The sequence below is a fragment of the Bidens hawaiensis genome, unplaced genomic scaffold, assembly GCF_021521415.1.
Source record: "Bidens hawaiensis isolate Kalapana, Puna unplaced genomic scaffold, B.hawaiensis_p1.1 tig00006534_1, whole genome shotgun sequence".
Lineage (NCBI taxonomy): Eukaryota > Viridiplantae > Streptophyta > Magnoliopsida > Asterales > Asteraceae > Bidens > Bidens hawaiensis.
Window position 1 is genome coordinate 1,391,586 of NW_027491439.1, and position 125,073 is coordinate 1,516,658.

At 37.7% G+C, this 125,073-nt stretch overlaps 6 protein-coding genes across 6 annotated transcripts; 4 read left to right on the forward strand and 2 right to left on the reverse strand.

Moving 5' to 3' along the window:
* The first annotated feature begins 46,956 nt into the window (after nt 1-46,956).
* Nucleotides 46,957-50,646, forward strand: LOC143632788 (cationic amino acid transporter 6, chloroplastic-like). The gene is made up of 5 exons (XM_077101213.1): nt 46,957-47,344; nt 47,421-47,634; nt 47,717-48,065; nt 49,251-49,485; nt 49,938-50,646. Exons 1-5 carry the CDS (start codon nt 46,969-46,971, stop codon nt 50,504-50,506), a joined length of 1,743 nt encoding a protein of 580 aa, XP_076957328.1. The 5' UTR covers nt 46,957-46,968; the 3' UTR covers nt 50,507-50,646.
* A 7,952-nt stretch (nt 50,647-58,598) lies between these two features.
* On the reverse strand, nt 58,599-60,323 carry LOC143632789 (F-box protein CPR1-like). The gene has a single exon (XM_077101214.1). It carries the CDS (start codon nt 59,956-59,958, stop codon nt 58,825-58,827), a length of 1,134 nt encoding a protein of 377 aa, XP_076957329.1. The 5' UTR covers nt 59,959-60,323; the 3' UTR covers nt 58,599-58,824.
* A 9,423-nt stretch (nt 60,324-69,746) lies between these two features.
* Nucleotides 69,747-70,475, reverse strand: LOC143632813 (uncharacterized). The gene has a single exon (XM_077101234.1). The coding sequence runs from the start codon at nt 70,473-70,475 to the stop codon at nt 69,747-69,749; it is 729 nt and encodes a 242-aa protein (XP_076957349.1).
* A 15,371-nt stretch (nt 70,476-85,846) lies between these two features.
* LOC143632790 (transcription repressor OFP13-like) lies at nt 85,847-86,994 on the forward strand. Its single transcript, XM_077101215.1, has one exon. It carries the CDS (start codon nt 86,013-86,015, stop codon nt 86,766-86,768), a length of 756 nt encoding a protein of 251 aa, XP_076957330.1. The 5' UTR covers nt 85,847-86,012; the 3' UTR covers nt 86,769-86,994.
* A 9,604-nt stretch (nt 86,995-96,598) lies between these two features.
* Nucleotides 96,599-99,015, forward strand: LOC143632814 (dnaJ protein homolog). The gene is made up of 6 exons (XM_077101235.1): nt 96,599-96,604; nt 97,096-97,216; nt 97,323-97,470; nt 97,539-97,704; nt 97,792-97,990; nt 98,068-99,015. The coding sequence occupies exons 1-6, from the start codon at nt 96,599-96,601 to the stop codon at nt 98,361-98,363; spliced, it is 936 nt and encodes a 311-aa protein (XP_076957350.1). The 3' UTR covers nt 98,364-99,015.
* Nucleotides 99,016-100,951: 1,936 nt separating this feature from the next.
* LOC143632868 (dnaJ protein homolog) lies at nt 100,952-103,598 on the forward strand. Its single transcript, XM_077101288.1, has 5 exons — nt 100,952-101,192; nt 102,177-102,490; nt 102,569-102,845; nt 102,928-103,126; nt 103,218-103,598. The coding sequence occupies exons 1-5, from the start codon at nt 101,043-101,045 to the stop codon at nt 103,541-103,543; spliced, it is 1,266 nt and encodes a 421-aa protein (XP_076957403.1). The 5' UTR covers nt 100,952-101,042; the 3' UTR covers nt 103,544-103,598.
* Nucleotides 103,599-125,073: the final 21,475 nt, after the last annotated feature.

Consider the following 125,073-nt stretch of genomic DNA (forward strand, 5'->3'; position numbering starts at 1 on the left):
ATATAAATAAGGAAGATGGAATCCATCCCACATGGAAAGTGGAAAAGAAATTGAAGTTCTTTATAAGAAAGTGATTTTCCATAGTAATATTCTTTTATGAATATCATGCACCAGGTGATCCTAGCGGAGGGTGCGTAGCACCCGACGCGCACGCGCTCGGGCTCGGGCTCGGGAGAGGACGATGGTGAAGGGCGCAATGTGACGCTTTGATGGCGCACTTTGTACTTTAAGAGCAGCCTTAGTATTTTTGGACAACGGGAATTAGACTAGAAAAGACAAGTAACAAAGATGAAGGGCTGAAAACGAGAAATAATATTTAGGGACCCATCGCGCTACGCGATGAGTCCAAGAAGACGGCCATCGCGTACCGCGATGGGCCGTGATGACTCAGAGACACGTGTCACACTCCGGTGACACGTGGCAACACACCAGGACACGTGGCAGAACGTGTCAGACCACGTGGCACACGTGTCAAGCCACGTGGCGACACGTGGCATGACCTCAGAATGGTACCCGTTGCGGTACGCGACAGTGTTGAAAAAGGTGCCCATCGCGTACCGCGATGGGACACAAAAATGGCTATAAAAGGGGAGGGATCCGGCTCATTTCACACACACCACAGCCACTATCTCTCTAAGTTATTTTCTCTCTCTACCTCGATTTGCGTGCCGACACCGTTTTGCGTGCCTCCGACCCGACAATATCACATCGTAATCCGTGCCACATACCCGGTGTTTCCTCGAAGTGCGTGCCACTCTAGAAACCTGACATTCCGTCTCATTATACGTGCACTACCCGGCGACCGAACATTGCCTCGATTTGCGTGCTAAGAGGAGTTGATCAAGAACCCCTCGATAATCGTGCATAGAGTAGAAGTGCTGCTCGTATAAACTTAGGAATATCTAACTCCGGATACCCGTGCGAGGTAAGGGGTTCTGCCTAAGTTATTATATTATTATTATAAATGGCTTAGACCATAGTCGGAAGTATAGTCAAACCTTGATTATGATTAATTGTTATATACCTTTTCTTAAGCAAATGTTATAGTTAAAATAATATTTCTTTATTATTAAGAAATATAATATTCAAAGAATATAGTTTGATCAATGTTTCTTCTTGAAGAAGAAACTCAGTATAGACGTTTCTTCCTGAAGAAGAAACGTAGCCTATAATTGGTAAATAAAGAAAGGGACTAAAGGTACAAATGTTTTGAATAAACATATGTTTTTATCAAGGTTAACGCTATACAAAAACAGACTAAAGGTCTGAAGCTAGATCGCTGATCTAGTTATTTATACAAATGTTATTCTCGTACTATAGGCCCGAGGTAACAAAACAAGAAGAGGAAATCAGAAAACAGGAATCAGTATCAGAAACTAATTATAAACAGAAAAGGTGAATACGCCCCAAACCTTTTATACTGCGTCTGACTGTTTAAAACTTTGTGTACAATAATAAGAAGCGGACACTCTGATTAAGATTATACATGTGTCTGGATTCAAACATACATGGTGACTCGGCATTTCCCCGAGGCCATGCATATCATCAACATGCCTCTGAAGGTCTACGGGACTGTTCAGAGAAATGATATTGTGTATATAATTAATTGTACAAGGTACTTAGGGTAATTTGATCCCAATTTAGTTTAGTGCCTAATGAGTAGTCACAAATGTATTATTGTTGGTTTCACAAATGTATTGAAAAGAAGATTTTAGAGTCAGCGTTATTCACCAGCTTTGTGCTGACGTATTTTTCTCCCATGTTACAGGGAAACAAGAAAGGTTAGAACAGACAAGCAAGAAGGAATAGAAGATTGGAGTTATAGTCATTAAATGCTATCTGATGGTTCAGATATTTTATTTGAAAATATTATAAAAGAGTTATGTTTTATAAAGAAACATATTTAAAATATCAAACTGGTATTTAAACCCGAGTTTTTAATAATAAGTTTTCAATATGATTTTATTAAAAACTTCCGCTGAAATAAAACCCGCAACTCTGATTTATTTACAAAACAGGTAATAATTTGTGGTCACACGCCTAAACCATAAAGTGGGGTGTAACATTTTGTTACTTACAAAAGTTACAATAACAAACAAACAAACTTATATGTAAAAGCTCTACCAATAAGATAGGGAAAAGATAATCACAAACATTTTATCTATTTGAGAAATAGAGAGATGTATGTGTACGTTAAGGCAAAACCCTTCACATACCAGCACCCGCAGGGAACGGAAACCGGAAAAACCCAATTATGAAGCCGGGTGCGGGTACAGTGTTAAGGCAAAACCCTTCACATACCTAGCACCCGGAGGGAACGGAAACCGGAAAAACCCAATTATGAAGCCGGGTGCGGGTACAGTGTTAAGGCAAAACCCTTCACATACCTAGCACCCGCAGGGAAGTGAAGCCGAGAAAATCTTGGCATTCCACCCAACTACAAAACGGGCACAGGTACAGTGTTAAGGCAAAACCCTCCACATACCTAACACCCGTAAAAAGTCATACCTCGGCACCCAATTGTAAGTCGGGCGCGGGTACAGTGTTAAGGCAAAACCCTTCACATACCTAGCGCCCGCAGGGGATTAAACGCCAGGAACACCTCGGCAACCATAAGTCAGATGCGGGTACAGTGTTAAGGCAAAACCCTTCACGCACCTAGCCCTGCAGGGATTAAACGCCAGGGATACCTTGGGAGTAAAGTAACTAATAAGACGAAGTGCGGGTACAGCGTCAAGGCAAAACCCTTCGCATACCGAGCACTCCATGGGAATTGAAACCAAGAAGGATCTTCTGGGCCATGCTTGCAGAAACGGGATTAACATCCCCGCATAGCGGGAACGTCAAGAACTAGATTGTTTGAAACTTCAGGATGGAATTGGTGGTTATAACATGATTGATCACTATGTTCAAAACCACCAAGACCTCATGGAGAATCTACACAAAAGGTTCTAAACGCTCCTGACTTGCGGGGAGGTTACAGACCTATCCGCATCATCCCAGAGATCAAGCAGAACATTGGGAAATTCTGCGTGACATTGGGAAACCCGTGGGTAAGACTTCCCGCGGGAAACCCATAAAACTAAACCCTTTTCAAAAACCCCTTGCTTAAAGTCCAAAAGTTCACCTCACTTTATTAAACATTCATGAGCAGAACATTGGACTGGGGGGACTTGAAGAGGTAGGTCCCAGCAGAGGTGGTTAGGACCCGCAAGACTTCCTTAAAAGGAGACGTCTGCGCAGTTGAACACGCAAGACTCCTTAAACGGACGTTTGCGCAGTTGAACCCGCAGACTTCACCATAGGGACGTCTGCGCCGCGACCTACCAAACCCGCAGGACCCACCACACTCAGAGTTGTGACGACCTCACATGCGGTACGCAAGCTGGTCTCGCAGGAAATGCCTCCCTATGGTTTCCAAGTATCCGCCTGTTCCCGCAGGAGTGGATACCCGCCATTAGGGACTGGCCACCCGCGCAGCATGGCTACACGCATAAGGCTCAGACTCAATAATAATTCAGTAGTCACCTGAAGAAGGAATGAGCAAAGCCGGGAACATTCCCGCATAAAGGCGGGAGGGGGAAAACTCCCGCCTAAATGAGCCAGTCCGTATAATAATGGAGGATCTTTTGTGTGATACCTGACGATGTATGGACAAGAGATCTGACCAACGATACGACAGCTCACTGACAGCAGCATGGCAGACAACACGCCACAGCACTGTGACCAATAGCCGCCGCCTGCTCACCAACTCCTGCCATATCACGTGCCTAGCCTGTAGTTGGTGGAAAAGGAAAAGTGAACAGCACGCCTGGCCACTGTCAGCCGCTACCTATCCACCAATTACCGGCAGAGCACGTGCGTAGGCCACAGTTGGCAGAGTAGTAGGCCGGCTAAACCTCCTTGGAAACCCACTTTCGGCTATAAAAGACATCAAATGGTAATATCATTTCATCATCTAATATCTTGTATAATTTACCTGATAACTGCTCCAGTATTAATAATATACTTTTATATTCAAAGAGTAATATAGACTGATTCTCACGCCGGAGGGTGGTCACAAGGAGGAACCCCCCCCCCCCTTTCTTAGTGACGAGCTCACGGTGTCTGTTTTGCAGGTTATCGGAAGAACCATCTTGCCGGAATTAACCCCTCGTGGGAAACGTCTATCTAACCCTCAGGTTACTCGTAATCTGTCGGGGTTCGACTGGTGTTTCTTCATAATAGTAGGAAGTAGGAACACATAAACAAAGAAAGAAAATAAAAGATAGCATTGAACGCTACTTGATACTTCATAAAAATACATAACCATTATATAACTATAATTTGAGACAGGGTTGTTAATGCGCTAAGCCAAGACAAGCTCAAACTTATCAGTTTGATTTTAAAACCCATTGAAAAATTTAAGCTCGGGCTTGGTTCGGTTTAAAAGGAAAATTTATTAAATAATTTAAAACAAATTTGAACCATTAATACAAGTATTCAAACACCCAATTTGTAACCTCAAATTGCAATACTTTGATGGAATCAACAAAAGTTAAATGTTTTTGAATCAACAAAATACTTAAAAGTGCTTGTATAAATGTGTGTATAATACAATAAATTAAAAGGCAAAATAGTTCGACCCAAACCAAGCCAAGCTAACACATGAGCCACCCTATGCTCGGCTCAACTTGGTTTCAAATAGAGCCAATTCAATTAAGTATTTGTCGAGCAACATTTGAACGAGCTTCAAGTTACGAGTTTTTTTTACAACTGTAATTTTAAATATCTAAAGTAAACAAAATAAATAAAGGGGATTTGAACAAAACCTTCCGAATTTAAAGTAAGAATCCAAAGCTATCATTTTTAATATAAGTTGTCACCTTTAATATTTTCAGGATATTTAAGTTTCACTGTTACCCTCGGCTTTAAAAACTAATGTCAGAATATGATATTCAAAACAAGACAACTATTAATTTGTCATTTTCCTCTTACAATGAGACAATTTCAAGTTGCCAAATTTTTCATTTTGTCTTCCACTATTTTGTGCTTTGGAAGGTAACAAAAGTTTTTCTCTCTAATTATAATGCTTAACACTTTTTATAATATTTTTTTATTATAAATTTCCACTAAAGCAATTCCATTTCTTATAATTACTTTTCAAGCTTCATAAAAGTACAAGCAACAAGTCTTTTTATTGCATTGAGTATTTTCGGTAACATATGAACTCTTTTATTAAAACTTATATTGTTGTTTACTCACATGAAACTCACAAATTCGGTTTTGATTGCATTAGTGAAAACTTCACATGAGATCACCCATTCATAGATTACTCTAATTAGGACATACTTAACCGTGAAGTTCTTTTATTCTTCACAACCTTTACCCTCAAAAAAATATTGATGATGTTTGAGACGAGACATTTTCTTATTGTTCAATATCTTTACTTTAGTAAGAGCAAAACATGATAATTTGAGATGAAAAGTGTTATAGTTATACTTTACGTGTCTATTGTTTTAGATCACGTAGTTTCTAGCTTTCTGCCTCATGTTTTCTGTTATAATGCTTAGCGTAGGTTATTAATCATGTTTATGGCTCTATACTGTGATGTTTAACATGGGTTGCTAATCATGTTAATTTCCTTTTATTCTACATCACATGTTATCTATGTTATTGTCCTTACGAATAGTGTTTTTAAAATGCAATTTAAAACAAACAAACAAACAAACAAATAAATAAATAATAACTATAGCTAACTGTATTTACATGTGGCTTACTAAATTTATTATACTTCAACATTTCAAACTTGTAAAATTTATCATTCTATGTAGTGACCTGATTAGAATGAGGTGGATACTTGTTTTTGTTTTTATAATTTGTTTGCTTTTGAATTATTTCTATACATAAACAAAACTATATTAAATATGCACTTATATACACTAGACGTGTGCCCGCGCGATGCAGCGGGAAGTACAAGCCTTAATAATCACGTATGAGATTTTTGGGTGCTTATCGTTACATTTGAAACCGTGGATTAAGAATTCTTATTTTAAACTCAATTTAGTAGCGAAGTACAAATGAAACCGAAATCTAACCATTGTTAATGGTTTGTTTTTGTTGGGTTTTAATTTTCAACGATTTGGTTTCAGTTTTCGATGACAAAAAACGGCTTGGCTCACGACTTAGTTTAAAACCATCAAAACCGGACCACAAACGCATATACGTAAGATGTTATTTTTTTAACTGAAAACAAACTATGACAATATCATACTCAAATTAAAGAGAATTAAATGCTCGTTTTTATGGTGCATTTTTTTTAAAAAAATATTAGCGTATGAAAAAGTTATGACCGTTTAAAAATCGTGGGGGAATTTGGGTTAAAAGTGAAATTATAAATAATATATGGTTAAAAGATGGGGATCAAAGTTGTAACTATTCTTTAAACTTCCAAATGACTATTAAAATTGAGGGGACAAGGCTGTAAATAATTTGAAGAATTATAAAAGAAACATCAGATCTCACAAAACATGGAACAATAACAGTATGCAAATATACACGTGACACTAATAAACTTAAAGGTTAAATCTAATGTACGATTACTTCTCTAGCATCGAAAGCATCGAAGAGAAAATATTATTGAGGAAAACGTAGATTTGTCAACCTATTAAATATGAAATGGGTATTAATAGGTTTGAAAAAGTTTGAAAATCTAATATTCAAAATAATTAAAATATTATAAAATCTTAATAAAAAAAAGTTTGAAAAAGCTTTGACATTTACCGTATTATAGATACTTTTACAAATTTAATTAATCAATTAGCCAAATCTACGTTTTCTTTCATAGTCTAATAAATGTAAAACTATACTTTTAAAATATCAATAGCGAACTAAAACTCCCTTTACGTGAAAGTTGGTTTATTTTAACAGAAAATATTTAACTATTTGCTTATCTTAATTAATACCTAGAAAAACATACCAGACAGAAGAGATTCTGTATCTTCAAAAAGATCATCCACACCGAACTTTTTTTTAATAAACTAATGAAAAATAGATTAATGCCGTTCAAAAAAAATAAATGGAATTGATATGCACATATTTTTAACAACCATATTATTATGTACAACCACACAAAATGGGTATCTAACTTACGCCCTATGTTTTTAAAGTTTACCGTATTCACCACTATTTGGTGTGAGTTTAAATGGAATTAATCTCAGTTATTATTATTTTATAGTTTACCATTATGTTGTATATACTTGTTATCATTTAACATATTCAATTATCTGTGTAACAAGTAAAAGTTGCTTTTTAATTACCACAATATAAGCGTTCCAAATTTAAAAAGATCTTTTACTTTAGGGTGCTAAAAATACTGATTCAATATGGTGTTACTACTAGAAAATTGGGCAATTGCCACAAAATTTGCTATCAAAAAAAATTGTTGCAAATTTAGCGACCGATTTGGCATATTTGCTACCGAAAATGCGAATTACTTGACACAGTGGCTAAGCGGTCGGAGTTTTTGCAACCGTTAATATTTGGTGGCTAAGCGGTCGGAGTTTTTGCAACCGTTAGTTAGGCGATCGGAGTTTTTGTAACCGTTGGCTAGGCGGTCGGAGTCGGAGTTTTTTTTTGCAACCGGTGACTAGGCGGTCGGAATTTTTTTTGCAACCGGTGGCTAGTGATCGGAAATTTTGCAACCGGTGACTAGGCGGTCGGAATCTTTTTTGCAACCGTTGGCTAGGCGGTAGGAAATTTTGCAACCGGTGATAAGCGGTCGGAGTTTTTTTAACCCTTTATTTTAAAAAATTGATATGCTTCTACAAAAACAACTGTAATCTTGATATGTTTTAGTTTATAAATAATGATTTATTGATGACTATAAAAATATATTGTGTGTATAATATCTGATATTGTGAAAGTTAAACGAGCCTAGTTGGTTATACGAGCCAGTCTTTGTGAAAGTTAAACGAGCTGAGCTCGAGCCTAGTTGAGCTTGGTCTCGGTTCAGCTCGGCTCGTTTCCATCCCTAAACAACACCAAAATAAAAAATATGGGGGCCTTTTGCGTTGGTTGTCTTTATTCGATTAACCCTTTTGGAATTATTTAATTATTGGACCAATTAACAAAAAGCTTGAAACAAGCCGAGTCTTATAAAGCCCGAGCCTCAATTAAAGATCATTTAGTTAAAGCCCGAGCTTTTTTTGGGAAGATCGTTTGTGCTCGTAGAGCCTTAACAACCGTAGTGTAAATCTCGAGTGTTAGTGAAGAGGTAGGTCCCAGCAAAGCCCAGTTGGACCCGCAAGACTCACCTTGAAAAGGGACGTCTGCGCAGTTGAACCCGCAAGACTCCTTAACGGACGTCTGCGCGGTTGAACCCGCAAGACTTAACTTAAGGGGACGTCTGCGCAGAAACCAACTGGATCCGCAGGACCCACCATGCTCAGAGACGTGACGTCCTTACGTGCAGTACGCAAGCTGTCCCCGCAGGAAACGCCTCCCAATGGTCGACGTACTCCGCCTGTTCCCGCAGTAGCGGATACTAGCCATCAGGGAAGGCTACCCGCGCAGCAAGGCTACACGCACAAGGCACTAAACTCTCAAAATAATTCAGTAATGTCACCTGAAGAAGGAATGAGCAAAGCCGGGAATACTCCCGCCCAAATGAGCCAGTCCGTACGATACTGGAGGATCTTTTGTACTGTACCTGACGAGGTATGGACAAAAGATCTGACCAAAGATACGACAGCTCACTGACAACAGTATGACGAGCAGCACGCTCTTGTACTGTATGTCACTATTAGCCGCTGCCTACTCACCAACCTGTCGGAGGACGTGCATAGCCTGCAGTTGGTGGAACAGGAATAGTACACAGCCGGCCTGGTCACTATCAGCCGCTGCCTACCCACCAACCACCAGCATGGCATGTGCGTAGCCCACAGTTGGCAGAACAGGAACACTATTCAGCCGGCTGTACCTGCTTGGAAACCTACCTTCGGCTATAAATACTCCAACACCTTGGAATGGTATTATCTCATCCCATATCTCATATCTTGATATATTACCTGATATCTGCTCTAGTCATTCGCTTAATATACACTTATATTCAAGAGCAATCTAGTCTGATTCTCACGCCGGAGGGTGGTCACAAGGAGGTACCCCCCCTTCTCAGTGACGAGTTCACGGTGTCTGTTTTGCAGGTCATCAGAAGAACCATCTTTGCCGGACCTAACCCATCGTGGGAAACATCTATTTAGCCCCCAGATTATCCGTAATCTGCCCGGGGTCCATTAGTGTTTCTTCATTGGCGCCATCCGTGCATAAAAGCTAGAACTTAATTCTTTTTCAGTTTTCTCAAAACTTCTGGAAAGATGGTTAAAGTTACTCCGGTCCCAAAACCAACGAGTGACCAAGAAACCCCGGTAACCACAACTCCAACTACTGGGGGGAATACCGGCGACTACACAGTTTTTACGAACACTACCCCGGTTACCCAAACCGGAGCAAGTGCAATAAAATTTACGAACACTACCCCAGTTACCCGAGCTGGGGCAAGTGCAGTAAATAATCTTTCACTGGGATTCACCGATACCCAGTTTGAGAGACAACGGACGAAGGCTCCCCCACCAAACACTCGATGAAGTTAAAGCGTGGGCGGAAGCACGTCAAAAAGAATTCCAAGCTGAGTTGAATGAACGCTTACGTTCACTCCAACAGGCTGATGAATTCGGCGAGTACTTGGACGATGATTCGGAGGAATTCGATAGTGACGCAAACCCCTCGTCATAGGGCGAAAGGGAGGCGTAAGGAAACCGACTCCCCACCGAGAAGGCATTTTGGAGAAACCTTCAAACCAAAAAACGTGGGTGGAAACCCAGTTGACTTCTCCAAAACCTTCAGACCAACTGCTGCAAATGCGGGAACGTCCAAATTTGCAAGGGACATTGCGGAAGCAATCGCCCCGAAAAGTGCCAAACAGATGTCCAACATCGGCACTTACGATGGTATATCTGATCCAGATGATCATTTGAACAGATTCATAGCGGGGGCAACCGTCAGTAATTGGACGGAACGTACGTGGTGTTACATGTTCCAAATGACGCTTGCTGGGGCAGCTAAAGCGTGGTTCGATCGTCTACCGGTCCACCACATCTACGATTGGGCAGACTTCCAGCAGAAGTTCAGCCAACACCTCAGCCAACAAAGAAAGTATACCGAAGAGCAATGGACAATCCTCAACTGCATCCGAGAGGAAGATGAGTCTTTACTAGACTTCATCACGCGCTTCAATTCAAAGAAGCTAAGTCTGGGCACTATTAGCGAAGATCTTGTTCGCGCTGCTTTCATCCAGGGCGCGAAAGACCCAGAGCTCATCCGCACCTTAACGGGTAAAGATGGCATGCCGTCCACATGGGATGCCATCATGACAGCAGCTAAACGCTTTGCGGAAACGGAGAAGCAACTGGGTAGAGATCTCCCCCAAAGCACAAACCTCTACACCCAGAAAACAAGAGAAGACAACGTCCTTACCGCCCGACTAAACAAAAAGCGGAAGCTAGGCATTTGGCAGTCAAGGGTAAACTTTGACACCCCATCCGGCTTGCAACATCGGTTAGGCGGAAGGGATAACGTACAGTCGAACCAGAACTCCAGATGGACGCCACTCACCAAAAGCGTCACCGAGATATTCGCCACTGAGAAGCTCCCATGGCCAAAGGCTCCAATAATCCGACATCGTCACAATGCTGATCGGAGCAAATACTATGACTTTCACAGGACAAAAGGCCACACCACTGAAGAATGCACAGACTTGAAGGACATCGTTGAAGCATTTGTCAGAGATGGGACGCTCGCGCACCTCGTGGCGTAGCGAACGCTGAGCAGGCTAATGCGTGTAGAACCCCAGTTGGGGAAAACACGAATAAAACTGCAGCTTCAATGTCGGAGACTACATACTGCGTAAACAATGAGACCCCGAACCAGGCGCATATCGGCTCGATGGCACTCCCATCCCAACAACATGGAAGGGAGCTCAATTACACAGTTTCCATGTAGATCAATTCCAAACTTGAAAAATAAAGGCCCAGAGCCACTTCTAATGGAAATGATTCTCCTTATCACATTGATGCTGCTGGTCTTACATTTATACTTATGAACTTTCCACACTGATGTGCCGGTCTTCACCGCATACATAAGTGGGGAAGTAAGTCGTTGCGTGTGGAAGAAGGCAAAACCCGCATAAACACAAAAACGGCAAACCTTCACGCAGGTCAGTCATAGGTAAAGTTTGGTCATCCCACTAAATGAAAGTGCCGGTCTTACCCGCACAAATCATGATAGAGGAAACCGAACTAGCCTATTGACAACCACGCGTCGAACGGTTAATTTATTCAAAACACTGATATGCCGGTTTTCACCGCATAAATAAGTGTAAAGAAATCGTTGCGTGTGGACGGCGGCAAAACCCGCGTAAACACAATAAAAGGAAAACCTTCACGCAGGTCAGTTATAGGTAAAGTTTGGTGATCCCACTAAATGAAAGTGCCGGTCCTAACCGCACAAATCATGATAGAAGAAACCGAACTAACCTATTGACAACCGCGCGTCGAACGGTTAACTTATTCAAAATACTTAGAAAATTTCTAACGGAAGGATGAGGAAAACCTCCACGCAGGTCAGATATAGGTGAAGTTTAGCCATCCTACTAAGTGCAAGTGACGGTCTTACCCGCACAATCACGAAGGAGGAAGCAAAACTTCAACCTATTATCTACCACGTTCAAAGGTTAACTTATTCTAAACACTTAGAAAATTTCTAACGAAAAGATGAGGAAAACCTCCACGCAGGTCAGATATAGGTAAAGTTTAGCCATCCTACTAAGTGCAAGTGACGGTCTTACCCGCACAATCACGAAAGAGGAAGCAAAACTTTAACCTATTATCTGCCACGTTGATAGGTTAACTTATTCAAAGTACTTAAGAATTTGCTAAGTTAAACTACAGTATGCACAAGCGAATCATACATTGTTTATGCGGCAAAACAAGTGCCAAATTAAACTATAATATGCATGAGCAAGTCGTACAACGTTTATAAAGCAAGAGTGACGGTCCTACCCGCACAAAAGATTTACATTCCATATAAATTCAAGTATTACAAGAATGGCCGGGTAACTACCCGCCTACAAGAATATAAATCTATACAATGTAAACCTATCCTAACAGTGGGAAGGGATCTAAAGGTTCAAGCTTCAGGACCACTCCCTCCAAACCCACTTGTACCCGCACCATCAGTTGGCTGTGGCGGTTCAAGGAAGGTCTTAAGAATGGTTAGCCCATCATCAGCAGCAGCAACTTCGTTCACCTTCTCCACCACCGGATGCGGGAAGGCGGCATACTGGTTCACTGCTTGGTCATATACAGCTTCAGTATCCACATCATATAAAGGGAAGTTGGAAGGCGGGATGCCCTTCTCAACGAACCCTAGACCAAGCAGGAAGCCGGCCTTTTCCCCATCCTCATGAGAAGCGTTGAGGGCTGCGCTCATGGCATCGTCATATGATGTGTCCGTGAAGACTCGATGCACAACCTACAAGAAAAAATACAAGTATCAAAACCTTTTCTATGTACAAAGAAAAGCGTAAAGATATTATGAAATTGCGCATACCTAAGACAACGCTTCTCGAAGAAGCCATTCCTTGGCAACCAGAGCCTCCTGGAGGGAAGCTTGAGCTTGGTTACGGGCGCGTTCGGCTTCACTTTTGTTAAGGTTGGCGAGCAACACTTCCTTAGCAGCAGCCTCTTCAACGCCCTTTAGCTTCCGCTCAGTGTGGTCAAGCACGCCCCTCTGGTCCAAGATCTCTTGGAGCTTCTTGGCGTCTTCCATAGCCAAGGCATCATGAGCTTGCTGGAGCCTCTCTAGCTTGGCTTTAAGTTCCTCATTGTCAATGCGTAGAGGCTCAGCAACAGCTTCAGCCTTGGTGGCCCTCTCAGTTGCGTTCCGTGCAGTTTCCTTAGCCAGCCGAAGCTGTTCGTTAACAGCTTGGGCAGCCTTGGAACGGGCCTCGAGCCGGGCCTGAACTTCAACCTCGAGGGCCTTGAAGGCCCTTTTCTTTTACCGCAGCCACTGCGGCAAGCCTCTTGTTCTCCTCCCGGATGGCCCGCGCCTGAGCCACTTCCAGGCTACGCGCCGTCTTTAACTTGTCGTTTTCACGACAAAGTAACTCGACGCGCGGCTGCATCCGGGCAAGGAGAATCCGCAGTTCATTCGACAGCCTACCCTCCTGGTAGCTGGACATGGCTTCCCCCAGCGCACCAGCGGGGGCGGCGTGCCGCGCCCACTCGACGCATTCCACAGGCGTCCGAAGGGTTGTTCCTCGGCGGATGTTCCATCGTGGAACATACACTTCATTGGAATCCGACACTGCAAAAGCAAAAAGCTGTTAGGAAAAGATGATATATAAAAAACATATATAAAATAAAATAATAAAAAGGCCAAAATAACCCTACGCACCTGTAGGGTCGACAACAGGCCTGTAGCCGCCAAACCCATCACCCGAACCTAACGGATATCCATCCAAGAGGTCAGGCAGATGGGAAGGAGGCAGAGATTGGCTTGACGCCCCAACACCGGACATACCTGAAGGACCGGCCGTAGTCGCTGGCGCCGGAGGAGGCATAGCGGAGGCCGCCGTGGTAGAAACCAGCGGAGGTGAACTCACCGGAGGTGAACTCACAACCGCGGCCGCGGCTGTGGAAGAATCCACAGAAATATTCACCGCCGGCTCAGTGAAAGAATCAGTGAATATGGCACTGACAGCCGGCGGGGACGTCGTCACAGTTGGAACAGTTGGCTCAACCGGGTGAGCAACTGAACCAACTGAAGCAGGCGCAGTCGCCTGGGTCATCGCCTGAGGTAGGTTGACCAAACCTACCTTCATGGGTCCAGAACTGCTACCTCCCGCTCCACCCTGGAATGCGATAGCATCCACGCCTGCACAAAGAAGATATAAGTATAATGGTGGAAAGCTATGCAGTAAAAGTAAAGGAAGATTATACTTACGGGTTTTCTTGAGCCTAAAGGTGCGAACAGGCGGGGACGAACCCGATGGAGCCGGCCTCTTCATACCGGTCACCGTCGTCGTCCTGGGCTGCTCGGAGGCGACAGTCGTCTCAGCCTCCGGAGCAGTGGTCTCAACACCACCTGGGTTCCCCGCCGCCTCCTCGCTCTCGGTCTCCGAGTTTGACCGGTTCCCCTGATCGGCGGTGGAGGCAACCTTCGCCTTGCCCTTTCCGCCAGCAGCCTTCTTCTTCCGCGTGAAGAAAGGACCATCTGCGGATTCCTCGTCAGAAGATGACAAGATTAGAGGAATTCCAGCAGAGGTTTCAGCATTGAGAGGTCGAGGGTTGAATAACTCCTTACCTGCCCGCGTGGCGCTCAGAATCGGGTGGCCTGGCGGGTAGACCTCCACAAACCGATCCCTCGTTTGCTCCAAGATGGGCAACTCATTCTCATCGAGAGCACGAGTACCTATCTGAGCGGGACCATCGGCCTCCCGCTGATGCAGGAGCGACTGCAAGTCATTCCCCTCTAAAATAAAAAAAGAAACAGTTAGAAGAAAAACCTAAATCAACAAAGGAGACAGAGCATACCGTAAGGGACAGAGTTCAAACCGTATTCAAGGACGATGGGAATCTGTGACGCCTCCCTCCACACCCTGCTCATCCCGAGCATCACCATCCCAGACTCCGCAAAGCGGTACACCGGAGTCTGGATCCAGGAGATCTTGGAGAACCATTCCGCCTCCTGGTAGTTGGGGGCGTGAAGGGCGGGGAGTGCTCTCCCATTCTTAAACGTCATCGCAAGGGGGACGACGCGAGCGGAGATATAGAAAAACTCCCGCTTCCACGACCGAAGACTGCGCTCGGTAGCGCAGATCTTCAAACCCTTGATCCGATTGACCAAGGTGTACCACCCCTGGATGCACCTCCAGGAGTAGATGGTCATCAACCGATCAACGTGGGGCTCCACGCCCAGAATGAGGCACACCCACTCAAAGTGGCGGATCTTGGCGATCACCATCGGGTGTACCTCCGTCAGATGCACACCGTGCCTCTCCAAGACACGGTATACCAACTTCGTCAATGGGAACTTGAGATTCCCATAAACGAAGAATGCAGCATACACCCCTATTTTGCCTTTGGGGGCATCGTACACCGTCTGGTGTGGCTCCGAAAACTCAGGCTCGAACGGCTCGAGCATGAACTTTCGGACGATGTACTGAATAAGTTCGGTTGGAAGAGCACACTTGTATTCGCCAGCAGTGCTCTTATCGTCTTTTTCAGACGTAGACGTCGGGATCTCGACGTGCACATCAGATTCCTCGGCGGCAGCCTCAAAATCATGAGTAGAAGACATGTTTTGGATCTAAAGAAGTGATTTCAGGAGAATGGTCGACAGAAAGTTTGAGTATTCGCCGGAAATCGCTTAGAAGAAGAAGTGAAGGTGTGGATTAAGATGCACCCTCTCCCCCTTTATATACTCATCGCAATTAATGCGATGAATTTAATGCGGAAGAGAGAGAAATCGCAGGTGCAATGAAACTATGACACATGGCAAAGAGAAAGCTGGCAACAACTATTGAAAGGACACGTGCCATAAATTTCGCGGCCACGCGCCCGAAAACTTGCGCCCACGCGCCCGAAAAAGCGTCTGGAATGACCATATACTGTCACGTCGCCATAACTTCTTGCACGTCGTGGAGCTGTCAGAAGAAACCGTCAGACCACGCTGACGTCCCTTCAACAGGTCAGACTGTTCTTATCCTTTCACCAACTCTTCGAATTTCAAAAACGAAATTCAAAAATATTCAAAAGTAAGCGGGATTATACCCCTTACCTTGGCAACCAAGTAACTATAAGACAGGTGCGAGTACAGTGTTAAGGCAAAACCCTTCACTTACTTAGCACCTGCAGGGAATTGAAGCCAAGAATACCTCGGCAACCAAGTAACTATAAGACGGGTGCGGGTACAGTGTCAAGGCAAAACCCTTCACATACTTAGCACCCGCAGGGAATTGAAGCCAGGAATACCTTGGAAGTAAAGTAACTATAAGACGAGTGCGGGTACAGTGTCAAGGCAAAACCCTTCACATACCTAGCACTCCGCAGGGAATTGAAACCAAGAAGGATCTTCTGGGCCATGCTTGCGGAAACGGGAATGACATCCCCGCATAGCGGGAACGTCGAGAACTAGATTGTTTGAAGCTCCAAGATGGAATTGGTTGTTTAACATAATTGATCACTATGTTCAAAACTACCAAAACCTCATGGAGAATCTACACAAGAGGTACTCAACGCTCCTGACTTGCGAGGAGGTTACAGACCTACCCGCATCATACCCAAAGATCAAGCAGAACAGTGGGAAATTCTGCACGTGACATTAGGACTTCCGCGGGAAGAATCCCCATGGAAAACCTTAAAACTAAACCCTTTTCAAAACCCCTTGCTTAAGTCCAAAAGTTCACCTCACTTATTAACAATTCATGAGAAGAACATTGGACTGGGGGGACTTGAAGAGGTAGGTCCCAGCAGAGCCCAGTTGGACCCGCAAGACTCACCTTGAAAAGGGACGTCTGCGCAGTTGAACCCGCAAGACTCCTTAACGGACGTCTGCGCGGTTGAACCCGCAAGACTTAACTTAAAGGGACGTCTGCGCAGAAACCAACTGGATCCGCAGGACCCACCATGCTCAGAGACGTGACGTCCTTACGTGCAGTACGCAAGCTGTCCCCGCAGGAAACGCCTCCCAATGGTCGACGTACTCCGCCTGTTCCCGCAGTAGCGGATACTAGCCATCAGGGAAGGCTACCCGCGCAGCAAGGCTACACGCACAAGGCACTAAACTCTCAAAATAATTCAGTAATGTCACCTGAAGAAGGAATGAGCAAAGCCGGGAATACTCCCGCCCAAATGAGCCAGTCCGTACGATACTGGAGGATCTTTTGTACTGTACCTGACGAGGTATGGACAAAAGATCTGACCAAAGATACGACAGCTCACTGACAACAGTATGACGAGCAGCACGCTCTTGTACTGTATGTCACTATTAGCCGCTGCCTACTCACCAACCTGTCGGAGGACGTGCATAGCCTGCAGTTGGTGGAACATGAATAGTACACAGCCGGCCTGGTCACTATCAGCCGCTGCCTACCCACCAACCACCAGCATGGCATGTGCGTAGCCCACAGTTGGCAGAACAGGAAAACTATTCAGCCGGCTGTACCTGCTTGGAAACCTACCTTCGGCTATAAATACTCCAACACCTTGGAATGGTATTATCTCATCCCATATCTCATATCTTGATATATTACCTGATATCTGCTCTAGTCATTCTCTTAATATACACTTATATTCAAGAGCAATCTAGTCTGATTCTCACGCCGGGGGGTGGTCACAAGGAGGTACCCCCCCTTCTCAGTGACGAGCTCACGGTGTCTGTTTTGCAGGTCATCAGAAGAACCATCTTTGCCGGACCTAACCCATCGTGGGAAACATCTATTTAGCCCCCAGATTATCCGTAATCTGCCCGGGGTCCATTAGTGTTTCTTCAGTTAGAAAAGCGCTCAAAATAAGCCCTGCTCGAGCTCGAGTACGTCAAAAGCTAAGTCAGCAGCACCACTACTCTTGTCCAGAATCCAGACCTACTGGGCCAGTCTTTGACTTATCAGATTAGTTTACAGTAATAGATCAGCTAAAAATAAATATTAGATAATCTAATGCGACTCGAGCACGGGTGCCAATTGCTAAGGCCCGCATAAAGGGAAAGTAACCAATACACTAGAGCAAAGAATAATATAATAAAAAATAATATTACTGCATATTCATCGGTTATTATCATGTTCTCTAGTGAAATATTCTAACCTAATTGCCCCTAGCATCTGCTCCGACGATCTTCGCTGCCGTAAATCCGACGATCATCTCCACCACTGCCTACATCAGCCGCGAAGCATCACTCGGTACCTCTCACTCCACCGATTAATTCTTCTGGTACGTTTATTCTCTCAGTCACTCACACAATACTATTTCGCAATTTCTTGCACAACAATCATTAATTGTTAGATTGACAGGTTAGATTATGAACGATTGTTAGCATTGACGATTAGGTTATGAACGATTGTTGGCATTAACGATAAGATTATGAATATAGATATGCTTTGCACAACAATCATCGGTTAGATGGAGTTGTGTGTTGCTCATCTGCGATATCCATGATCCAGATCAGTCAAAGCTCTAATCTCCGGTTCATTTTGTTGAATTATGCCTTCTATTTGATTGTTGAATCAAATTTTATGTATAATTGCTTTGTGTATTGATATTTGACCTAATTTTACTTTTAATTGATTGATCTGTAATTGAATTATTTAATCTAAGTGTGAATGAAGATTTTGAATTCATTAGGTATTTAGCCAATTGATTTAGCGAAATAGTGTTACAGAATGTAGATATCTTGTAATTTTGCATAAACCATGGCGAAACACTGCTATCTTTGTTGAAAATTTGGAAATTATCGACATTAAACATATAATATCAATGTTTAGTGGTGAGGATGTAGCAGTAACAACAGAATACAAGTTGGCTTTGAATGCTTATAACATAATTTTATACATAATAACATTATTACATAAATATATATATTTATAATATTAATTAAACTATATAAATAATAGGCTTGTTTAGGATCGCGAGCCATATTGAGCTCAATCAATGAAGCTTGGACTAAGTGTTCATGCTCGTTAAACAGGTGAATTTTTAGACTTGAGCTCGTTTAAACTTGTTTAAGTCGAGCTTGTCACACCCCCGTCTAGGGCCTAGGAGCGTGACTCAATAGTTGGTATCGTAATTGTAAATAAATCAGAGTTGCATTTAGTTGTGGAAGACTTATAAAACTTTAAGGATCAAAAGTGTAACTTTATATATATAATCAAAGACGGGATTATAAAATACCCGTTTAAGTTATTACAAAATATTTATGTGTTTATGATTACAAACCACCATATTAAGTTATTACAAAATAATCCGAGCCATCGGATATTAGTAGCACTTCGACACTCCAAGTGCTAAACTTTTTCACCTACAAAATGTAAGAAAATACGTCAGCAACAAATGCTGGTGAACACGATGACTCAAAAATAACTCTTTTACTTTATTACCCCTCGAGACTACGCCTGTCTCGGCCCAACGTGGCTTAGGAATAACAAAGTCAAATAACACATTATAAACTAGAGCCTCTACACTAGGTCACCTCACAAACACCGCAGCGTTCGACTTCATTAAGTACCCGTAAATATACACATACGGTCATACTCCCTGCAGGAGAGCGTCCTACGACCAAGGGTGGTGCGATCATGTCCATACATCGCATAGTACCACCTATGTAAGGATCCAGACATATGTATACCATATCCTGAGGGCTAGGTTTATACCCATAGTTATAACGGTTTTAGGAACACATAGTTCCTTGTAAACAATTTCATATAACAAGTTGACTCTTTTGAAAACAAGTTTAAAAGTTTGGGGGCGTATTCACCTTATCTCTTTAGGATCGGCTTCACACACCGTCCAAGGATCTTTCCCTTTCTTTTATCTCGAACCTATAGTTACGAGTATAATTTTTTGTTAGTCGGATACACGATCTGGCTTAAGACCTTTAGTCTTATATCTCAATCCTCGATTGAACCTCTAGTTCAATTCTTATTTACTTGAAAACCTCTTGTTAAAAAGTAAATTATAAAGCTTTAGTTTATATTAAACACCCGACGTTTCTTCTTCTCCAAGAAACGTAATATTTTATTATTTAAGAATACTATTTATTCATTAAATAATATTTTCATAACAAATAATATATACATATATACTTACACACACATATATGTTATCACATATTCAATATTCAATCTTTCATTCATTTCTTTGTTATGTTTTCTTTTCTTTTCTTTTATCGAGGTATCGAGTATAACCTCGACTTAAGGCCAAAGCCTTGAATATAATATTCAATTATATTGAATTCAATATTACGCCTAACCTTAGTAGCGTATCAAAATCCTAGGGACTTGAGCAGCACTCTGACGCCGCTTTACTTCTCGATCGTCAAATGAGTACACCAAACTTCAATACTCGTTGACACGCTTATCGAGACTCATTGCCATTTCAACAACACCTTCTTGGTATGTGGGTGAAGGGTAGCATAAACTCTAAGGAAACGTTGGTGCACAAATGAGGGTTCGGGACACGTTTATCTGTAACATCCTACTTTCGGTTATATTAATAAAATAAAGTTCGTTTATAGCGGGTCGTTATCGGTTTAGTTGAATAGAATACGAGATGGACTTGTGTTGGGTAAATGGATATGGGCTATGGACTTGGGTTATGGAGGAATGAAGGAAAGACCATGGGCTTAAGCCCATGATCAAAAATATATATACCCTTAATCCTCCATTTAATTCATTTACACATATCCCTTACACCATCCAAAACACACACTTAAGATTCTCTCTCTAGTTTCTCTCTCACTCTAGCTGAAATATAGAAGAAGAAACGGATCCCGACCCAATGTATGATAGTATTTTGTTGTAGGAGCTTAAATTCGTTAGATATAATCATGAAACGATGAGCCGATACCGTTAAACCGTTTAAGTCACGAGATCCGGGTGGAATCGGGTATAAACCGAACCTATGATGAGCTTAGGGGCCACCCTAGCTCAGATATGGATAAAACTCGTTTTTCCGACGTGTTCGCGGTTTTCCGGCGGCTTTCCGGCAAAGGCGGCGCCGGAATAGTGGTACGAGGTTAAGGGGAATGTCAGGGAATGTTCTGACATTCCTGACCTAACCCTAATTCGCTATGGGGACTTAACGAACTGAGGGTGATTCGCTATGGGGACTTAACGAACTGAGGGTGATTCGTTAGTCGATTCGCATAAGGGGACACAGCGAACTAGCCCTAGTGTAGGTTCCCAGCCGGATCTACACGGAAATATCTCGTTCTACGTAGGTGCGGAATCCCTACGTAAGACGATACGAGTGTAGATTCGATATACGTTAAACACAAGCAAACACACGTTACAATAAACAAAGAACACGTTGTATTGCAACTAATAACACGTGATATGTCAATCACCGATTACATGTACTGAAAACTTAATTTTCAAATAACCCGTAGGCTAACCTATATATCATACGACAACTTCGCCTAACATGTTTAGGCGAAGTTGTCACTAACTTCGCTTGTTCCACAAGTTCGCCTATATCAGACACTAGATACTAGATACTGACAACTTCGCTTAAACATCAATACAAATCCAAATAACACGATTACAGACACTAGATACTGAACTACTGACATCATGTACCAACAGACTCCCCCTTGGCAGTAGCTTCATATCTCTATCTTCAATCACGTGTCTTGTAATCTCAAAAATCTTGTATCTTCCATCTTCAAGCATGAACGCCTTCTCGTACACAAACTGAAACTACTCTTTGATATTTCTTTGCTTCTTTCCAAGCAGGAATGTAAAATATCCTTTTCTCGTTCAGCACCTGCAGATCAGCTTGAGACAAATTCACTAAGTGCATTGGATCATACACTCTCATCAGCTCTTGTTCATCTTCATCCTCCATCACTGCTTCAACTGTTTCACTATCAACGTACCACCATTTCAGATCTTTGAGCACATCCTTGGGCATTTGTTTCATCGGCACTTCTTTTAGACACCGGATCGGCTTATACTTCACTATCATCCAAGGCTTGCCATCAGCTCTCATACCTCTGTCTTTATCTTCAACTAGCTTTCCCTTCTGCGGCTTTAATAACTCGAACTTTTTCTCTTTTATGCTTTCTTTCCAAACTATCTTCCCAGTAATCCTAGCCATATTATTGTCACTCCTGTTTATCAACCCCAACCTGGCTAAGTCCTTCACCTCACACTCAGGCAACGTATTCAACGATCTCAACAACCTCTTGAAATACTGAACCCCATCATACCGTTTAATCACAAAAAGCCTCAACTGCTCATCATATAACCAGCATATAATCCCTTTTTTCGATTCAGCATAACCCTTGATGTTGTTACTTTTCTTGAACATAGTAGGGACCGCCGGTTTCTTAGTCTTTACGAACCACTGAGTGTAGCCTTCTTTCCATCTTGGCTGCTCCTCCCATTCTGTCTCATCACATCCCGTATCTTGACCCAGATCTGACTTTTCAACTGCCGGAATTTCATGCTCAATGTTCTCCTCCACAATCTCTCCTTCTTCAACTTCATTGTCAATCACGATCTCAGCTCCTATCTTCTCGATCTTTTCCAATGGTAACACATCATCATCACCTTTACAAAACAAACCCTCATACCTTGAACATTTTGCAATTAACTTTTAAAACTTCCTTTAAAGAGTAAAATGTTACGATCAACTACCAAGTAACCAGGTATAAAATCATAAAACGACATAAGTAGAATAAATTTTAGAAATAAAGTACACGGGATCAAATTTCAGTCTTGACGGGGGACCAACATGTTTTAGAAAAGATCCGAACAGGAATCATACTAATTAAGTGACTGTCACATAGATCCATGTTCAGCTGTATTATGACATAAAGAGACAGGTTGTAAGTAGGTAAATAACTTAGTATGGTTTTCATCACTTCTGTGATACGGGTTAGGTTCAATTAAGCTCAAAACTTAAATGGGCAACACATCAGAGATTGTGATGCCTCCTATCTATTCTCAAAGCTTATTTGGCTTTCCTCAAGTCACCCCGAGTTGACCTCGACCCGTAGTGTCTGATTAAATAGTAAGTACTCTTCGATCTTTAGACTCTTCTTCCCGTTCTCTTTCTTGCCTCATGATTGATAAGTATTACATTATAAGCTTTAGAAGGCTTAAATAATTTTTTTTTAAATAATAAGATTTACACAGCTTCAAGTAAACTACTGCAAGTCCCGAATCTGGATCACTGCAGTTTCTTGACACACCATCTTCTCGGGAATCAGAACACTCACGGGCTCGTGTATGACCGGGTAATCGCTTTTCTGCCTATCATTCGGAAAGATATATATGGAGACATGCACAACCCTTAAGGAGTTTCCACGTAAGATCGAGGAGATTTAGTTAGTATCACTTCTACTTTTACGCACCATAAAAAGCTACCATGACATACAATGACTGTTCTAAAGTCTTTTAGGCCTAATAACTTCACTAGTTAAGCACACAGAATCAGTTTGTCCATCACTTTCCAAGGTTGGATCAATTTTCTTTTAAACATTGTATATTCACTTCTTACGAAGTAGTAGACTTGAAAAATTATTTCATCTCCCAATTAAAAAAAAATTTAACTTCTATCGCCCCGATCAAGTCGAAGTCTTCAGGTAAACGGCTATCCTGAAGATCCAATGGATCAGCTGGACCGACCACATACGAGTATGTGTCCTTCTAACTAAGTATGAACGACTAATTTTCAGCGAAAGAATAAAAACACATCATAAACCGCCCCGGTCACTTTCAGTCATCTGGTTAATGGCTATCCTCATACTCTACAGGTAGAAATGAGGACCAAACATATCCGAAGATATGTCCTTCAAACTGAAGCAACCGACATAATTCTAAGCGATAGTGACGTTTTTTTTTTGTAAGTAAAAACAAAAAACACGGTTACTCGGGATTGGTCATCCCATTTAGCTCAACAAGGTTTTGAAAACGAGTTTTGTCAAACGCTTTAGTAAACAAATCAGCGAAATTAGCTAACGAATCAACCTTTTCGAGCACTATCAATTTCTTCTCAGCACAATCCCGTATAAAATGATGACGGATGTCAATGTGTTTAGTTTTGCTATGCTTTACGGGATTGTTAGTTACTGAGATAGCAGCAGTGTTATCTATGCAAATAGGAGTATGAGTGAAATTCAGACCGTAATCGCGCAATTGCTGTTGTATCCAAAGAACCTGGGAGCAGCAGTTCGATGCTGCCATGTATTCTGCTTCACAGGTAGAAATGGCGACTGAGGTCTGCTTCTTGCACTGCCATGACACTAATCTGCCTCCAAGAAACTGGCATCCACCCGTTGTCGACTTCCGATTCTGATTGCATCCTCCATAGTCAGAATCCGTGTAAGCGACCAACTCCAAGTCTCCCCCTTTCGTGTACCACAACCCCAGCTTAGGCTTCCCTTTGAGATACCGCAATATCCTCTTCACTCCTTTCATGTGAGATTCCTTTGGGTTTGCCTGAAAACGAGCACAAAGACAAACTGCAAACATAATATAGGTCTAGATGCAGTTAAATACAATAAAGAACCTATGATTACCCGATATTGTGTGGGGTCCACTTCTGCATCACTGTCTGAGTCAGCACCCAGTTTGTGGTTGACGCAAACTGGAGTATCAAATGGAGTGATGTCCTCCATCTTGAAGCGTTTGAGAACGTCTTGGACATATTTAGTCTGATGAATGAACATCCCATCTTTCTTCTGATCAACCTGCAATCCTAAAAAGAAAGTTAGTTCACCCATAGCACTCATTTCAAACCTCTTTTTCATGACGGCTTCAAACTCCTGACACATGGCGACTTTTGACGCAGCAAAGATGATGTCGTCCACGTAGACTTGAACTAGAAGAAGGTCTCTTCCTTTTCTCTTCACGAACAGTGTGCTATCGATCTTTCCCCTTTCAAACTCATTCTCAAGCAAGTAATCGGATAGAGTTGCATACCAGGCACGAGGGGCCTGATGTAGCCCATATAGCGCTTTACTTAGCTTGTACACGTGATCAGGAAAGTCTGGGTCAGGAAAACCCGGAGGCTGCTCAACGTACACAACCTCATCGACTTTACCGTTAAGAAATGCACTTTTCACGTCTAATTGGAACACCTTCATCTCCTTGTGTGCAGCAAATGCCAAAAACAGTCGAATCGCTTCCAATCTTGCCACGGGCGCAAACACCTCATTGTAGTCGATCCCCTCTTGCTGATTAAAACCTTTTACAACCAGCCTTGCCTTGTTCCTTATGATTATTCCTTTCTCATCTCTCTTACATTTGAAAACCCATTTGGTGCCAATCGCATGCACATTCTTCGGTTTTGCAACCAAATTCCATACCTCCATCTTCTTGAACTGGGCTAACTCTTCTTGCATGGCTTCGACCCACGAGCTGTCCTTGAGAGCCATTTGATAGTTCTTTGGTTCAATCTGGCTGATGAAGCAGGTGTACAAGCATTCGTTAATGATGCCTGTATCTTTAATGCTTGTGTAAACACAAGTGTGCTCATTCAAGCTTCGTCTTGTTTGTACACCGTCGGACAGATCACCTATCACGTTCTCCAAAGGGTGATTTTTGTGAACACTCGTAGTCGGAACCGAACTGACTTGCAGATTGTCTTCCTGGTTCGAAGATAGTTCATCAATGGGTGATAGTTGTTGAGAGTGAAAAGGATTGAAGAATTCCTCTTCTGTAGAGGCAGCAGGGGTATCAACAGCATTTGACGAGGAAGGTTGACATTCATCGTACTGCGGTCGTTGCACAACACTTTCTTCCTCATCATAAAGAATCTTCGTAGCTATTCTCTCATCAACTTCTGCACAATCCAAGTAAGGCAAATTAAAAGATTTAAAAAGCTTATCATAGTCGAAAGCCCCAGCGGGTCCCGTGCTTGGTTTTGGTGATTTGTAACTTGTGATGTCAGTGTTACACACCACCTCAACCTTGCTGGTCGATAGATTAAAGACTCGTCTGTTGGGTGTCCCAACAACATATCCGACTAAAATACCTTCGTCGGCTATCTCACCAAATTTTGAGTTCGTCTTTAATATCGAACACGGGGACCCGAATGGTTCGAGACCATTCAAGTTAGGCTTTTCTACCATGCATAAGTTCATAACATGTTTTATTCAATCTTTTAACAGTTAAAACTCGATTAAGGATATAACAGGCTGTTGCAACAGCTTCAGCCCAGAACACCACAGGAAGTTTAGAATCAGCCAGCATGGTTCTGGCTCCTTCAATTAGCGTTCTGTTCTTCCTCTCAGCCACCCCATTTTGTTGCGGAGTATACGGAGCGCTGTACTGGTGGTCTATCCCTTTCTGTAAGCAGAATATCTCCATCTGATAGTTTTTGAACTCTGTCCCATTGTCACTCCTGATGTATTTAACCTTTCTCCCCATAATATTCTCAACCTTGGTAATCAAGTTAATTACCAACTGAACCGTTTCATCCTTTGTCTTCAGGAAATATACCCAAGAATATCGAGAGAAATCATCAGTTATCACCAAGCAGTATGATGTTCCACCTAGGCTTTTTTACATTCACGGGACAAAAGAGATCCATGTGAAGTAGGTCTAGGGTACTGACTATTGAATTAACCTTCTTGGTGTGATGTGATTTCTTGTGTTGCTTTCCCTTCTTGCACGATAGACATTGGTCTTCAAAGTTGAAATTTTTCAAGGGAACACCCAGCACCAACCCATTCTTGACAATGTAGTTCATTTTTCGAAGATGTATATGCCCCATTCTTCGATGCCATAACTCGGACTCCGATTCAGTTGCTTTTGACAGAAGACATGATTCTTCTGTTGCCATCTCAGTCGACCTCATGTCCATAACATATGTATTCTTTTCCCTTGGAGCCTTCATTACTATCCATGCCTCTGGTATCTTGAAACCAGGATACAGTACAATCGCTTCATTTTTGGTAAAGTGCACAGTGTAATCTTTGTCACAGATCTGAGACACACTCAGCAAATTATGCTTCAGCTCTTCAACGAAATTCACCTTTTCTAGCTTCATTTTCCCATTTGTCACCGTCCCCATTCCAGTAATTCTACCACCACTCTCTCCAGCAAAACTTACTCTACCTCCCTGAACAGGTTTCCATTCGTGTAACAAATTCTTGTTACCCGTCATGTGCCGGGAACAGCCGCTATCCACAACCCATAGATTGTTTGCAGCCCTGTTCAACTGTTCCTGCACGATTAAAGTAAAGGATTAAAATCTGGAGACCCAAGACCCATTGGTCTTGGGTCGATTAAATCTGTTAAAAGGCATCCCGTACTTTGGCTGTCCAAAGTTAGTATTAGAATGATTTCTGTAAGTCCTAAAAGGATACCTTCTTGTAGATTGACTATGAGGCCATCCAAACCTTCGTGAATTAAATGAATTATAACTAATGATTTGGTTGTTAACAGGGAAAAACTGAGATCGATTTCTTTGAAAACCTGGATTAGTCCAATATCTGAACTTTGATGAGTTTGCATTCTTACCATTATAGTAATTACTGTTAGCTCTATTCTCAGTTTTCGAAGGCCTCATACCTCTGAATCTCTGATTCAGAGGGCAATCAGCAATCAGGTGTCCTATTTGATTGCATCTGAAACAACTCATGTGTTCAACTTTCGTCTCAACAGTTGTTTTAGATGTTGAGGTTGCATTACTGCCCGTTTGTCTAACATATGGTGGGACATACGGGTTTAGTGGAGAATTCTTTTCAGTTGGTTTATGTTCCTCTCCACGTTTTTGTAACACTGCCTCTTCTTTTGTCTCACTAGACTCGGATGTCTTGTCCGAATTTGATGAGACAGAACTAGGAACATAAATCTTGACATTCGAAACAGGCTTACTCGTTTCGCTTTTACTAACTTCTGGATCTTTAATCGAAACTTTAACAGGAACTGTCTGACCAATTTCAACATCAACAGATTTCTGATTACTAGGATCATAAGTATAGTTATGATTATAAGGTGGTGGAACTTCAGAATATCCAATTCCTCCCCTTTTAACTGGGGAACGTTGATCACTTACGAGGTGATCAAGTATTGCGGAGGAATTTCTGAATTGCTCAAGCTTTCTGTTTAGTTCCACCACTTTCACCTGGTAATCAGCTATCTGTTTATCCCTTTCAGCAATTAGTTTGGTTTTCTCTTCTAACACTTCATAGCTAAGATCAATTACTTGTATTTTTTCAGCTAGACTGGCTTTAAGACTTCTGATATCTTTCTCACTAGCTTTTATTTTTACCGTGTAACTGTTTTCTCTAGTTTTAGTGTAATAATGATCTTCTTTTACTGTTTTAAATTGAGCATCCAAACTAACAAACTGATCAGTTATTGTTTTCAATTGTTCAGACAGATTTTCACATTTCGTACAAGGGAGTTTAGAACTTACCTCAGAGAGCTGATCATTCACCTCTGCCATATAAGCTTGATCTTCTCTTGTCTCTCTGTTTTTTCCTTCAGTTTCGATGTTAACCAAGTTGGCCTGTTCGAACACTTCCTCAACTTGCAGATTCCAATTGAATTCCCCGTTCTGTCTGGATATCATCGCCCTATTCTCGTTACTTCCCCCATTCGGTTGTGTTGGCCTGTTCTGACTACGTTCTACTCGTTCATTTGTGCATTCTTTAGCAAAGTGTCCATTCTGTTGACAGTTATAACACCGAACCTTTGACTTATCAAACCCTGGTCTTTCGCCAACAAACTTTCTACCAGTTTTCTTCATAAACCTTTTGACTCTTCTTACTATCATCGCCATCTGCCACTGCAGATCCATCTCCTCAAGATCATCAGCATCGATCTGATCATAGTCTTCATCTAAAGTTGCAGGGTCAACGATTTTACCTTTAATGTAATTTTCGTATGAAGCAATGAAAGATGCATAGAGAGCAAACTGCTGTTCAGCAGATTTAACACTCATGGGCATCTGAGAGTAGTTGTTGTTCGGAACACTTGAGGAAAAACTACCCTTTGTTGCTTGAGGTTTAGAAGTATTTGTTCCACCAGCCACGAAACACACATCACCATCCATGTTGAGAGTTACATGACCTTCATGAGTTGAGTTAGCGCTCGAGTCTCCCTTTGAGTAGTAAGCAGATGATTCTGACTTTGGACTTGAACTTGAATTAACTTTCACACCATACATTCCCGGATCCTGAACCTAATCAGTTGGTGTCTCTTTTCGAACCATGTTAAGTTCAAAAGTTCGTTGTTTATTGACTGCTGTTTCCAAGTCAATGTTGGCAAACTCTTTATCTTCTCTCATCAAGACAGTGTACATTTCCCATTTCGGTGGGAGAGCATCAAGAAGTTTTTCTAAGATCTCCTCTTCTTTGTAAACAATGGAATAATTGCTGAGTTCGGTCATCAGGTGATAATATCTTGTGATGATATCATCAAGTGCTCATTCTTCAAATGTTTGAAAACCGAGAATTGGGTTTTGAGTAGCTTAATCTTGGATGCACGTATCCCCACATTACCTTCATATCGGTTTTCAAGCGCTTCCCATAGCTCTCTGGCGGTTTTATATTTCCTGAAGGTGTGAAGAATCTCTTGTGGAAGAGCCATTGTTATAGCAGCATGAGCTTTGCTTTCAGCCTCATACATCTTCTTTTCTTCCTCTTCCATCTTATTGTATTTCTTAATTTGTTCACGACCCTCATACAAAGCCGTTGGTGGAATGTATCCATCTTGAATGCACACCCACATCTTAGCATCTTGATATTTAACATACTGCTCAAACCGATCTTTCCAAGCCACGAAATCGGTACCCTTAAGCATTTTCGGTGCCTTGGTAGCTGAACCTGCTTCCACCTCCACTTTCACCAGTTCCGTAATATTTGTAGAAGTCATCTTTGGAGGAAATACGAACGAACACTCAAAGAAACCAAAAAAAATAATTTATTATTCTGAACAGTACTGTAGGCGAAGTTATTCTTAACTTCGCTTAAGAGTAACTTCGTTAAGAATAACTTCGCTTGAAAACACAACTTCGCTGTCTTCCCAACTTCGCCTGATGTTAACTTCGCTTGATAACAACTTCGCTTAAGTTAAGCGAACTTGTGAGTTAGGCGAAGTTAATGATAACTTCGCTTAATCTTATATCTTCGCCTAAACCCTACAAACAGTGGCGGCAACTTCGCCTGATGAACACAACGTTTTTGCAGGTTTGATTTTGACGTTTTGCGAGGTATTCGTAGGTGTAATGGGTTAATTTTGATGGAGGGAGGTGAGTAGGACACAAAAACTCGGTATATTAACGTAAACTCGTCCCGCGAATAGTCGAACGGAACGATTTCTACACCCGTGTGATAATCCCGAACCACACAATCACGAGCAAAAGCTCTGATACCAATTGTAGGTTCCCAGCCGGATCTACACGGAAATATCTCGTTCTACGTAGGTGCGGAACCCTACGTAAGACGATACGAGTGTAGAATCGATATACGTTAAACACAAGCAAACACACATTACAATAAACAAAGAACACGTTGTATTGCAACTAATAACACGTGATATGTCAATCACCGATTACATGTACTGAAAACTTAATTTTCAAATAACCCGTAGGCTAACCTATATATCATACGACAACTTCGCCTAACATGTTTAGGCGAAGTTGTCACTAACTTCGCTTGTTCCACAAGTTCGCCTATATCAGGCGAACTTGTGAGACAAGGTCGCTTAAACATCAATACAAATCCAAATAACATGATTACAGACACTAGATACTGAACTACTGACATCATGTACCAACACCTAGTTCGCCTATGATTCGTCTCTGATTCGTTAAGGGAAAAGGGTAACGAATTACCCTTGATTCGTTATGACCAATTCGTTATGACCAGTTCGTTAAAGGAGATAACGAATTAGAAGGTCCAATTCGCTACTTGGACTGGTTCGCTACATGCACTGATTCACTAAGAGTCCAGTTCGTTAAAAGTCCAATTCGTGTAAGTAACCAGTTCGTTAAAGGTTCCAATTCGTTACAAGAACCAGTTCGTCATGGCAAGTCAGTTCGTTAAGGATAAGTAACGAACTAAAAGTTTAACAGAATGACAGAATGGTCCCTGGACTTAGAAAAGAATGATTTAATTACAAATAAGCCCTTGAACTTTTAAGTAGCATATTATTCAATGATTCAAAATGCTAATGGAAAATGTGTTAAGACAGCTTAACCCCAGCCAGGAGCTCTGCCCCTTGGACCCCGCTAGGGGCTGCCGCCCCTAGAACCCCGCTACCAGGGGCGCTGCCCCCGGGACCCCCGTTCGTTGCGGGTAATGAATAAACTAGAAAGATGATATGTGTAGTGATAGTTATTGATACGTATAATTATTATACAGTTAGTCGCGCACAGCTAAAGAAGGGGATAACCGTAAACGGTGAACGCAACCGCCTTGAGGTGAGTTTCTAGCCCCACTTCCTTGTTATGTTTTCGGGGCTGTGTGCATACTCGATGTGATAGTGAATACACTTATCTTAAGTGATAAGTGTATGCCTTGTATGATTTACGTATGATGATGGCTTGACGGTGCGTGAACGATCTTCGAATATTGCATGAACCGTCAGGTGGTAGTTAAGACATGATTGATAAGTATGATGAGAGATATGATGTATGTATGAATATATGATGTACGCATAATGTATGTATGTTATGATGATGGTACGTGAACGCTCTTCGGAGATTACACGTATTGTCAAGGAAAGCATGTATGAATAGGTATGGTGCAGTTACACGAAACAAAGGGACCAGACCCTTATAATATCTGTGATGTTAGGGACCAGACCCTTATAATATCTGTGATGTTAGGGACCAGACCCTTATAATATCTGTGATGTTTGGGACCAGACCCATATAATATCTGTGATGTTAGGGACCAGACCCTTATAATATCTGTGAGGTTATAGGGCAAAAGGCTCTTTAAAACGTATGATTATGTATGTATAGAAAGTATGAAAGTAAGAATGAAAGTATATGCACTTATGTGTGAAAGTTAAGAGGTTAAGTATGAAATGTAAGAAGGTATTGTATGATTACGTGATTAACTAGAACTCACTCAGCGTAGCTGACTTTTAGTATACACGCAGGTGAGTAGAATGAGGTAGGTAGCTTGAGGAGGACACATGGCAGAGTTGGACGAAGCTGGCATCTGAAGATTTTGCTATGATGCTTTATTTTAAAAGACTATCTTTTGTTTTTAAATGACTATATGAATGCTCGATAAGACCAGAATTATGGTTATGGAATGTAATGGTTTGAATGTTTTTAATGTTCCGCGAATGTTTTAATTAACTATGATATTTAGAACTGCGTTTATGAGTAAATCCAACACGAAAGTAGGGCTACCGGTAACGGGGCCTTACATTATCGAGGCAGATCGTTAATACGAACTTGGGATTCTAGTGAGATGTTAGAGAGAGAAAAGGGAACTGATTTGTGGGATGCCAAGAATGAATCCCGGACCTTGCTATTTATAGACATAATTTTGGTCCCTATAGCGATACGCGATGGGTCCCTCAGCAGACCTATCGCGTATCGCGATATAGATCTGCTGACGCACAACGTAGACCTGCCACGTGTCGACACATGGCAGGCGCCGCTCCACGTGGCCACACGTGGCGACAGCGTTACCACGTGGTGACACGTGGCAGCAGACGGTGCCACCGTGTGCCACGTGGCACACGTGTCACAATGTGTTAGGTACCCCATCGCGATACGCGATGGGGTTCTCCTCTGACTCATCGCGTAGCGTGATGGGTCAGGAAATCATAATTTTCAATTTAGACCCTCGAGTTTGGATTTTGGCAATTTTAGTCCCTACACTTTGGAAAGTTGATACTTTGAACTCGAAATTTTCACGTTGTTACATTCTCCCCACCTTGAAACAAATCTCGTCCTCGAGATTGCTTTACTCGAACAAGTGTGGGTATTTTCTTTTCATTTCCAATTCGAGTTCCTAAGTATATTCGGGCCCTCTATGTGAGTCCCATTTAACTTTCACAATTTTCAAAGTTTTTCTTTTCAATTTATTTGTTTTTGAATCTTCAATTTTAATTGGACGTTCTACGAATTTTAAATTTTCGTTTATTTCTACGTCTTTTAATGGCCTAGATTCATCGGTCAAACATTTACGCAGATTCGAAACATGGAATACATCATGTATTCCTTGCATTTCCTCAGGCAACCGCAATCGGTATGCAACATTGCCAACTCGTTCGAGTACCTCAAAAGGTCCAACGAATCGAGGACTCAATTTTCCTTTCTTACCGAAGCGAACGATGCCTTTCCAAGGCGAGACTTTTAACAAAACCTTAAGACCGACATTAAATTCTAACGGCTTACGACGAACATCGGCGTAGCTCTTTTGGCGATCACATGCCATCTTAAGTCGTTCTCGGATTTGGAGAACTTTGTCGGTAGTTTCTTGGACTATCTCGGGTCCAGACAATTGATTATCTCCAGTTTCAGACCAACACACGGGCGTTCTACACTTACGACCATATAACGCCTCAAATGGTGCGGCTTGAATACTTGTGTGATAACTATTATTGTACGAGAATTCCATTAGGGGTAAGTGATCATCCCAACTTCTACCTAAATCGATCACACAAGCTCGGAGCATATCTTCCAACGTTTGAATCGTCCTTTCACTTTGCCCATCGGTTTGCGGATGATAGGCAGTGCTCAGGTTTAACTTCGTACCAAGAGCTTGTTGGAAGCTTTTCCAGAAATGAGACGTAAAACGACTGTCTCGATCAGATATTATAGACAGCGGTACTCCATGCAAAGCGACAATGGTGTTTACATAGATACGCGCTAGTCTATCTATAGAGTACGACTCATTGATGGGTATAAAGTGTGCGGATTTCGTCAATCGATCCACAATCACCCAAATAGCATTGTGTTGTCGAGTCGTCTTCGGGAGTTTGGTAATGAAGTCCATAGTAATTAACTCCCACTTCCAAACGGGAAGTTCGGGTTGCTGAAGCAATCCCCAAGGCTTTTGGTGTTCAGCCTTGACTTTCAAACACGTCAAACATTTCGCAACGTGCGAAGCGACATCTCTTTTCATTCCATTCCACTAATAATTCTCTTTGAGATTATGGTACATTTTATCACTTCCGGGATGCATCATATACTTCGACTTGTGAGCTTCGTTCAAAATTTTCTCATGCAATCCTCCAACGATTGGTACCCAAATCTGGTTTCCCATTCTAAGGATACCATCATTACCTTTGACTAACGAGTCAATGGTGCCATTACGTTTTTCGTCGGAGATTTGGTTTTCATTGATTGCTTGAGTTTGAGCGTATTTGATTTGCTCAATGAGATCTATTTGGAGTTCTAGGCGCAACGCTCGGACTCTTTTGGGTTTTTCGTGTTCTTTACGACTTAAAGCATCATCCACGACGTTGGCTTTGCCTTCATGGTAAACAATCTCACAATCGTAGTCGTTGAGCGTTTTCATCCATCGCCGTTGGCGCATATTAAGCTCCTTTTGATCAAATATGTGTTTCAAGCTCTTATGATCAGTGTACACGGTGAATCTTACTCCATAGAGATAGTGCCTTCATATCTTAAGCCCAAAGATTATGGCACCTAACTCTAGATCGTGAGTTGTGTAGTTCTTCTCGTGTACTTTGAGTTGTCGAGAGGCGTAAGCGATTACTTTCTTACGTTGCATTAGTACACATCCCAAACCTAAGTGGGATGCGTCACTAAATACCACAAAATCCTCAGTACCTTCCGGCAAGCCAAGATACGTGCTTGAGTGAGCTTTTGTTTGACTATATCGAACGCCTCTTGTTGCTTCGTTCCCCATTCATATTTGATGTTCTTACGAGTTAAGGAAGTTAGAGGAACGGCGATTCGAGAAAAGTTCTTGATGAACCTACGGTAGTAGCTGGCCAAACCTAAGAAACTTCGGATCTCAATTGGCGACTTAGGGACTTCCCACTTAGAGATAGCTTCAATCTTAGCGGGGTCCACTTGAATACCGTTAACGTTAATGACGTGACCAAGAAATTGTACTTCGTGCAACCAGAACTCGCATTTCGAGAACTTAGCGTACAACTTCTCGGTTCTAGGAATTTCAAGCAATGTTCGAAGATGAATTTCATGATCGTCCTTAGACTTAGAATAAATGAGTATGTCGTCAATGAAGACGATAACAAATTTATCCAAGTAAGGTTTACATATACGATTCATCATGTCCATGAACGCAGCTGGGGCATTAGTAAGTCCAACAGCATAACCGTGAACTCATAATGTCCATATCTTGTTCGAAAAGCAGTCTTCGGAATGTCTTCGGATTGAACTTTGAGTTGGTGATAGCCGGAACGAAGATCGATTTTAGAAAAGAAGCTAGTACCTTGAAGTTGATCAAAAAGATCATCAATTCGAGGGAGTGGATATCGATTTTTGATTGTAACTTTGTTCAACACACGGTAATCGATACACATTCGCATGGAACCATCCTTCTTCTTGACGAATAGAATTGGCGCTCCCCAAGGCGACGAACTTGGTCGAATAAAACCTTTCTCTAAAAGCTCATCGAGCTATTTCTTCAACTCCTTCATTTCAGTCGGCGCTAAACGATACGTAGCTTTGGCGATCGGAGCAGTACCAGGAATAAGATCAATCCTAAACTCTACTTTATGATTGGGAGGGATTCCGGGAAGTTCATTAGGAAAGACGTCAGAAAATCAGAAACGATAGGAACGTCTTTGATTTCTTTTGGCTTTCATTCTTCAGTGACGTAGGCCATGAATGCGAGGCATGCTTGGTTTAAACATTTGTTAGCTCTAATCATAGAGATTATGCTAACTTGTCCAGCGTCTTTGTCCCCTTCAATTCGAATCACTCGTTTATCGGGGGCTTGAAGTTCAATGGTTTTGCTATTGCAGATGATACGAGCATGGTTATCGGATAACCAATCCATACCAAGTACAATATCAAAACCAGCCAAACTCATGGGTAACAAACAAATAGGCAGAATATATCCAGCTAGAAGGATTTTCTCGTTTTCAAGAGCTTCGAAGATTTTAACGATTTCGCCACTAGAAGTCTCGACGCTTAGAGTTTTATTTAATTTTGTTAATGGTTCGTTTAATAGACTACAGAAACTATAATCTATAAAACTCAAATTGGCACCCGAATCAAACAAAACTCTAGCATAAGTGTTGTTGACTAGAAACGTACCGGTGATGGTTTTCGGCACATCAGCGGCTCTTTTTGTGTCGAGTACAAAGATTCGAGCGTTTCCTTTTCAGTTTTGGCCATTTCCACCCGCACCACCAGCAGCATGTTTGTTCTTTGGGCACTCAAAGCTCAAATGGCCCATTTCCTTGCAGTTGAAGCAAGTCATCTTTTTCTTCCAACAATTAGCAGCATCATGTCCCGTACGATTATAGGACTCACATACTTTAAGAGACGGGGCGAAATTACATCTACCCTTGTGGTATCTCCTACAAGTCTTGCATGGCGTAGAGTTGTTTTGGTTTACGCCTTTGCTTCTAAAGTTGGAACCACCTCCAGTCTTTCCTTGAGCAGCAGTTGTTGTCACCTTCTTGTCCTCTTCTTTGTTGCGGACCATGCCGCCCATCAGGTAACCAGCCAACTCCATCGTAGAGTCAGCGGTTTGAGGCAAGTGTGACCTTACCATGTCACGGATTTCCCGCGGCAGTCCCCAAATGTATCTTGTGACCTTGCTGGACTCAGGGTTAACCAGCTGGGGAACTAGGCGACAATATTCAAGGAATTTGGTATTGTATTCTCGAAGGTTTGTCCCTACGACCTTATGGTTAAGGAACTTAGTTTGGATTTGATCTGTTTCGTGCATCGGACAAAACTTCCCCATTACCATGGCCTTAAACTCTCCCCATGTCAGTTCGTACATCACTTCTCTACCCTTACTCATCAATAGCGCATTCCACCACTCGTGCGCTTCACCCTTGAACATTAGGGCAGAGTACTGAATTTTCTCCTCCTCGGAACACTTGCTTGTGATAACAAGAGTTTCCATCTCCTCGAGCCACCTCACGGTTGTGATGGCTCCCTTGTCACCATGGAACTCATTCGGTCTTTAGTACTTAAAATCTTTGAACGTACACCCACTAACTTTCATGCTTTTAAACTTTTGCCTAATACCTTCGTCGGCATTAGACCCATGATCGCTTTCTTCAACACGAGATGGGTTTGGATGAGATTTTTCAGATTTTCGAGAGGGATGAACAGAAGAATTAACAGTTCGGGAAGTCTAGATTGTCAGATTGAGATCTAAACGCGGATTCTTCCTAACCGCATCTTTAATCATCTTTTGGATTCTATTCATGTATTTCTCAGGAATTTCTTCCTCTCGCTCGTTCTCAGGACCTTTCCCTTTATCTCTCATTTTTCTTGTTATTATTGCTTTGTTTAGACATTTTCTCTTAATATGTCTTTTAACTGAAATTTAGCAATTTCTCATAATAAACACATATTTTATTTCATATATACATATCACAAAAGGATATGTATATTTTATATTACACATAAGTATATATATCGTTCCAACGATATATATAACTGGTTCTATCATTACAAGAGAACATTTCAAACGTTCTTTATTTATTCGTACTTATATTACACATAACAGACAAGACTATTTTACACACAGTCTTCACATGGCCACCATCTTCAGTTCTTCAAGAACTTCTTCACAACCTTCGATATTTTGTTGCATTTACGAAGGATTGTTTCTCCGACTTTCTTCTTTTTCTTCTCCTCTTCGTCTACCTTCTTCCTCCAGTCATTGGTCTCGTGCAATATGCGATCCAGGTGTTCTTCATATGACTGTGGGATTATGTTGGGGTATCCATACTGTGGAGGTGGGCCACGGTAACCCAACGTCACCATCTCGTAATGGTTTCTCGGCTCTTGATACGGAACATAATCCATGGTGGATGAAAGGTAGAGGTAGGTCTTGGCAGCTTGATTCTGCTCACGGATCTCATCGGCTTGCTCTTGAGTTGTCGGAATCTTTCCTTGAAATGGTGGGAAGCTTGACGAAGCTTGGTTCCTTAGTTTCTCAAGGTGTTGAACATACGGGTCAACGGAACCATAGCTTAGTTGTTGGGAAGTGAGTGATCCTTCCATTGAGCTTGACATCTCGTTGGGATTCTCAGGATGCTCTTCTTCCGATTCTTATTCAATCTCTTCCTCAGGGTCCTTTTCTTCTTTAGGATCCTCTTCTTTGGATTCCTCCTCCTCTTCTGGTTCTTCTTCCTCCATGGGTTGTGTGGTTTCATTGTTTATTGAGATCATCTAGAAAGTCTCAATGGGCATCATAACCCTCATCTTGGGTCTACGGGACGGTCCTTCACCGTTGTTTGGTTGAGAACTAGCTTCATTAAAAGTAGAGCTTCCGGCATGCCACTCTTGCTGTTCGGAGAGATACTTCATCCATTCGGAGGATGGTTGAGAGTTTGGTAGGTATCTGGCTGGATAGCATTGTAGTGTCTCCGAGGGTTGGTAAGTGGGAATCTCCGATGGTTGGTATGTCGGTACTTCAGAAGGTTGATACATCGGTAGGGTTGGTGAATGGTAACTTGAGTGTCTTGGTGGCTCAATTCCTTGCTTTGGTGGACTGTCGGGAACATCTATTGGATAGTGTCGACTTCCGGGGTAGTACACGGGTTTGGACAAATCGTGTTCCACATCTTGGTTGAAGTATGCTTCATAGTAACCATCGCTCATGTTGTCTTCGGGGTAGGGTTCGGCAATTCCAGCTTCCTTTGCCTTGCGCGTAAAGTCTTCGATGTGAGCTTTAAACGACATCTATTATTACGGGTGGTTTAGAATGTAGAGTGAGAAAGAAAGGTTACCAGCCTATCTTATCCCTAAAACACATAATCAATTATTTCCTAAACTTGGATCGAAGATTGGGTATTGTTTTATGATACCCAATTCGCTAAGATCGATGGCTCTGATACCAACCTGTCACACCCCCGTCTAGGGCCTAGGAACGTGACTCAATAGTTGGTATCGTAATTGTAAATAAATCAGAGTTGCATTTAGTTGCGGAAGACTTATCAAACTTTAAGGATCGAAAGTGTAACTTTATATATATAATCGAAAGACGGGATTATAAAATACCCGTTTAAGTTATTACAAAATATTTATGTGTTTTTGATTACAAACCACCATATTAAGTTATTACAAAATAATCCGAGCCATCGGATATTAGTAGCACTTCGACACTCCAAGTGCTAAACTTGTTCACCTGCAAAATGTAAGAAAATAGGTCAGCAACGAATGCTGGTGAACACGCTGACGCAAAAATAACTCTTTTACTTTATTACCCCTCGAGACTAAGCCTGTCTCAGCCCAACGTGGCTTAGGAATAACAAAGTCAAATAACACATTATAAACTAGAGCCTCTACACTAGGTCACCTCACAAACACCGCAGCGTTCGACTTCATTAAGTACCCCGTAAATATACACATACGGTCGTACTCCCTGCAGGAGAGCGTCCTACGACCAAGGGTGGTGCGATCATGCCCATACATCGCATAGTACCACCTATGTAAGGATCCAGACATATGTATACCACAGCCTGAGGGCTAGGTTTATACCCATAGTTATAACGGTTTTAGGAACACATAGTTCCTTGTAAACAATTTCATATAACAAGTTGACTCTTTTGAAAACAAGTTTAAAAGTTTGGGGGCATATTCACTTTATCTCTTTAGGATCGGCTTCACTCACCGTCCAAGGGTCCTTCCCTTTCTTTTATCTCGAACCTATAGTTACGAGTATAAATTTTTGTTAGTCGGATACACGATCTAGCTTAAGACCTTTAGTCTTATATCTCAATCCTCGATTGAACCTCTAGTTCAATTCTTATTTACTTGAAAACCTCTTGTTTAAAAGTAAATTATAAACCTTTAGTTTATATTAAAAACCCGACGTTTCTTCTTCTCCAAGAAACGTAATATTTTATTATTTAAGAATACTATTTATTCATTAAATAATATTTTCATAACAAATAATATATACATATATACTTACACACATATATATGTTATCACATATTCAATATTCAATCTTTCATTCATTTCTTTGTTATGTTTTCTTTTCTTTTCTTTTATCGAGGTATCGAGTATAACCTCGACTTAAGGCCAAAGCCTTGAATATAATATTCAATTATATTGAATTCAATATTACGCCTAACCTTAGTAGCGTATCAAAATCCTAGGGACTTGAGCAGCACTCTGACGCCGCTTTACTTCTCGATCGTCAAATGAGTACACCAAACTTCAATACTCGTTGACACGCTTATCGAGATTCATTGCCATTTCAACAACACCTTCTTGGTATGTGGGTGAAGGGTAGCATAAACTCTAAGAAAACGTTGGTGCACAAACGAGGGTTCGGGACACGTTTATTGACGTAGATCGTTAATACGAACTTGGGATTCTAGTGAGATGTTAGAGAGAAAAAGGGGAACTGATTTGTGGGATGCCAAGAATGAATCCCGGACCTTGCTATTTATAGACATAATTTTGGTCCCTATCGCGATACGCGATGGGTCCCTCAGCAGACCTATCGCGTATCGCGATATAGGTCTGCTAACGCACAGCGTAGACCTGCCACGTGTCGACACGTGGCAGGCGCCGCTCCATGTGGCAACACGTGGCGGCAGCGTTGCCACGTGGTGACACGTGGCAGCAGACGGTGCCACCGTGTGCCACATGGCACACGTGTCACAATGTGTCAGGTTCCCCATCGCGTATCGCGATGGGGTTCTCCTCTAACTCATCGCGTAGCGTGATGGGTCAGGAAATCAGAATTTTCAATTTACACCCTCGAGTTTGGATTTTGGCAATTTTAGTCCCTAGAAAGTTGATACTTTGAACTCGAAATTTTCACGTTGTTACAGAGCTTTTAGTAAGCCGATCTCAGGTAGCTCACGAGCGTCTTGGGTCGTTTTACTCCCTAATGGTAAGCACTTGAGTCCCTCTACTTAGTATTGTATAAGGCACGTAAAGAGAGTGTCACTAACCTTAGCTTTTTGCAAGTAATGCATATGCTTGTCTTTTGTTGATATTTGTAGTTTTGACAAGACAGGAACACTCACATTTGATGACCCGAAAATTCTTGCTTCTTGTCAACTCCCCAATCGAAGGTGGTTACTTTTTTTCTCTATATACTAGGTTTGTAAACTAGCCAAACGAACAGTCTAACACGAACAAAGTATGTTCGTGTTCGTGTTCGTTTAACTTTAACCAAACAAACATCAGAACACGAATAGTACATGAATGGGATATTTTTGTCCGTGTCCGTTCATTAAGATAGTGAACAGGTTCGTGTGTTCGTGCTCGATGTGTTTATTTAATTACATTATCAATGAATGGTTCGCGAATGTAAATGAATGAACATAAATGAGCTAAAACTAGTTAAAAGTAATGTGAAGAACAATGTGTTGGGGCTAAAAAGTTTTTATGTTCGTTCTTCAACTTAATGTCTGTTAGAGGAGACTGATAGCTGTTGGCGTAAGATTTTCTAATTTCAGTTTTGGCCCGCTCGGCTTCCTGTGCAGCAACTTGTTTGGCTTCAATTGCAGCTGTAAAAAGTATATCTTGGTTGCGCCCCAAAAAATGTGGCCACAATAAGTTGTGAGTAGAAGTGTGCAGAGAAAAACAAAAACCAAACAACATTTGTAACCGGAAAAAACCAAAAAGAAGTGTGAATTCGGTTTTCTGTTCCACAAATCTTGCTTAGTCGGATAAGCAAAAGCAAACCGAAATCAAACAGAGAAACAAAAAAATAACCTATTTAATCGGTGCGATAGACACATTTCCAATTTCGATCGATTCGGTTTTCAATTAGGACCAAAAGTATTCAAAACCGAATAGAATTAACCAATATCCAAATCATTTCTAATTTGGATCGGTTTAGTATAATTAAAAGAGTTCCGGTGCGAGCTCCACTCATTTAGAGTTCAATTTCTAAAGCTTGAGTTCGGCTAGTGAAAAGTTTTTCATGCTTGGGCTCAGCTCGTTTATTATTTATTTTATTAATATATTTTTATAGAATATAATAAATATTAATTAATTATCTTTATCATAACTTTATAAAAAAAATATTACTATAAATTATAAATTTAATAGAATAATGTAAATATATATATAGAGCTCATTTATTTAAATTTATAAAAATAATAGCGAGCTCGGCTCGATTCGAGTTGTTAACAAGCCGATATCGAGTAGCTCACAAGCGACCCGACTCGTTTACACCCCTACAGGGTATATACAGGTGAAAGAATAGGGGGCTATGTGGCATACCTCTCCTAAGTAATAAGCTGCTAAAAAGGTTTGAAACATAGGAAAACATGTATCCCGAGGTACTAACCTTGGATAATTTTGAACGTTTATTATTAGTTTTACTGTTTGATGTTGTCATGACCATCAATTATCATGCATATAATTCAGGTTGGTTTCACAACTTGGGCCCGCAGCAACACGCGGGTACGATTACTAGTTATAATATTAAAAGGAAAACATAAACAATAATTTATATTTTTATTAAGTTGATAGAAATTGTTAACTGATACATACCATTTGTAGATCACGGCTACCAGAAGTGCTTTCTACAAGATGGGGTCGTGCTGCTGTTAACACTGTTGTATTGCATCCTAATCAGGTGTTTAATTCTTCTTGAAACTACACTATTTTCAGTTCGATTAAGTATGGGACTTGACTGCAAATTCGTGCAGCTGTGAGCTGGTAGGTGATCTGTCATTTCATTTTCTTCTTGTTAACGTTTTTCAATTGTATGCTTAGGGTTTTGAATTTCTAACACAAAAAACATGGGTTTAAACGGGTTGAAGAAACACCATTGATTTCTTTAACCTCTATACATTGGTTGTTTTGTAGATTGAAAAGTTAAAGATAGTTATCAAGGAGCTCATCAAGGAAAAGATAAAAGAGGAAAAGAATGTTAAATGGAATTATTGAAGAGTTGTGACTGAAAAGGAAAAAATATAAGGCAGAGAAAGATTCTATACACAATATAATGACAGATTGAAGTGATGCTAGTAACTACGGTTAAAAATATAAACACTTTAGTTTGGATGTTTAATATGTTAGGATAATTCATATTTGACATTTTAATTTGTAATGCTGAATGGAATGTTTTTTTATATAATTTTGAAACTTGGATAAATGCATATTTATAAAAATATAACTATTAGCAGATTTAAATATAAAAATTGCTGAAACAAAATACATATATAAAAATATAATTTGGTTGCAGGCTGCAGTTATGGTAGCAGGATTTGCGACCGTTCTAACAGTAGCAAAAGTTACGACCGCTCTTATGGTAGCAGGATTTGCGACCGTTCTAACAGTAGTAAAAGTTGCGACGATCACTCTTGATAGCAAGACTTGCGATCGTTCTTTGGTAGCAAAAATTGGCTGATTTGCGACCGTTTTTATTGTAGCCAAATAGAGTCGCAAATGTGTAGAAACGGTTGCAAATTGGTCGCAGTAGGGATTTTGCGACGTGTGTTTTTCCCACCGCAGTTTTGGTCGCAAAATGGTCGCAACAAGGCATTTACTACCATTTTGCGACCGGAAATGTTGTCGCAAAAACTCATTTTTCTAGTAGTGTGTAGTGATAGAAACTAAGAGGTCTCTCATTAGACTATTAGAGACCCAAATGCAAACTTCACTACCAACATTTTGGAGGAGAATGCGTGGCTCAGTGAAAAAAGATTGAGATCTTCAGTTTGATGTTAAGAGACGAGTTTTACCATCAGTGGGCCATTAAAAAAAATTTAGGGTGTTAAAAATGTTGATTCTATATTAGCGTCTTTCTAAATTACCCTTTTTCGTATTAAATCAAAATCATACGTTACACATTTAAATGTGTAAGAGCATTCTCAACCTGATCTCTAAAATTATGTGATGAGAGTTTGCAAATTATAGGGTGAGATGAGATTGTGAGTTTAAATCATAGGGTGAAAGGAGAAAATGTATTGATTTTTTGTAAATTTGAGAAAACTTTGTTTGCCCCTATTCAGTTTTTAATATTTTTTGGATTGGGTATGAGTATAAGAGAAAAAACTGTAAGTATAAAGATAAAAAATAATATTATTAAATTGAACAGAAAGATAAAAGCTTATTGATGAATTTTTATCAGTCAATTGATGAAGGTTCAAATCGTATTGTGTGTGGAATTAATAAATTTGTGTCCATTTTTCTTAAAAAAACTAGAATTTAGGACCTTGCACTTCACGACGAGACTGTTAAATCGAACAAAAAATATAAGTAAAAACGTTAAACCATAAACTCGATGCAAGTCGACACGAAGAAATTATCTTATGTAGAACTAAAAAACCTGACACGTTACAACTATGAACCAACACAAATTCAATTAGTATGAGCGGTTCCAACACAAATTTGTAAACATAAATTAGTAAGGCATAAAATATTTTAAATGCAAGGTATCAAAGTTGAAACAAATATATAAAACCATGCGACAATTATACATTTTTAAATTATGAAAAAAGTTTCAGTAATTGTAAAGACTAACTATAAAAAATATACAAACAAAGTTTAAAAAAATTGTTTAACCAAAAATAAAACATGTAAAACCGATACTTTTCTAAGCTTAGTGTTTAAAATATAGTTTGTTAAATATTTTAATTAGTTGAATTAAAAAACAAAAATAAAAAATAAATATCATCATTTTTATTTATAAAATTATTAGAATTATAATTAATAAAATATTAAAAACTTAAATAGTAAATTAAACAGTAATCATGTGAAAAGGATTGAATACCCTTTTAATATATATACTAATATTCAAAATAATTTTTCATAAAATAAGGTTTGACTTGAAATGAGAAGGCAAACAAGTGAACAACTAAACAAGTACGAGGGCTATCAGATTTACACAACGGAATATTCACTTTACCCCTCGTTCTTTGAAATTATTACAAGTTACTACGCTTTTAATAATAAATAAATAAATAAAATAAAATCCTTATCTTCTCTATTTACTATTTAGTGATAGTTAGCAGTAATTTAGGTTTATCCCATTGAGTTTTATAATTGTTTGTTATGGGTTCTACTAAACTTTAATTATAGTAACTTCACTCAATTGTATTACAATTATTATAAAATAATAAATAAATAAAGATTATAGTACATGCTTGTAAAATAATTCTACAAAGGATAAGGAAAACATATTACTCAATCATAACTATTTTGTCTGGTTCTAAGTCTTAAAGTTATATTTTGTTACTGATCGAACACATAAACACTTAAGTAATACAACTGAAGAAACACTAAGTGACCCCGGCAGATTACGGATAATCTTAGGGTTAAGTAGATGTTTCCCACGAGGGTTAAGTCCGGCAAAGATGGTTATTCTTCTGATGACCTGCAAAACAGACACCGTGAGCTCGTCACTGAGAAGGGGGGGGGGGGTACCTCCTTGTGACCACCCTCCGGCGTGAGAATCAGACTAGATTGCTCTGAATATAAGTGTATATTAAGAGAAATAGCTAGAGTAGATAAGATAATATCAGATGATATGTGATAGTATAAGATGATGATACCGTTCCAAGGTGTTGGAGTATTTATAGCCGAAGGTAGGTTTCCAAGCAGGTACAGCCAGCTGTATAATATTCCTTTTCTACCAACTGTGGGCTACGCACGTGCCGTGCTGGTGGTTGGTGGATAGGCAGCGGCTGATAGTGACATAGCCGGCTGTGTACTATTCCTTTTCCACCAACTGCAGGCTATGTACGTGCCACGATGAGGGTTGGTGAGTAGGCAGCGGCTGATAGTGACATTTTGTACTAGAGCGTGCTCCTCCTCGTACTGTTGTCAGTGAGCTGTCACCCTGTGATGGGCTGCTTTGGTCAGATCTTGTCTATTTTGTCCATACCTTGGCAGGTATAGTACAAAAGATACTCCAGAAGCGTACGGACTGGCTCATTTGGGCGGGAGTATTCCCGCTTTGCTCATTCCTTCTTCAGGTGACATTACTGAATTATTGAGAGTTAGTGCCTTGTGCGTGTAGCCTTACTATTAGTGCGGGTAACCTTCCCTGATGGCTTGTATCCGCAGCTGCGGGAACAGGCGGGGTACTTCACCATTGGGAGGCTTTTCCTGCGGGAACAGCTGGCGTACTGCGCGTAAGGTCTTCATCTCTCTGAGCATGGTGGGTCCTGCGGAACCAGTTGGTCTTTGCGCATACGTCCCTCTTCAAGGTGAGTCTTGCGGGTCCAACTGGGCTCTGCTGGGACCTACCTCTTCAACAACGTATGTGCTTAATTACTATAACTCGTATTTATTAGTTCTTTTCTTTTTATAAGGTAACCTTATTTAAAAAACTAAACGAATTATATTAAATGTTACATCCACATCTTTACAAATGACATTTGAGAAGTCAATTGTGGCTGGTGTAATCATTTATTAGTTGAACACAAATGTAATTAGTGGTGGATTATCATTATCAACTTAAGAAAGCAACTTAAAATGCTGAAAATAACCAAAAAGGTAGATTAACAATCTAACATACATAAAGAATCCAATAGTAAATCCATTTTACGGGGACTGGGTTTAACACTTCCGCCCAATGTTTAAATAATCCGTTTTACGCCCTGCTTGCGGTGCGCGCATATAAAGTATATATGTGTGAACCCTCTGGTGGGCAAAAGTAAAATTGCACTAATTTTGACGTTATTTTACCAATATCGTGAAAATAACGTTAAAGGTGGCGGAAGGTTAATCAGGCATCATGTGGTGGCGTTGATAGCCGAAAGACAAGGGCATATGCACCAATCAGCCGGTGTCCCTGATGATTGAGTGCTATGTGCCTTATGTCCAAGGCTTGATGCAAAACTACTATCGAGCCGGGGTCTCACCGGAAGCAGCCTCTCTATCCCTATGGGATAGAGGTAAGGCTGTCTACATCTTACCCTCCTCAGACCTTACCATAGCATTGCTATTGGTGGGTTATACTGAGTACGATGATGATGATGATGATGATGATGATGATGATGATGAATGTCACTATGTAGCTTTCTTTGTATAAATAATAACATTTCGTTCTCTTCTAAGTTAACCACATATATATAAGAATAATACATATATAGAGAGGGTAATGAGAGAGTTAGAAATGAACCATCACTCTTCTTTCTCAAGCTTAAAATCCTACCTCAATGCACTCCGTGACACTCCGAGCCGGCTCGTCCGGGCCGGCTCAGTGTCCACAACTTTCGACGAAACGAGCCGCGTCCGGCTCCGTTACGGCGGAACCATGCGTAAAACTCTCCGTTGGTACGATTTAATCTGTTTCGGCGTCGGTGGCATGGTCGGCGCCGGTGTGTTTGTCACCACCGGAAAAGCCACCCACGACAAGGCGGGCCCCGCCGTCGTGCTATCGTACGCCATTGCCGGATTTTGCGCCTTGTTATCGGCTTTCTGTTACACCGAGTTTGCTGTGCACATGCCTGTTGCTGGCGGTGCTTTCAGTTACATCAGAGTCACTTTCGGTTTGTTAATTTGTTTTATTTTCGGTTTTTTCGTATTTGTATTGGTTTATGTTGCATTCATGTCAGTTTGTTCCAGGCGAGTTCATGGCGTTTATAACCGGAGCGAATCTGATAATGGATTACGTGTTTTCCAACGCGGCCGTTGCGAGAAGCTTAACGACGTATCTCGGTACCGCCATTGGCGTTTCTGCATGGAGAATAACAATAGCCTCTATGCCAAAAGGCTTCAATGAAATTGATTTCATTGCCGTGGTTGTTATTATCATCCTCACCCTCATAATCTGTTACAGGTATGAGGTGTTTAATCGCTTTTAATTCCAACTTTTGACTTGTCATATGTGTAATAACAAATGTAATTTAATTTAATTGCAGCACGAGAGAAAGCTCTGTACTGAACATGTTATTAACGGGACTTCACATTTTGTTCATAATGTTTGTGATTATAATGGGGTTTACGCGAGGTGATTCTAAGAATTTCACGAAACCAGCTGACCCGACCCATCCGAGCGGGTTTTTCCCGTTCGGAGCTGCGGGTGTGTTCAATGGTGCTACTCTGGTTTACTTGAGTTACATTGGGTACGACGCGGTTTCGACGCTGGCGGAGGAGGTTAAAAACCCGGTTTTGGATATTCCGATTGGGGTTACCGGATCTGTGATCATTGTTACCGTTCTCTATTGTTTGATGGCCACTTCAATGTCAATGCTTCTTCCTTATGATATGGTATGTATTTAATTTGCAATTAATGGTGAATTAATAATTTACATTTCAAAAAATAGATTCATTGAATTTGTGTGTTTGCTTGTGTGTGATGATCAATTTACCACCGCTTGGTTTGCATGTAACACGTATTAAAGCATTTTTGTATAAATAGTAAATAATAAAATAAGAATGTTGTCATCTTGTTGGTCTAGCTCGTGGTATTTGTTGCATGACAACTAAGCTTTTGGATGAATATACATATATATTAATTTTTTATTGTGTTAAGAAGTAAATGGTTATTTATAAGTGCTAGCTAAGTTTTGAAATAACCAGAGGAGCTTGCCCCAATGGTCAGGAAGAGGATAGAAGACCTGAGTGTTCCAGGTTCGATTCTTGATTCCGACCCGGTTTTACCGACTGTCGAGGCTGTGGTGCCATTGGCTGGCTAAGGAGACGGGTTTCTCTGGTTGGGGGTGTGGCTTCGTCACCATACGGAGTTCAAGATGTGGGTCCGGCTCAGACAACACATCTTGACCGGTTGTGGGTTGTCGTAAGTCGCCGTTCAAAAAAAAAAAGCTAAGTTTTGAAATACATATTTTAGGTATCTTACTAATTAATAACAATAAATATTTTTAAAATATTGTAACTGCTGGCGCAGAATTTTAGAACAGAAAATTATTTTGTAACTTAAAGTTTTTGTTTATGTGAAGTGTGAAGTCACATTTGTTGAGTTGAGTGCTTGTTTTTTCTTTTAATTTATAAAATGTGTAATTACAAGTCATTCAAATTGATGTAAATATTTATGTATCAGTCCTCATTTAAAAATATTTATTGCATATAAAAAATAGGCCAAGTTGACTCATGGTCACTTTTTTCTCGTTTATAACTTTTTGAATAATTTATAAAAAATTAAACGCATTTCTTTGAAAACAAATGTTTTAAATTGTTCTTGTAAACGTTTTTTTCACTAAATGTTTGACATGCATCTTTTATACATAATTTTTGTCTGATTCAGTTGACGCCTTATCAGTTTATGACAATTTGAGTCAACTGAATTTGTGACGTAATCAAATGAACTTCAACCAATGCATAAATAGATTCGAGACCCAAAAGGAAATTCAAAAGCTAGAACCGTTATAATTTATGAAAGTGCTCGATCACAACGGGATTTCACAAGTGCACCATGTGTTGTTTTTTTTTTTGCAGATAAACCCTGAAGCACCGTTTTCAGGTGCATTTGTAGGGAAGTCAAATAGATGGAATTGGGTGTCGAATGTGATAGGGGTGGGGGCCAGCTTTGGAATCCTAACATCGTTGTTGGTAGCAATGTTGGGGCAGGCTCGATACTTGTGTGTGATTGGGCGGTCCAACATTGTCCCAGCTTGGTTTGCTAAGGTCCATCCAAAAACATCAACACCAGTCAATGCATCCGCTTTTCTTGGTAATTTTATATTATATTTATATTAAAAGTTTATCGATTAGTACTTGGTGTTGTACCTGTAATTTTGTTGTTAACGTGGTACTTTTTTAATTAATTATTAGTAATAGTGAATTTGTGGATAAACTCATAAACATTTGAAAGTCCTTGAAAGGGAAAGCTGATCATCATTGATTTAGGCATATAAAAGCTTTTTACCCATAGAACCATGTTCTATTCTAAAGTGGTGTTTGTGTGCAAAATCATGTGAGTCTTTTTTGCAGAAAAAATATTATATTATTCCTGTATTGGAAGACCAATCTCCAACATGTTGTGGTTTTTAAAATCATTAATGGGATTATATGATTAAATAGAATCTAAGTGGTAAAAATAGGCTGACTTTACTTTGACTATGAATCTTATTATGTTTTCTAAAAGTATTCAACTTGTTTATGACATAATTAATTAACTAACAGGGATTTTCACCGCGGCGATTGCACTTTTCACCGAGCTAGACGTCCTCCTCAACCTTGTCTCAATCGGTACATTATTTGTCTTCTATATGGTTGCAAATGCTGTCATCTACAGACGTTATGTATCAGTCGAGACCAGGAGCCCATGGCCCACACTGTCCTTCTTGATTTGCTTCTCGTGCACTTCGGTCATGTTCACATTACTATGGTGGCTGGTGCCACCTGGCAAGCCCAAGTTCGCTGTGCTCGCGGCCTGCTTATTGGTTGTCAATGGATTGGCGGTTGTGTTTAATTATGCAGTCCCTGAAGCAAGAAAACCCGAGTTTTGGGGGGTGCCATTGATGCCATGGATACCATGTGTTTCAATCTTTCTGAACATATTCTTAATGGGAAATCTAGATGGTCCTTCTTATGCGCGGTTTGGCTTCTTTTCGGCTGTAGCGGTGGTGGTTTATCTTGTTTATAGCGTCCATGCTAGTTTTGACGCTGAGGAAAAAGGAACTGGGACTCTTGAAAGTCGTATCAAGGAATCTATTGAACTTGGGGTGGTGACTCCTAAAGTACAAATATAGCCAATTGTTTTTGGTTGAATTTAGTGTTTAATTACATAAAATTTTGTACTTGAGAGGTAGGTGATTATATGGTATGAAACAACATACCGTCGTCGAATTTATCGTCTAATGACTTGACATGCTAACTTATTAGCAGGATATTATTATCATCATATATGCATGTTATAAATTGGTATAATCAGATCTTATTTTAGTTGTTATTTTGATATTTTGAAATTTGAATGATGGATTTTGGCAAGTTGCTTGCTTAGTGAATGAATGTGCATTTTAGTGCTTTAAGTTTGGTAATTTGTCTTCATACATTTAAGTGTTTATCATCTTTCTTTTTATATAAAAATACATTATTGATGGCCGGTGTGCATATTACTTCTATTTTATTATTTCTTTGGTTTATTTGCTAGTTGTGACATGAATTTAGTATTACTTGTTTGATAATGAGATATTTTTTTTATATAGTTACATGTTTTTGGGTTTACTCTGCATTTTAAGATGGTTTAAAACATGTATATATTTAGTTCTAAAGATACATGAGCATAGTATCACTTGTCACTCATCAAATTCATAGCACAATGGCCATTGAGTTTCAAGTTTATTCTCGCATGATTTGCACGATAGAAAATCATTACGTGCTAAGACCATTACGTTGTTTGCCGCCCTCCAAATGGAGTGTTTTCATTCGCCTTTTGGGCTGACACATGGCCCACACTCATTTACACTCTTTTGCTACTCACGTGTTTGCCTTACGCACCCCTTTGGAGTGGTGTTTGGCGTCCCTTTAGGCTAACTTGGATGGTGCCATGCCAGTACACACAATCTAATACCATTTTGTCTAAGACCATCCATGAAAGAAACGCAAGACTTCAAAATCGGCTCCAAACCATATAGAGGTCAATAATAAGGCTAGACATTTGTTTTTCAATAAACGTGGCTTAAATATAAGCGTAAAAATTTTATTTTATATGAGTCTAAGAGACATAACTCAAATTATATAAGGGTTAATAAAGAAAATATACATCTGTTTTCCTATAAACTTGGCCTAAATATATGTGAGAATGTAGAGATGTCAGTGAAGTCTTTTCTCACTGAAAGTTACGCAACTTAGATCTATCCTGAATTTAATTAAATTATAAATTCAAGAAATAAGATCATCTAATCGTGGGGAGGTGACATCGCCTAATCATGATATTTGCAGTTATTTTTGTAGCTCTCAAGTCCCACCGTTTATTTAGTGTAATCTTTTATATTTTAAAATTAAATAAGCTACGATACTAACTTATTTTATTATTTACCTAATATTGCTAGTACAACTGTACTGGTGACAAGAACTATGCAAACATAAGTGTCAGATAAAAAAAATAAAAAAATAAGATAGAAGAAGGATACTCGATACCGATACCGATACCGATACCGATACTGGAAGTTAAAAAAGGCTAGAGGAGGTCTAAAGGATAATTCATCATGTGTAAATATCCAATCCTACATAGTTTTGTTACAAACAAGAACTTACCGGAAGGTAAAAAAGGCTAGTTGGTTGTTATTTAACGCTAGTCAGTTTTTATAAGATAATTATCTATCGTTCACAACCAATATAAGATTTATGTAAGGGTTTTGCATCATGATTTTTAAAAAAGTTGCGCAATGTAAATAGAAGCATTATAGGTAAATGATAGTATTTAGGGAAAATTCTTAAAATATACTTAGTTTGGGAAGAGATTCCAAAAATATCATCCAAAGTTTAGAATTCCAAAAATACCCCCCTCTAACTCATCTTTGACGATGCGTTAAGAAGTCTATCTTTAACACATCGTCAAAGACGTGTTAGACTTCCTAACGCATCGTCGGAGATGAGTTAGATTTCCTAACACATCGGCAAAGATGTGTTAGACTTCTTAACGCATCGTCAACGACGTATTAGCCTCTTGTTTGCTTTTTTTAATATCATATTAATATAACTAATTCTACTTGTTTTTGTGATTTTATGACTTTTACTATATAAAGTTTTATATCATTTCGAATATACCGATAAAAAATACTTATTTTTATCTATATGTTGGCATAAATTTTATTTAAAACCGCCCGGGTCAAATTTTATTGAATATTTCGATATTAATTTGACATGACTCGGGTTTAAGTAAATTTATGTCGGTCCGTAGATAAAAATAAGCATGCTTTATTGGTATATTCGAAATAATATAAACTTTATATATTAAAAGTTATAAAAAAATATAGGTATAAATAGTTATATTAATATAATATTAAAAATAATAACCAAGAGGCTAACACGTCGTTGACGATACGTTAAGAAGTTTAATGCATCTTTGACGATGTGTTGGGAAGTCTAACTCATCTATGACGATGCATTAGGAAGTCTAACACATCTTTGACGATGTGTTAAAGATAGACTAGACTTTCTAATGCATCGTCGGAGATGAGTTAAAGGAATACATTTTTGAAATTTTAAAATTTGAGGACATTGTTTTAGGAATTTTCCTGGTATTTAAGTTTACATATTGTTTACAACAAATAATAAATTGATGATTTTAGCATAGTACTTTCCTATATTACAATCCCTAACTTGGTATAGTTGTAAAGATATTAAAATAGGTGTATAAAAAAGAAATTAGTGGTTAAAAAAAGAGGCTATTCTTATTTTAAAAGTATTAGGTGGAAGAAGACTGTTGGATCTAGATAACAACCTGTGCTTTTCTTTCCTTCCACCCTAATAAAAATTTAGTTAATATATATTATATAATGTAGTTTTACAAAAAAAAATTACATATAATTTGTGTTTGTATTTTCCAAAAAATATTCCTATATATATTCTTAAAAAAACAAATCATCTATGCATATATAAACTACTATTATATCTATATGTTGCTTAGTATCTTAATTTAATGAACGGAAAACTAAAGCAGTCATTTGAACAACGTAACATAGAATCTAGAGAAATCAATAGGTTGACAGTTAAAAACATAAAAATTAGAATGAAGTTGTTGTAAACGTATTAAGCAATTGCATAACACATTTAACTTATGATAACCCATATAGCATAGCTCAATCACGTCTTCAGCATGCAATAATACAAAACAAAGAAAGTCAGACACCGAGTATAATGAATAAAATTGATTTTTAGTTTTTGATAACATAAGCACTTTCGATCTATAAACCCACATATGCTAACGTATCTATTTACTCATTGACCTTATTTGTTGTAGTCTAATTTGAGGCAACAAATATTTGTGTAAACTAAGTAAATTACTTGGAAATTAACAGACATATGACTAAGAATTCGCTTTACTTTTTTTTTTTGGCTACCTTACCATTCCAAAATATTATGATAAATATAAAATGACAAATGGTGATTTTTTTGTTATAAATGGAATGATAAAGAATAAGGTATAATATAGGTTGAATGGTGAGGTTGAATGATGGGAAAAAAACTAAGGCGACATTGACGTGGCGAATAATACAGAATTATAAAGAGTGATTCATAACACATAGCCTAAGAATATAATATTATTTAGTTAAAAGGAGTTTGAAAAAAGTAGATTTTAAAGTATGATTGCCCCTAAAAGTTGTGTTTGAAAGGGGATTAATTAATTGAAAGCCGCTTTTATATAGTTACATGTTTTTGGGTTTACTCTGCATTTTAAGATGGTTTAAAACATGATATGTAGTTCTATTGATAGATGAGTATCGTGTCACTTGTCATTCATTTAATTCATAGCACAATGGCCATTAAGTTGTAAGTTTGTTCTCGTATGATTTGCGCTATAGAAAATCATAACGTGTTAAAACCATTAAGTTGTTTGGCGCCTCCTCCAAATGGATGGTTTTCATTGGCGTTTTGGGCTGACACATGATCCACACATTTATCTTCACTCTTTTGCTACTCACGTGTTTACCCTTGCACATCCCTTTGGAGTGGTGTTTGCCGTCTCTTTTGACTGACTTGAGTGGTGCCAGTGCCAGGCCAGTACACACAATCTAATACCATTTTGCCTAAGACCATCCATGAAAGAAACGAAAGACTTCAAAATCGGCTTCAAACCATATAGAGGTCAATAATAAAACTAGACATTTGTTTTCCAATAAACGTGGCCTTTATACAAGCGTAAAAGTTTTATTTTATATGGGTCTAACAGACATGACTCAAATTATATAGGGGTTAATAAAAAAAATAGACATTTGTTTTCCTATAAACTTGGCCTAAGTTTATGTGAGAATGTAGAGATGTCAATGAAATCTTTTCTTACTGAAATTTACTTAGTTTAGATCTGACTCTGAATTTAATTAAATTGTAAATTCAAGAAAAGAAATCATGTAATCGTGGGGAGGTGACAGCGCCACATCATGAAATTTGCAGTTATTTTTTCTCCTTAATGCTCTCAGGACCCACCGTTTATGTAGTGTAATATTTTATGTTTAAAATTAAATAAGCTAAGATACAAACTTATTTTATTGTTTACCTAATATTGCTAGGACAACTGTACTGGTGACAAGAACTATGCAAACATAAGTGTCAAATAAAAAAATAAAAAAATAATAAAATAAGTAATCGATACCGATATTTAGAGGAGTTCTATAGGATAATTCATCATGTGCAAATATCCGATCCTACATATAATTTTTTTCAAACAATAACTTACCGGAAGCTTAAAAAAGGCCAGTTGCACGTTAACGTTAAGAGTTTTTATGAGATAATTATCTTTTGTGTTCACAACCGATGTAAGATTTATATAAGGGTATTATATCATAATTTTAGAAAAAGTTACGCAATGTAAAAATAAGCATTATAGGTGAATGATAGTATTTAAGTTTACATATTGTTTACAACAAATAATAAACTGATGATTTTATCATAGTACTTTTCTATATTACAATCACTGGCTTGGTATAGTGTAAAAATATAATATTTAACTAAAAAGTTATAAATACCATTGTCACTACATATATGGTTAACATAGGTGTATAAAAAAAATATCACTGGTTGTTGAAAAAAAAAGAAAAAGAAAAGAAGCTATTCTTATTTTAAAAGTATTAGGTGGAAGAAGACTGTTGGACCTGGATAACAACCTGTGCTTATCTTTCCTTCCAGCCCATTTTATGACAAGCCTTTTTCCCTAATAAAAATTTAGTTAATATATTATATAATGTAGTTTTTGAAAAAAATTTTATATATAATATGTGTGCTTACATTTCCAAAAAATAATCCTCTATATATGTTTAAAGAAACAAATCATCTATGCATATATAAAATAGTTTTATATATGTATATTCGAGTATCTTAATTTAATGAACTGAAGACAAAAACAGTCATTTGAACAACGTACCATAACACCCATAGAAATCAATAGTTTGACAATGAAAAAACAACAAAATAGAACGAAGTTGTAAACGTATTAAGTAATTGCATAACAGATTTAACGTGTGATAACCCTATGCTATATATCTTAACCACATCTTCAGCGTATAATAATACAATACATTGAAAGTCACGCACCGAGTATAACTAATAAAATTGATTTTAACAGTATTGAATAACATAAACGCTTCCGATCTGTAAAACCATATATGCTAACGTATTTACTCATAGATCTAATTTGTTGTAGTCTAATTTGTAACAATTACTTGTGTAAACTAAGTAAATTAATCAAAAATTAAGAAACATAAGACAAGAATTGCTTTAATATTTTTGCTACCTTACTGTTTCAAAACATTAATATAAAATTATAAATGTGATTTTTTTTATATAAATGGAATGGTGGAGAATGAAGTATAATATAGGTTGAATGATGGAGATAAAACTAAGGTAACGTCGAAATGATTGATGGAGAGTGATCCATAACGCATAACCTAAATATATAATATTATTTGTAGAACATAGTTTGAAAAAAGGTAGATTTTAAAGTATGATTGCCCATAAAAGTTGTCTGAAAGGGGACTAATTAATTGAAAGCGGCTTTAGTATGCATGCCTTTAATTGTGTTGGTTAACGCTATTAAATCTCAACAAATTTATGTTGTTTAATCAGGTATATGTTTGATCAATAAGTGGTGTTACTTTCATTGTCGGTCTAGGTAAAAAACAAAAGAATAAAAATATCTTTTGAGATTTAATGGATTTTGAAGTCAATTTGTACTCTTAAAAGTTAAAACGGCCGATTATCATTGATTAATCATCGTAAGTGCTTGATTATGTAATTCTTAGGTTGAGTCAAGATCCATCAAACCCACCCATTTGGTAATTGGTAAATAGGTATGTCGCTTGCCCATTTGCTTCTTCATGTACGTTGTTTTTAATAACATCTGAAACCACACTCAATAACCAAGTGAATTTATCTGAGAACCATCCATAAATAATGATTTTGACGCTTTAGACTTGACACACCCAGAAATACCATAAAGAAGTGTTACTTCATTTTAGTAACGGTTTTCACGTGTAAAAGCACAAGCTATGGGCTCTTCTTTATAAAATAACTAACATGATTTATATTTATATGTAATGACAATTTGTTTCTCTATCTTATTGAGATCTTAAAGTGTTACAACATTCTAATATCAAGGTTTTAAAACTAAGCAAGTACTTGAAGATACGATAATAAAAGATTTCAAACTTGTATTGTGTAAACATTTTTCTAAAACTATATAGCATTTTCAAATAACTTTTTTTTTGTTCATAAGAATATTATTAATTATATGGGTGCATTTCTCATAACCTGTTGGTTGAGAGTTCGGGTCACTCCGTTAATGATGAACTAAATCGGTAGCCCACGATAAAATATAATAAAAGTGAGACAAAATGGTTGGTTCTCAAGGATCTGAGCATGCCGCACACACTCGCAGGTTGAACATTCGAAATAAAGCTCATGAATTAAAACTGATAAAACATTATACAAAATCAAAACACTCATGTTGAAATGCGTGGTTGGTCTCACGAAGTTGTCAAATGTGCTTCCGTGTGGCGTTCTCAGTTGCTTTTGAGGATCAACCACAGTTTCTCGCATATAGATTAGGGTAAATGGTTTTGTTTGTTCATGGACCTATCAACTCGAAGCTCTCAATCAGTAGGACCCAAGAAGTTACAATCTTGGTTAATCGTTAAACTACCATCTAAATATAAACAACAATTGCTAGAAACCCACAGACTAAAAACAGATTTGGGTAGATGCTTCGACACAACCGATTGAAAGTCCCACCCACAACTAAACACAACTGAGTAGATACGATCTTAAAATATCTAACACGTCATATTTGGGTGTCTTTAAAAGGGTGCTGCTAAACGTGACATACGGGAACAAAGAATTGGCTTTTATAACATGCCACGCTAGTATTTAATTATATAAAAGTATTACTGGCTAACTGAAAATACCATTGATGCGAAGAGCAGAAAAAACAAACAGAAAAACAGTTAATGGTTAAAGCGCCCAACTGTGCAAATTCTCTTAAAACACATGTAAAGGCACTTGCATGAGTGCACCGAAAACCGTCTTTACATTGGATGGTTTGGTGTTTTGATGATCCCAATCCCGGAACCTGCCCCCATCATGATCCCTCAATTGGGGCGGCTCCATATTTGCATATATTGTTAAAATACTTTTATGGGAGGGTTTTATCGAAAACCTGACTTTGTAATAACTTTTCGCATCACTTATTTTGCTTCTCATATTTATTTACATTTCATTTAACTAACCAAGTTCTAGTTTTAGCAATATTATACACTTTGATGTTTCTCTAGTCTTATAAATAAGTGACCCATGTAAATGTTTAATCATGCATAAAAAAGAAAAGTGTTATTAGATATGTTTCAGAAACATGATCAAACAGTAGCTTCTTTATGTTTTTGAGATGACCTGGTTAAACAGTTGATATGATCATTAATATTGTTTTTGATCATCTGATGAACAAGACATTTCTGTGATCTTTCATTCCAAGATTGTAAAGTATTACAAAACTAGTAAAACTCACAATGCTCGTAAACATGCAATCTCTTAAGCATGTCACTCATTTGCAAGTAAACATGTAAAGCAGATATTAAAGCAAACAATTATTTCATCACATCATTCATGAGACCAAAGTTTAAATATCATTCAAGAAACATAATCTATGATCATATCAAGATTCATGATATCAATAAAAAAAAGGACATATCATATTCACACGTTCAAAAAAGATATAAATGAACTGAAATAAATCCTAAGATTGAACTAAGTGTCATAAGATCGAACTTAATTATTGCTTTTGGTTTTATGTATAGTTCGGATTCGGTTACAGGTTGACCAACAATACGCTCACAACCAGTTTCAAAATGTACAAATGCTAGATAAAACACATACCAGAACAATCAGAAGGTGAAACCAAACTTTCCACGTACTCGATGGAGCGTATATCATTGATGTGATAAATCTTGTTTACCATGTTGGAATAGGATTGCAAGTTTATCCCCTTAACATCACCAAGAATTGGCAAGTCGTCGAGCGTGGTATATGAATCTTTAAATATGTCGCAAATAACATATTGGAATGAGGTGTTTTTAAAAATAAGCTTTCCATTACCCAAAATACAAACGGGGTAAGAAAAATGTTTTATCTGAAAAGGTAATTTGAATGAATGCGCTTTCGTCCACGAGCACTCTTTCATCAACCACACATCGAATCTAAGGTGATCAACATAGTTAATCAAACAAAGGCATCCGCCAATGGATCCCAAATGATCCCCCTCCATGTATTTGAGTCCATCGGGTAGTTTTATGTTTGAAAATACCATCTCCTTAACATTGAGGGTCAAGATCTCGAAATTGAGCGATACACCACGGAATGGTATCCAATTGGATGGTTTGGTTACCCAATGCAAAACACCATTCAGAAACGTACCAGCATCACCGTGAAAGTAAAATTTTGTTGTAAGATATTGTGATTGTGCGCACCACGAACTAGTTTTAAGATCAAAGACACTGCATGTATACATTAGGTCATCTGGAACGTCACGACATATTCGAAATCCAACAATCTTTAGGTCATCTTTGGTCGCCCCATAGCCAAATCCAAACACATCGGGGCGGGAAGGTAAAGGTGGACCTATTACCAAAGCTATCTTCGATTCACAAGTAAAGGGATTGTATAGGATCAACTTACAACGTGAGGACTTACGATTAGTAAGAACCAAAAGCACAATGCCGTTTAATGTTCCAACAATGGAAACTTTTGTGCATTCATCCTCGTCGTCTAAAGGAGAAGGAAGTAATCTAACCATATGTTGAGCGTCGTTGACATCTATAGCCACGAGAGGCCGGGTGAATGGCAAAAGCATCATTCGACGTGATCTCGACTTCATAAAGTAAGGATTTGAAATTAGACCATTCCAATGCTTTGACACACACCGGAACCGTAGTAAAGGCTTTCCGGGAAGCCGAGCAAGGATGTTGTGTAGAATGTCATCACCTACGTTTGCCATAACTATTTCGATGTTGTTTTAATCAATGGTAATGGAATGAGGAGAAGATGATCATAGGGTGCAGTGTGCTTGTAAAAAACGTACGAAGGAAACCCTAATTCGGTTCTATATTCTATGGTTTGTTTTGATTAATATTGGCTTCTTAAATAACGTGGTTTCAAAAATTTGATTATCCGTTGGGCTTTAGTGATTTGGGCCTCATAAACAACTATGCAACAAAGTGGACTTTTCATCAAATAAAATAATTATGAGCTAAAGGAAATTAATAAATAAATAATATAACATTAATAAAATGAAATTAGATGAGTAATGTTAACAAATGTAATACATATCGTATAGATTAAAGTCTTTGGTGCTGTCGGATATTTACAAGTATATTGTGAAAGATGCGAGAGTAGATACTTTAATTTAGAGAGAATGTGAAGTGTGGCCAATGAAAATGTGGAAACAGATTCATGGTGGAGACTAGGGTTAATATTACTTTTTAAATGGTTTGGTTATTTTTGTTTATTTGTTAGTTTTAGTTAGTGTTCAGTAATCAAGCTTCTAACTCACCCTTAATTATATATAGAGCTCTCGTGTTAGTAAGTATGATGGGTTGCCATAAACTTGACATTTAGGATAAGTAATGGTGTCAAGGAACAAATGTGTGGTTAGTTTGGCTTCATGAATGCTCAAGGTGTGTGCGGCTGAAAGGAAGAAAGAGGTGGCTTTTATAGCTTTAAAGTTGTGAACTTGTGATACAAGTTTAAATTAACATCTACTACTCTACTAGTCATAATGGTTAGATGCATCATGAATTGACTGACTATTGGCCCGGATAGTCAAAGAATCAACCTTTGAATATTTATACTACTCTATTTGTTGCATGAGTCGTGTCATTTTTGTTTCTTCACTTCTTTTGAGCGCTGAATTTCTTTTGTCGTGCGTGGAACTTGTACCCAATACTTTTAAAACCTTTCTAACTCAAGGTGTTTAAAGGCCTTGCCTTTTCCAATAAACCACCAATTCATTAGTTCTATTTCTTCACTTAATAAATAGATTTGTTTCGACGTTCTTTTTCTTATTCATATATCATTACTATCATTTAATATATAAATTAAATAATGATAATTAAGGTTTATTTGATACTGTTCTTAATAAATCCATGTGATACACAGGCTTCTAGCGTAGTAACTATATATATATAATTGCTATATATAAAAAAAACTAAAGCTCGTAGAGATCATATCGTATACTATTTTGTATTTTACAAGTACATGTAATTTAAATAAAAAAACTTAATTGCTTGCTCTGATATGAAACAACAGATAAGCAAATGGTACCAGAAACCGTACTAGACATTTTCGGTACCAACATTTTGGGTTTTTTGAAATTGGTCTTTTGGTACCGGTTCGGTATGATACCGTAATCACTACTAGAAAACTGAGTGTTGTGACACCAAATTGTGTCGGAAATGTGTCACAAACGACCGATTGCTACGCAATTCTGACGCAATTTCCGTGTCATAAAAACCCTCGTCGGAAATTCGTTTGTGACACAATTCTGACACAATTCCGACACAATTCCGTCGCAGATTTCTGACACTTTTCCGACTCATTTTAACAACTTTTAATAATTATAATTATGGTATTAATAATACCGTATATGTATAAATACCGTATTATTTTTTAGTTTCGCGACACAACTCTTACACGTATTTAAATTGTATTCCGACGCAATTCCGACACATCTAAAATCTGTTTTCCGACACATTTCTGACTCATATATAAGTTGTTTACCGACGCAATTCCGACACTTTTTCAAATTGTTTGGCTACGCAATTCCGACGCATTTTTTAACTTTTAATAATATATTTTGAAAAAACATTAATCCAGATTTATTCCTGCTTAAAAATACATAAAAAAAAAAGCCACAAAACACGTTTTAATAAAACGCCCATAAATGCAATCACAAAGCATATCATTTAAACTCATATAACAAAAGTCATTACAAATCCACTACAAACTAACATATGTCTAAAGTTGTATATAAAAAAAACTACTACCGAGAACAAAAAGGTTATGGCCTCTTTACAACTCTTTGGATCACTTCGTCCATTTTTATTGAATTCTTTGATCTCCTTTCAACTTCCATTTAACTTGAATCTACAGATTAGTTAAAAAAATGTATAATTATTAGTAAAAAAGCAACGCAATAATAATAGTAACTAGTTACCTTCACATAACACTCAACCAAATATACATAAGCCATGTGACAGTTTTTAAAGAGACTGATGCATGAACCCCCATTTTCTGTAAAAACAAGACCTGAAACATAAATTGTTCACAAATGAGTAAACTGAGAAATTAAAACATAAATTAGAAAATGGCTGTCTACTTTGACTTTTAATGTCAAATGACAAATGTTGACATTTGCTCCAGCGAAATGCGTATGCAAAAGTTCTCATATAAATTCAACAGCTGAAGCCCAAAGCATCAATTAAAGATAACCTTAACTGGTAACATGATGTAGGAATAACGGTATAAAGATAACATTATGCAATTGGTTAACTATGACTTCGAGAAGTAACTAAACCCCATAAATAAAACAACTTTAACAACAAATTAGCTCAAAAGTTAAAACCAAAACATTAAATTATAGTATGATAAGCTAAAACACCATAACCGAACTCACAGTCATGTTCGAATTCACAGGTTATATAAAATGTGCGACTCCAAACATGACACATTATATCGCCTCTATCTACATGTTGCATGTACAAAATTATCCCAAACCACCCATTTAGCAAACAATTCGAAATCAACAATTTTTATCTTTATTAAATTAACATTCTTAAGATAACTATAAGTCTATAACACACATCAAATGCAAAAGTATGAATCAATAATTTTTATCTATGACTCATACCTTTAATTGCAAATGCTGAATTTTCTCACAAATACAAGCTTAAATGAAACCTGCATAATGCAACACAAAGAAATGAATAAAGAAAAAATTAAAGGAAAACAAAAGTTAGACAGAAATATCAAAACAGTTAACCTAACAATTAGTATAAGAGGGAAATGGACAACTACTCAAACAAAAACCCCCCATAAAGATATTACTCATGTGCATGTTACATAAAGTAAATAACAGTCAAGCTGTGACAGATAAGAAAAATAGTTTTCAAACACGATAGTTTATACATTAAAGTAGCCCATTCCCTTCTATGTTCGATTCAAACCAACGAACCCAACTTTTGCTTAGCATCATGTAGAGCCATATAGACACACTACTTAAACTGAATCAAAATTAGCATAACAAAAAGACCCATGCTTCCCTTCTATGAACAATTTTAAGTTTTAACCCACTTTACCCAACCCTTTACAAACAATAGATACCATTCTTTAGTTACATTGCAGGGTAATAAAGCTGGAAAATCGTAAAAATAAACCATAATTGAACAAAATTAATTAATTAATTGCAAGTTAGTTGGAATAGTTGAAGAGCGATACAAGTTGTTTGTCAAACACATTAGTGGAACTATTTCTAAAGGGCAATTTGCTACCACGAATCAGTCTTTAAAAAATTAAACTTAATGATATTATCAAAAAAAGTAGCAATCTATCAAAGGAAAAAATCGACAATTAGCAATCAAACTCAGTATGGATTCAGATTGAAGATAATAACATACAGAAACATTAAACCTAACTTTACCTTCTTTTGAAAACTGCTAGCGAACAACCAACGGTGAGAGGGACGAGGGTGAATGGAGCGTCGACGAGGATGACTGACGAAGAGGATAGACATCAGCCAAAGCTGACGGCGAGAAGAGAATGGGCCGTCCAGAGGCAGTTTTTTATTTGAACTTAGGGTTTTGTTTGGGGGGGGGGGGGGAACTGAACCTGGCCCCAAGTCTCAATCTTACTCGGTGGTATGCACTTGGATTCTATTAATTGGTCCCGTTATTAATATCCACATGTCTGTGCCACAATTGAGTTTTTCATCATTTATAGAGTTACTTTTAGTGAATAAACCAAGTTAGTGCTTTGGCTTGATCTAGAGTTTGACTAGCTACTCTTATATTGCTTGGTAAAGAGTTTGACTCCCCTTGGTTGCATGAACTCTCATTTTTTTTAGTTTAGAGACTTATCTTTCAAGTATTCTTTTATTCTCATATTAATGTTTTTCTCTTTCCCCTTAATCGTGTCCTTTGTCTACAAGTTTTTTTTAGTTATTCTTTTTATGTTTTGTTTGATTGTGTATTATCGTCTAAGTGTTGTTTAATTGTCATATTAATGCTTCTTTCTCTTAATCAAGTCCCTTGACTATAAGTTTTTTTTAGTTATTTTTTTATGTGTTGTTTGATTATCTATTTATGTATAAAAGTTGTTTTTTTTTTGTTTAAAATATGATAATTATTTTTAGGTTTAGTTCCATATATGTAACGAACCTAACTGATATCGAAAGAATTCATGCCAATTCGTCGTCGCAACGCCCGTGCTTTCTAAATCTGTTAACTTGACGAAATTAGTATTTCGGTTTAGTTTTGGTACCGTACAAACGTAGCCGATACAACCCGAATTTTGGGGTCGACTCGCCACTACAATGTCCGTCTATTATCGACCGAATAAACGTCATTTCAAATATGTTGTTTTTTGTATCGAATGTTATACAAGTTTCAATACTATTTTGAGCGTCTATTAGTTATTTTTTGTGCATAATGCATATATCGACACGAACCTAATCGATGGCAACCAAATTCGTGTCACTTTGATTATAAGTTATATGTGTCTGTATACTCTTTTTGGGCGTTTAGAAACTTAATTTTTATTTAGTCTTGATATTGTAACGTACTTAACAAAAACCAATTGAATTCGTGTCACGGCGCCGCAATGCGGCGGATTTATTACCTAGTTTTGTTTATAAATACATGGTTAACTGAAACCAATCAAAAGAAATCGCTAAAAAAGAAAAAGAAAAAAAAAGTGTCATTTCTTCGGTTTTGTTTTTTTTAATCGGTTTGGATATTCCATTTGAAACGTTGTTTTTTCTTATATCATATGTTGCACAACTTCATATATACGTGAAACGCAATTACTTTACAAGAATAATATTATACATTTATGTACATGTGTATCAGCATAACATAGAACTTAGAACAACATTTTATAACATACTTGTGATGTTACACGCGTAAGGACGTTTGTATGTAACTATATAGTATGCATTAATTCGGGAAATGAAAGTATTCCACATACCATGAACTTATAAAAAAACGTATAGAAAAACAAGCTTTTGATCCTTGAAAATCAAAAAACAAATCAAATTGTTTAAAATGCGTAGCAAATGTGTAGCAAGTTTTACACATTTGCTACGCATTTTAAACAATCTAATATTGTTATTCGATTTTCGAGGTTCGTACATTGCTTTTCTTATTCCATTTTTTACACAACTTCATTATACATGGAATACTATTACTACACAAACTTATACATATTATGCGTTTACATACGTATGTGTGTACCAATAAAAGTTATAACTTAGAACAACCTCTTGTAATTCTATAAGTATAATTGTAATGTTAAATGCGTATGTACGTAATTGTATAATATGCATGAGTTAGGAAAATGAAAGGGTTCCCTGTATGGTGAAGTTATACATAATATGGATGAAAAAACAAACGTTGGAGCCTCGTTAAACGACAAATAAATTCAACTCGTCATAAATGCGTAGCAAAAGTGTTGTAACTTGCTACACATTTGCTACGCATTTTCGACAAAATAAGTGTTGCGTCGGAAGTGTGTCAATACTTACATTAGTAATTTTATTAATGCATTAATTAATTACAAAATTAAAATTTGTGTGTTAGAAATTCCGACACATTTTTGACGCAATTTGTACTTATTGTATTAAATAAATAACAAAATAGAAAGGTTAAATGTTGCGTCGGAATGCGTCAAAAATGGCGACACATTTCCGACACTGGTCGTATTATTATTTAGATCGACATATTTGAAATAATAAAATTACAAAATTAAGTGTTTATGTCATAAGTGCGTCGAAATTTCCGACGCATTTCTGACACGACTTGCTTTTATCGTAAATACACTACTAGAAAACTAAGCATTTGCGACCATGATTTCGGTCGCAAAACGGTCGCAGTTGCCCAGTTGCGACCGTTTTGCAACCAAAAATGCGATAGGAAAAACGCAGGTCGCTATTGCTCTATTGCGACCATGTTGTGACCACTATTACAATAGCGACAGATGACCGTGGCAAATCCAGCGACTTCTGCTGCAGTCGCAAATCTTGCAACCGCCGCCGCAGTCGCAAATCTTCCAACTGTCTTGCGGGTCGCAAATCTTCTGACCGCGCCGCCGTCGCAAATTTTCCGACCCCTACTGCGGTCGTAAATCTTCCGACCGACGCCTTGACCCTGCTGCAGTCGCAAATATTCCGAGCCCTGCTGCAGTCGCTAATCTTCCAACAACTTCTCAACTTTTGCGACCACTTTTTGGTTGCAACTCAGAAATTTGTTTCGCAAAAAAATATCATTCAATTATAAAATATATACACACAAATCAAACGAAAAATTTCTATAAAAGATGCTTAATATTAACAGAATGTTATTCCAGCTAAACACAAATGAAAAGTAAAAGACCAAAACTATCATACTTTGGTCCTATAAGTAGATAAATATTCATTCATACATAACCATTGAAACAAAATATTTTGGTCTTGTATAGCACAGTGATTCAACGCCCTGCATCAGCTCTCCTTAGCCCAGTAACAAATCATTAGCGCGACAATTACATCAACCGAATATGCACATGAGCAAATTACTGCAGATTAACCTCAACACACAACAATTCACATTAGAAAACATATTTAAAAAAACAACATACACATAAGTAAAAGTATAAATGATACGTTGGAATAAACTAAACAAATTTCAACATGGACGTTAGGAACATCTCACAACTTACACAAAACAAAAAGGTATGAATGTTAACAGTAAGTAACCTTAACTTGTGGTCTGCAAATTTTATTTTTGGTGTGCAAGATTCCAAATCTATGCCAATTTTAAAAAAGAAATATTAATAAATTATATGTTATAAAAAATATTTCTTTTCACACAATAGCATAACAATACATACCTGCATGGAAGACACATTTGCTATCCATATGCATTTTACCCTGCATTTCACCCCTTTGACATCATACTGACAGCTTGGTCAATTTTGGGCAAAAAGAACATAAAAATAAAGCATCTTATAAAAGTTAACCCTACCAATAAAAATCAGATTTGACCAGGAATTTAATCATGCAAAATTTTTACCAGTATCCCATCTAACAGTTTGACCAAATGGTCAAACCTGCTCAAAACCCCCATCAAATATATTATTTCCTAAACTACCCCTTAGCAATTTGATATTTTTTAATATAATTCCTATTACGCCCCTCGTCTTTAATATCATCTTTCCTACCACTTAAAATTTTGATCCGCGCATTATGAATAATAGCTTATTGTCTATTTATTTAGTCATGTCATTTTATTAATGTATAAATGCATGGTGGTCACCATTGATATGATGACCCCACTGCAAAGTCCCAAAATGTCTTCCGCGAAAGCATTGAGACGAGAAACCAGATAAATCGCAAACTATAACAATCTACTTTCTTAGTACCAAATGCCGTAATAAATTAGGCTTGAGTGCTTGACTTTCTAAAGTCAACTATAATATCATGAAATATTAATTACGTCACTATCTGATTTGGCTAAGTCTGGGCTCAAACCGAAATAATAATCGAGAAATATTTAACTTTTTATAAAAACTGTTTGGTTTCGGTTTTATTGGTGTTTGGTTTCGTTTTGGCTAACCTTCGGTTTCGTTTTCTTTTGTATTGGTTATGTTTCAATTTTCCGGATTTTTGTTACGGTTCGGTTTTAGTTTTTCCGGCTATTGGTTTCGGTTCGGTTTCAGTTTTCTCGGTTTTCTATCTCTTTTATTGGCTTCATTTTGGTTAAATTTTTTTGGTAGTTTTCATATTTTTATCTGTTTCAATTCTTTTAGTTTCCGAGTTTCGGTTCAGTTAGTACAGACGAAGAGATGATACTTGGCTCGTCCTGGTAATAATTTAGTACCGAATGCCCATAACAATTAGGTTTAATATCATGAAATATAAATCACATAGTACTCTAGTTTGGCTAAGTTTGGATTCAAACCGAAACAGAAATCAATGAATCTGTTTGAGGTTTCAGAAACCATTCCGTTTGGTTTCGGTTTTTATTTTTCAGCTTTTGGTTTTGTTCAGTTTTTGGTTATGGGTCGGTTTCGCTTGTGTTTTGGCTTCACTTTTACAGTTTTTAATTACGGTTTGGTTTTTAGTTTCAGTTTTAGATTTTTTGTTTTGATTTCCTTTTTTTTGGCTTCGTTTCGGTTCAGTTTTTAGGCCTATTTTGACACTGAACAGAACGACTCGACAGAGTAACATATTATAAGCGTGAATTAAACCAGAAAATGAATTCCTCAGTTCCCTTCTATGTTAAAAACGGTAAAAATAGTAATATTGTACCTTGTCATCTAATGACATTGCCAAAATTTACACTTTCCGAGTTGAGCCGTTCCAAACACAATGCCACCGGCCCGGCCCGACCCGACCTGCAATTCATATAAGAAAAAAAATCAATTTCCATACATTGTTGATTATCATAAATTCCATCTTTATTATTAGGACAAACAAAATTGGTAGTGTAAGAACTTAGAAGGGTACCATAGTACAGAGAGAACAGATGATGAACAAATGATTTTGAGGTACTGATTGAAGATGATTATCAGACTAAAGATAATATTTTGAGGCACCGATTGAAAATGTCCAACTCGCTGTTTGCTTTACTCACAGTGTGCTTGGAGCGAGAGCCTTATAATCTTTCTATAAGGAAATCACAATAATAGCTTTATACAACTTATTTCCCATCAAATCAATCAAAATCATCCAAATGAATGCATAATTTCTACACAAGCACACATAAATGCTACAACATGATTTCAATACTTAACGATACAATATTTCTATCCAGTAATCAAGAACTACAAAGCAATTAAAGTGACACACAAAAGTTTATGTAACTAGGTCTGTTATATGAGATTAGATGCACTATTATCCCAATTAGTGCTGTAATAAGCACATAATCAACAAATTGCCATCTGCATAACACCAAATTAATCAAATCATCCAAAATGTTTACCTAATTTCTACTCAGGCACACAAATGAACCAACTAGGGTTTGAATTTAACAAAACACATCGCAATAAAAACAGATAATAACATACGACAGTACCACTGGCCATAAGCTTCACGGATAAGAAGTAAAAGCAGATAGGGCAACAGTCGTCGGCCGTAGGTCCTTCACCGGAAAACTCGAAACGAAATTAGGTCACATAAATGAAACGTAAGAGTAAAATCAACAAATTGAAGACGGTTGATTACTGGAGTTGCGACTACGCAGATCTGACGGAGAATTCGATTCAGTTAAGAAGACGCAGATCTGAACGAAAGATCGCCGGAGTTGAGAAGACGCATAATTGGAGCTCCTGGTAATCCGGTGGCAAAGCGAGTGTTATGCGATTGAGATGTGAATGATAGATTGAAAACTAGGGGTTTACAGTTTCCCGGTCTTGACCGTTAATATGTGGAACGCTCATTTAGACCATGTGTCACAAAAATAACTTATTGCTTTTAGTTTTACGTATGGTTTGGGTTCATATACGGGTCGGCCAACAAACGTTCAACATTAAGTCTCAAAACGTACGGATGCTAGATAAACACATATCAGAAGGTGAAACCAAACTTTCTGTGTACTCGATGGGGCGTGCATAGCTGAATCCAACAATCATGTAATTCATGTTGACATCATCATCATAAGGCAAATCATTGACCGTCTTATATGAATCATTTGACGTGTCGTAAATAACAAGTTGGGTTGAGCATCTTATCATAGTTAGAATCTTTCCATTACACATAATACAAATGGGGATGAACGCCCGGGAACAATTAAGTTTTTCCAAATCGAAGTTGAACGAATGTATTTTCATCCATGAGCACTTTTCTTTCATCAACCACACCTCGAATCCTGTACTACCAACCATGTTAACCACGTAAAGGCATCCGCCAATAGATCCCAAAACCGGAACCTCTATTCGTTTATCAAATCCGAATCCATCAGGTGGTTTTATGTCTGAAAACACCATCTTCCTAACATTGAGAGCAAAGATCCCAAAATAGGATGCTCGTAAAGTTACCCAATACAAATCGCCATTCACATGCATGCCCGCATCATCCTGGAAAGAAAAATCACGTATGATGTATCTTGGTTTAACACACCACAAACTAGTTCTAAGATCAAAGACATCGAATCTATACTGGGAGCCGTCACCAATACGATATTCAAATTTAACAATCTTTAAGTCATCTTTGGTCGCTCCATAGCCAAATCCAAACACATAGGAGCGAGACCAACGTAGACTCATTACCGTAGCTATCTTTGATGAACAAGTTACAGGATTATATAGGATCAACTTACAACATAAGGACATACGATTAGTAAGAGCCAAAATGTAATATCCCAATTTTTCGTTAGGATAATAATAATAATAATAATAATAATAATAATAATAATAATAATAATAAATAATAAATATGATAGGATAAGTAGGCTTTTAGATGGACTTAATTATGGACCAAAAGGGAAAGATGGGCCTTAGGTCCATGGGCTTAAGGGAGTACAAATACCCCTTAAACCCTAATCCTTTCCATTATTATCAATCTCTACACCATAACCTACACCTTAGAAAACACACACAACATCGTCTTACAATTCAAACCAAGATCCAAAGGCGAGAACACGAGCTTGTTGGTGCTAGATCGTCGTGACGAACCAAAGCAACATCAAAGACCAGCTTGTGTTCGTAGTTCGACTCGTTTACGGTACGTTTATATCAAGAACTTGTTCGTTTAGGTTTGGATTAGTCTAGAAATGATAGATCTGTGTTTGTATGGTAAAAACGAATCCAACAAAGCTAAACTTACTGAAAATGGTTAAGATTTGATGGGTTAATCGATTGATAAACGAACCTGTAACCCTTATGCCTAAATCGCACCCTTAAAACACGAAAGTTTGGCTGATTTGATGGTTAGGGTTTGTAGGCGCTGGTCAGACGATTCCATTGATACCAAAATCGTGAGATTCGGTTAAGAAACGAAGGTTTAATTGCAGATCTAAGATCTGTTGACTAATCTGTGTTCTTGACGATTTTGACTTTGACCCTTGAGTCAAAGTCTGGATAAGAACTATTGGTGATTCGTTATGGGTGATTCTTTAGCTAGTTCGTTATGGGAGCTTAGCGAATCAGAGGGTGATTCTTTAGCTAGTTCGTTATGGGAGCTTAGCGAATCAGATGGTGATTCTTTAGCTGATTCGCATAAGGAAGCCTAACGAACTAGGCTTGATTCTTTATCCGATTCATTAAGGAAAAGGGTAACGAATTACCCTTGATTCGTTAAAACCATCCGTTAACAGAGATAACGAATTAGAAAGTCCAATTCACTAAGACCAAAGTAACGAATTAGAAGCTTAATAGAATGACAGAATGGTCCCTGGACTTAGAAAAGAATGATTAAATTACATATTAGCCCTTGGACTTTGATAAATTATGAAAGATACCTTTAAAAGGTTAACGAGTAACGATTAACTAACCGGTAATGATTCAATGAAGTAAAACTGGCTTAGACGCGTAAGACTGATTAAGTAGCAATGAGAGTGGCTAGAGTAGTATTTGACATTCAATTATTAAACAGTTGACGCGCACAGCTCGAGAAGGAGTAACCGTTAACAGAAGAAGTAGCTGAGATCAGGTGAGTTTCTAGCCCCATTTCCTTGTTATGTTTTCGGGGTTGTGTGCATACTCGATGTGATCAGTTAATACACTTATCCTAAGTGATAAGTGTATGCCCTATGTGATATATGTGTACGGTATGAATGATTGCTTGTCGGTACGTGAACAATCTTCGGATACTGCACATACCGTTAGGTTATAAATAAATATATGAATATTTTATGAAATGCAAGGATGATTACTTGTCGATACGTGAACGATCTTCGGATATTGCATGTATTGCCAAGGATAGCTATGATTGTCTCCTTATATGGATATTAAGTGATAACTTATATACAGAGTTCCCTATACGAATAATATACAGAGTGTTCCTTTAATGGAAAGCATAGTGTTCCTTTAATGGAAAGCCCCGTGTTTCTTTGATGGGAAGCATAGTGTTCCTTTAATGGAAAGCATAGTGTTCCTTTAATGGAAGCCCCGTGTTCCTTTGATGGAAATCATAGTGTTCCTTTAATGGAAAGCATAGTGTTCCTTCTATGGAAGTATATAAGATGTTCCTTCTATGGAGAATATACATATAGAGTGTCCTTCTATGGAGAATATAAATAGTAGGGAAATAGTAATAGTTCTTTTAATAGATATTATGTGACGTCCTCTTATGGATAATTATACAAGGTTAAGATATGTATGTATGTAATATATGTGTATGTATTGTATGGCGCCTGATTAACTAGAACTCACTCAGCGTAGCTGACTTTTAGTATGCACGCATGTGAATATGATTAAAGAGCTAGCATGAGGTTGGCACATGGCATGGATCGAACGACTGGCATTTGAAGATGGAAGAAATGTTTTAATGTGATGATTTATGTTATGGTTTTAAAGAAAAGATTAAATGTTTTGTAATAAACAGTTACATTTTTATATTCCGCGAAAGTTTTAATAAACTCTGATTTGTAGAATTGTGTTTATGAGTAAATCCGACGCTAAAGTAAGGCTACCGGTAACGGGGCCTTACACAAAAGCATAATGCCATTTAATGTTCCAACAAAGGAAACTTGTGTCCATTCTTTCGCCTCGTCTTCTAAAGGAGAATGAGGTAATCTAACCATATGATGAGGCTCGTTGGCATCTATAGCCACGAGAGGCCGGGTAAATGGCAAAAGGATCATTTGACGTAGTCTCGACTTAATTAAACAACGATATGAAATTATATGATTCCAATTCTTCGACACGCGTCGGAAGCGTAGTAAAGCCTTTCTGGGAATTCGAGCAAGTATGTTGTGAAGAACGTCATCAGCTATGTTCGCCATGAATATTAATATTCCGATGTTGATTTAGTCAATGTCGATGGAATAATGAGGAGAAGCTGATTGTCGGCTGTTTGTTTGTAAGGAACGAAGGAAACCCTAATTCACTTCTAAATAAATCTATCTATATAATTGTCTACCATAAAATCCTATGTGTCGCTCTCAGGTTGTCCCCCACATTCTATAGAGCCACCAGATTGCTTGATTTCTAAATTGAGGCTTCTCATGCATTTGACCCGAAATCGCGGGTATGGGTCTTACCAAACCCAGATAGTCTCTAAATGGGTTAGAACATCTCATTTATTTGTGAAACTCTTTCATAATCAAACAATAATTTTCGCGGGTAATGGGTTTCACCAAACCCGGATAACCCTTAAACGAGTTATAACATCTCATTTATTTGTGAAATAATCCCTTAATCATCAAAGAATAATTTACACGGGTTATGAGTTTTACCAAACCCTAATAGCTCTCAAATGGGTTATAAGATTTTATTTATTGGTAAATACCTTAATCCTCAAACCCTAATTTAATTTATTTTCTTTACATGTTCTCCATTGCTGGTCTATTATCTACATCGCTGGTTAACTTCCGATACTACCTGTCATCGTCAACTACATCAACGACCCCTTTTTCATTAGACAAATATTTGTGTTCATATTTGTTCATTTAAAAAATCAAAATGTTCATGTTCGTGTTTTTTTATTCGTTAAAAATCTAAAAAACCCACACATCTCAATTGAAAATACTCAAACGCAAAAAAATATAATAACAAACTAATATATATGTCTTAAATTAAAACAAACTACGTTAAAAAATAAAATAAATCATTATAAAATAGCAAAACGATTAAAAACAAAACTTTAATAAACTCCCGTAAGACAGGAGGATCAAACTAGTAAAATCTTATATATACTTCCTTACACGTCTCTAAAAATATATCTTTCACATTCTATTTAAAGTTATAAGTTTCTGAAAACTTATATGGAAATAATATATAAGGAGCTCTCATTGATTTAGCATTATAAAATTCGCGGGTTATGTGATTTATCGTCGGATCCTCCTAACATAACCCGTTTCTTCACTTTCATTCTACACCCTAATGATGCTTCGATGATGAAAACCCATCACTGGCGGTATATCGCCTCCCCGCCACCATCTATCTCCACAACCTGTAGAGGTCTAATTGGTCAGTGCCGTCTCTTAACTTTCAACTGGTCATTTGCTTTACGATCGGTGGCCATTCAATAAGTAGATTCCTCAATTGATTCGAACATGCAATTGATGGCTCTATTTGATCCTCAGGACATCGATCTCCAATAAACGATTCATAAGGTATGTTCGATTTTTATTTCATAAATAGTATATTAACCCTAAATATTCGATTGCGTGTTGCATCTAAACATTAAATCGGTTCGTGTTCATCAACAGTACGAACTCTAAGATGTTGACTTTGGTTTTCATCTAAACTATAGTCGCTAAAACAAATTTAGTTCCTCAGTGCTTCAACCCTAAATCGACTCCTTCATTGAATATTAGTAAGGTTTTACGCATTTATGGGTATATTTAACCCAGGTTATGTAACACCCAAATTATGATATTATTATTATAATGATTAAAACTATTAATGAGGTTTTTATATTGAAGAAACACCAGTCGAACCCCGACAGATTACAAGTAACCTGAGGGTTAGATAGACGTTTCCCACGAGGGGTTAATTCCGGCAAGATGGTTCTTCCGATAACCTGCAAAACAGACACCGTGAGCTCGTCACTAAGAAAGGGGGGGGGGGGTTCCTCCTTGTGACCACCCTCCGGCGTGAGAATCAGTCTATATTACTCTTTGAATATAAAGTATGTTATTAATACTAGAGCAGTTATCAGGTAAATTATACAAGATATTCGATGATGAAATGATATTACCATTTGATGTCTTTTATAGCCGAAGGTGGGTTACCAAGGAGGTTTAGCCGGCCTACTACTCTGCCAACTGTGGCCTACGCACGTGCTCTGCTGGTAATTGGTGGATAGGCAGCGGCTGACAGTGACCAGGCGTGCTGTTCACTTTTCCTTTTCCACCAACTACAGGCTAGGCACGTGGTATGGCAGGAGTTGGTGAGCAGGCGGCGGCTTTTGGTCACAGTGCTGTGGCGTGTTGTCTGCCATGCTGCTGTCAGTGAGCTGTCGTATCGTTGGTCAGATCTTTTGTCCATACCTCGTCAGGTATCACATAAAAGATCCTCCATTATTATACGGACTGGCTCATTTAGGCGGGAGTTTTCCCCCTCCCGCCTTTATGCGGGAATGTTCCCGGCTTTGCTCATTCCTTCTTCAGGTGACTACTGAATTATTACGAGTCTGAGCCTTATGCGTGTAGCCATGCTGCGCGGGTGGCCAGTCCCTAATGGCGGGTATCCGCACCTGCGGGAACAGGCGGATACTTGGAAACCATAGGGAGGCATTTCCTGCGGGACCAGCTTGCGTACCGCATGTGAGGTCGTCACAACTCTGAGCGTGGTGGGTCCTGCGGGTTTGGTAGGTCGCGGCGCAGACGTCCCTATGGTGAAGTCTGCGGGTTCAACTGCGCAGACGTCCGTTTAAGGAGTCTTGCTTGTTCAACTGCGCAGACGTCTCCTTTTAAGGAAGTCTTGCGGGTCCTAACCACCTCTGCTGGGACCTACCTCTTCATATATATTTATGTGGATTCAAGGCATTGATTATTAAATGTCTATGTGATCAAATTGTTATTTATGTTTGATGTTGCATAATGTGTTTCATGGATTATACCTGGCAAGGATTTCGGCCGATTCGTATCGAGTTTAAACAACTACCGAGGTAGTTTCTGTACGCGAGTATGTTCTACTTCAGTTTCGAATAGCATGTTTATGAAATATGTTCATGTTTCATTTGTTGCAGAAGCAGAGATTAGTCGGATTCCCTTTTCTTGATGTTCCTTAAGTTTTGTAATTTGCATATTTCAACATAATATTTGACATCCCATTTTAAGCAATTTGAGGTTCATTTGTAGTAATGTGATTACTAATAGACTGTATGCGGTTTTTACATTTTTATAAATATAAATTTCATTTAGTTAATCTGATTGTTTCTTTCTTTTGTTTGTGCTTATCATAAAGTGGAGAAACTTCTATCAAAGGTTGACCAGCCACCGAAAAGTCAATGCTCGATTCACTCAAACCGTCAATGAGGGCGTTGATACATGACAATCTTTCAAAACATGTTGATGTGAAATTTTCAGTTGCTTCTTGCATAAGTGAAATAACAAGAATTACAGCTCTTGCCTCATGACGCGCCCTATCATAATGACCAAATGAGGGTACACCATAACTTGACACGCCATTTGATATATGTATATATGTAGTATATTTAGAACTCTTCTTTTGTGCACATGATGTCTTTTAGTTAATTGTTTCTTCATCAGTCCAGTCGATCTTATGTCAAACGAGCTTCAATTATTAAATCCATTTCAAAAGTCAGATCACGTGTCATCATGATTGATCTTGAATGTGGCGGGCTAATTGTTGAAATTTTTGAGCATTTTAAAAAAATCAGTAAGGTATGTGTTTGATCTAACTCGTGCTTCATTTTTCGTAACAATTATTATTATTTGTTATTTCAGGGACTATCATATGGACTCCATATTCCCATCATTGAAAAACATAATGGTGTTGGTTTTAGAAGAAAGTGAAGAAATTCCAGTCGAGATGCTAAAACCACTACTCGCTAGCATTAAGGAAAAAGAAAACATGGTACGAGGTTTATTATGCTATGTAGCTTTGTTTTAACCTTAGTCTTTGCCTATATGGTTAATCATTTATGTTTGACATGTTATCATTGTCTTTGGCATATTAAGGTTGAGTTATGGGGTATCCAAACCTCGCGAATATTCTCAGCACGCGAATATTCTCAGACTAAAGTACAGGTTAGTTGAATTTGATTGTTATAGTTTTCATTTTGATTTCAAATTACTAATTTGACACTGGTTGGAAATTAACGCGTGTAGATGGGCTGAACATTATAAAGTTGGATCGTGCATGATCTATTAAAAGAAAGTGTTTTGCTTGACTGATCTTTCAAATTTTTTAATGTTTGTTTTAACTCCTATGCACGTGTTCGGGTCGGGACGAGTTCGTTTCTGACCGGTTTATGTTTTGAAAACGCAAATGGGCCCATTCGGGTTAACTTTCATTTCTGACCTGAACTATACACACCAAACATGGTGCCTTTCCAGTAATTTCTTTATCGTTAACGGTAATAAATTTTCAAGACCCACGTAACACGCGGGCTATAAACTAATCAAATTTGATACCGGAATTATCGATTTGATAACACGCTACTCACTCTTCATAAATGTTTCCTTTTTATTTGAACACAACCTTTTCTTCATTGACACTTTGGCATCCCCACCATCACCTATGCACTTTGGCAGCTTTTTCTTCATCTTCACCACCACCGCCACACCAGTCCTCTACTGCCGGTTTGCTTGATCTTATCTCAAGCAACCACCATTAAGGTGTTGTTTAACTTCTTAGGTTATAATCATATCCAATACTTAAGTTTAATTAAAAAGGGTATACAAGTGTTAGCAAGTCAGTTCGGCTGGTTAATCATAGCCCATTTTGGCCCATTTGGATGACAAAGAAAGGTCCAGTTCAATAATGATAAATTGACTTCTTAGGTTATAATCATATTCACTACTTTAGTAATTTTCAGAGTTCATAAAATAAGGGCAAAAGTGTGTTAGTGGGTCAGCGCAGCCGAGTTTATTTGAGCTCACATAGGCCTGTATAGTAACAAAAATGGTCCATATCCAACAATGCAGGATGGGAAAATCAACTATGGCGAGTTTGCTGCCATGATGAAAACAGGAACCGATTGGAGAAAAGCTTCTCGACGTTATTCAAGAGATCGATTTAACAATCTCATCGTGATGATGATGAAAGACAGATCTCTAAACCTGGTTGCGCCTTTTTGTTTTTACCATTTTAATTGTTTTAGAGAACTTGTATTGGTTTATTGCATGAAATATTGTAGTTTTTTTTAAACTCTGTAGTGCATTCTTCTAAAAAGATAAAACTTTATCTTTTAGTATAGTCGGGTTTTCATTCAAATATGTTCTGTAACAGAAATGTTGGTTAATGTATACAAAAGGTAATTTTTTATTGCTCAAAACTAACTGAGACTAGGATTCCGAATTCTCAAACACCGTGTTACTATAATGTCACCGTCGTTTTAGAAAACTAAGTTGGGTTTTGTTTGTAGAATTCAATAGAATTGGAATTTGAATAATGTTTCTGGATTTGTTTGGTTTGAAGAAATGTTAAAATTGAAATGTGAAATACATTCTTATTATATACATATGCTTGACAAATGAATTGAAATTGGATTAATTCACTTGAATACGATTTTCCATAATTTTGTGATTCATTATCAAATTTTTAATGATATTTACTGATAGTCGTATACGAATGGGATAAAGTTTTTAATGATATTTACTGATAGTCATTATGATTATTATCAAAAAAACATAAAATTAGTTACCATAAACAGGTATTTTTCATTGAAGTGGCACATGTTTTGAAACTGTATATATGTGTTAAGTTTGCATAATGTATATTTGTATATGGGTTGTGTTTGACCAGTTTAATTAAACTAATTAAACTACTTGTGCTTGGTTTGTTTATCTATTTACTTTCGAGTTGGGGAATCTCGCCGGAAGCAACCTCTGTATTCTTAGGGATAGAGGTAAGGTTTATTTACATCCCACCCTCCCCAGACCCTGCTAATAACTTAGGCTATTTGTGGGAAATACCGGGTATGATTGTTGTTGTTGTTGTTTCACATAGGAAATCTTTTTATCGTTCTTTTTATGTTGACGTTGAGCGGTGACGTGAATTTTATTTTTTATTTTTAAAATTTAATATAATTAACGTTTTTTTATATTTTAAATTTAACTAAATATATTGCAAATTCCGACTCACGCATCTTATCCTCCATCCGTTTCTTGACGCACAAAAAATCGGTGAGACTCGATTTGAAGATTTAGTGACCCGATTTGGAGAAAATGTGCACGAGTGACGTAATCGAAACACTTTTAAAATTTGGTACTATTCTATGACATTTTCACAAAAAATATAAATAAAACATAACTTAGTTGAAAAATAAAACAATTATTTAAAAATATATATTACAAAATGATAAAAACAAAAACTTAAATAAACCCGCGTAATACGCGGGCTAAAAACTAGTTAATCTATATTTGCTTATATTCACGATTAAAAGTTATATAATGATGTTGATATATTTTAAAGGGTGGCTGATGTTGATGTTGTAGGACAATTGAGGGTGGCATCTTATCCATTGGGGATCCTAAGGTATATTATTGTCAAATGTTATTAAATATAGGAATTTTCTTGCTTTGTAGCTTGAATGGTCATCTTGTTGGTGACTCGATTGTGGTTTCAATCATAAATATCTAGGCCACCAGTGATCATGCGCGTCCGAAGAGAATTTGGGGTGATTTAGTTCATTCATCATTTGAAAGGATTATGGGTGTTATGTGGGTAGTTATAAAGATGTTAAATTTGCTGAGGATAGACAGAACTCTGCTTTTGACTGTGATTCGGCCCTTGTTTTCAACAATTTCACTAAAAATTGAGTATTGTCGGAGTATTCGATAGGGGGGGGGGGGGGGGGGTTACCTGCATATGTGATATGATGATGCGCCAAAAGTGAGCACTTTATGGCCTAATGCTTTTAAGTGTTAGATAAGAATTTTTCGGATCATTGTCCTGTTGTTTTGTCATGTGAAGACATTGATTTTGGGCCACCACATTTTCGTTTTTTCAATAGTTGGCTCTCCAATGGCAAGAGGTGGATACTAAAACTATCCAAGAGAACCATATTTACAAAAACAAAGCTAAATACTTGAAACAAAGAGCAAAAATGAAACGGGTGAATTTTTCATAATTATTGATTAGACCTAAGATCTTGAATTTAACTTTGGTTCAACTACAATTTGGTCCCTAAACTTTCAACGTTTGCAAAATTGGCAAGGATATTTTTGGGGTGTTACGGGTAGTCTTTGAATCGGTTAGCATGTATTGAAAACTTACTCACCAAGAGACTTCATTAATCATTAAAATGTGTCTTTCAAGTTAGTAAACACACTCTATCTCTAACTAATTCAAATTTAGCCTCTTAATGATTAACCTCTTAATGAAATCAATAAGAGGCTACCAAAAATCCCCTTACATAACAAGGTTAACTTACGTACTTGATCAACTGAACAACCCAAAACCATCAAATCAAACTTAAACATATAAAAAACAATCAATTTTTTTAAAACAGGCTACATTTTATAAAACACAAAACCCAGGAACAAGGCCCAAAACCACAGCCACAAGGCAAAACACAACAAAATTACATTATAAGGAAAACAACAATACACACAAATATGCATTTAAACCTCCCTGTTTGCTCTAAATTTTAACCACAAGGAAGCATCTTCTTTGATCCTATCCACAATTTTGAACTCAGTATATCGCCTGTTGTCAAAAGAATGTTTCATTTCGACATCTCTAAATGGTCCACATAGTGATAGTGGCGGATCCAGAAAATTTTCTCACATAAGTCGAGAATTTTTATGGTTGGTACTAATACAACTGTCGGGTCGAATCGGGTCGGGTCGGGTCGAGTCGGGTCATAAATATAAAAAAAGATTACCAAACAAAATATTAGATAACAAATATATTAAAGTCGTTCTCTACGAGTTTTCATTTTTTAAAATCTAACCATTACATCATCTACTTTAACATTGATAAACAAGTCTTTCTCAATATAACAAATACAACTGTCGCTTAAAATTTTCATCACCCATTCGATTACGCAAATCGGACTTCACAAAGTTCATCGCCGAAAATGATCTTTCAACGGTTGCGACGGGTAATACGAGAGCTAACTTTAATAAACGATACACCAATGCAAAGGAATGGTGTTTCTTTGTTTGAACCATCAATTGAACAAGACTTGCTAAACCATTCAAGTTTTTAAATCGTTTATCTCTTTTTAAATTATCGATGTATGTCGTGAGTTCAACCGGGAGTCTTCTTTTATCACTTTCATCAAAATCATATGGGTACAACTCGACTAATCGTAATATTTTTGGAATTGAAAATGCCCGAAAATTATCACAAGGAGTCAAACAACTCGACAAAAAAAGTAAGTCGGATGTTACCTCGTTAAAACGGTCCCCAAACTCTTCGATTTGCAAATCTAGAACCGCATTGAAGCAATCATACTCGTAATAGTGGCGATTTTTCATGTTTGTTTTTTTTTCTTGGCGTTAGTATGTTAATTTAGTCATCATCGATCGAAAGGACGAAGTGAGGTAGCAGAGGCGGTCAAAAAAATAAATTTTAGAAGTTAGAACTGGATTTTGGGCTAAAAATTGAGTAGGGTTTGAATTGGGTTTTGGGCTTAAAAGTTGAATTAGATATTGGACTAATGGACTTGTTAATATTAAAGTCAAATTTAATAGAAAAATTGTTTATATAACGTTTATATAATTATATTTATAAAATTGTCATTGTATTTTTTGTTAGGGTTAGTCTCAAAATCTCATGGGGGTCGTCTTAAAATTTTACTGGGTATGGCTTCAAAGTTTCACAGGGGTCGATACCAAAATTTTACAGGGGTCGGTCGGGAATTTTTCGATATATTAACACTAAAAAAAAATTTCACAGGGGACGGGGGACACCCCTCCCTTGTAAGTGGCTACGCCCCTGCATAGTGACCAAAACGCTAGGATTGACTTCTTCCTCGCTTTATCCCCGCTTTAATTTGCTCCAAATACTGCCGTTTGCCTAGCTAAATTAACATTTAAAGGAATAGGAATAATGAGCCATAGACAAATTGCCACCACCGATTTAGTCATCACACACAACATGAGGAGATGGTCTGTTTGAACCTATACCCCGGAAAGCCAACGCCATTTTTGAAGCAACTATCTCTATTTCCGCTCTCCAAAAAAAGTAACTAACCTTTAGAGGAACCCAAGCATTCCATGGAAACACCCAACTAACCTGTTGGTTATACAAACCTTTTTCCAGTCATGTTAAAATATGTTACCGTGTTTAATTTTATGGGTTTGAGTTTGACTTTTGTTGAGGTATTTGGATTTATTTTTTTTTCGCCTTTCAAAAATATAGTAAAATATAAACAATTAAGTAATTTATATTTTTTTGATAAAAAATCTTGAATTTTGAATACCGAAATGTGTATTTAATGCATGCAGCACAATAAATAAAGGGAATTTTGGCAAGACAAGAGGGGCACAACAAATAGTCATAAATGAAATTAAATGTGAAAATTGCTCCCTCAAGTTAAAAGCGAAGCTGACATAAGCAGTCTTTGTAAAACTGTAAAAGAGTCTCACACGTACCTCTTTTCAAATATTTCAAATAAACGGTCAGAAAAATCAAACTGTAATTTTAAATTTGTAAAACTAGATTTAATATATCGTTATAATTCTATCAAATTTATATATAGTAATATAAAATATTCGATGTTGTACCAACAATGACGAAGTTTGAACAAAAACGGAGGTAACGTTGCACTCATAGCCCAATGTAGGGATGACCAAAATCGGTACCGGTATCGATTGGTACCGGTACCGATCCTGAAATCGGTACCGATTTGGTACCGTCGGTACCGAATTGGTACCATGGTTTTAAGTTTCGGGATCGGTACGGTACCGGTATTTCCCGATTTTTTACCCTCGGTACCGGTACTATCCCGGTACCGTACCGGTACCGAACCGAATATTTCGGTACCGGTACCGGTACCAAGAATTTCCAATTTTCGGGATCAGGAAAATGGGGATCGGTACCGGTCGGTACCGCTACCATCCCATGCTCATCCCTAGCCCAATGTATCCTTCAGGCTTCATCCCTGTGTACCAAATGTTTTGAAAATACTTTGTAGGAATATATAACAAACAATGAAACTATTAGATAGAATATATTATTAGAGTTTTAGTATTATATTGTTACTATAATTAAGAGATTGTATTTGATTACGTTTCGTTGTATTTATCTCTTGTAACTCTATATATAGTTAATCAGTAATACATTACATCTTACGGGGTTTTCATTATTTTACATGGTATCAAAGCCTTAGGGTTCTGACATATTTCTTTCTCTTTTTCTTGTTCTCGTCCTTCCCCGAGGACACATATATCAATGACTACGAGCTACCCGCTGCGGTTTTTTGATCAGCTGTTCTAGATCACCAATTTTTTTTCTTCTTTTTTTTTACCTCACTAATTTGGCCAGGGTCAAGTCGAAGGTCTTGTCATCATGCTTAGCCACCTGATCACGGTCATGCCACCAGTGATCTTCTTAGATCCTATAACTGATCGAGTTCCTGCTCTACGTGACAGCCGATCGAGTATTTTCACAAGCTTTGCGCTCCAGTCCGAGCGTCTGATTTCATACTGCTCTGACTGCGGGGGAATATTAGGTAGAATATATTATTAGAGTTTTAGTATTATATTGTTACTATAATTAAGAGTTGTATTTGATTACGTTTCCTTGTATTTATCTCTTGTAACTCTATATATAGTTAATCAGTAATACATTACACCTTACGGGGTTTTCATTATTTTACAGAAACAAACTTAGTATATAAAAAATCATTGTAAAGACTATATATTAATAGGCATTCGTACTCACTCTACGATCACTCGATCCCAACCACAGGCAGATGCAAGGACAAAGGGGGGTGGGCATGTGCCCACCGTCCAGACCAAACTTCGAATGTTATACATAACCTAAATTTCCAGTTTAAGCCTAAGTGCATGCCCAAGAAGTTTTTGAGATAGCAGGGGTGTAAACGAGCCAAGCCGAGTTGGCTCGAGCTTGGCTCGTTTTTTCCTAAAGCTTGAGGGCTCGCTGCTCGTCAGTTGTTTTTTCAAACTCGGCCTCGGATCTTTTAATATTTATTAACTAATTTATAGGTGTTCTAATTATTTTTATATTTTTTGAGAAAAAACTTAAATGAGTCTAAACTCGGCTCGTGGTACTTTAAATGAGTCTAAACTCGGCATGAGCTTAGCTGTGCGGTTTAAAACTAATATACAAAAGTCTAAAAGAGATAAAACTTAAAAAATATACAAGGCTATTTTTACAATATTATCTACTATGCATTGGCGAGGGAGAAACCTTTCTTTTCATGGCTATTCTTGTAATTGTGTTTTAAACTAATTGGAATGCCTCTAAATTAAAAGGTTTGGTCAACATTTGACACTAAAATGTAAGGAAGTTTGTATAAGTATTCAAATTTTACTAAAATAAAGGTTTGTATTTACCTTCTTCAAAATCAAGAACGTGTAAGACAGACGAAATATTAAAATTGTTGTTTAGGACTGATCAAATGTACGAATTGTACCTTAAAATTGTTTACTTTACACTGATGACAAAATATAAACAGGAAAATCCAAAAGAAAAAAAAAACAATAATAATACATGTTGTACATCACGAAACAGACCTTATAATTTAGTTTGTTTCATTACAGTTATATTAACGTTTAGTAAATTTAAAATAATGTATGAACTCATATGAAGCAACATCATACGTTACTTGTAATTACAATAACAAGCTAGAAGCATAGATATCTTTCCTATTTTTTTTTTCTAACGGTCAACAAATATAATTGTTTATGTACTCTGTACATCGGGTAACCCAATAGCAAAATAACGCTACTAGCTAGCCCAACCCATCGTACTCTGTATATTATATCTTTCTATATTGAAGTTATTTATAAATCACATTTGCATTAGCTTTTATCAATGTTTATGTAAGGATTCTCATTACTTATACATTAAAAATAGAGTTGGTCTTGAGGATTCAAGTGCCCTATATAAGCAAAAAAAAAGTGGTCCTTAGGCCCTAACAAAATATATAGAATATTTTTTTAAGCATAAATTAACACTGTGGGGGGGGGGGGGGGGGAGGGTTGTTGAGTTGAGACTTGAGAGGAGTAGAGAATAATTTCAATTGCACTAACAAATTTACTAACCGAACATATTATAGATTTTCCAAAAATTTCATTTCATTTCCATTTTCTTTGAAAATATTTCGCAAACCAAATGCCACTTAGGGTATTCCCAATACTAAAACTTGGACCAAATAATCAAATTCTGACCGATAAGACTAGGTTAAGAAAGATTGGCTCAAATAAAGACGTTAATATACATAACTAAATGTCTATACCTGTTATTAGGGGGACGGGGCATTCTATGGCAAGCTTCGAACCCATGTGGTAACAGTATCGTCATCACTTATGTGGCTATGCTTGGCTTCAAACCCATGTGGTATACTTTTGCCGCGTAACCAACCTCTGTTTATTTTGTGCTTAATTAACATTAAATAAAAAAACAAAAGTTCTTGGTAGTTGTGGGTATAGGTGTTGACGGCGATTTATGATTTGAAGATATTTTAGAGTAAAATTTAGATGGCATTGCAGAACTGACCGATACATAGGTGATATTTATGAGTGTCCCTTCCTTCCTTATTAAAATTTAAAAGCAATGACTTTTATAAACTTTAACATAATATTAAGTAACAAAAAAATTGGTCGAAGGTATATAATGCATTAAGCAAACACATAATTTCCCATACCAATAGTATTAATGACTCATAAGAAAGTCCCTACCAGCCCTCTTTCATTTCAACTCTCTCTTTTTCTCTATGTGTGATCGCCATTAATGCCAAACACTCATAAATCTAGATGACATTACAACACATACAAGTGATACAAGTCTTCAAACACTCCACTTGACTAAATGGGAAAGGCCAACATGAATCCCACACCTTCACTCTTCTTACTTAACAAACGCATATGGTTATGGCCTTCGTGCAACAACCATCCCAAAACCCTATCTTTCCGAGCCGTTGACACTGACCATCGTCTATTTATGAACCCTAATTATAAGGAGTCATTGGTTGAATCTGACCAAGTAGAGCTAGCTACACTTGGTTCATGCTTCACCAACTCATCAGAATACTCTCCCAGTATTTCATCCGACTCAGACTCCTCCGCGGTCGAAACTATCGTCCGTGGGGCCCGGTCTAAGCGGTTGTTTTTTGAACCTTATTCCACAAGCTGCTCCATACTTGAAGCTCAAGTCAGTGCTGATACTGGTAGTGATAGTGATAGTGATAGTGACAGTGATAGAAATGGTGTTGGTGGTGGTGGTTTGGTGTATAAAGAGAGTGTGGCGATGGTGATGGAGACGGAGAATCCTTACGTCGATTTCAGGAAATCGATGGAGGAGATGGTGGAGATGCATGAGTTGAAAGAATGGGATTGTTTGGAGGAGTTGTTAGGGTGGTATTTGAGGATGAATGACAAGGATAATCATGAGGTTATTGTTGGAGCATTCTTTGATTTGCTTGCGGATGGCTGCCGCCATGGTGACGGTGGTGGCGGTGGCGGTGATGGTGGTGTTTCGTGTCTTGATCATTCTACAACTTCTTGTGTAACTTCTGCTTCTACTTGTTCTTCTCCTACTTTGTTTGCTAATGGTAATAATAAGTAAACATTTCTTGTGTATATATTTTGTTAATTGTTATAAAATCACTTAACTTATTTCTTTAACTGATATCGATATCAGTTTAAGAAATAAGTTTGATAATAAAAGTTAGATATCCATGTGAACTTTAATAAAAGTGTAGTGTAATGTGATGTAATATTGTTATAACGATTGTTGAAAATTGATGGTATGCCAAAATAAAAAAAAGGCAAAAAGAATTAAAGCATCAAACATCTGCCAACCTCAGTTGAGATGAAGTGGTGAAACAAGACCTCTTTTATTTGAAATGAAATTAATGTGTACAATCATCCAAGTCACATGTGTTGAGGGAAAAATGGCAAACATTAAAAACTATTGATTGATACACCTACAACTTGTGTTTTCTTTTTGTCAAACTCTAACCAAAAAAGGCTAGTGTTTTCTAATATAATTAATGCATGCATTCATATCTTATTTTAATTTGTTGCAGAATAAGTTGATGCTTTTATAAAATATTTAAGTTGATGTTTTTAAAAAAGTTAATTAATTAACCCATAAGTCCATAACTTTAATGAGGTTTAAACCATCCAAAAAAAAAACAAAAATGTTTTTATCATATTTCGTTCTAACTCGTCAACAGATTCTTTTTTAATGTTGTTACTTTAGACTTCTCATTTATTTAGTGTAACTGTTTTTTTCACTCATGTTTGACTTGCTATATATCAAGATTCAAGAGTTAAAGTGTACTTTTTTATTTTATCACTTTTGTAGTTGTTACTTTTAAGAGTACCACCCCGGGCCAGTGCCACCATCACCTCATCTTCTCTTCTTTAACAAACAACACTAAACACATAAAGCCAAGAGACTAAAATATGTCCACATAAAAACCAAGAATTAATTAATCGGGGATGATGGAGGTGAATCGAAATCGAAATCAAGAACTAGATTGAAGCCTAATATTACAACTGTTCAATTAAACCAAGACATGCATGTAGCCCATTATTTCAAACAATGTCAATATGTCATGAAGATTAAAGGCACACATTCAACACATGCACATTCACACATGATTATGTTTGCTGGTGAAACTGGAACCTAGCTAGAAACTAGCTAGTCATGGAGGATAAAAGAAGGGGGGGAGGGAGTGGAGAAGAGCCGAAGAATTGGTGTTGTGACTTGTGTAGACGGTGGTTTGTAGGCATTTGTATATACATGCCTTGATATCTCTTTCAATCTCGTGAAGTTCGCTTTCGTGTCAAAATATTTCAATAGAATCATCACAACGTTTCATTTGATTGTCGAGAGTTGGCGATAATAGCCATTCCAGTTAGACAGCTATACCAGTGGAAAACAATTAACATATCGGGTGATTAACACTAACAATCAGTTACTCAAGTCTTGATCGATAACAAAATACGAACTCTTGTTTATTAGAAATATAACTCAAAAAACTTATTGCAAACTCTCAAATCCTAACTCGGTAATCAGAAGTTACCTGGTGATGGAGAGGATAGACCGGCAACGAAGAATATGTAGATGAGAGAAACTAAATTAGGGTTTGATGATGACATGGTTTCACAAATAAATGAGAAATAACTCGTTTAAGGGCTATCCAGGTTTTGTGAGACCCAAGACCCGCAAAAATTATTATTTGATGATGAAAAATTTTCATATATAAATGAGATGCTATAACCTGTTTAAAGGTTATTCGGATTTGGTGCGACCAATGACTCGCGTGATTTATAACTTAAATGATTGAACTCCTACAGTGCTACAAACGCAGCTATAACAATATTTTCTGCATAAAAATTGAAAAATCACTTCATAAGTTCATAACCATACTACACGAATATCCATATATATATATATATGGCATTTTAAATATTATATATAATATTCGTATGTAAATAAATATATTGTCATATTAGTGACTGATGATTTTCTTCACCATCAACCAGAATTATCAGGAGAACTAAATCGAACATTTAGTTGTCCATCGGTATAATCGACAGAATGGAACCCAAGTGCATCGCCCGCTCTTAACTTATAAGTATCGACAATAACTTTGAAACCTTGAAACGCATATGAGGATGACTCAGGACCAAAAGTTAGAGTGTTATAAGCTATTCTATCACTGGCATTCTCCAAAACAACTTTAACATGACCCAATGAATAGTTTACATTTGCCGAATCTAAAATTGGCAATATATCATCTTTAACACCTTTCATTGGCAAAATAATGGTTCCTTTTGTGTCAGACTGGGTGAGCTTTTTGTTAAACATATTGTCTATGTAATTGTTTGTGTGTGATTGAACGTCAAAACAAATGTTGTGTTATTATATAGGAAAATAGAATTAGGCATGGGATATTTATATAGTATTTATTGTTTTAAATGATCATATCTCATTAGAATATTAGATTCTTATTATCAATTATTATGACAGTAATCCATTACTTGTAGCATAGTGGTAGAAGGTTTGGGTTTTCTGGTGGAAACCCAAGTTTGATCCTTACTCATGTCACTTTTGGTAGCTGATTATAGTAATGAAGTATTTGAGCTAAACATTTTGCAAGGTTGTCATATCAAATCTCGAGCCCACCCGGGTTTTTGTTCACCGTGTGTGTTTTGCTGTTGTGGCGGCACAACGACTATTAAGTTACAGTCGACGATATGGTTTCCGGGAACGCCCAAGCCAACTCTGAAGCCAACGTGGACCCGATTAACACAACATAGTCTAACCAGAGTTGGGCAACGACGCTCTTCAAAAATTATTATGACGCTAATTAATTGGCGATAAGCATCATTGGCGTATATCTATTCATAAAATGTAATCGAGATTCTAAGTTTCATCAATTTAAATGTAAGTTAATATGTAATATCTAAAACAATATATTTTAATAAATGTTGATGTACTAATAAATGACTAGACTGCTCGCGTGATTTGACAAAGAACAAAAATCCTAGTAATCATGTAACACTTATGCATGTTTAAGGTTCGTTTGAAACCTTGAAAACATGTAAACCAATCATCATTTTTGGTCAGCCGGTTTCTGAATATTCAAACCATAGCAAACGGTATGGTTTACGGTTTACACCGAAAATCAGCCATATAAAACCGGACCAGACGGTGAACTTATTGTTGAAGCTCAATGCGTGAAACCAAACCATTAGTAACGATTCAGTTTAAATTTTCAACCGGTTCAGTTTCGGTTTTCAATGACAAAAAAATCAAACCAATGGTTTGGCTCATGGTTTAACTTAGAAATCGTTAAAACCGAATTGTGAACACCCATACGTAATATGTTAATTTTTTCATTGAAGCCAGACAAAGAATAAACAAACTCGACCGGATAGAAAACGTAATGATAAAAGGATAAAAAAGTATATTTGATTGAATAGAAGATTACTCGACCCAATTACTCAATAAAATAGCCCCGAGTAACCCAACATATACAACATCATCTTCATCTGAAACTTTTTACCCGATACATGTTACTTGAATACGTATGTAGGGTGACTAGGGTCGCTCCAGTCACAAAATTAGCATCTGAAAATTACAACTACATATATCAAGTCCCGGATCGATAATCAAATACGATATAAACAAATAAACTCTTGTTTATTAATCAGAAAATCTCACTCAAAAAATTAATTACAATATCTCAAACCCTAACTCGGTTTGACTCTTGATGAACCCTAACCTTGGTTGCATCTAGATGAACCATAACTCGGTTACATCCCGTGTGTGTCTCTAGATGAACCCTAACTTGGTTGCACCTCACATCACAATCTGTAATGTCAAAACATATATTGATTTATATAGACTAACCTAACCTGTAAACCTGCTATAGTCAAGACATTACCAATTATAATTACAATACAATTAGGAAACATAACCATTATGACCTACTTGTCAATATTGGTCCCTCAAGTTCACCGACTTGTGACTTGGAGTATGTCCAACAATATAACGTTTATTTTTACCGGCTGAAGAAACACTAACCGGACCCCGGGCAGATTACGGATAACCTGGGGGTTAGATAGATGTTTCCCACGAGGGGTTAGACCCGGCAAAGATGGTTCTTCTAATAACCTGCAAAACAGACACCGTGAGCTTGTCACTTAGAAGGGGGGGTTCCTCCTTGTGACCACCCTCCGGCGTGAGAATCAGACTAAATTGCTCTTTAAATATAAATGTATATTAAGATATTGCTAGAGCAGATATCAGGTATAATATGATGATAATGTGATAAGATAAGATGATCATACCATTTGGGGTATTTATAGCCGAAGGTAGGTTTCCAAGGAGGTGTGGCCGGCTGAATAGTATTCCTGTTCTACCAACTGTAGCCTACGCACGTGCCCTGCTGGTAGTTGGTGGGTAGGCAGCGGCTGACATTGACCAGGCCTGCTGTGTACTATTCCTTTTCCACCAACTGCCGGCTATGCACGTGGTATGACAGGAGTTGGTGAGTAGGCAGCGGCTAATAGTGACATACAGTACAAGAGCATGCTGCTCGCCATACTGTTGTCAATAAGCTTTCGTATCTTTAGTCAGATCTTTTGCCCATACCTCGTCAGGTACAGTACAAAAGATCTTCCCGTATCGTACGGACTGGCTTTTGGGCGGGAGTATTCCCCCTCCCGCCTTTGTGCGGGATTGTTCCCGGCTTTGCTCATTCCTTCAGGTGACACTGAGTGATTGAGAGCTAAGTGCCTTGTGCGTGTAGCCTTGCTGCGCGGGTGGCCTTCCCTGATGGCTTGTATCCGCAGCTGCGGGAACAGGCAGAGTACTTCACCATTGGGAGGCATTTCCTGCGGGAACAGCTTGCGTACTGCGCGTAAGGACGTCACGTCTCTGAGCATGGTTGGTCCTGCGGATCCAGTTGGTTTCTGCGCAGACGTCCCTCTTCAAGGTGAGTCTTGCGGGTCCAACTGGGCTCTGCTGGGACCTACCTCTTCAAGTCCCCCCAGTCCAATGTTCTTCTCATGAATGTTTAATAAAGTGAGGTGAACTTTTGGACTTAAGCAAAGGGTTTTGAAAAGGGTTTAGTTTTAAGGTTTTCCATGGGGATTCTTCCCGCGGAAGTCCTTGTCACTTGCAGAAATTCCCGACTTTCCTGCTTGATCTTTGGGTATGATGCGGGTAGGTCTGTAACCTCCTCGCAAGTCAGGAGCGTTGAGTCCCACTTTTGTGGATTCTCCATGAGGTTTTGGTAGTTTTGAACATAGTGATCAATTATGTTAAAACCACCAATTCCATCCTGGAGCTTCAAACAATGTAGTTTTCGACGTTCCCCGCTATGCGGGGATGTTATTTCCGTTTCCGCAAGCATTGCCCAGAAGATCCTTCTTGGTTTCAATTCCCTGCTGAGCGCTAGGTATGTGAAGGGTTTTGCCTTGACACTGTACCCGCGCTCGTCTTACGGTTACTTTACTTCCAAGGTATTCCTGGCGTCAATTCCCTGCGGGTGCTAGGTATGTGAAGGGTTTTGCCTTAACACTGTACCCGCACCCGTCTTATGGTTACTTGGTTGCCAAGGTATTCCTGGCGTCAATTCCCTGCGGGTGCTAGGTACGTGAAGGGTTTTGCCTTAACACTGTACCCGCACCCGTCTTATAGTTACTTGGTTGCCGAGGTATTCTTGGCTTCAATTCCCTGCAGGTGCTAAGTATGTGAAGGGTTTTGTCTTAACACTTTACCCGCACCCGTCTTATGGTTACTTGGTTGCCAAGGTAAGGGGTATTTTCCCGCTTACTTTTGAATCTTTTTGAATTTTGAAATTCGAAGAGTTGGTGAAAGGATAAGAACAGTCCAAACCTCTGAAACGTCGTGCGACGGTTTCTTCTGACTGTGTCAGGACGTGCAGGAAGTTATGGTGACGTGACAGTACCTGGTCATTCCAGACGCTTTTTCAGGCGCGTGGGCGCGATTTTTCGGGCGCGTGGCCTCGAAATTAATGGTACGCGTCCTTTCAACAGCTGTTGCCAGCTTGCTTTTTGCCACGTGTCATAGTTTCATTGCACCTTCGATTTCTCTCTCTTCCGCATTAAATTCATCGCATTAATTGCGATTAGTATATAAAGGGGGAGAGGGTTCTTTGTAATCCACACTTTCACTTTTCTCTTCATCTTCAAAACGATTTCCGGCGAATACTCTCCTTTTCAGTCGAGCATTCTCTTGAAATCGTTTTCTTCTTTCATCTGCAAGATGTCTTCTCACGATCTCGAAGCTACAGCCCAGGAGGCTGGGGTGTACGCCGATGACAAGAGTACTGCTGGCGAGTGCCAGTGTGCTCTGCCTGTCGATCTATATCAGTACATCGTCAGGAAGTTCATGCTCGAGTCTCTCGAGCCTGAGTTTCCTGAACCCCATCAGACGGTGTATGATGCCCCCAGAGGCAAGATCGGGGTTTATGCTGCATTCTTTGTCTATGGGAATCTTAGGTTCCCTTTGACAAAGTTTGTGTACCGTGTCCTGGAGAGGCACGGTGTGCACCTGACCGAGGTGCACCCGATGGCAATCGCGAAGATTCGCCACTTCGAGTGGGTTTGCCGGATTCTGGGCATTGAGCCCTATGTCGACCGCCTGATGACCTTCTACTCTTGGAGGTGCATCCAGGGGTGGTATACGCTGATAACCCGAATCAAGGGTTTGAAGATTTGCGCAACCGAGCGCAGTCTTCGCTCGTGGAAGCGGGAGTTCTTCTACATCTCCGCTCGCGCCATCCCCCTTGCCATGAAATTCAAGAATGGGCAAGCACTTCCCAGCCTTCACGCCTCCAACTACCAGGAGGCGGAATGGTTCTCGAAGATATCCCGAGTCCAATCTCCGGTTTACCGGTTTGCGGAGTCCGGGATGGTGATGCTCGGGATGAGCCGAGTGTGGAAGGATGCGGATGCGCAAAAGATCCCAATCGTCCTTGAATACGGTTCGAACTCTGTTCCTTACGGTATGCTCTGTTTCTTTTTGTTGATTTAGAATCTCTTCTAACTTCTTTCCTGTTTATTTCAGAGGGGAACGACTTGCAGTCGCTCCTGTATCCGCGGGAGGCTGACAGTCCCGCTCGGATGGGTACTCGTGCTCTAGATGAGAACGAGTTGCCCATCCTAGAACAAACGGCGGATCGGTTCGTGGAGGTCTACCCGCTAGGCCACGAGATCCTGAGCGCCAGGCGGCCAGGTAAGGCGCTATTCAACCCTCGACCCCTCAATGTTGAAACCTCTGCTGGAATTCCTCTAATCTTATGTTCTGATGAGGAATCCGCATGGCGAGGGTTCGCGTCGGTATCGGATTCCTCCGAATCATCGTCCAAGTATTCTTCGAATTCGTCAGCCTGTTGGACGGAACGCAAGCGTTCGTCCAACTCAGCTTGGAATTCCTTCTGACGTGCCTCCGCCCATGCCTTAACTTCATCGAGTGTTTGGCGGGGGAGCCTTGTTCGTTTCTCTAACTGGGTATCGGTGAATCCCAGTGAGCGATTATTTACTGCACTTGCCCCAGCTTGGGTAACTGGGGTAGTGTTCGTAAAATTTACTTCACTTGCCCCGGCTTGGGTAACCGGGGTAGTGTTTGTAAAGACTGTGTAGCCGGTATTCCCCCCAGTAGCTGGGGTTGTGGTTACCGGAGTTTCTTTAACCATCTTTCCAGAAGTTTGAAAAAACTGAAAAGAAATGAAGTTCTAGCTTTTATGCACGGATGGCGCCAATGAAGAAACACTAACAGGACCCCGGGCAGATTACGGATAACCTGGGGGTTAGATAGATGTTTCCCACGAGGGGTTAGACCCGGCAAAGATGGTTCTTCTGATAACCTGCAAAACAGACACCGTGAGCTTGTCACTGAGAGGGGGGGGTTCCTCCTTGTGACCACCCTCCGGCGTGAGAATCAGACTAGATTGCTCTTTAAATATAAATGTATATTAAGAGATTGCTAGAGCAGATATCAGGTATAATATGATGATAATGTGTTAAGATAAGGTAGGTTTCCAAGGAGGTGTGGCAGGCTGAATAGTATTCCTGTTCTACCAACTGTAGCCTACGCACGTGCCCTGCTGGTAGTTGGTGGGTAGGCAGCGGCTGACATGACCAGGCCTGCTGTGTACTATTCCTTTTCCACCAACTGCCGGCTATGCACGTGGTATGACAGGAGTTGGTGAGTAGGCAGCGGCTAATAGTGACATACAGTACAAGAGCATGCTGCTCGCCATACTGTTGTCAATAAGCTGTCGTATCTTTAGTCAGATCTTTTGCCCATACCTCGTCAGGTACAGTACAAAAGATCTTCCCGTATCGTACGGACTGGCTTTTGGGCGGGAGTATTCCCCCTCCCGCCTTTGTGCGGGATTGTTCCCGGCTTTGCTCATTCCTTCAGGTGACACTGAGTGATTGAGAGCTAAGTGCCATGTGCGTGTAGCCTTGCTGCGCGGGTGGCCTTCCCTGATGGCTTGTATCCGCAGCTGCGGGAACAGGCAGAGTACTTCACCATTGGGAGGCATTTCCTGCGGGAACAGCTTGCGTACTGCGCGTAAGGACGTCACGTCTCTGAGCATGGTTGGTCATGCGGATCCAGTTGGTTTCTGCGCAGACGTCCCTCTTCAAGGTGAGTCTTGCGGGTCCAACTGGGCTCTGCTGGGACCTACCTCTTCACCGGCTGTGGATGAATTTGGTTTTCCTGCTGTTCCTCATGCATCGCTTCGTAATTAAAGTAGAAATTATCGACCTTTAGTTTGTTTATTCTTTGGCTGGCTTCACATGTTTAAACATGAGTGCTTTTGTTTGCTGTCTACTATTAGGATACATTACATGGGCATGTATGATTTTGTTGATGCCATCTCAATATTTGATGCTTTATGTAAAATGCCTTTGGATTCGTTTGTAAATGCCCCAGTAACAATATCACAAAATCAACTACTTTTTTTGCTACATCTCTCGGTACATCCACAGCTTTATCAATCTCAATTAATATGTCGTTCACAGAATCAACACACCCCTAGTGGTACTGTGTGTTTTACATGTTTTTTGAGTGCTGAATAACCGCGACAGTGCAACAAACAAAGAAACCTAAACAAAATGATAATTTGTTACTCGACGCGACATGCCATAATGGCACTTGGTTAATACTTGACCTTTTTAAAACTACATTCATTCAAGATTTTGTTCATGACTTAGAATGGTAGTTAATATGATAACTAATTAGAACATAATTGGGTTGTGATGGAAAATATAGCATGCTATATAATGCTGGGTTGTTCTCGTATTACAATAAAACAAAATCATGAAAATAATCGTTGTACGATGTTATTTTCATTTAACTCAGGTTGTTATCAGTATATCGTCAAACTATATAACTATTTTATGTGTAAATTGTACGATTTGTTGTTATTGTCTATTAATTACATCTCTCTTGAGTAAGCTCAGCTATATTGAGTCCATATCTCATTTTATATAAACAGAATCACAAAAATAGTTTTTTTTCTTGAATTTCTATTTTTTAGCTGTAGAACAAACAATTGGATGGTTGCTACATACAAGCACATGAAGACAGTTATTACTTGAATTTGTATTATATAACGACCGTTTATATCAATGATCAAACAATGTACACCCTCTATAAAATATACCGCCCCTAGATTCCAAACACTCTCTTTCGTTGAGTCAAGCATTCCCATTCCTATCTACTTCTTCGCTAGTACGCTTCTTCGTATTTATTTAATATTTTATGCGCGTGTATTCATGTGTACAGTTTTGATCAGATCATTTTTATTTTTTGTGTCGGATTGATAATCAAATATCAAAGATTTAAGAACAGGTAATAAATTTTAGCTGAAACGTCAACTAGTGTTGCTAGTATACATGGCTGTATTACTGAGTACAATTGATGCAATGTTTTGATGAAGAAAACTTTCAGCTGTTTGGTTATAACATCTATATGATCATATTGGAGACGTACGTATTAACTGAAATAATAGTTCTAAGTTGTCACATATCCTGCTCCTAACCTTTCGACTCCTACGATGCAATCATAGGTGTGAGATCCGCCTTTTAGAACATAAGATCGTTCTTTGTATGTAACAATGTACAAAGTTTGATCCTGAAAACTTGCTGTCACGGTTAGGGTATTGAATCCCAGAAATAGTCTTTTCTCCCTTATAAAGCTCTCGGGTTCTCGTCGTAGAAATACTTTGAGTGCAGTCGTGCAGATATAGAAGATTAGAAGGTAGTGAAGTTCTTCTGAACCTAAATGATAATTTGGCATTGTTTTATGGAAACCGGTATTATTTTTCATGCGCTTTTCATTAATGTCTTTTTGATGGCTAGCTATACATAAATTCGTGAAATGTTGTCTATAGTTTAACGAGCTCGTTCAAGCATACGAGGTACTGAGTGACCCTGAGAAGCGTGGGATATATGATAAATATGGCGACGACGCCTTGAAGGAAGGAATGGGAGGTGGAGGTGAGTCTGCCTTTGGTGATAAGTAATCTTGATATAACTTTTGTTTTAAGGTTCATTACATATTAGCTCTAAATGGATTGTTTGTTTACTATCGGGTTCATTTGAAATCCTTTTCTAACAGGTGGTGGCGCCAGTAGCAGCAGGGGACGAAGGCAACGAAGAGGAGAAGATGTTGTGCATCCTCTAAAAGTTTCTCTTGAGGATCTCTATAATGGACCTGTCAAAAACCTCTCTGTTTCACGTAATATTATCTTCTCAAGGTGTAAAGGGTGCGTTCTCTCTATCTGTTGTCTATGTCTGTTCTTTAGTTTTCTAACTCAAGTTTGCGGATGCGCAGCAAGGGTTCAAAGTCAGGTATTGGAGAAATCATTAACGATAAGGACCGATGTACACAATGCAAGGGTAAGAAAGTTGTAAAGGAGGATAAGGTTCTGGAAGTGCACGTGGAGAAGGGAATGCAAAATGGCCGTAAGATAACATTTGTAGAAGAGGCTGACGAAGTTGTACGCTTCTTCTTAGTTCTTATCATATTATTTTTATATTTGAGTTTGCTTACGCAATTGTAATTGGTGTTGTAATTTGTTATGCAGCCTGACACGATCACGGGTGATATTGTGTTTGTGTTGCAACAAAAAGAGCACCTAAAGTTTAAGCGAAAGGGCGACGACTTATTTGTTGAGCACACGTTGAGCTTGATAGAGGCGTTGTGCGGGTTCCAGTTTGCCTTGACTCATTTGGATAACAGACAGCTTCTCATAAGATCTCAACCTGAAGAGGTTGTGAAGCCTGGTAATTTCCTCTTCAAACTTTATGTTTAGAATGAATTTTAAGGTTGGTGATTGGGTTGGTTTTTGATTATTTTGTAGATCAGTACAAGGCTATAAATGATGAAGGAATGCCAATGTACCAAAGGCCATTTATGAGAGGAAAGCTCTACATCCACTTCAATATGGAATTCCCTGATTCATTGTCACCAGAATACAAGGCACTAAAGGCACTGCTGCCACCAAAGCCGTCAATGGAGATAACAAACGCGGAGATGGAGGAATGCGAGGAGACAACTCTATATGATGTCAACATTGAAGACAAGATGAGGAGTAGGCAACAACGAGTAGTTAATGATGATGATGGTGCTGGAAGGGTACAATGTGCACAACAATAATTGAATATGTTTTTGTTTTTGTTTTTGTTTTTGTGTTTGTATGAGTTTTCCTAGGAAAAAGGATGTATGGTACTATGGATGATTATAAGTTATAAGTTATAACTACTTCATAATTTGACAATTCAAAGCCAGCTGAGTGTAACAGGTTAATATATAAACAAATCGAGGTCACAATCGTATAAATACTTACACTTGTAACGGGTGAAAATATTCTCACTTTTAAGGTCATTAAAATCGAGACATGGTGTAGATTGGTCAAGACGACCCACATTCACTACGTAATGGATTAGGTGTAAGCTAGACTTTCATAATTTATCATACTTTTTACATAAGAAAATTTGATTCTTAAAACTTCTTATTCAATCGTTGACCTTCTATAGTCAAAGCAAACCTTGTGATATTATCAAACCTCTAAATAAAAAACATATCATTTTATCATATATATATATATATATGGGTCAAAGACAATCAACATGCATTTAAATAAGCTATATCATTATGTTCATTAAAGACTAATATCTTAATGTAAGCTCAATTTATCATCTTCTATAATTGAAACAAATAATTTGAATTATCAAGTCTCCAAATAGAAAATACTAGTAAGATTGAACCCATGCGTTATGGTGGGGTAAAACTTTTTAGTTTCAATACATTAAAAAGCTTTATTTGTAGTAGGATTTACTTTGGTATTCAAAAAGGGTTTACGACACAACTTGTTGCTCGTTTGCCTGTCACGCTATTGTAATCGGTTTTGAATTTAATCCAGTTGGACGTTACTATAAAAGAAAATGCAAATATATAGTCATAATATAATCAAAATGATCCAAACGTGCTAGTTGCTTTGTTTTTCTTACCATGTAACGTCTAAACCCACACTACAAAACTCACACGATGCAATGTGTACCAAATAGAGATTAATCGAAGACTAGTCGGTTGAGTAGGGACTAGCGATTAATTGACGTTTAGACGGGAAATTTACAACCATGCAAACAGATTTTTTATTTTTTTATTTTTTTAAAAACAAGGAATTAATTTCATGAATTTGTATTTTTATGTTTGAGACCAAACCAAACGATTGGATTGGCGTACACGGTTGTTACTTACATAGAAGCAGACGGAGTATTCTAGAGGCTTCTTTAATATCGTTTATATCATGATCAAAACAAAACAGAACAAAATAATACACATCGTCTATTATTAAATATAGATAAAGGATCCAATACAATAATGGTTTATCATACAATACGTACGCGACTCGTATACCCGTCGATCTTCAATTTAACGCGATGGCAGTTTTGTAATTTTCGTCAAATCTGATCCACTGCTCCCATCGATTCCGTCCACCTTCATCGTCACCATTCAGCAATCTTCATCGTACAACGATTTCGTCCATTGTCGAAGCCACCATCCACAATCATCATACATCGTCGTCTATTATTTGTTCATAGGTTTGTTAATATTTTGATAAAATTGAAATTGATGAACCTAATTCATCAATTAACCTTTAAATTGATCTAATTAATCATCAATTTGAAGATTCGGTCGATTAATTTTTTCAATTTTTAGTGGGTTATGCCTGAACGTTTAAACTCTTTTGACTGAACGTTTAAACTCTTTTGCCTGTACGTTTAAACTTTTTTTCCTGAACGTTTAAAGGTTTAATAGTTGAAAAAACACAACATTTAACATTTGTTAGTTTAGAAATTCTGTTTAGAAGTTCTGAACTTCAGGTGTTTAATTTTTTTTTTTTTGTTAGTTTAGAAGTTCTGTTTAGAAGTTCAGAACTTCTAAACTTTTTTGAACACCCAGAACTTCTTAGAACGTTTAAAGATGTTCATGATTTTTGAACACCCAGAATTTCATTGAAAGTATTAGAACGTTTAAAGATGTTCATTTTTTTAACACCCAAAACTTCATTGAACGTATCAGAACGTTTATAGGTCTTCAGTTTTGTTCAGAACGTTTAAACATAACATTTTGAACCCTATAAGAGCTCGATTGAGTGCGCTATTTCTGCAATCCCATAATCGATTGATGATTCTAAATACTTCTACACATCAATTCGATTGATTAAAATCATCATTTTGGTGTTTATTTGGTCAGAACGTATAAACTTTGAGTAGAACGTTTAAACTTGAACCCTAATCATAGCTCAATTAAGTGTATTAATCTGTATTTTCATAATCGATTGATGATTCTAAAGCCTCTTACACATCAATTCGATTGATTAAATCATCAATTTTTGATCAAATTAAAGATTTTTAATGCTCAGTGACGTTCTATTTCAATTTTGGTTTTTGACTTTTGAGATATCATACTGTAAGCTGTGATTAGAGTTTAGAAATTAGATTAGATTGAGCGACAAGTTCCGAATTTGGATCAGAATTGATTTGTAATTGACGAATTTTGATCGCAAACTACTGTTGGGTTATTTACGAAATTGCCACCGCACGTTTTTTAATCAAACGCTCTGGAATGTAGCGTACCTAATGTATGATAAGCCATTATTGTACGTTAACTCACCCGATTAAATATATATATACCTTGTTTAAATATAATAATAATATCACAATTACAACACCTCTCAAACCAAACCTTACCTTCTTTCTTTCACCGACCGATCGAATCTAAAAGTCTTCGGCGATCTAAGAACAAGAACAGAGAACAGAACAGGACAGGATGTTTGGAAGAGCACCGAAGAAGAGTGATAACACCAAGTATTACGAGATCCTTGGGGTCCCAAAAGATGCTTCACAGGATGATCTCAAGAAGGCTTATCGGAAAGCCGCCATTAAGAATCATCCGGACAAAGGTGGAGATCCTGAGAAGGTAATTGCTTATTATTAGTATTATTATTAGTATTATTTGATACTATACATGATTGATGATGATGAATAGTTTAGTTGTTTGGTTGCTGCTCAATTTCCAATTATATAACTTAAGCACCAATCAATCCTTATTACAAAATTATTAACTGAAAGAATATTTTTTTATTGTCACATGTTATATGTCCTAGCCTTTGGATTCTTGATTGTCACATCACATGAGATTAGTTTATATTATAGATGAATATCAAGATGCAAGACTTAACAAGATGAATTAGAGTTTGAATTAGGGGTGTGATCGAGCTGAGCTACTCGAGCTCGGATAACGAGCTGAGCTTTATCGTGTTCGAGCTATGTATTAATTTTATGCTGCATAGTCGAGCTCGAGCCGAGTTTTGGTTTGTTTAAGTTTTTTCTCAAAGTATATAAAAATAATTAGAAACTTATTAATAAATAATAAACGAGTAATCAGCAGGTCTGCATGTTAGAAAAAGAGCTCGAAACGAGCTGACCTCGAACTCTTGTTAGTCAAATTGTTTACACCCCTAGTTTGAATTAAATTGTTTAGGTTTATCTGTTAGTTTATTTTTTTTTTAAATTAAGTTTAAGTTTTAATAGGTCTAGGATTTCTTTAGTTTATATACAGAATTTGTAAACCATATTTGTGTGTCAAGTTTTTGAGTTTAATAGAAACGGGTCTCCCAAAATACCGTTGTTCCTATTCTTGATTCGATTTTATGTTGCTGATCCTGTGCCTTCAATTATTCTTCGTATGCAAGTATGTGCAAAGTTTGATCCTGAAATATGGATTGCACATACGGTGGTTAGTGAGGTCCTTTTATGAACCTAAACTAGGCTTCCATGTTAGATTTTGCAATGAAATAGACATTGTTTGTATGAACAATGGTAGTTACTTCTCGTGCACTTTTTCATTGATATCTCTTTGATGGCTGTACTTATATTGTATGTAATGTTGTTTATCTTTTAGTTTAAAGAGCTTGCCCAAGCATATGAGGTACTGAATGACCCAGAGAAGCGTGAGATATACGATCAGTATGGTGAGGACGCCTTGAAGGAAGGAATGGGCGGTGGAGGCGGTGGCCATGACCCCTTTGACATCTTCCAGTCTTTCTTTGGTGGTGGTAGTCCTTTTGGTGGCGGCGGTGGTAGCAGCAGGGGACGAAGGCAACGAAGGGGAGAAGACGTTGTTCATCCTCTCAAAGTTTCCCTCGAGGATCTTTATAATGGAACCTCCAAGAAACTATCGCTTTCTCGTAATGTTATCTGCTCCAAGTGTAAAGGGTATGTTCTGAATTCATTCTCCTACTCTTTGTTTATGTCTGGTCTTTGGTTTTCTAATTCGAGTTTGCAAATTTGCAGAAAGGGTTCAAAGTCAGGTGCTTCAATGAAATGCGGTGGTTGCCAAGGGACGGGAATGAAAGTTTCTATCAGACATCTTGGACCGTCTATGATCCAGCAAATGCAACATCCTTGTAACGAGTGCAAGGGTACTGGAGAAACCATAAACAATAAGGATCGATGTACACAGTGCAAGGGTGAGAAAGTTGTCCAGGAGAAGAAGGTTCTCGAAGTACACGTGGAAAAGGGTATGCAAAACGGGCAGAAGATTACGTTTCCTGAAGCGGCTGATGAAGCTGTAAGCATCTATTATTACTTTTTATTTGAGTTTGCTTATTATGCAGATGTAAAAGGTGTCTGACTTGTAATTTGTCATGCAGCCTGATACTCTCACGGGTGATATTGTGTTTGTGTTGCAACAAAAAGAGCACCCGAGGTTTAAGCGAAAGGGTGATGACTTATTTTTTGAGCACACGTTGAGCTTGACAGAGGCGCTGTGCGGGTTCCAGTTTGTCTTGACTCATTTGGATAACAGACAACTTCTCATCAAATCTCAACCTGGAGAAGTTGTGAAGCCTGGTAATTTCCTTTACAAACTTATGATTAATGATTTAAAATTTATTTTTTGAAGACTGGTGATTTGAATGGTTTTGAATTGATTTGTATGTAGATCAATTCAAGGCAATAAATGATGAAGGAATGCCGATGTACCAGAGGCTGTTTATGAAGGGGAAGCTGTACATCCACTTTACGGTGGACTTCCCTGATTCATTGTCACCGGAACAGTGCAAGGCGTTAGAGGCGGTGCTGCCAGCGAAGCCATCAACGCAGATGACGGACATGGAACTGGATGAATGTGAGGAGACAACTCTGCATGATGTCAACATTGAAGAAGAGATGAGAAGGAAGCAACAGCAAGCAGCTTATGATGAAGATGAAGATGAAGATGAAGATATGCATGGTGGAGGTCAGAGGGTACAATGCGCACAACAGTAATTGAATCGGTTTTTGTATGGCTTGTCGTAGAAAAAGGATGTATGGATGATTTTTGCAATGCTCTTATGTACTGTGTGATTGATAATTTAGTCTTCAAATGTGTTTGTTAATATTTTATGATAAGTTTAGTCATCATTTATCATATTATAAATTGGCATGTTAATTTGTTGATTTGTTGTGCTTAATGAATTATTAGGAAACCTTTGTGTTGCTACGGTGGCGATAATTTGCAATACTTTGTGATGACGGGGGTAGCCCAAGGAAATAATAAAATAGCTGTAACACATTAACGCCAAAAGGGTTAAACGGTTAAAAGCTTTGTTTTCCGCCCAAACTTATGTAAATAAGCATCCACGTGCTACAATACAAAGTCACATCACTATTCACATCCTTGTCCTCTCTGAGCAAAGGACAAGTTCAGACAAAGTACTATTACTTTATTTATGGACAAGCGGTCCAAAACTTCCCGCCCAACAATGGTAACTCTCTATGCAAACAAGAGGTTAACTAGTTAGTTACATATGAACTACATGGCTTACATCTCTTCACCTATATAAGAAATGCTTAGCCATAAACATAAACACAACCAAATCTGGAGTTAACACATACTCCTTGATCTTCCCTTCCCTCTTGAGGAATACACACTTTGCTTATTCCTTTATTACTTCACAATTATCATAGCTTCATCCAAGAACCGATTCCAAACATCACGGTTCTTGATCTTCGGTGAGCTATAACAACAAACAACTAACTAGTGAACTTCCTTCTACGTTTTGCAAACGTAGAGGGACACCACGACCTGCGTTAGGCTAACCTGAACCCTTGAAGCCTTTTAGCCTAACCAGTCCATTCACTATCATTGGTCTTATATTTGTTGTAGCAACAAGTTGGCGCCCACCATGGGGCTACGCCGCTTGTTGCTACAACAAAGATAAAACCAATGATAGTGAATGGACTGGTTAGCCTAAAAGGATTCAATGGTTCAGGTTAGCCTAACGCAGGTCGTGGTGTCCCTCTACGTTTGCAAAACGTAGAAGGAGGTTCACTAGTTAGTTGTTTGTTGTTATAGCTCACCGAAGATCAAGAACCGTGATGTTTGGAATCGGTTCTTGGATGAAGCTATGATAATTTTGAAGTAAGAAAGGAATAAGCAAAGTGTGTATTCCTCAAGAGGGAGAAGGGAAGATCAAGGAGTATGTTAACTCCAGATCTGGATGTGTTTATGTTTATGGCTAAGCATTTCTTATATAGGTGAAGAGATGTAAGCCATGTAGTTCATATGTAACTAACTAGTTAACCTCTTGTTTGCATAGAGAGTTGACCATTGTTGGGCGGGAAGCTTTGGACCGCTGGTCCATAGATAAAGTAATAGTACTTTGTCTGAACTTGTCCTTTGCTCAGAGGGGACAAGGATGTGAATAGTGATGTGACTTTGTACTGTAGCACGTGGGTGCTTTTTTACATAAGTTTGGGCTGGAAACGAAGCTTTTAACCGTTTAACCCTTTTGGCGTTAATGTGGTACAGCTATTTTATTATTTCCTTGGGCTACCCCCGTCATCAGCCCCCCAAGTCAGAGGTATTTGAGGAGTATGCTCAAGGGCTTCTGACTTTTGCACACATTTTGTTTTTTGCTTAAAGGCTTCAAGGTTTGAAGGCTTCGAACCTTTGTTCAGTTTTGGTTATTTTTTGAATTGTTGATGTGACAGTTGATTTGATAGTAACTGTCAGATTACGGTTCCCCATAACTGCTTTTCATTAATAGTTATCAATGGGATAACTATTCACTTTCTTCCAGATTTGTTTTAACAATTTCTATCATAAACACTTTCAAGTTTCAATCAATCCATTTCCAGGTTAGTCTCAATCCTTCATACTTATTTCGAAATTATGGTTGCCAAAAAGGACCTTTCGATTAGTTTTTCCCGATTGAACCAAGAGGAGGTCGAATCTTTTTGTATTAAATGGGGGATTGGGTTAAAGTACAAGTCGGTTGCTCCGCCGGTCGATTCTTCCGTCGATCGTTGTCCGGCGGGTTTCATCGCTTTGTATTGTCGTCATTTTGAATTCTCTAACCTCCGACACCCTTTTCGGTTTTTGTTCTTAATGTCTTGGAGTATTATCGTATATCCTTCGGCCAAATTGACTGCTGACCATGAAGCTTTTGAGGTGCGAAAGATAGCCTTAGAGATGGAGAAGGAGGGGTTAAAAGCTTCAGTTACCCAGACTTCTCAAGATAACAAGTGGTTGATCGAGCATGGATTTCAGCAGGTTGTGTCCTATTTGCTTCATTCTAAGGAGTTTAACTCTGTGTTAGGTGACGTTTATACGAAGCTGTTAGGACATGGAAAGCACTTGGGTTTTATTGCAGGTTTCCACCATCATGAAACCGGGCAGCCTATGGAGCAATCTCCTTTGTACAACCCTGAAGCCTACAAGCTTTTCACCGGTTCAGTTCATGCGATGGAAAAGATTACTTACCCCTACGTGGGTGCAGTTTCATCATGCTATGGTAAACCACTTTCAGTTTTGCAGGGTTTAAAGCCGGATGGTCTTGATGAGAAGGTTGCCAAGGAAGTGATTGAGTCCCTGTCAAAGAAACGTTCCCATTCAGGCGATAGTGAAGAGACTTTTTCTAGGGGAAGTGACGGGTCTCACGCGGCAAGCCTTGAAGCCTCAGCTGTTGTTGATGTGGTTCCTCAAGTCAAGAAGTCTATGAAGGCGAAGAGTAGTAAGGCTAGTACCTCAAAGCCTGTTTCTTATGCTTAAACACTTTATTCGTAGCTTTCTTAGCACTTGTTAAAACAATGTTGTGTAATCTTGAACAATTGTAGGTTTGGCATGGAACTCTTAAAGTTCCTGCCTTGTGGTTGTGTTTGGCCTTTATGGCCCTTGGACAATTTCTTGGGCATCCATGTGGTTTCCTTGTTTTAGCCTTAATCGGCTTGTTATGTATGGATGCTATTAGTTGATGGCCTTAGGGTGGCCTTGCTTATGAACTTATGATGTTCTTGTGTATTTGTGTGTTGTTTGCTTGTCTTGTTTGTTTGATGTGATTTTAACTAATTATCCTTAAGAAGTTTTAGTGTTGCATTCACTTTTAGCTTCAAGGCTTCATTAGGTAAAAAGCACATGTTGGCTATCCTTTATATCACTATTTAGTGTATGTTTTTGGTTTTCGTAAACTTTATGAAGCTTAAGGAACGAATTGGTGTAGGCTGTTCAGACCTGTCTATGAGACAAGTTTTAGTTGAAAAAAATTTCTAAGTCTCATGGAGTCGGATTGATATAGGTACTCACCCCTTATAAAGGTCCATTTAACCCTTGAACCTATTGAGCGATGTGGCCTGGGAGCTCATCCCCTTACAGGCCCTTGCCATGGAGTTTCTTGTTAGGTTCTCAACATGATTATAGGATAGTAAAGACAAGTTATGACAGAAAGTTTATCATTCATTCAAGAGATTGTTGTTTCACAAAAAGGGGAATTGTACATCTCTTGAAATATATTTTTACATTTTGACTAGGCATGGAACCTTTTAAGGGTTTTGCCGTTCCAGTGTCTTGGAAGCCTTTTGCCTTCTACGTCTGCCAGCTTGTAGGATCCACCCTTGTGGGCTTCGAGGATTGTGTATGGTCCTTCCCACTTTGGGCCAAGCTTCAGACCAGCGATCAATGCTTCGTATTCAACTTCGTTGTTGGTGGTATGAAATTCAAGTCGAAGAGCATATGTAAATTCTAGCCCTTCAGGGTTGATTAAAACAAGCCCAGCTCCTGACCCTTCGCTGCTGGAAGCTCCATCGGTAAAAAGCTTCCAGGCTTCAGGGTCAGAAGGTTCAGTGGCAGTTGTGTGTATTTCAGGAATGACTTGCTTTGGAATTTCGACAATGAGGTCTGCCAAGACTTGGGCTTTGATAGCTTTACTTGGGACATAGGTGATGTTATGTTCACCTAGTTCCACAGCCCATTTGGCCAATCGGCCTGAATTTTCTGGTTTTTCAAGCACACTTTTGATGGGTTGGTCAGTCACCACTTGTATAGGGTGTGCTTGAAAGTACCTTCGAAGCCTTCTGGCCGTTTGAATTAAGGCCAGAGCAAGTTTTTCCAAAGGAGGATATTTGACATCTGCCAGTTTTAGTGTTTTACTAAAGAAATAAACGGGTACCTGGACTTTGTCTCGTTCGATGGTTAGAACCGAGCTTAATGCTTCTTCAGCAACCGAGAGATAGACAGAGATCAATTCTCTCGTTTCAGGGGCTGCAATAGCTGGAAGTGAAGCCAAGTGTTGCTTCATTTGGTTGAAGGATTCTTCTGCTTCTTCCGTCCACCTGAAATCTTTCTTGTCGGTGCAACCGTTTAGTGTTTTGAAAAAGGGTAGGGACTTCTCAGCAAGCTTGGAGGTAAAACGCTTCAAGGCTGCAAGCCTTCCATTCAGAATTTCCACTTCTTTTTTGCTTTGTGGAGATTTGGTTTCGAGAACAGCCCTGACTTTGTTGGGATTAGCTTTTATACTTTGTTTTCCCACAATGTGTCCCAAAAACTTGCCTTCTTCGAACCCGAATGAGCACTTTCCCGGGTTAAGCTTCATGTTGATCCTTATTAAGTTTTGGAAGGTTTCTTGTATGTCTTCAAGCATTTGATGCTCAGTTTTGCTCTTGATTACTAGATCATCAACATAAGCTTCCAGGTTTCTGCTAATTTGGTTAGCAAATGCTTTATCGATTAAACGTTGGTAGGTTGCACCGGCGTTTCGTAGGCCAAAAGGCATCTTTTGGTAGCCAAAAATACCCTTGTCCGTGTGGAAAGCGGTTTTTTCTTCATCTTCCACTTTCATGAGAATTTGATGGTAACCCTTGTAAGCGTCGAGAAAACACTTAAAGGGATGGCCGGTTAAAGAGTCAACCTTGAGGTCCATCTCGGGTAAGGGATAGCAATCCTTTGGACATGCTTTGTTTAAGTCTTTGAAGTCGATGCACATTCTCCAAGACTTGTCAGGCTTTCGGACCATGACTGGGTTAGCCACCCAAGATTGATACTTGACTTCACGCAGAATCCCGGCTTGTACAAGCTTTTCAATTTCTTGGCATGCTGCCAAGCTTCTTTCTGGAGCCAGGCTCCGTTTCTTTTGGAAAACAGGCTTGACATCGGGAGGTATTTTAAGTTCATGCTCTGCAATGCTTCGAGGGATGCCTGTCATGTCTTCCGGGCACCAAGCGAAGACATCGCTGTAGTTTATCAACAGCTTTTCAAGGTGTGAAAGTGTTTCTTTGGAGAGGCTTGTGTTTACCCGTACCTTTTGTTCGGGGTATTTGGGGTTTATGATCAAGCCTTGTTCTTCGTCTTTGCTTTTAGAGATTTCCCCTTCAACCGCGTAAACCTCTTGGGTAGGTTGAAGGGTTTCAATTCCCATGTCGGTGGGAAACTTCACTGCACCTTGACCAACCGAGACAGCCATGTTGAATACACATTGTCCAGGCCTTCCTATGATTACGTCATAGTTGGAAGGTATGTTGATAACCACAAAAGTGAGTGGTTTGGTTTTCTTCATTCTGCCTTCACTAAAACAGACATCAAGGGTTAGCTAGCCTAAAGGCTTCAAGGGTACGTCGACGATACCTTTTATAGATGACTCTGAGGGTTGAAGCCTTGAACGCTCTTCCTTGCTCAGACGGTTGAAGAATCTTTCATACATGATTTATGTGGCCGCCCCTGTATCGATGTAGGCTTTGCTTGTTTGGAGTGTTCCCACGTTTGCTTCCACTGTTAGAGGATTGGAGAGTAAGTTACCTTGAGGCGGTGGGAAGCAATGCATTGAAGCTCCCAAGCTTCCAAGCGTTGTCGTTTGTGGGGAACACCTTGGTCTACATTCACCATATTCACTTCTTTTCTTTTTCTTTCAGCCATCTTGTCTTTGACCCCTTTCACCAAATGAGCCAATTCTCCAGACTTAACAGCTTCCTCAATTCTTCTCTTGAGTTGAAAGCAATCGTTCAAGTGGTGACCTTTTTCATCGTGAAACTCACCTAACTGAGTGGAGTTTTCGTTCTTCTTGCTCTTGGGCAAGGGTCGAGGAGGTCGGAAGTTGTGTTTTACTTCTTCAGTGGCAAGGATCTCCTGAGGGGTTTTGGTTAAGGCTGTGAAGGACACAGTCTTTTCCCTGCTTGAAGGGTTCCGACCTTCAAGCCTTTGTTGACCTGAGCTTCTTGGATATTTATCATAGGGATTATAGTTCCCCCTCTTTCGGTTAGGGTTGTTGCCTCGCCAACTAGAAGCTCTTTTTCGTTGCTCTTTGAAATCAACGGCCTCCTCACCTCGAATATGTGCCTCAGCTCGTTCAAGAGTTTCTTCAAGGGTTTTGGGCAGGCACTTGTTAAAGTCCCTTGTGAGGTGCTTGGAGGTGATGGCGTTCATGAAGCCTGCCACCCTCATTTTTTCGTCGGCCCCCACATATTGTAACCCTTCTTTCTTGTACCTTTCGATGAAGTCTCGAAGGTTTTCATCATCTTTTTGTTTTATCTGAAAAATGACCGTGGCGTCCTTGACGTACCTTATTTGTTGTGAGAAGTGGGCCAAGAAGCCTTTGCTCAGATCGTCGAAGCTTCGAACGCTTTGAGCAGGAAGGTCATTGAACCATATCCTGGCTGACTCAACTAACGTTTGCATGAACATCAAACAACATTCAGCATGGGACCATTTTTCGATTCTGGCCGCCCCAGTGAAGACCTGGAGATGATCTTCGGGGTTTTCAGTCCCATCATACGTTCTTATATGGGGTGGCATCTTGATTTTTGTTTGAAAGTCATAATCGGCGATTTGTTGAGAGAAACAAGATAGGTTACTGGGTTTGTAAGGATTTGCAAGATCTTCATCTAGCCTTACAGCGGGATTAGACTTGTAGTTCCTTGGTGAGTACCCAGTGCTTGGTTGATAAGCAGGGTCCAAGGGAAGTGTGTCATCATTTGGGCCATCATCTGAGGCATGAGGTTAAAGCCTTGAAGGCTTTCAGGTGTTGCTGCTGTTTGGTTTGCTCCCATGGAAGTGTTCATCACTGCACTTCGAGCCAAGGGCAAGACCGACATGGCCTGCTCCCATGTGGTGTCTGTGTGGGGAGCACTTGAAGCTGGTGACTGCCATATCTGGTCGAGAGTGGTTTCGTGTCCAAGGGGTTGTGAAGTGAACAAAGGGAAAGCCGTTGGGCTTGATCTCCCATAGGTATAGGGAGATGGGTTAAAGGGTTGACAGGTTACACTTGGACCAGCTTCAAAAAGAGAAGCAACCGGCCTTGAGCTGGTTAAAGGAGAAGGTAGACGTCCAAGTGACAGCGAAGGTTCTGGATCGTCATAGTCCAAACTTAATCTTATCCCCTTTTCTCTTTCCAGGTTCACGTGTTGGTTAAGAAGATGTCTTAATTGCAAGAAATTTCGTGATACCCCTTCCAGTGTCATGTCAACACGTTCAGGGGTGTTCGTGACTCCTGCATGAGGAGAAGGAACTCTGGATCTTGAAGGGGTTGGAGTTCGGAAAGGTGAAAACTCAAGGAACAAGGGTTCCATTCGAGTTCCTCCCGGAGTGGAAAAGATCGAAGTTGTCACCGGAGTTTCTTGGCCGGAACTTGGTGTCGGTGTTCTTGACACTTGATTAACTTCTCCAGGAGATCCACCTTCTGACATGGTGATGGAGCTACACTACTGGTCTTTAAAATAAAGTAAGCGGCGTAGCCCCACAGTGGGCGCCAACTTGTTGCTACAACAAAGATAAAACCAATGATAGTGAATGGACTGGTTAGCCTAAAAGGATTCAATGGTTCAGGTTAGCCTAACGCAGGTCGTGGTGTCCCTCTACGTTTGCAAAACGTAGAAGGAGGTTCACTAGTTAGTTGTTTGTTGTTATAGCTCACCGAAGATCAAGAACCGTGATGTTTGGAATCGGTTCTTGGATGAAGCTATGATAATTTTGAAGTAAGAAAGGAATAAGCAAAGTGTGTATTCCTCAAGAGGGAGAAGGGAAGATCAAGGAGTATGTTAACTCCAGATCTGGTTGTGTTTATGTTTATGGCTAAGCATTTCTTATATAGGTGAAGAGATGTAAGCCATGTAGTTTATATGTAACTAACTAGTTAACCTCTTGTTTGCATAGAGAGTTGACCATTGTTGGGCGGGAAGCTTTGGACCGCTGGTCCATAGATAAAGTAATAGTACTTTGTCTGAACTTGTCCTTTGCTCAGAGGGGACAAGGATGTGAATAGTGATGTGACTTTGTACTGTAGCACGTGGGTGCTTTTTTACATAAGTTTGGGCGGGAAACGAAGCTTTTAACCGTTTAACCCTTTTGGCGTTAATGTGGTACAGCTATTTTATTATTTCCTTGGGCTACCCCCGTCATCATGGGTCATGATAAACGAAGTATTTAATCAAAAGACATATTTGAGTTACGTTTTGCCAATCAATTGTTTAAGTGTGTACTTTTTAAAAAGTTAAGAATGGCATCAAATAATTATCCATGTCATTTTTCTCTTTTCAAGTATTGCTCTTGGATTATACGTTGTGGTTTGTTTGACGACGTTACCAAAATGCCATATTGGCATGATAAAGCCCTGCACATCGTGACGGGGTTTTAAAAGAGACATTATAGAGGAGGGGCACCATCATGTTCATGAGCCATTTCTCCTATTTTTGTGGGCCCTCAACTATTATCTTTCTTTGTCTACCTCACAAAAACTCTCATAATTAGCTAGTGAATCCGTAACACCCAAATTAAGAGATGAACTAGTTAATCTTATTATCTACATAACAGTGACGTAACGTTTAACTAGCATATAATAGTTAACTCACATCATATTAATAATAAATCCATTAGCTAGTTTTCAACTGTGAGATAAAGCACTTCCATGTGTTGTTCATCTATACTATATATAATATGCCAAACAAGGGCAAATTAAGACACCCATTTTTAAGTAATTTACAACACTTAAAGCATGAGGTACATGTGTTAGTAAGGGTAAATATGTCTTTTAAACACAATCCATTCAACTTACAAGTTTGGTCCCTCATCTTTAATCATATTATGTTTTTAATTTAACTTGTAAACTAACTTCCCACCCATGATTTGTAAACGACTATAGCCTTTTCATACGTTAATATTTTTATAAACAAATTGCACCATAAAAACGAGCATTTTATTCTCTTTAATTTGGATATGATATTTTTGTAATTTTTTTCATTTTAAATAAATTAATATGTTACGTAGGGGTGTTCAGTGTCGGTTTTGATGGGATTTAAGTTAAACTTGTGAGTCAACCGTTAATACTGATTTTTTGTCATCCAAAACCAAACTCAACCATTTAAAGTTGACACCGAATCGTTACTAACGGCCTGGTTTCAGTTTGGTTTCACAGTTTAAACTTTAATAATAAATTTAGTTTAAAATAATTAATAATTTAAATGTATCATCAATTTTAACTAAAAACCAACATAATATGATACTTGAGATGATCATAAATAAAAAATGATAATTTTAGCCACATAAATGGTAAATATTAATGGAAGATATAGAACGTGAAATAATAACAACAAAGATTACAAAATGAATCATATTGCAATTAGGTTAATTTACAGTCTTTTTTGGTTTCATATGGCCGGTGCTGATATAAACCGCGAACCAACCGTTCACTACGTTTTGAAAATTTTGAAACCGACCAACAAACCGAAAGTAAAAAAGAAAAAGAAAAAAGAAGTAAAACTAATGACCGATTTAAACGATTTCAAGGTTTTAACCAAACCATAAACACTTATATTTGTACGTGATTAGCAGGTTTAAACACCCGCTGCATCGCGCGGGCACCCATCTAGTTTTAAATAAATTAGACAGATATTTCATTTTATTAAACACTGTTTAATTACGCTATCCACTTGACGCATATCGTTGTCATTAATAGCCAATTTGATATACACCAATTCATATTCTTCAAACGCACATTACCCGTAAATAAAATAATATTTAACAGATTTTTGAATTTAGAATAGTCCATAACAAAGGGTTTTGGCTTAATATTATTTGGTAGTGTAATAGATGCTTTATTACTTTAGAAATTGAGCGGTCAAATCATGCAATAGGATTTTTTTTTTCTTATTCAGGTGAGTTAGAGAAAAAAAATGTTTTTAGATTGTGGACTAGAATTTAATTGTTTTTAGGTAATCCTTCATCTGAGATGGCTGATTACATGTACACGCAAGCTTGCTTTCCACGTGTGTCTTCAAGTCAGATGGCGGATTACATGTACACGCAAGCATGCTTTTCGCGTGTGTCTTCAAGTCGGATGCATACACGTGGAATCCTCTATATGAGATAGAGGATTTCATAAACTCACTTTACCAACATTTACCATGGACTTACCATATGGAATCTCCTTTTTTACCTTCTGGACACGTGTCACAACCCCTGAAATCCTTATCTCAAATTGAGGATTGTCACCCCAAGAAATATATGCTAATAACTCTCGTGAATGAATTGTATTCAAAATTAATCAGTAAATGTCATATGTAATTTATATTTTGATTTTATGTTGTTTTTAAATTATTTTTTAGGACTTTGGAATGATTATGGTGACAAATATGACATTTACTGATTAATGTTGAATACAATTCATTCACGAGAGTTATTGGCATACATTTCTTGTGGTGACAATCCTCTATTCTAGATTTATCCAATACAAATAATTCACTCATGAAAAACGGTTTTATTCACGAGAAAGCTGAATACATTTTTATGGTGACAAATATGACATTTACTGATTAAGGTTGAATACAATTCATTCACGATAGTTATTAGCGTATATTCCTTGTGGTGACAATCCTCTGTTTGAGATAGAGGATTTCAGGGGTTGTGACACGTGTCCAGAAGGTAAAAAAGGAGATTCCGTATGGTAAGTCCATGGTAAATGTTGGTAAAATGAGTTTATGTAATCCTCTATCTCAGATAGACGATTCCACGTGTATTACCCGTTGACATGGCATCCGACTTAGAGACACGCGTGGAAAGTATGCTTGCGTGTACATGTAATCCACCATCTCAGATGGAGGATTATCTAAAAGCAATTAAATTCTAGTCAACTACTTAAAAACATTTTTTTTTCTTCAACCCATCTAAATCAACAAAAAAAACAATAAGCTGAGTTAGTTAAATTTAATAGTAGATTATTAGTTGTTAAAAAAAATAGTCAATATCCATATGCTATAGACTTAAATCTTGTCTATCAAGTAGCAATCAATTTGCAGAAAAATGTACATAATTTAAACTTGTATTATGTATGGAAAAAAAAATTCCCTCCTTAACTAGGCTTTCATGTCTCTTGTATACATATATTTTTTATATACTCAACAAACAATCAATCCCTAAAACACTACATATCTATAAACAGAATACTGGTTAGTTTAAAAAATCCATATTTAACATTTTTGTTTCATTTGAATTTTCTTTTTTCAGCAAGTAATCATCGATTCATCGATTGCCAATGAACTGTTGTATGGAACAGACTGTTGGGCCATCAAGAAGACACAGGAGCACAGGATGGAGGTGGCAGAGATGGGGATGCTGAGGTGGATGTGCGGACACACTAGATTAGATACGATTAGAAATGAGGTCTTTAGGGAAAGATTAGGAGGAATAGTTAGCATATCAGAGAAAATAAAGGAAGGGAGATTGAGATGGTTTGGGCATGTGAAGAGGAGACCGACAACAGCGCCAGTTAGAGTAGTGGAAGCCTTCATTGTGGAAGGAAAGAGGAGTAGAGGCATACCTAAATTGACTTGAGATGAGAGAATTAGACATGACTTGACAGAGTTGCACCTCTCTAAGGACATGGTCCAGGATAGAGATTCGTGGAGACGTAGGATTAAGGTTAGCGACTTCTAAGGGAAGGCACCTAGTTAGCTTAACTTTCTATTTAGGGTCTAGTTGGCTAGTCTTGATCCTTGTTGTTTATGAATATTTTTTTGTTTTGATGCTGCTTTTTGTTTCTTATGCCCTTTTCTTAGTAGGTTACATATTCCTTGCTTTTTTGGTAGTTTGTTATCTATGTATTGCTAAGTGTCTTTTGCTTGTAGGATGTATGTTTACTATGATTACCTGTATGTAGCTTTACGAGTCGGGGGTCTCTCTGGAAGCAGTCTCTCTATTCTCTCGGATAAAGGAAAGACTTGCCTACATTCTACCCTCCCCTGACCCTACCGATAGCGTGCTATATGGTGGGATATACAGGGCTTGAATGATTGATTGATTGATTTCTAGTAGTGAACCAGTACTTTTGTAGTTTTGTTCATTGATCACAACAAAACAAACTATGATTTTGTTTATGGTTGTAAGGTGATTTAAATGATAGTATCTTAGGCTAGTATATATAGTTTAAACACATATGTTACATATTCTAAACAAGATTAAACTATATTAAATATTATATAACCACTAGCTTGATCTGTAGATAAAGGTGTTTTGTTTACAACCAAATGATTATGAATGTTAGTCTTGCTTGAGATATGGGGTAAAATAAGTTGGTAAAAAATTTTGGCCACTCAAAAATAATATTAAATTATATTATTATTACTTAATTATTATATTATCATTTAAGTTGCAATCAAACAATTATAGTTTTTTTTTTTTTGAAAATATGGGTTTTTCGATAGAGACTCAAGTTCAATGTGGTGTAGTGGAAGGAAACATGAGTTTTTCTAGGTAGACTCAAGTTTAATCCTCACTTACAACACTTTAGGAGGACATGAGTGGTTCAATGAAAAAAATTAAGGATCTTTGTGATCTGTAGTTCGATCCTAAGAGCATCCGGGTTTAACCACCAGTGGGCATTCGAGCGGGTGGGTTTTCCTCGAAACTGAAGATAACTTAGAGGCGCTTAAGGACTTCGTACGGCTGGATTGGACTAGCTGACGGTGGTCTTCTTTCATAGAACACCCCGTACGAAGTACATAGACATTCTATATTTGTTGGTCGTTAAAAAAATATTTTCTTTTTCAAAAACTCAATTATTAATTACTTAATATATATCTACCTATCTCTATATATAATAAAAAAAAGGTTATGACACGTGTCATCCCTACATTCATTGGGGACACCTTATGTTTAATTTAATAACGTGTTCAACAATTAGATTATCTAGGTTACTTTATGTCTGATATCTTTCAGGTTTCAAATTCAAATTTTAAATCACATTCTTCTAAATCCTAATGCTCTCATCCTCTTTCATCATCCAAGACGAATATCCAGTTCTCTGATTCAAGCTCCCTGGTCTGTTATTTGCTCAAAATCAAAGGTTCGTTACAGTAATCGGTTTCTTAATTTTTTAATTTAAAGCTCACTCTTCTACCATACTCTGTAATCAAAGGTTCGTTACAAACGATTATATATCCAAAGAGGTAAACTTCTGTTGAATGAATCTTGTCATAATCTGATCAATTTTGTGTAACAGGTTCTACTTTGACTCCTCAAATATTTTCCATGTAAAACCTTTCTAATTTAGGTTTGAAGATGGGGTGATCATACAAATTTAGTAAATATTACTTATTTCTAACTTTCGTAAGATCAATAAAGCAGATTTACTAACCAGTGTGGTTCTGCTATATCTATTAGCTATGATTTTTGTTCTTAAAATAGTCAAATTGTGGGTTTTCATTCATGGAACAACTTTGTTTTGACACGTAATTTTATTTACTTTTTTAAATATTATTAAAAATGTGTTAAATATCTTTCCATGAAGACAAGGGGCAAAAGGGTAATATTTGAATTGATACAAAGAGTTATGTTATAACTGTCACCAAACATTACAAAATGAAATTAGTTGAAATTTTAATTGGGAAGGAGGCCAGTAGGGAGTTTGTCATTTCCCCATATTACACATGTTATTTGTTATAATTTATTGATTTTTTTTTTATTTTGTGTTGTAAGCAAACTAATAAGAATGTGATTTCGTCTTTGACGAGATTTCTTTTTGTTTTAGTTACAGGAGCGTGCCATGCTACAACTAAGCTTGAATGAAGGATTGGCTATTCATATCTAAGATGCAAATTTTCTTGTGTTTCTCTTGACGGGTAGTGTTTTCATTATTAGTTTTTTCTTTACGTTATTGTATTGATACATATTTAATTTGTTATATATTTGTTTGATCACTTCGTAAAATTTATATGAGCATGTGGAACTTGTGGATGTGAGGAGCCCGCTTATGCCTTGGAATGACTGGATTTATGAAACTGTTGGAACAAGCAAACCAGGCATTTGGGTTGTTTATAACTGCAAATGCAGTTTTGGAAATAACATCTTGATTTTATTTCGGGTTAGATTTTGTTATGAGTTCGGAAAGGGCATTTTGGAAAATTTGTAGTTTGACTTAATAAGTCAACATGCAGGTTTTGGACATTCTGATTACGGTTGAACCAAGCCATTAGTAACGGTTTTTACTTTGGTGTTAGGGTGTTCGAGGTCCACTTTTGACAATTTTTAAGTCAACCTATGCACCAAGTCATTAGTTAACAATTTTTTATTACAAAAAAACCAAAACCAAACCGTAATTAACGGTTCGGTTCAATTTTGGTATAATGGTTCAACCTTAATTGGGCCTATTTTGAATGCATAATACATATAAAAATTATACTGTCCAAAACCATATAAAACAATCTACTTAAAACAATTTGTTTAAAAATTGCACAAAACATGATGTGCAGAATGGTTAGATACATTAATTCATAAAAAGAAAAACAAGTCCGATAAAAAATTCAATACAATCGAATTGAACCAGTCAATAAACATAAGCGATATTTTCAAACAATAAACTGTCAATAAAAATTAAGTTAAAAAAATAACTAAAAATTAAAAACCAGGTCACACTTCGCTTTATAACGTGTATTTTGGATTTTTAGTGTAATAGCTCCATAGGGGTATCTAGCTCCATATATGTGTTAATTGTGGTTGGGTTTGAATGCTACTTTTGGTCAATGATTGAATTTTTTACTGAAGAATCATGTTGAAGCCTAAGTAAAGGACCTTTTGCAAAGCAAAACAAAAGCTACAGAAACCGAAGAAAAAGAGTGGCAAATGAAATATAAGTTATAATTTCTATTATTTTACGTGTTATAGTTTCTTATTTCTTTTAGCCTTTCATTAAATATTGTTCATATGCAATTTATGTATGTATGAAAATTATGTTTTGTATTGTGTAGATTGAAGATGCAATGTGGCAGCACAACAAGACACTTCAGCACGCGAAGTAATAAAACATAAGTATGCACACATTTAAGTTCCTGTTATGGTTTTCTGGTTTATTCTTGTGTTATATATTTGCACATTATGTACTCAATAATAAATCTACATATTAAAACAATAAAAGGGTCGGTGGCTCATGTTAGCAAAGTGGATAGCCCAAGAGTTTTTAGTACCACTTGAAGAAGTTTCGAAACCAGGTAGCATGTTACATGTTAATCTTTTTTTATCTTTTAACGTGTTTTCAAGTTCTTATATGGAAGTTGACATTTAATTTGTCGTTGAAAACAATATTTGTACACTAACAATTTAAGTGATGGCAATGTCGTTTACTTGGTTAAGTTCCGTGCAGACAATTGGAAATCATGTAACCATTACAATGGGTGGTTCAAATGGACAATTTGAGCTCAACTACTTTAACCCAATTCAAAGTGCATTTATGGAAGGATTAAGAGTTCGAATTTAATTCAATTTTGTTAATGACATTGCAGAATCAAGATTGGCGCCAAGGTATGGAAGGAGAATTCGAACTTACATTCGGCGGATTGAATTTCATCTAGACATTGTTGACGGCCCACTGGTGTGGGAAGAGGCAGGTTTTCAAAACTAATTTCTTGATTTCCATGCCAAGGTTGTAATCTTTCTATGTTATTTTTGTTGTCTTAAGTTTTCTATATTTTCAATCGAGACATTGTTGACGGCCCACTGGTGTGGCAAGGTGATCATATCTCTGTACTGTCATGATTTGGTGATTTTTTTGTTAGAGCATTTCATTACATGTACTCAATAGAGGTTAATCTTTTATGTTTGACTTTTAAAATTTCATAGATATTTTTGAATATTTACCATAATTCAATTGGTGTCCTTAATTATTGTCGGCTCCTTTGATTATCTATTTTGCTATTTTGCAAATCTTTGTTTTTTTTTCGTGGACACTTTACCACGATATCATAGAAACTAATTGGGTTTAAATGATACTTTTAAGCCATTGTCAGAATCATTGTGCATGCTCTAATTTTGAATTGAGGTTGTATGGTTAGTATTACTGATTTACAATATTGATAATGTTCAATGGTTAGTTTTAGAGGATTTTCATCCATTATTTTAGTTTAATTTATGCTTAAGGAATATTTGGTTTTTATTGAACATTCAAATTATCTAAATTGCTAATTTGTTCATTTTAAAGTTTAAATATATTCAATGTATTATAAACTTTTTTTGTTCAAAATACTTTGATATCTAAACCAGTTGTAAAAGACTACATAGTCAAATCCATATTTTTTTTCTTACATAATTCCCGCTTCAAAGTTAAAAATGGTGTATTTCAATATTCTACACTAAATAGGTTAAAAATGGTGTATTTCAATACTTTGCACCGAATAGGTGTATTTTTCTTTTTTTATTGAATTTGTGTGTTTATTTGTCACATCAAGATTATGTAATCATTATTGTTATTTATATTTATCCCATCAAGATTATAATATTGAATTCTGATATTTGGAATAAGTCAATTGCTAAAGTTGTATTGAATCACAGGTTTTCGAAAGACGCTCTTTTTTAAGTCCATTTTTAGTAATGTGAATTGTCAAGTTTGTAAACTTTTATGAGAAAACATTATGATCACTTATAATGCCCGTTTCATTTGTGAGTATGACCGAAAAAATCTGTATTGTTCACACTAGAAGTTGACTCTCATTTGAACATTTTGTAACATTTTAAAACATAACTTTATGCACTTATTATTTATCTTTACTTGTGTTTACGTATTTAAGTTACTTGGTTATATGTTATTTTGATTTTTAAATTTTTATAGATTATATTTATTAATATTAATGTGTTAAAATAAATTTTTTTCAACCCGTGTGTAACACGGGATATAAGCTAGTATTCTAATAAAGTAAAATAATTGTGACACGTGTCAGTTTGTGGTTAATTCTTATAATTTTTTCCCTCCAAAACTTATATATGGCAAATATAAAAAATTATTCACTTTCCTTTTACACTCTATTTATATTATATCTAATTAAGGGTAAAGTTAAAATACAAAGGACAACAAAAATGAGAAGGGTGAAAAGGAATTCAATCCATTGATCTTAGATTTGGATCATGGAGATTAATTCAAGAATAAAAATTAAATAAAAATAGATAAGAAGGGCATGAAAGTAATAACCCACTTATGAAGACTTTCTATCTCCATATGCAAGGCACATGTCAATTTCCTCATCATTTTAAAATGTCTATAACTTTTTCATACGAATTTTTAAAATTTTTTTTTTCATAATAACAAGTGTTTTTTTATGTTTAATATGAATATCATATTGTTATATAAAAAAAAATGGTGGGTTTTCTTATATTGTGTTATTTGGTTTTTCATTGTGTCTTTAATTGGGTTTTTCTATGCATTATGTTATAAATTTTGGTCATTGTGTTTTTCTATTGATACTAATATTAAAGATAAAAATTAACACAAAGATTACGTCATTGTGTCTTTCGTGCGTCATTGTGTCTTTGAGAATGTGTCTTTATACTTATCTTTGTGCTTTTGTCATTGTGTTCAATATTCACTTAATTTGAGAAAAATAGTATTATGTTGTTTGTGTATTATGTTCAAGGCATTGTGTAATATATAGATTCCATTGTGTTTTATATTTCAGGTCATTGTGTTATATGTGTTTACCATTGTGTCTTACGTTTCAGGCCATTATGTTATATTATTTACCATTGTGTCTTACGTTTATGGCCATTGTGTTATATGTATTTACCATTGTGTGTTACGTTTCACGCCATTGTGTTATATTATTTACCATTATGTCTTACGTTTCTGGCCATTGTGTTATATGTATTTACCATTGTGTCTTACGTTTCAGGCCATAGTGTTATATTGTTTACCATTGTGTCTTACGTTTCTGGCCATTGTGTTATATATGTATTTACCATTGTGTCTTACGTTTCAGGCCATTGTGTTATATTATTTACCATTGTGTCTTACGTTTCTGGCCATTGTGTTATATGTATTTACCATTGTGTCTTACGTTTCAGGCCATTGTGTTGTTATATGTATTCATTATTGTGTTTTACGTTTCAGGTTATTGTGTAATATGCATTCATCATTATGTTTTATGTATTAGATAATTTATTGGTATTTTTCATTATATATATATATATATATATATATATATACTATTACACAACGGTGTTATTAGTATTTAAAAAAAACACAATGATTAGATGAAAGATACAATGACGAAAAAACACAATAACAAACAGAAAGACACAATGACGAAAAAAGACACAATGATACGCAAAAAGACACAATGACGTAAATTACTTTTTATTATTATATAACAAAATTATACTCATATTAAAGGTAAAAAACGTTTGTTATTACGGTGAATTTTATTTTTTATTTTTAAATATCATATGAAAAAGCTATAGACGTTTAAAAATGATGGGGGAATCAACATGTGACTTGCATGTGGAGAGAGAAACTGTGTAATATTACTTTTATACCCTTTTTCCTTTGGTCCCTACTTGACACATGCCAATTAATTATGGCTTCTCATCCTTCTCCTTTTTGTTCCCCTTTGTAGAATAACTTGACCCATCTAATTAAATTATTCACTTTTATTTAAACTCTATTTGTATTATATCTATACATTTTTATACAAATAAATATTTACATATTATACTAATGTACACTGTTAGAATATATATTTCACAACATACTTTGTGAAATTCAAAAACCTACAACAAACCATGTTTATTAAATATTGAAAATTTGTGAAAGACTTTAGCTATATCTTTCACATCGAAAGGCCTCATTGTTTTAATTTTTCCTTCAGTGACATTGCTTCATTATTGTATACCGATTGTAGAACAACTCATTTTCGATTTAAAAGTCAAATATATTTGATGATATAATACGACTATATTTATAATACATTTTTTTACATAATATAAAGAGGCTTTGTTATCTTTTTTTTTATTTATATTAAATTATTCATTATAATTTATAAATTAATTTATCCCGTATAATACACGGGTTTCTAAAACTAGTTTCTAATAATAAAGCATATTCTACATACATTCAGTTAGTCATTGACTATGACTTTAAACATCATTAATCATATGCAATCATCGTTAATTGAACTCAAGTTGCATACAGTTTTCCCGTGTTTTATATTCGAATTCAAGATCTTTATACTTGATTCTTAAACTAGTTGATTGAGCAAACTCAGTAAACAAACATTTTTTTTTCTTTTTAATATTGGAACCAGTTTATACAGGCCATGGTTTTTGACCCATATGATTATCGATTTACAAGCTATTGACTTTTGTGTCCCTAAAGGGGCCTTTAAACTCGAAGGTCGTTTTGCTAGAATATAATATATATCCTTTTGATACGGTTGTCAACTAGCTGGCGGCCACGTGCCACCTATAGTAAGTAGGGGGTGTTTATGGTGTGGTTCGGTGTAGTTTTTGGCTAAAACCAAACCGAAAACCAAAACTTCAGTTTTTGGTTTTTTGAAACTGTTTGGTTTTGATTTTTTGGTTTTCACTTTGGTTTCGGTTCGTTTTCGATATTTTCGGTTTTTGTCATTTGATATTGAAAATTTTAGGCCGAAAAAAAAGTTTGCAAAATATAATGAATTTAGATATAAATAATTTTGTTAATTATAAAATAATATACTATTATACATTTGATCAAAAATATTGGAGTTACACATTTATTAAATTCTTATAAATTACTTAATGTAAAATATTAAAAAATAAAATCTTAGGAATTTGGTTCGGTTTGGTTTTTTATTTTTTTACATGGAAAACCAAAACCGAACCGTTATTCGGTTTTTACAAATACTTAAAACCAAATCGTCGGTATTTATTAAGTTCAGTTTTTTCAGTTTGGATTTTTTGGTTTTTGCGGTTTCTGATCGGTGTTTTCGGTTTCTTGCACCCCCCCCCCCCCCCAATAGTAAGTGTTGTGGAACTTGCTAGACAATCGAACGGTGAGGTGAAGACTAGCGATTGATCGAGATTAGTCGGATTAAAGTTTGTATATATAATTTTTCAAATATATACATATATAATAAATTATATATATATAATTTTAATTTTAACCAAATAACAATTAATCGGTAACTAGTTGGTGAGTTACCAACTAGCTATTAATTAGCGCCTACGCGCGATATTTACAACCAGGCTATAATATTAAAGTCAATTTTTTAACAAAGTTAATAGTTATCTAAAGCTATAATATAAAATGAACATACAATAAAATAAAGACGTAAAATTTTATGTTATTTAGTAGTTGACACTTTTTGGTTATTTAGAAAAATATTTGCCAAGAACAGGTGGTTGAGCTATTGGTCTGACTCATGCACGACTTTAAAAATGCAAAAAATATTTTAGGTCTTAAGTAAAAGGAGTATGTTGTTGAGTTTAAACAATTTAATTTTTAAATGGTTATACTTGATTATGATTTAGGTTGTGTAAAAAACTTTTGTATAAAAGCATGCCTCGAATGAGAGTAGAACCCACAACCTTTTGGTTGAGAGGTATACATCTTTGTCATTAAATCAAGCTAGTTGTTATGTAACTACGTTTAAATATTAAATATACATATTGATTTTCATAAAAATACATATATTAAAAAAAAAGTTTCACGCTTAGCTGGGTGTCAGGCTAGCGGCCGTCGACCCCCAGCCTTTCCCTAGGGCCGACCATGGTCTGACCGGTGGTGTTTGGGTGCGGCTAGCTTCATACTGGTCGTTTTTTCCATTTAAAATTTGAATTAATGAAACGTATTTTGTTGGCGTTCAAAAATAACAAGTAAAATAGTAAATGTGTTTAATGTCAATGAGCTTTAACTCAACTATCGTTGAAAGGAAAGTAAGATACGGGATGGAGGTTTCAAGGTCTCAAATTTGAATCTGATTCAAACCAGGTTTTAACATAACGGGTCTTCTGGTGGTAAGTATTCTCCGGAACAAGTGATGATAAAGTTTGGCTGCCAAGCACTATCTGTGATCACGAGCGTATGATCTTGTCTTTTGCGACTGTATAATCTTATATAGTCAGACTTTATTCGTTGATCGTTTGAAAGGATAAAAACTATATATACTTATCTTCAAAGAAAAAGAATTTGTAGCAGCATGTTAAGTGGGGTCACACTTCCTCAAAACCAAATCACGGCAAATCAAACTTTTCATTATTAAATTCACTTGACCATGATTCGTGACGAGCGTGTGCCGACTACCGACGGATTTAGAATTTCCAA

Excerpts from the sequence above, each read along its gene's own strand:
- LOC143632788 (XM_077101213.1), top strand. The coding sequence starts at position 46,969 with ATGAACCATCACTCTTCTTTCTCAAGCTTAAAATCCTACCTCAATGCA. Across the intron at positions 47,345-47,420 it reads TTACATCAGAGTCACTTTCG|GCGAGTTCATGGCGTTTATA; the intron begins GTTTGTTAATTT and ends AGTTTGTTCCAG. Across the intron at positions 48,066-49,250 it reads TGCTTCTTCCTTATGATATG|ATAAACCCTGAAGCACCGTT; the intron begins GTATGTATTTAA and ends TTTTTTTTGCAG.
- LOC143632789 (XM_077101214.1), bottom strand. The coding sequence starts at position 59,958 with ATGGCAAACGTAGGTGATGACATTCTACACAACATCCTTGCTCGGCTT.
- LOC143632813 (XM_077101234.1), bottom strand. The coding sequence starts at position 70,475 with ATGAGTCTACGTTGGTCTCGCTCCTATGTGTTTGGATTTGGCTATGGA.
- LOC143632790 (XM_077101215.1), top strand. The coding sequence starts at position 86,013 with ATGGGAAAGGCCAACATGAATCCCACACCTTCACTCTTCTTACTTAAC.
- LOC143632814 (XM_077101235.1), top strand. Across the intron at positions 97,471-97,538 it reads ATCTTCTCAAGGTGTAAAGG|CAAGGGTTCAAAGTCAGGTA; the intron begins GTGCGTTCTCTC and ends GCGGATGCGCAG. Across the intron at positions 97,991-98,067 it reads TGAAGAGGTTGTGAAGCCTG|ATCAGTACAAGGCTATAAAT; the intron begins GTAATTTCCTCT and ends ATTATTTTGTAG.
- LOC143632868 (XM_077101288.1), top strand. The coding sequence starts at position 101,043 with ATGTTTGGAAGAGCACCGAAGAAGAGTGATAACACCAAGTATTACGAG. Across the intron at positions 101,193-102,176 it reads AAGGTGGAGATCCTGAGAAG|TTTAAAGAGCTTGCCCAAGC; the intron begins GTAATTGCTTAT and ends TTTATCTTTTAG. Across the intron at positions 103,127-103,217 it reads TGGAGAAGTTGTGAAGCCTG|ATCAATTCAAGGCAATAAAT; the intron begins GTAATTTCCTTT and ends ATTTGTATGTAG.